We start from the raw sequence: 144,179 nt of genomic DNA, 5'->3' as shown, positions 1-144,179 counted from the left end.
AAGAGCACATGAGATTCAGGGCAATTTGGCAAGTTGGATCTAAAATTTGCTTTGTGGCAGGAAACAGAGGGTGATAGTCAAAGGGTGTTTGTGTGACAGAAGTCTGTGCCAGTGGCGTACTGCAGGGTTCAGCATTTGTTCCTTTGCCGCTTGTGCTGTACGTTAATAATCTAGAGTTGAATTCAGGAGGTTTTATCAGTAAGTTTACAGATAACTCGTACATTGGTTGTGTGATAAATAGTGACGAGCTAAACCATAAGACTACAGAACAATTTCGGCGGACTGATTAGATGGGCTGAACCATGGGAAAAGGAATTTAACACAGAAAAAAAAGTGATGTGTTATGGAGCGATGAATGACAGAAAGGAGTACATGTTGAATGGTCGGGCCCAAAAAGATATAGAAGATCGGGGCACTTTCATTTGTATGTCCATAAATCCTTGAAGGTAGAATGATAGGAAGACAAGATGGTTAAGGAGGCATAAGGGATACTTGCATTATCTTAATCATTGTATCAATTACAAGAGCAAGGAGATTATGATCGATTTGTACATTTGTTAGGCCACAGCTGGAATACTGTGTGCAGTTCTGGTCACCACATGATAGGAAGTGAGTACATTAGGCAGGGTACAGAAGAGACAAACCAGGATGTTTGCCTGGTCTGCAGAAATTCAGCTATGAAGAGAGACTAGCTAGCCTGATGTTATTTTCCTTAAAGCATCAAAGGCTGAGGGGGTGCCTGATTGAGGTGTATAAGATTCTGATGGCATTGATAGAGGAGATGGGGAGAAAATTTTCCTCTTAGCAATCGGGTCAATAACCAAGTTTAGGCGCAGGAGATTTAGAGTGATTTGAGGAAAAATTGATAAACCCAGAAAGTTGTATCTGGAATTTGCCATCTAAAAGAGTGTTGGAGGCAAGAATCAATAAGACATTTAAGAAGCATTTAGACAAACACTTGAAATGTCTAAAATTATGTGGTCAAACTTAATATGATAGGCCGAAGGGACTCCTTCCATGCTGTAGAAAGATTCTATATGGCCTCAGTTAAAAAAAGGATTTTTTAATAATCACACAAAATTCTAGAGGTATTTGAGAGCTTGTGCTGGGAGAATATGCCCCTGATTGGAACTTCTAAAACTTGGGAATACAATCTACAAAAGAAGTGATTTATCTCTTTGTTGGATTTCTACAGTGGATACACAGGTTCCCCTCAGACACCCCAATCAGAGAGTATTGTCCAATCATTTGCAATCCTATGGGCACCTTCCAGGCAATTGGAGGTCACAGTGAGGCATGGAATTGTGGGTGGGGGAGGGGTACGTTGTGTGGGAGAATGACTAGTAGAAAGGGTGTTACTTGGGGATGAAGGAATAACTTTGGCATGGGGGGTATTAGTGCCTATGACAGATACATGTTGCCCAAAAATGAAGCACAGCTGTACCTGCATCTCCCACTGTACCCCCAGCCCACAATTCCCCTCCCACCCCCACCAATTCCAACTCCTCTCACCCCAGTTGTCATCAGTCCAGCAGGTTACATTTGTTAGTTTGGACACTTGATATTGGCCTCCCCTTCTGGGAGAGATCCGTAAAAGGTCATTCCAGACCCAAACATCAGCTTTCCAGCTCCTAAGATGCTGCTTGGCCTGCTGTTCATCCAGCTCTGCACCTTGTTGTCTTGGATTCTCCAGCATTTACAGTTCTTATTATCTCTGAAACAATTCTAGACCCCCAGGTGGCTCACATCTAACTGCCACCTGATGCCTCCTCCACCACTAACAAAATTGCATTATGAGTGGAAGGACTGTGAGGCAGGTCAGCAGTGGATATGATGCCACTTCTGTAGTGCCCAATTTTATATCAACTCAGGCTGCCAATGCAACTTGGGGATGTCGTAAAATTCTGTCCCATACGACAGCCATGCCGATCAACAAAAATGACAGAAAGAAGAAAGTTAGTGGTGTACTGCAAGTTATAAATATGGTTATGTAGTGTAGTTGAGGGTCAGGCCAGAAATTCTCATTCAACTCACTTTCACACTGTGTAGATGTCAATAGTTTCCCTGCAAATATAGTGTCATTTTTGACTTTTGTTTTGAAAAATAACAAAACGTAAGTAAAAGCATGTTTTAACTCTTCTAAATAAAACTAAATTATGTTGAATAAAATATTAGAGTTTACTCATGACAAATTTCAAGAACTCAGCAGAAAGAACTTTACTGTTCATTACATGTCTTTCATGCTCTGTTTTATGAAGGGCACATAAATATTTTATTCAGTTGTTATCTTTTGGACAGATGGTTCATTTAGCATTATCAACATTATTCCTGAATATTATTGAGAGTTTTTGTATTGTTCAGTTCGCAGCTCTCACACACAGTATAGAAAAGTCCCAGATTCAATCTTCGGTTTGCATTACATTACCTGATTGCAGTTGGGCCAATGAACATCACAACAACAATGTATAGTTAGACAACAGTTTTCATGATAATCTCAGTTGATGATAACACAGGACAAGTCAGAGACCAGCATGAAACCGGACATGATATTTCATATTTATCCTTTTTGCAGTTTGTTACAATTATGGTTAGTCATTGAACATAATCATGGAACAGCAAAAATTCTTTAACAAAAGATTACAAGTTTATTACACAAAGGAAGTGTATGTGTACAAGGTATAATGTGGATAATTGGAGCACATTCTGATGAAGGTAGGACCTGTACACTAAGGGCAGGATGCACCTGAACCAGAAGGGCACAAATATCCTGGGAGGGAGGTTTACTCGAGCTATACAGGATAGTTTAAACTAGATTGGCAGGAGGTGGAGAACCAGATTTGTGATTTGGAGTTTAAGTGTGGATTAGTAAGTTTGTGGACCATATGAAGGTGGGTCGAGTTGTGGAAAGTGGAGAGGGCTGTTCTAGGTTACAAAGGGACATTGATAGGATGTAGAGCTGGGCTGAGAAGTGGCAGATGGAGTTTAACCCTCAGATGCGTGAGTTGATTCATTTTGGAAGGACAAACTTGAAAGCAGAATACAGGGTTAACGGAAAGATTCTTAGCAGTGTGGAGGAGCAGAATGATCTTGGGCTTCATGTCCACAGTTCCCTGAAAGCTGCCACCCAGGTGGATAGAGATAATGGGAACTGCAAATGCTGGAGAATCCAAGATAACAAAGTGTGAAGCTGGATGAACACAGCAGGCCAAGCAGCATCTCAGGAGCACAAGAGCTGATGTTTCGGGCCTAGACCCTTCATCAGAGAGGGGGATGGGGAGAGGGTTCTGAAAGAAATAGGGAGAGAGGGGGAGGAGGACCGAAGGTGGATAGAGGAGAAGATAGGTGGAGAGGAGAGTATAGGTGGGGAGGTGGGGAGGGGATAGATCAGCCCGGGGAGGATGGACAGGAATATGAGTTGCTGTTCCTGCAACCTTCGAGTGGCATCATTGTGGCACTGCAGGAGGCCCATGATGGACATGTCGTCTGAGGAATGGGAGGGGGAGTTAAAATGGTTCGCGACTGGGAGGTGCAGTTGTTTATTGCAAACCGAGCGGAGGTGTTCTGCAAAGCCGCACCCCCATTTCCCACCTACCAAACTCATCCCGCCTCCTTGACCTGTCCATCAGCCATCAAAACTCTGTTACTTTTACAATAGTCATGGTAAAGGATAGGTACATACAGCAGGGTAAGGTTTATAACTGGGGGAAGAGTAATTGTAATTCTGTTCGGCGAGAACTGGGTAACACAAAATGGGAACAGATGCTGTCAGGGAAGAGCACTTTAGAAATGTCGAGATTGTTTAAGGACTGCATACTGCATGTACTCGATATGTTTGCCCCTAGCGGGTAGGTAAGATGCGATCGAGTGAGGGAGCCTCGGTTCCCAAGAGAAGTCAAATGACTACTTATGGACTACTTACGAGGAAGAAGAATCAAGGTGACTTGATAGAGGTGTCCAAAATGACCAGGGGTATAGATAGAGGGGACACCCAGAGGCTTTACCCTAGGGGGGAGTTAGCTATTTTGAAGGCGCATAGTTTTAAAATGAGTGGAGGTAGCTATCGGGGAGACATCAGAGGTAGGTTCTTTACTCAGAGAGTGATAGGGGCGTGGAATGCATTGCCAGAACGGGTAGTGGAGTCAGCCTCATGAGGGGCATTTAAGCGGCTATTAGATAGACATATGGATAATAGTATAAGGTAGGGGTGGTGGTTAGATAGACCTTAGGTTTCGGATAAAGGTTTGGCACAACACTGTGGGCCTAAGAGTCCGCACTGTGCTGTACTGTTAAAAAAGGAGGAAGTGTAGAAAGATCTTAAACAACAAAATAAAGTGTCAGTCTATTGTCTAACACTTGATTTTTGTAGGCACTTAATCCCAGATAAATATCATTCCTATTTCAAGTACTTAACTTCTTACTCAACTGACTTTCGCCAGTTCTTACCCTTAGATTGCTGAGTCAGTTTTACAATTTCTTTCCAAATCTGTAGCATGAACCTTTCTATTTTTTTTAGTTTGGATAACTTGACAACATCTATACAGTCTCACAACCTTGAAGTTTCACTGACTCAAATCAGTCCTCTTTCCAAGGCAGGTTCTCCTGAACTAAAACCTGAGCCTTCACTTTTGAAATTCAAACTAAACTAGTTGGCACAGATTTATTTTCTCAGTCTCTCATTAATTCAGCCGTGTAAGCATTTCATTCATTAACATTATAGGTGACCAACCAAGCCCATTACAAAGTCACATGCCTTCTTGGAAAATTAGCCTTTGGTTCACTATTCCAAAGAAACTTCTGACTTCTTAAAGAAAAAAAGCCATCTTCATAGAAATGAAGCCAATACCCAACTGCTTATTTTTTTCAAAACCCATGTCACAAGTGGTAATAATGTGTACTGTACACTTTTTATCTCACTCACAATAATAAAGCAACCCATGGTACCTCATGGGGAGTGCAGCCCAACTAAACTCAATGTCTCACACTTGCCAAAACTGTTAACTTTGTATTTTTCATTGTTATTCGGTGGTCACTTGCTGATGTGTACGTGAAGGCAGGACAATGATCAGTTCTGTCTGTTATGTCTCCTGCAGTCAACTGTTCACAGTTAAGCCTCAGTTATGAATCATAGCAAGTCTTTTAGACAATAAAAAAGCTAGGAAACAAATTGGAGAAAATCTCAAACAAAATTAGCGCCAAACAGAAAGTTAATGTTTGAAAAATGTCCCGTTTCTTTAAAAACATTTTCTGGTTGATATATTGTGGCTGTCTGAGCTTGAATATTCCAAACTATCTTATTACAATTATCTCACAGTGGCATTATCCTGCTATTTCATGATTAAGGCTGGTAAGGACCCCAAAGATATTTCAAGATATGTGAATGTTACAGAAAAGCAAGAGATTAATTGACTCATTAGTTGAATCTTCTCAGTGCCTGAATGACCAGGGCCATGGCAAGAAAGTCAGGTAAATTACGTGAGTTAGCCAGTGAGGGCCTTCTCAATGTCAAGAATGAGCAGTCTCATTTTTCAACTGAGTATTGAACAGAGAGACCAGGTTCTCACCAGTGAGCAGTGAGAGCCTTAATTGTATGCATTGTCATGCATTAACATCTCATTAACATCTGATTATTACCGAACCTTATCCATTAATATGCAATTTCCCATTCTCCCAATGGTCGAACAGAAACCAGATGGTGACAATTCCTGACATGAAAGTCAAAGTAGTTACTTGGCAACTCCAGCTCGCCGTTTGTTCCTGTGGATTGCCATTTTTGAATAACAGGTGCCAACATTTCATAGCACAGTCCATGGGCAGTTACTGCATGCACTGTCTGCCCACAGACCTTAGTATCCAACACAAACCTACCTCTTCACACCCTCATGGCACATCTCTGATCCACTTGCAGTCGAAGTTTGTCTTTCAAAGCTGTACTTTGGAGCATACTGGCACCTTTCATCGTAATGCTGCACCCAGACTTTTGGCACACAGTGACAATCACCTACATCATGGATTGTTCCAGGCTGTGTCATTTACTGTCTTAACAGTCTTACAATTTGCGCTTAAATCAATGCTCACAGCATCTCTGCCTTGTCTTTTTTCACTTTTCTGCCTCAATCAGGGCTTAAAGGAGCAATGGACGTCTCTGTTACCTTGCTATTTCGCACAGATACAAAGTCAGGCAACATGTCATGATTGTCAGCAGTCATCAGTCAAGGGCGGTGGACATATTGCTGTCTGGATCCATGCTATGTTAAACTCACACCAGATGCAGAACAGTACATGGTGAACACACATCATGTGTTTCATCCAAATGGTCATATTACAGCATGTTAGGGGAGTAGCCCTCAGTCAAGTCAAGGGAAGTTGCAATCCCTTCAGGGATACCTGTACTATAAGTCAAGGGTATTGTCTAATGTTAGTCCAGGGGCTTGGAAATGGCCAGCCAGCAACTTAGGGCATGCAGTGTGCATTGCGGTCTGTATCACCACCGTGCAGGGAGTGGGTTGTGGTCAGCCCAGCAGGTGCGTATTGTAAGGAGATTTAAGGCAAACCAGTCTGGGAGCTGCACAGAGATCAGTAAAACGTCCAGTCACTCACCAGTTTGGATTGCCTGTACATTTTGATTGAGGTGGTGAACCACAGTCAGTCCTAGGGATCTGCTCATTGGGGATATCAGGGACCGCATCTGTGGTTGAGGAATTGGGAATGTTAAATTGATGATTAGAGGCAGCATGCTGCAATGTGAAGGTGACAAGATCTGGGAAGAGGATAGATTAGGATAATGATTAAACTGTAGTGTTGGGACACAGGGGTAATGAGAACATGTGGAAGTTCAGTAATGATAACCTCTTCAGGAGTTGAGGGATAAAAGGCACATCGAGGTTCTGGAGGTGGTGGGTGTAGGGGTTACAGTGTGCACCCTTATTACCAGGCTGAACCTGAGACTTACTGTGTCAACCATGACCCGCATTTCCTGCCATATTTATTTGACTTGTAATTATACACTGTGAATGGAAAGTAATCATGATCATGCCTAGATTAGGGACAGTCAAAGTTTTTTTTTTCTATCTGAACACATGGGCTCCACCTGTGAGTGAGTGAGGGCCTTCAAGGGGTAGTCCCAAGAATCAATCACTTTCACCGTACAGGTTGAAGTCCTCTGTAATTATATCAATTTACACGTGAAATGCATACAGTGTCCAACTGTGTGGAATGCAAATGCTGGTCACGAGCAATCTTGACAATGTCATTGTAGATTGCAGATTGTCCTCTCCGAGAAGCAGAAATAATCACATGTGACCTTTAAAGTGCTTACAATGGGCTATAATTCACGAGGGCAATCCAAGATCTTTCAGGCTGTACAAGCAAGGAATGCTGGTTTCCTGTCACCTTTGTGGGTTGAGAGAATGGGGGATACAAGGTATTAGTTATCCTACCAGACTTATAATCTGCTTCATTTGTGCAATATGATTTGAGTATCGGATTAGTAATGTCAAATGTCCATGTACAGGGATCCCATGGGTCTTCTTGTTAGAGGTCTCCCTCTGTAACAAAAACTTTGCTAAACTGTTTTCTTTTGTGAGTACTGTGACTGTTGACTGCTTATGTCATTATTGACCTCTTTTGTTTCTAATATTTCATGCATCGGTTTATTGGAACCATCAGCAATGGGTACAGGAGATGGCAGCAAACGCAGAACCAACAGCTGCCAAACAACCTCCACATGAAGAGATCATAGCTGAAAGTCCCTCAGGATGTGAAGGGGGTATAGGAGGCCCAGAATCTATTGTCCTTGATGTCAGTTCCTCAGATAAGTGTGTCATATTTCAAGTCCAGACTGAGAATGTCCTGGGATACCATCACAGAACCATGTCATGCACTGGATGGGATCTGCAACCTGGGGTGTGGGTGACCATCCTAGCCCAGTGGCTATCAAGGTTACAGCTGTGCTAAACTTTTATGCAACTGGATCCTTTCAAGTACTTGGTATATGTATCAAGGGTATTACTGGTGCAGGTTGTGCCAGATCACATTGCTTCATCACATTCCTCTGTGGTAAAGCCAGTTCTCTAGCCCAGCAGGAACATCAGTGCTGAGGTCAGCTGAGAAAACAGGCCAGACTCGTTTCATGTAATATTCACTTGAAGTCAGATGACTAGCCCCACTGTCTCATATGAGTCACAAGTTATCAGCACGAACACCTACAATGCAGTTTTACTAAACCAGATTTATGTTTCCGTTGCTTCTGTTTGATTTATACGGATGCAATATAAATAGCTTTTCAAAAGATGTGAATATTTTATAACATATTAAATTGTTTGAAATAAACATGTTTATTCTGTATTAATATTTACAACATAAAAATATGTATACTTTTCTTACACAAATTAATAATTTTCTTAGGATATATGAATTTAAAAATCTCTAGGCTTATTATTTCTAATAAATTAACAGACTTAAAATATTTAATGTCACCATCTGTTTCATTTGTTCTGATGAGTTTTATTTTATGATAATTAGCCAAAGCAGTTGGATGAGGGCTGGCGAGCACTCCTAAGGGTCTTTTGACTTTACCTACATGGTCCGCAGAGGATAAAATTTGAGAACAATAGCTCTAAAAAAAATTGCAAGTGGCACCATTCTAAAGTATTGCCAAACCATGGGGTTTAGCACTTGAAAAGGTCCAATTAGCTGAGATTATTTCTGACCATGATATCCTCAGCTCTACTTCTGTTTTTGTTGCATTAGCTAATATCTACATTTTGCCAACATTTATATGGGTAGTGCTAGCTCAGCCAGGCATGACTTGCTAAGGTGGTCATCCTAAGGATGCAAACTTTTAAACTGAAATAATCTAAAAGTGGGAATTTCAAGTGATGAAGCTGTGATTATTCCTTTCAAAGCTTGTTCTATTGTGGGACTGTCTTCGACAAGAAAGACTGTTGATACACTTGCATTGAAACAGATGATCTTTGTCATTGTGTGAATGACTGCCTTGTGGTTTGTCTTTGCTAGAGTGTACCAGGCAGTTGAGCTTGTCTTTTCCCACTCCATTCCATATTTTCTGCAGTAGTATTTTCCCCTTCTTTGTTGAAATGATTCCCATTCCAAAACACTTTTTTGTTTGTTGGGATATGAGCTGGTAATTTGCCTATTTGGATTTGGAATGCTAAAGGGGAGACATATAGGAATCAAATTATTAACTCTATTTTTCTCTCCACAGAGGCTGCTAGACCTACTGAAGTTCTCCAGCAATTCTTGTCTTTTTTTAAAATTTGAGCACTATTTGGCTCTGGCCTGATTACGCCTACTATGAGTTCTAGTATGTGGATTCAGTGCTGCACTTTTGGGCTGTTTTACTTAGTTAGACAGTCCTTACTCAGATCCTGCTGCACACCTGATTTCACCTTATTTAACAGTGATTGTCATTCCACTGTTAGGTGAGTTTCATTAATCTCTTGATTTACATGCATATCTTTAGAACACTGAAAGTTGCGTTCTCATCCAATTCTTGTATTCCTCCCCTTCTGGATTTCAATGACACCAGGCATCATCATTTGCATCATCTTCACTTCACTTCTGTTCAGCAAGAAGCACATATTTTATTGTGGAGAATTGGCAAGCGTCTTTGAAATTGGGTAGTCAATGCTTCACCGTTACAACCTATCTTTTCTTTCTTGCTGATCAAGTCACTTGCTTGAAAACAGGAAGAAAATACATAAGCCCCAGTCCCAGGTTTTCTTGTGAAAACCGAAACCTCCCTTTGTATTTATTATCTATTACCAACATTTTCCATTCTCATTTCAGGTTTCCAAATTTTCCACGTAGCACGTTTCTTCTTCATGTCAATGCTACTATGATTATTTCTGTATCCAACATGTTGTAAAATGATTACAGAACAGTTTAAAGAAAACCCGGTGCTTGTTTTGAAACCTGAAAATCCTAATGTATTGATCCATTTTACACTAAAACATATCAAACACTTTGCAATCAATTGTTTCCATACTTTCAAAATATGGAAGCCCCTGGCAAGGTACAAATATGACAACCCAGTTTGTTGACATATTTTTAAAAATCCTTGAGTGACAGCTGGCGCCACTACTAGTTATGCGCAGAGAACTTAGTCCAAAAATAAAAGCTCTGACACATCAACACCAACCTCCAGAACTTAGAAACACATAAAACAAACCTGAAAACGGTCCAAAAATGTAAGATTGAAAGAAATTCTGAATAATTACCCTCAAGCAAGCTCAGGATGGCACAACAAGTTAAATTTATTTTTACAACATTTGATGGCAATGTTTTTAATCGGAGTTTTAGGGTTGCAATCCACAATTCAACCTGATAAAACTTCTTTGTTAATGGCCATTAATGGCCTCAAGTGTTGCTTCCAGGGATAGGCAATCAATGCTGGCCTAACCAGTGATATCTGTACCCCCTGAGTAAATTAATATGCCAAATGTGAAAGCAAAATTTGTTGAACTTTTGGACATTTTCCCAAAGATTCCTCGTAACCATTTTCAAATCTGTGCTTAATGCTGTGGTTTTCCACCTCTAGTCTTAAATAATCTTTTGCAGCAATTTGCACAAATACATGATCTGATATTAAGTGTCAAGCTGCATGTTCACTACTTAGTGCTGTTCCACACTAGAACCAAAGGTTCCTGTGTTTTTGCCGACACTTTTAAAACAGAAGTTCCAAGGACACTGTGTCACCATTAGTTTGTTTAGGCCTCAAAGGGAACGGAATGAAAGGAAGCACAGATACCTTGGGCGCCAGAGATAATTCAACATACATTAGCTGTCACAAAACCGTCTGATCAGAATAGATCAAAGAGCATATAAATAGAAACTGGCTTCTGCCCTTTCACTGCAATGTTTCATTTGTTACCATATATTTGGACACTGAAGCAGTAGCATTTTTTAAATTTATTAGAAAATGTGGTATCTTAAATGAAATCCATTTTTAAATAAGATTGCATTCCTTAGCTTATCTGTACAATTGACTAAGAATGCTTTAGAGTTTCATCTTTAGAAGAAGGCAACGTCCTGCATTTCCTACCTAAACAGTGTCAACAGTCTGAGAGCCAAACTATACCTCTGTCAAGTTGAGTTGATGTTGCTCCTTTTACTTTGATCCAGTTTCATAATTTATGTAAACAATCCAGTTATTAGCCTTTGTCAGTTTAGGCACGTGCAAGATAAGCAGAAAATTAAAAATGAGGAAAACTATACTGCCTGTATTAGTTTATTCTAATTACCTCCCCAAGCCCTTCTCTTGACAGCCCATTGAGCCTAATACTTCATAATGAGCCTTTGCTAATTCTTTTCCTTCTGACAAGTAAACCATTCATCAGGCTTTGAACTTGATTAATAGCCATTCATGTGGCACTTTGTCAAACATCTAATGGACATCTAGGTGCTTTCACAATTCTTGTGAACATCTAGGTACATCACCATGAGGGCTATCCACCATCCACATAGAGTTTAACTTCCTCAGAAGCTCAAATTTGATCTTCTCCTTCTGAATCCATGTTGGTGTTTCTTATTAGCTTTAAGATATATAATTATGGGACAGATACACTTCAATTTTATTCCTGAATTATTATTCCAATATTTGTAAGACAGATAGATATTTGTGACTACTTTGTCTTACTTATTGAATTTGGCACCATATTTTCCTGCATTCAAGATAGCTTTGACTTCCTTTTTAACTTGCTTCCAGTTAACACAAAATAGTTGGCGTTCTATTAATCATCCAAGTGCTGGATTTCAGAACTAGCTATTTCATTGAGATTTTCAAAACCAATATCAACTTAATAGTTGCAGCACAAATCAGATCAATTTGTATCACCAGGAGCTCTTTATACCATAAGAGAGGCCAAAAACATGGGTTACCTGTCACTTGTTCATTTATATAACTCTCATAGAGGTATTGCTTGTTGGCAAAAGAATTGCAGAACCCACAGTTCAGTGGAAAGCTAATTTGTAGCTTCGACAGTGATGTGCCTCTCAGTTACAATGCTTTTAATATGGACTAAGTCTACCGAAGCTAGAAATCTCTATGTCCCACAGTCATCCTTAAAAACTATCAGGACTTTTTTTCACTCTTGTCATCTTTGTGTCATAGTCTGTTTGAAAGAAATTTGGGCCTTTTATACATATCTTTAACTCAAAATCACTGGGGTGTGTAAGCCTTTAAAGCTTTTTAATGGAATCAAGGTGGAAACGTATGAAGGAAAAAAGGCAAGTCAAATCCCACCTTTAGGAAGAAACTTATTTTTATTCTGTTCACAGGATAAGGGTATCGCTGGCTTTATTGTCCATCCCTAATTTTCCAGCAGGCAGTAAAGAATCAATCATATTGCTGTGGGCCTGCAGTTTCATGTAAGTCAGATCAGGTAAGGATGGCAGTTTCCCTTCTGAAAGGGCATCAGTGAACCAGCTGAGTTTTTCCTGAAAAGTGGCAAAGGTTTTATGGCCATCATCAGACTCTTAATTTCAGATATTAATTGAATTCAAATTCCACCATCTGCCGTGGCAGGATTCAAACGTACATCCCCAGAGCATTGTCTGGGTCACTGGATTAAGAATCCAGTGTTAATACCACAAGGTAATTGGCTCCCACTAAACATGTGGCCTAAATTTCCCCAGCAGCACAGAGATGGGCTTGCAGTAAGGATCAGGAGCAAAATTTGGGAATTTCGTGTTGGATTAGCACTAAATGCATTTGTGTCTCTGAACAATCTTGTCAAGGTCAAGGTCAATATGTCAGTCACAAAACGTTGGTAGTAGCATGTAGCAAACATGGCCAAATATTGGAACAAAACAAAGTTGCTGGAAAAGCTCAGCAAGTCTGACAGCATCTGTGAAGGGAAAAACAGAGTTAATGTTTCAGGTCCGGTGACTCAGAACATATATAGGAATACAGAGGGGCAAGTTGCTGACACTGTTTGACTCTTCCTGGATTCAGAAACGGGCCCTTGTTGAATCAAGAGACTGGCTGTCACTTGTAAATGGGTTCCCTGAGCCAGGTTAGAAGGCCTCCAGTCACCAGTCAAGTGAATGCATTGCCAAACTGCAAAGGCCGCAGTTTCAACCATGAATAGAATGGTAATCTCACAGATAAATAGGCTAACGTATGTTTACCTTCCTAAGGCTGGCTGTGTCTGCATGTTAACTTTTAGTGATTCATGAATAAAAAGACCCAGAAACCTTTGGTCATCAAAACTTCCCAACTTCTTGCTATTTAATGAATCTGTCTTTTTATGTTTTCATCCAAAGTGGATAACTTCATAGTTATTTACATTATATTCCACCTTCAAATTCTTACATATACAATTGGATTTTCCAATTCTCATTGAAGCCTCCTTGGATCCCTAAATTACTAAATGTTACATCTCAGGTTAACACAGCAATTTAAAAAGAGCAAACCAAACACTGAGCTTTACTCCTAGAGAGATTGAAAATCAGGAAAGCTACACTGAACCTATATTTCTGCATCTACTCTGCTTCTCCCTTTAATAATCATGTAAGTTTCTGTAAGATCACATCTTATCCTACTAAACTCCAGAGTATACAGGCGCAGTCTCCTCAATAGAGATAACAAAGTATAGAGCTGGATGAACACAGCAGGCCAAGCAGCATCTTAGGATCTCAAAAGCTTATGTTTCAGGCCTAGACCCTTCTGATGAAGGGTCTAGGCCCAAAACATCAGCCTTCCTGCTCCTCTGATGCTCCTTGGCCTGCTGTGTTCATCCAGCTCGACATTTTGCTATCTCAGTTTCTCCAGCATCTGCAGTTCCCATTATCTCTGATACAATTTTAACCCCAGTCTCCTCAATCTCTTTTCACAAAACAGTCCCACTATCTCCAGGATTAATCCGGTGAAACACCATACACTTCATTTATGGTGTGTTCCAAGTGCAGTTTCACGAAACACAATAGCAGCATTGTAACTTTACATCTGAACTAAAAACCCTTTGAACTGAAGGCCGACATGCTATTTGCCTTCCTAGTTGCTTGCTAGCTTTTATTAACTCATGAACAAGAACATTCAAGTTTCTTCAGACATTAACACTTCCCAATGTCTATCTATTTCTATTTAAGAAACCTTGTGATCTCTGCTCTTTTCTACTGAAGTGGACAACCTCATGTATATTCACATCCCATCTGTCATGTTCTTGCCCATTCACTCAGTCAATCCAAATCCCTTTGAGTTCTCTCTGCATCCTGCTCACAGCTCACATTCCCACATTTGAAAGTATTACATCTGGTTTCCACATCAAATTCATTTATAGAGATTGTGAGCAGCTGTGGCCCAAGCACTGACCTTTGTAATATCCAATTTGTCACAGCTTGCCATTCTAAGAATGAGCTGTTTATTTCTGCTTTCCATTTTCTGTCTTTTAGCCCATTCTAATTGTGTTTTCTATGCCCCTGTGTGGGATCTTGTGATATCGGAATGACCATATTTACCCCAGTATTATTTTAAGGTCTCCTCCATTACAAAAATGCCAGGAAGCAGCCAGAAGCTCAAAGACCTGTCCCAGAGCCAGGCAATTTTCATTCTCATGGGGCAGGCTGGAGTTCATGTCTGTGGGGTTCCAGAAATCAAGTGTCTGCATTGAAATAGGATTTTCAACTCTGTTACTGGATCTCAGATTGTGACGATTAGACCAGGTATGTTGTCACTGAATTTCTTTTGAATATGTCAGTGTTACCTCTTTGGAGATCTGAGGTAAACTTGTGGACCTATGCAACTTTGGATTTGTGGTGGGGGAGGGTGAGTTGCTCAGAGCTAAGTGCCAATATCGTTTGAAAGTTGCATCAATCATTCTTTGTGCATATGTGTGGAAGCTCACACACCCGGGATGAGGGAAAAGTGGTAGTGTTGAAACTTTTGGTAACTGTTAACTGTGGGATAGATTATTTGTAAAAACTGCATAAATATCTTGAAACTGTCCGACTTCACAGTGCCTGTTGAGTAGAGTCAACATACGTTAAAAGGTGGATTTATGTATGAGAGTACTTTACTCAATAGAGTCCCTCTGGTGTCAATAGACTGTAGTCTGCAATATTGATATGTAAGTATTAGAACTATAAGTGCATTGGTACTTGTGGTTGTTCAAACAATTGGCATGTTAGGTGATGGCGAACAGGGTGAATAATGTATGTCAATACTAAATTAGCATAGGGACATGAAGAACCATGGAGGATAGGTAGATTGGGTGGGTTGGCATGCATGGCAAATGGGGGATTTGTGGTGCTGAAGGAAGAGAGGGACAGGAAAGAGCTAAGAGCTGGAGGAATGTATCATGTTTCTCCCCTTGTGGAAAGGTAAAGTTGAATCTGGGAGGGGTCATGAGACAATTTTGTTGAACATAAGGTGCATTTTAGGGTTGTGAAAATGCATGTTTGTGCATTAAAAAGTGCATGTACACATTCGCTATGATAACATTGGCATGGGCTGTCCAGGAAGCAAAGCAGGTGGAGTTAAAACAAGAAGTGCTAGTTAATTTGGAATACCTGTTCATATAAATATTTAGAGCTATGTAACCAATTATCCAAATTCTTGTTTTCATAATGGAATACCTACAGGCAAACAGCTCAAGTTGATATTCAGATGGAATTTTTGTTGACGTAAGATATTAAATATTTAAATAATATATTTGTTTACATAAGGTATTGAAGACTTGACTGATACGTATTTTCATAAGGCGCTATTTTGGAGGAATTCCAAAAGACCATTACTTTATCAATGGGATTGTGCCTTTCTCAACAGTGATGTTATTAATAGATTGATCATGCTTATTTTTCGTACAATGCATTCTAATTAATGCCCATGTTAGCTAATATGTGAGAAATTGTCATAGGTGGTGGGGAAACTTAGTTATTATAAATTATAACAGGTCATGGGATGGTTGCTAATATGAGCTATGAAAGGCCATGAGAGAGTTTCACAGATGTCATTGGATGGCTTTGGAGGTTTGAGGAACCCTGGCAGTGGGCACCAGAAATTCTACCAGACATAGGGTTTTTATGGGTGGGCACAGAAGGTAAGGAGGTGACAGCCAGAGGGATTTTTCTGTTTTATTTCGTATTTTTCAATTTTGAATTCCACTCAGTGATCCCCAACTAGCTTAACTTGAAAGGTTCCACTGGAACATTTGTTGAAAAAGTACTCCCATTAAAAAAAAATCTTACTATGGAAGGATGTTTTGGCCCTGAAGGAAGTTCAAAACATGCTTACACAGATTATCTCTGAGCTTCAGAGTTTAAATTATGAGGAGAGGTTACACAAATTGCCCTTTATTCTCCAGAATTTAGAAAGTTAAGGGTGATCTAATCAGGATCTTCAGGATATTAACAGGGAAAGACAGCAGAGATACAGATAAACTATTCACTCATTGAAAATTGTAGAACCAGTGGGAAATACCCTAAGACTTAGTGGCAGGCCATTCAGGGAGATGTTGGGAAGCACTTCTATGTTCAAGGATTGGTAGAGTTTTGGAACTCACTTTCTCAAATGGCAGTTGATGCCAAATTAATTGTTCATATTAAATCTGAGATAGGCAATTTTATTTAACTAAGCAAGGACGTACATTTACTATGGGACCAAGTCAAGCATCTGGAGTTAGGCAACAGATGAGCCATGATCCTATTCGGTGATGGAGCAGGCTTGAGGGGCTGAATGGCCTACTCCTGTTCCTATGTTCCTATAGAATAAGCAGGAGCAGGAATGTTGCGCTGAGCTCTTCTGTAGGTGTCAAACACTGTTGGCTGACTCAGTTTGACACATTTCCAATCACCTCCTCCTCAAAATAACAGCTCCCTCCCATAACCTCCCCTCTGTCTCCTAACTGGCAACATTCTGACAATCATTTCAAGCATTCCCAATTCCCACTTGTTGTCTGCAGCTGACCAGACACATAGGAAATTATTGTTCGTATTTTGCCAACAAATGTTGATGACAAAAAAAGCTTTAAACTTAATATGTCTCCCAGTTTGGCACCTTTGATTGTGGAATAAGAAAAGGAGAGAAACTGCTTAAACCTTCTGTCAACTAACTGACTATAGTAACATATTCAGGCATCAATACTTTGAAAAGCATGAAGGATGTCACTTTCCTGGTTGAGATTCACTGACACAACACCCAAGAAATCATGCCTTTTGCTACATTTCAATCTGTGCACAACCTTCTGCATCAGGAACAGCAGAATCAAAACTCTCCAATCCTTTTTGTGACATTTCTTTCAGGCCATTACAAATGATGTCTGCAATTTTAGTCAGGAAAATATATGAAGAATATCACAGCTTTATTTGTAAAAAGCTTTATTTTCATCATTTTCCCCAAGAGAAAGTCAAAACAAAAACGGGGATAAAAAAGATTTGCCTTTCTCCAAAACTGAAGGGATTATTGATGGGTCAGATGGAAATGATTGACCTTGACGCATAATGCCAGTATTCACGGGTGGCTCTACTCCATAAAGGCACAGTCGTCAGTGAGCAAAACCAAAGCACAATGCTTCCATCCAGTTTGAAGTAATAGCTCCTTTCCTTTAACACAATTTGTTGCGCTGTTATTTGAAAGCAGAGGTAGAATTAAGGGCTGGTTGCTAGGAGACAAAGCACATACTCTGCAGTTGCTTTACAAGCGTCATGAATACAATACAGCCCGTGCATTTGTCAGGTTGATAATGGAACAAATTCTCAGCAAGCTGAAGGATCACTTTAGATGTTTAGATGGATCGGAGGTGATTTGCAGTATGAAACAATCTGTTTCCCCAAGGTCTCCACAGTCTGCTCTAAGTTACAGAACATTGTCATGCAATAGATCTTACCATTAAGAGTTAATGCAAAATTGGATGAAACGATGAATAAAAATCCAAAGAAAGTTATTACTAAAATACTTTGCAACCCACAAGAACATTACACCACTCTCTCATGCAACAAATATTTACCTTGTAACTTCAGTCACAGTGTGCAGTACACTGTGATCTGATACACCATCTGAAGACCTCAATTTCCATTTCCTAACTGCAAATGATATGTGTATGTGTTCTTTTTTTCTGTTAACTACTTCAGACAAGAGTAGCGCGAGAGACATGGTGCTCCACTAATGGAATTCTACCACTTCTGTCTGCAGTGTATGTTTATCAGGCAGGGAGCTTGCATTGAAGATTAAAGTTCTTAAAAGCTAAGGATTACTACACATTTGATAATACTACATTTGGGTTGGTGTAACACCTGCATTGTACAATTCTGAACTTGATTGTGTTTTCACTTCATATTTGATGAACTGGAAAACAGAAATGGAAATGTGTTATAACATTGACAGTTGAGAAATGACCAAGGATATAATATTATTCAGATATGTAACATGGGTAACATTGACAAGTCCAGCATCTATTGGCCATATTAAAAAAAATGTTGCTGAAACACAGTCAGTCGTTCAGCATCTGTGAAGAGAGAAGCGAAGTCAATATTTCCAGCCGAATATACTTCTTCAGAAAAGGAGTCAGTGGTTTTGAAACATTAACTCTGTTTCTATCTCCACAGATGTTGCCAGGCTTGCTGAGTTACTTCTGCATTTTTTATTTTTGGATCAGAATTCCAACATAATTCATAATTGTATTTTTGTTCTTTTGTCATTGCCTAACTGCTTGAGAAGGTCAGGGTAAGCTACCTTAAGTCTTATATTGTTTCAGTCCTTATGATGTAAGTTTACCCATTAGGGAAGACTTTCCAATGTCTTAATACAGACGTTGGAGTGAAGGAATTGAGGTGTCATTATAACTTTGTGACTTTGTAACTAAAACTTTTAAAATGCTATAATTTATATCTATATTGTCAGTAGAGTTATTAGAAGCCACCTGTATTAGGTATGAACATGTCTCATATATTGAACCAGTTGGAGAGGCAATGCTGTCCCAAACTGTCTAAACTGAGTATGAGGGACCTGGCAGAAATAGGAAAGAAAAATAATTTAATTTTAATGTTGTGTGTTAATTGATTGTTATATTGTAGTAACAGCATGCAGAACAATTTAAAGAATAAAAAAAAGTCAGGAAATTTGTTTCATCTGTTTGTTGGTTATTTCTCTTAGCAGTGAAACCTGTGATTTTGTATCCATTGAGAGTGAATACTGATTTATGACAACTGTAATGATGAAAGCCTGGATCTTTCTTTGTAATTTACAAAGATACCTACAAACGTACGTATTAAAGTTGTGATGAGAGATAATGGGAACTGCAGATGCTGGAGAATCCAAGATAACAAAGTGTGGAGCTGGATGAACACAGCAGGCCAAGCAGCATCTTTGTAGCACAAAAGCCGACATTTCGGGCCTAGATCCTTCATCACAAAAGGGTCTTTTGTCAGCTTTTGTGCTCCTAAGATGCTGCTTGGCCTGCTGTGTTCATCCAGACCCACACTTTGTTAGCTACGTATGTATTAAAAGTGGGTTTAACAAAGCAGCCACCAAACTAAATGTTTGACAAAAATACATCGTATTACTCCACCACCACAAAAAAAGAATGACAAGTGACAATCTTTTTATTTTTTTTTACCAGCTTGAGACATGCAGACTTAAATTGTACTAATTTCCAGGAGTTAAAGTCATTATGGGTGGAAGAGAAAGAATGGCAAAGCAATTAACATATACATTAGAACTGAAAGTACTTCTTTTGTATTACAACCGAGGACCATTCAGAAGGTGCAGAATATCAAACTGTAAAATGATGAAGTGAAGAGGGATTACACACTCCTACATGAAAACAATTTTCAACAATTAGTTTCCCACATGGGGCACATAAAACTGCAGAAGCACAAAAATTATATTCAAGATGGTGTTCATGTGAACAATGTTTACAATGGATTCCAATGAGGTGTCAACACAGCTGATTTGATTTTCTGTACAAACATTTCCCTGGCTTTGCGATTTTAGAAAGGATCTCTGACTGGGGATGAGCAAGCCCTTTGATGTTGTTTTAGGAAACAAACAAGTCACCAAAATTAGATACTTTCAAGATTCCCTGATCCTGGATGAAACCTACTTCCCTGGTAGATTTTTCTTGGCTGATGCTTCCATTTTGCACACTATTAGCAACTAGAGATTCTGATCCCAATTCCCCAACAGCATTTAGCAATACTATATCAATAAAATGATGAAACTTTTGCGTCCTTGTGCTAAGAGCCAGTACTTCTTCCTTCCTAAAACATCTGCAAGATTTTACCTCCAAGGGATCAAATTAATCTTCTTAAGAAAACCTGGGTTTTGATTGAATCAAACACAGTTTTAGGTTTTACTCTTAAGTTTTTACTGCACGTTTCATCTTGTTGCAATTCCCTAAAGTAACTGAGGATGGGATATCAGGCACTTTGCTTTAATCAAAAAAAAAACAAAGCATCAAGGATTTAATCAGTGGTCTGGCAAATTTACATTTAGCATTAGGTAGGCTTGTGAATTCCAATCAAAAATGTAGCTGTCTGAACCAATTATAAAACTACAGGCACTATGCCAAAACATTCAAGGCTCTCTGAAATCATTGCAGAGTTTATGCTCACCATTGGACTGCCAACAAAAAGATCTAACTTTTTAGCTAGATGTGTGAATGAATATGAGGCAGGAGGTATGCATGGCACACATACCTTTATTGATACAGCCATATATTCATATCCCAATATAACAATTTGAGAATGTCAAAGGTTTTCCTGGCCATGGCTTCAAAGGTAAGCAATGGTTGGGTTTTGCAATTTAATGCAATCTGACTTGTAGATAATGTTGATCTTGTTAACACTTACAAATGTCGCTTTGTTCGAATTACATATAAAGAAAAACACCCTGCTATGAGTCTTAATATATGCCTACTAGGGCTAGTGTGGCCTTGTTGTACTTCCAAAGTATGGCCTCAAATACGGTTTTGGATTTTTTGAGTGGTGTAATGACCAAGTAAGGTGGGGGAAATTGATTCTCCTCTTTTTAATTCTACTTCATCAGTCATAAAAAAAAGTTTATATATCATGCAGTTATCACAGTTCAATTAAAACATAATTAAATAGTTCAAAATGAAGGATCCAAATTGCAACATTTTCTTGAGTGAAGAAACAACAATTCTATTTCTGACTGCTACCAAAGAATTATAGAAATGTGACATCAAGCACACACATGAACACAGGTAATAAGCTTAAAAATAAGGATAGGTGTTTTAGGAAACGAACTGCCATTACGCTTAAAAATCTTTGAATACTTGAGTTGTGAAACTTGGTCAGAGTGTCATTGTTTATCTGCTGTCTTCTTTCATCAGATGTGGCAAAGTTTGCAGATAGCCTTAAGTGGATAGCTTTGAGATTGAGAGAGAGAGAGAAACAGAGAGAGAGAGAGAGAGAGACTTCTAGATTCTTAGTGTTATCGATTCATATTTATTGTTTAGTCTCTGCTTTGCTGCTTAAAAGATATTGCTTGAAATATGGTTCCTTTGGAAATTCCAGTGTCTACTCATTGTTTCTTCTACTGCAAGGAGAGCCTGCAAGTGACTTTCATCCCAATGTGAAACTTTAAGAAAGTTGTGAGTGGAGATTTGAGTTTCAGGAGACTTCTATAATGATGATAATTTTGGACTTATATTGATTCTTGATTACTTATGGTTTCATGAGTTCAGCTCAACCTGGTCAGCTAATCACAATGTCCACTTTAGGTCAGTATTTGTCCCTTTCAGATGATACATTAATTTACAAAGTTCTCAGTTATTAAAAAAAAGTCCAAAAAATTGAAGTTCAATTTAGGTTGTTTATGTTATCAGTATCATAGCACTAGATAATATTTAAAACTGTTTTTATACTAGACAATGAATTTATTTGGCTCCTGATACACAGATCTCATATTACACAATCTGTGAATTTGCTGGATTTACAAAGCCTCGCTAGTGCACAGTTCAGCATAGTGGGCTTCAAGGACAACTTAATCACCATCCAGCTGATATCAAGCAACCAAATAATTTGTTCTCCTTAGTAGAAAAGCAACTGGAAGAGGTACAAGTGTCCATTCCAGAAGGAGATTATGGTGGTAAAAATCAATATCCCTTTGATCTGAGATAACAAGATGTAGAGCTGGATGAGCACAGCAGGCCAAGCAGCATCAAAGGTGCAGGAAATCTGATGTTTTGGGCCGAGACCCTTCTTCAGAAATGGGATTTGAAAATCCTATCAAATCCTTTGAATTGAAATTGGTACATTGGGAATTTCTGATACTCTTCCCACCAGGGATCAGTGAATCATTCCAAATCTCAAATAACTTCATTGTTACAAGGACAGTTACAAGGACAGTTACAGGGATATTTGAAGGAAGCCACAGAGTGTGGCTAAAGTGGCCTTTGCAGCTAAGACACAGAGCAAAAAGTTCTTGGACTTCATCAAGTCCAGATTGCCAGATCATAATCTGGGATGGAATACTGACAGCACCCCATGGTAGCTGACAGGCTGTCACTTTGTCAGCTGGCCCACAGCACAGCCATTTCCCAATAACCAGCCATTTAACCATGCCCAACTCTCACATGAGTAACCTGCTGCAGGTATTTTCTGGAAGTTCTGCCTTAGATGAATTCTCACAGAAACTGGCAGAGAAAGCCAGGGCCACACATAGCTGAGTTCCAGTTGCATTCTTGGCTTTTTTTTAAACCACATACTTGATTTACATGAGTACTGGAATAGTCACTGGGTTTTAGCTCCATTGTCATCTAAATAAGCTCAAAGATAAATTATTCTGAGTCCTTACATTTGTCAGTTTTCAAATTTCAACAACTGCAAGCCATTTCTACTGGAAATGTAATCAGGCTTCTTATTTTCTGATGGTACAAACTAAGGCATCTAAGATTAAACAATGGGCATTAATGGTATCAGAGTTAGTGCAGAAAGTAATGCCAATAAAGAACTAAAACATGCATTATTTAAATGTTTTTCATGTTGTAGCACCTTGATTGCCCAGATTGTACATCTGCTGCTTTACAACTGTACCTAGTTGGTGTTCTTCTACAACTTGAGTTGAGTTGAGGTTGTACAGGACGTTGGTGAGACCTCTTCTGGAGTACTGTGTCTAGTTCTGGTCACCCTGTTATCACAAGGATATTATTAAGCTGGAGAGGGCTCTGAAGAGATTTATGAGGATGTTGCTGGGAATGGAGGGTTTGCGTTAGAAGGAGGAGGTAGATAGGCTGGGACTTTTTTCACTGGCGCATAGGAGGTTCAGGGGTGACCATATAGAGTTCTTTAAAATCTTGAGGCTGTAGATGAGGTGATGAGAGGATGGGTGATTTCAAGACTAGGGGGTATGTTTTTAAGATGAGAGGAGAAAGATTTTTAAAAAAGAAGTGAGGGACTGTTTCTTTTTTTTACACAGAGTGTGATTTGCGTGTGGACTGAACTTCCAGAGGAAGTGGTTGATGTAGGTACAGTTACAATACTTGAAAGATATTTCAGCAAGTACATGAATAAGAAATGAAAAACAAAACAGAAGTTGCTGGAAAAGTTCAGCAGGTCTGGCAGCATCTGTAAAGAAAAAACAGTGTTAACACTTTGGGCCCAGTCGAACTGCTGGTGTCTGCTCATTGTTTCTTTCAACTGCAACGAGAACCTGCAAGCAACTGTCATTCCAATGTGAAACTTTCAGAAAGGTGTGACTACAGAATTGAGTTTCAATATCCATTTATAATGATGTTAATTTTGGATTCATATAGATTCTTGTTTATTTATGGTTTCATGAGCTCAGCTCAACCTTATTGGCTGATCACAATCTCTGTGAAAACGGGCCCTTTGGCCCAAGAAGTCCACACCGACCCTCAGAGCATCCCACCCAGACCTACGCCCCTCTAACCCACCTAATCTACACATCCCTGAACACCATGGGCAATTTAGCACAGCCAATCCACCTACCCAGCTTATCTTAGGACTGTGGAGGAAACCGGGGCACACAGGGAGAATGTGCAAACTCCACACAGCCAGTGGCCCAAGGGTGGAATCAATCCCGGATTCCTGAAGCAGCAGGGTTAACACTGAGTCACCATGCTGCCCCAGTGGGTATTCATCCTTATCAAATGATATATCAATCTACTGTAAAGAATCCATAAACTGAAGTTCAATATAGATAGTTTATGTTACCAAAATCATAACACTAGGTAATATTCAAAGCTGCTTTTGTATTAGAGAATGAAGTTCTATGGCTCCTGAACTGAGGAAGGGTCACTGGACCCAGAACATTAGGTCTGATTTCTCTTCACCGATGCTGCCAGACTTGCTGAGTTTTTCCAGCAACTTCTATTTTTGTTTCTGGTTTGCAGCTTCTGCAGTTCTTTCAATTTTTATGAAAAGAAATGTTTGGATGATATTGGCCAAATTCATGCAAGTATGACGAGTTTAATTTGGGATTATGGTCAGTATGGACTAGTTGGACTGAATGGTCTGTTTCGGTGCTCTGTGACCCTCTGACTCTATCAGCTTCGTAATTAGTCAGCTTAAGATGGTAACATTGTAAATCATGCAAGCAGAAAGTGATGAAATCATGTCACTGCATTAATCCAATGTATCTTTATATTTCTAGACAACCAAAATGCTTCATAAGCCATGGCTGTAGCATAAGTAATGATCCTGGTACATTCACGCACTCATTGTATTAGTATTGATATTCCTGAAGGTTACATGGGTCTCATAGTATTTGTGTTGGATTAATATTCCTGGCAGCCATGCAGGTGTCATGATGCCCATTTTAAATAGTCATTATTGGTTATGAAGTTGTGATTAGAGATGATGTGAACTGCAGACGCTGGAGAATCCAGGATAACAAAGTGTGAAGCTGGATGAACACAGCAGGCCAAGCAGCATCTCAGGAGCACAAAAGCTGACGTTTCAAGCCTAGGCCCTTCATCGTCAGCTTTTGTGCTCTTGAGATGCTGCTTGGCCTGCTGTGTTCATCCAGCTTCACACTTTGTTATCCTCCTAGACTGACTGTTTTATGTAACTCAGACACCAAGACATAAAATTAGAAATTGCTGGAAAAACTTAGCAGGCTAGGCAGCATCTGTCGAGAGAAAGCAGAGTTAACATTGGGGTTCCAGTGACTCTTCTTCAGGACGAGAGAAGAGATGGAGGAGGAAGAAGGAGTAAATAATAGGTGGACATGGGGCACAGTTAAAGGGAAAAACAGTTGGACAGGCAAAGGAAGAAGTAAAGGTCAGCCTGAGAGAATGAATAGCTGCTAATGGAAACTCTTAATAGCTGACAATGTGTTGTTTGTGGTACTATTCCAAGTGATGACAAAACATAGCGTATGGGGGTTGGGATATATAAGTGGAGGAAGTTGCTCAGGCCCTAACATTATTGAACTTCATGTTGAATTCAGAAGGCTGTAGAGTTCCCAAGAATAAAATGAGATGTTGTTCTTCCTGTTTGCCATGAGCTTTGTTGGAGCACTGTGCCCAGCCCAAAGCAGAGATGTTGGCCAGAGAATATGGTGGTATGTTGAAATGATACCAAGAACTCTTGTAAAAAGAGAATCATTCCAAAACAGTCATTCATCTGTATGTTCTTCTGGCTTGTCACTAATTGCATGGATAATTGAAATGGATACATTGAAAATGTAGATTACTTCTGAACCAACAAAAACAGATGAAAAATTGGCCAAATAACTCCCACTGTTCAAATTAAGGATTTTTTTTGTGGTGTTTAATGCCTAGCACAAGTGAATATTGTACATCTGATACATGGTCTGCCTTATTGCATCTAGAAATCATCACAGAGACATAGATGTGCATTCTCAAGCAACTTTGCAATGGTTTCAACTGTGTGTATCTGCTCATGTATTTCCAGCTTCACCTGAAATTTACTTTTGGTAACTTATGTTTCAACGAGGCTTGTAATTTTTTTTTCATATATCAGTGTGTGTTTTTCTGAAGCTGACAGCTATAGAAGAGTAGGCAGCTGGAAATTATAAGATTCAGGGTGCAGGATGAGCCAATTTTTATAACATTTGATTCCGCCTGGCAACAATAGTGGGAATTTCTGGAGCGTTTTGATTGGTCACCCAGATCAATTCAAGGGTCAGTGAATGGTAGTTTCCAGTCTTTTTTCACTCAGATAGAGAAGAGCTGCCGTAGGAGAAGGCTAGTTCCATACAATAAAAATGCTGCTGTTAGCTCTTCAGAGCTGGGAGCTTCTTCAGGTGTCAGAAGCCATTTATTGATGCTGACAGTCATAGCTCAAGGAAGCCTATAAGCAGTACTTACTTGGTGCAGCTCAGGAGGCTGGAATTCAAAGAAACACAATGTCAGTGGCAGCTTAATGAGGCTAACAGCCTGCGAAAGAGCAAGTGTCAAGCTGGCAATTATGAGCAAGAGTACAGTTTTGTGAATCCCATAGAACACATCTTCAGGAATAACAAATTGAATCACCATGAGATGAGCTATCATTTAAACAGTTGGAGTAGATTTTTGACAAAAAAATGTCAGCGGCTATAAATTCGAAGGTGAATCATTCAAATTCCTTCAGCATGTTATAAAATGTTAATGAGATCTGCTGTCCCACTGGTTCATTCATGTCTGGATGGGTTGTTGATAAATCTGTGACCTGCCATGATTGTAATTTTCATTAGTTGTGCATTAGTTCTGTGTAGGATGTTTGAACACAATTTCTCTGTTAATTCATATTTTACCTCAGATAATTCTGGATATAGAGTCAGTTAGCTCAGTTGATTGAATGGAATGTTTGTGATGCCAACAGTGTAGGTTCATTCCTCACACTGGCTGAGATGATCATGAAGGAGTCTCATTTCCAATTTTCCCCTCACCTAACACGTAGTACCCCTTAGGTTAAACCACAAACAGTCATCGTTCTGATGAGAAAGCAGTCCGATGGTCTGGAAAGGCTATGCAAATTAACCTTTTTAATTTTAAAGGTCTGAGCAAAAATAGCTGTACTATATTCAGAAGATTATTTTACTTTTCCAACTTGTACAGTGATGTTTATTCAAAACCATGAAATTTTGTAGCTTAATCCTCTTAGTAGGTAGCTGGGATCTCAAACATGGCTTATTTTAAACAAAAGTCACCAAACAGATTGTTACATAAACTTGCCAGTTTCATCTGTGAATGTAACAGGCTGTCTGCCATTCAATGGTCCATTCGACAACTTCCCAGCGTCTATCTAAGCTGCAAAGGGTGGGTGGTGGGAGGGAGAGTCTGAAAAGGAATAAACAGTTCAAGCAGGTCAACAAAGAAATACTCAACTAACTCGGAGCCGAGAAAACTTGAAGTCACTGACGTAATGAACATTTTGCAGGTGAATGATGAATCACTATCTTAATGTGTATGTTCAGGCCCTACTATATATGGAAAAAACAAAGTGAATGCTATTGTAATAAACACTGTGCCGCTCGTTAAATTTAAACCTCAGATTGAAACCTGAGAGGCAATGAAAAATGTAGTAATTACTTGGCTAAATTCGTGCAAATGTATGCATATGTAACAGAAGCAGATTAGTTGGGACCTCACCAGTGTGTAGTAGTTGGGTCCAGGTTTGACGACATTTTAGAATGTAGAAGAGTTTGTAATTTATTTTGAAAAATAATGTTACTAACTTGTGCCCGCTGTCGTGTGTCAATTTAAATACAGATAGCTAAGAAATGAATCCTTTCCTTATATGTTACGACTTTAATGTTAATTGCTGGTGAATTATTACAGATCCTATTATAGATCCTTGAAGTGGTCAAAGATGGTGGCAACGGAGGAGCAGTGATACATTTGAGCTCCTGATACAGGGCTTGTCAGCCTACGTCTGCTTTGTTTTTTTTTCCCTTTTGGGTTATTTTATTTCTCTTCATTTTAAGGCTTTTTAAGATGGCAGCAGCAGCAGCAGGAAAGAACAGGACCTAGCAGTGCGGAGAAGCGGGAGTGGGACTCGGCAATGTGGAGGGGACAGCAAGTTAGCTGTCCAAGAAAACGGCACTTGTCCATCTGCTCCAAGGTGCTGCATTCTTTTGTTTTTTTTCTCTTCCTTGTGTCTTTGGAGTTCTGGAGAGAGTGCAGCAGCGGCGATAGTGTCACAGGGAGCATGGCATTCGCTGTGGGTCCTGAGAAGTCTGGTGCATGGAATTGGTTGTAGGCCTGAGTCCATTGTGGTTAGAGTAAGCCTGAAACGTCAATGAGGGAAATTTCCCAGCATCTGCGGTGTCAAGAGCAGGAATCCTGAGGTTTCCCAGAGAGCAGGCCAAAGCAGAGGAGACTGAGCCCTTTCAAGTAGTGCACTTAAGAAAGACAGGTGAACTTTTATTCCTTTATAAGTCCACTTAATTTAAGGGAGGACTGCAATATTAACTTTTAACTTTATTTCTTTATTTTTCTGCTTATACTGAAAACAACAATAATGCTTTACTTCTAACATGGTTTCTCTATGTGACGGCTTGTACCTAAGTTTTGTACCTACCATGTTGCTGTGTGAGGTGACATTGTACACTTTTCACAGTACCCCTGTGCTTTTATACTTGAGTACACATAACAAAAAAAAAGCTTAACTCAATCAAGTATTGATGAATTCTTCAAATTCTGCTCATGTGAGTCCAAATATTACATATCTCAACACAAATCCGAAAGGTATTCTTATCATGTGATTGAATCATCTGATAATTAAGTTAGTCAATATGAGGAAAGGAGTTGACATCTAAGAAAGAAGACCCCAGAAATCAAAAAGTAGCTCCTGAGAAAATCTCAAATCCTTGAAAAACAATAAAAACCAAAAAAACCCTGCAGATTCTGTAAATCAGGAACAAAAACAAAGTTGCTGGAAAACCTCAGCAGGTCTGGCAGCAACCGTGAAGGAAAAAAGATCGTTAATGTTTCAGGTCAGGGCCGGGTCACCGGACCCGAATAATTAACTCTGTTTTTTCCTTGAAAAACATAATTATGCATTGGTTTACAATCATGTATGTCAGCTCCTACTAAATTGTGATTCCCCATATATGAAGCTTAACAGATGTGGTTGAGGTGTTCTCCAAATAATAAAATGATAAATTCATACATCTACAGACTGGTGAGGTCCTAACTAATCTGATTCTGTTACATATGCATACATATGGAAGAATTTAGCCAAGCAATTATTACATTTTTCACTGCCTCTGGGGTTTCAATCTTAGATTTAAATTTAACGAGTGGTACAGTGTTTATGACAATAGCATTCGCTTTGTTTTTCGCATATATAGTAGGGCCTGAATATATGCATTGATAATGATTGACTACTGGCATTCACTACGGGCTGAATTTTAGGAGGTGCCGCAGTCCATTGTCCTTGGCTAAAATGTTGGCAGAGGAGATCTCCCATTATGCCAAATGCTGTCCTACCGTGAAATTACAGCATAAATCGCTATAAGGTGAGATCTTCACTATATCTCAGGATGAAGTTCTGCCTTAGAGACCTTCCAGGCAATCAGATAATTGGCAGCACTGTAGTTCCAGCAACTTTTGACAATTTTGAAACACATCAAATCAAAGAATGCTCTTTGACAATGCCATTAGTGCCAAGACATGGCATGCATCAAGAAAATGATAAACATAGAGAACTCGCACAAAGACTTGATAAAATCCAAACGGCAGCCAGAAAATTAAAAATAACTCTAAAATGTCCTGAAGACATTGTTAAAATAATTTGTCTTCATTAAATGGTTGTTTGGCTGAAGCTCTGTCTTCGTCCTTCTGGATGCATGTTTTCCTGATTGTGTCTAACAGATGTCTTCCAAAATGGCTGCAAGCGAGGTAATAAAACAGAGACATTTTTAATATTAAAAGTAAGCCTCAGCTTTGGATAGGAGATTCCCCCATTCATCCAAGGACATATCACAACATTTAACATGACGTAAAATGAGACAAATTCACATAGATTTTACATTTGTTTAGAGAAAATATTTTTATTTATATGAAGCTATAAGTAGAAACTGGGAGATTTCAGAAGAAAATGAACCTGTACTGTTTACTGATAATGGAATGGCTACAATTGTGGATAAAAAAGGGAAATCAAGGCAAAATGTCGGTTTTAGCAATGCTTGGACAGTTTGCAGAAATATTTGTATTTTGCGCAGTTCCAAAGCTTTCCAGTTCTTTGGATGAGCTCAAATTCTTCTTGCTATGGCAAATCACATCTTCCAGATTTGGTTGCCAATTAGTCCCATTCCATTGCATTTTCCAGATATGATTGTCACCAACAGGGCACCTTGCAAATCCAGCTTTCCATCAGACCATGACGGCCCTGAAAAGTCAGGCTTCTATAGGTTTCTGTGTCCGAGCCCTTTAAACAATTTAGTTAGCTTTAGCATAAGTCTGTCTCCTGAGGAGAATTTTACTGGTGTTCTCAACACTTCCTACAGAACAGAATTCCTTGTTCTCAGCAATCGTGTTTCCTGTGTCCTATGAGCTTCTGTGAAATGTTTTGGAAATGGAGTCAGTGTGTTGCTCTTCATTTTCTCAAGTCCCTTCCTCACGGCAAACTTAAATCACATGGGCAATTCTCTGGATTCAGATCTATACTGGAAATTTACTATGACAGCAGTGTTATTTGGAGTTAAAAGGGCATTTTCAAACAGTCATCTTGTGAAGTGCAGCATTCATGACAATGGTTATCAATGATCTCTAAATTTCTCAAATGTTTTTTGCCTATTCTGTTTTATTTTCTACATAGTTGCAAAATTTATTGAAGTGCTGTAATTTTGGGATTATTTTGTTTATGTCATTTTCAGATTCTTGACGTTGTAAAAATTGATTTGTAAATATCAATTGCTGATGTTTGGCTTTTTCTAGTTCATTTTCCCTTTCTTTATCTTCTACTTATTCCTATTTTTCAAATTATTAATCTAATTTCTATTTTCTTCTGTCAATATCCCTTCTATCACTGGTCTGTTTCTTTGTCCACATTCAGCTCTGTCAACACTAACTTGTATACACATAGTATGTTTAATACGGTGTATCCTGAAGAGACTTCATAGAACATAGAACACAGAACACTGAACAATACAGTGCAGAACAGGCCCTTCAGCCCTTGATGTTGCGCCGGCCTGTGAAATAATCTAAACCTATCCCCCTACACAATCCCATCATCACCCATATGCTTCTCCAAGGACTGTTTAAATGCCCCTACATTGGCAGGCAGGGCATTCCACGCCCTTACCACTCTCTGAGTAAAGAAAATGCCTCTGACATCTGTCTTAAATCTATCACCCCTCAATTTGTAGCTATGCCCCCTCGTGCAAGCTGACGTCATCATCCTCGGAAAAAGGCTCCCACTGCCCACCCTATCTAATCCTCTGATCATCTTGAATGTCTCTATTAAATCCCCTCTGAGCCTTCTTCTCTCCAATGAGAACAGACCCAAGTCCCTCAGACTTTCTTCATAAGGCCTTCGCTCCAGACCAGGCAACATCCTGGTAAATCTCCTCTGCACCTCTCCAATGCTTTCACATCCTTCCTGTAATGGGACAACCAGAACTGCATGCAATATTCCAAATGAGGCTGCACTAGCATTTTGTACAGTTGCAGCATGACATCACGGCTGCGGAACTCAATCCATCTTCCAATAAAACCCAACACACCGTAAGCCTTTTTAACAGCACTATCAACCTGGGTGGCAACTTTCAGGGATCTATGTATATGGACACCAAGATCACTCTGCATATCCACACTACAAAGAATCTTTCCATTGACCCAGTATTCTGCCTTCCAATTATTCTTCCTAAAGTGAATCACCTCGCATTTATCCGCATTGAACTCCATTTGCCACCTTTCAGCCCAATTCTGCAGTTTATCCAAGTCTCCCTGCAACCTGCAGCATTCTTCCACACTGTCCACCACTCCACCGACTTTAGCGTCATCTGCAAATCTACTAACCCATCCACCTATGCCTGTGTCCAAGTCATTTATAAAAATGACAAACAGCAGTGGTCCCAAAACAGATCCTTGAGGCATACCACTAGTAAGCTGACTCCAGACTGAATATTTTCCATCAACCACCACTCGTTGCCTTCTTACAGAAAGCCAGTTTCTAATCCAAACTGCTAAATCTGCCTCAATCCCGTGCCTCAGCATTTTCTCCAATAGTCTACCATGTGGAACCTTATCAAAAGCTTTATTGAAATCCATGTACACCACATCAACTGCCCTACCCTCATCCACATGCTTGGTCACCTTCTCAAAAACCTCAATGAGGTTTGTGAGACACACCTGCCCTTGACGAACCCATGTTGACTATCTCCAATCAGATAGTTGCTTGCTAGATGATTATAAATCCTATCTCTTATAATCCTTTCCAAAACTTTTCCTACAACAGACGTAAGGCTCACACGTCTATAATTACCTGAGTCATCTCTACTACCCTTCTTAAACAAGGGCACAACATTTGCAATCCTCCAGTGCTGTGGTACTAAACCAGTAGACAATGAGGACTCAAAAATCAAGGCCAGAGGCTCTGCCACCTCCTCCCTAGCTTCCCAGAAAATCCTCGGAAAAATCCCATCTTGCCCTGGGAATTTATCTACCTTCACACCTTCTAGAATTGATAACACCTCCTCCTTACTAACCTCAATCCTTTCAATTCATGTAGCCTGTAACTCAGTCTTCTCCTCTACAATATTCTCCTTTTCCTGAGTGAGAATTATTGAGAAATAGTTGTTTAGCACCTGTCCGATCTCCACAGGGTCCACACACAACTTCCCACTTCTGTCTTTGACTGGCCCTATTCCTACCCTAGTCATCCTCTTATTCTTCACATACCTATAGAAAGCTTTAGGGTTCTCCTTTATTCTACCTGCCAATGTCTGCTCATGTCCCCTCCTTGCTCTTCTTAACTCTCTCTTTAAAACCTTCTTAGCTAATCTGTAATTCTCCATCGCCTCATCTGTGCCATCTTGTCTCATTGTCACATAAGCCTCCCTGTTCCGCTTAACAAGAGATACAATTTCTTTAGTAAACAATGGTTCCCTTACCTTATCACATCCTCCCTGCCTGACAGGGACATACCTGTCAAGGACAGGCAGTATCTGTTCCTTAAACCAGCTCCACATTTTGATTTTCCCCATCCCCTGCATTTTGCTACCCCATTCTATGCCTCCTAATTCTTGCCTAATCGCATCATAATTGCCCTTTCCCCATCTATAACTCTTGCCTTGTGGCATGTCCCTATCCCTTTCCATCGCTAAACTAAACGCAACCGAATGATGGTCACTCTCTCCAAAGTGCTCACCTACCACTAAATCAAACACCAGGCCTGGTTCGTTACCAAATACCAGATCCAATGTGGCCTCCCCTCTTGTCGGCCCTTCGACATACTGTGTCAGGAAACTGCCCTGCACACAATGGACAAAAACTGATCCATCCAACGTACTAGAGTGATAGCAATTCCAGTCAATGTTCGGGAAGTTAAAGTCTCCCATAATGACCACCCTGTTCCTTTCACTCCTGCCCGAATTGTTTTGCCAATTCTCTCCTCCACATCCCTGGAACTTTGCGGAGGCCTATAAAAAACTCCCAGCAGTGTGACGTATCCTCTCCCATTTCTGACCTGCTTATAAAAGCATATTAAAACAAAAAATTGACACAATATAACTATTCAGGCCAGATGACTAAAACCTTGGTCAAAGAGGTAGGTTTTAGAGCATCTTCCTGGAAGAAAGACAAGAGGTGGAAGTTTTAGAGAAGGATTTTCTGAGCATAACAGGACAGTTATGGAACAGCAGAGAGCCTGTAACCAATGGTTAGAGCAAGTATTAAATGCACAAGAGATCAGAATTAATAGGATGTTCAGAGTATGAGGTGTGAATGAACTTATAGAAATAAGATGGGAGCAAAGTAATTAAGAGATTTGAACATAAAGATGGGAATTTTAAACTGGAGGTGTTTGTGAATCAGAAGCCAATATATATAAACAAGCACAGAGGTTGCGAGTGAGGGCAAGTAAGGTTATAAGGATTAGAGTTTCTATTGAGCTGAAGTTTCTGAAAAATGAAAGCCATTCAGGAAACTATTAAGACAAAAATTGAAGATAATAAAAGCATTGATGAGCGTCTTGATAAGAAATGAGCTGAGCAAAGGTGGAGGTAAGGTGATCTTATGGAGATTATAGTGCATTATCTTTGAGACTAGAAGATTGTGCAGTCAGAGCTCTGCTTACATCAAACTGAACATTAAAGTTGGGGTACTTGGGAGCTTGATTTCAACTTCTTAAAATCGCAGCACTAGATATTGTGCATGCAGGCAGACATTATGGAATGAGGTAATGGAGAAGCTGAGCTGAGCACTTTCAATGTAGAAATTGACACCACATCTTTGTCAATTTTCATCCAGGGAAAGAAACCAATGAGGAATAGAAGAGCACTCATAATAAATCCTATCACTGCCAAGTGGAACCCTCAATGTCACCAGTTATAACACAAAATCTGCATTGCCAGATGGAGTGCAAAACTTAAAAGCTGTCATACAAAATGTTTTTGCCTCTGTAAAAAATGGCAGCAATCACTACGTGACAAAAAAAATCAGTTTTATAGATGAATACATAAAAATATGTATTTTTCACAATCAGTATCTGAGTATATGGCATTTTGGGAGATAAAGCATGCAGATTACAGAGAGGTGAATTTAATGTAGCTGCAGCGATTCTAACGTTTTGAATAGACCTACTCAGTGTTTTTATTTTTCATTCACAATTATATATTAAATATGTTTCTTTCATTTGGAAGATCAACTGATTTAAGAAAGAGTTGGTATAAGAGACAATACAAAGTTCAAAGTTTAATTTTGCTTCAAATGTGATCTCAGGTAGTATTTTTTTTAAAAAATGAATGGATAAGAAGAATGTCTGAACTATTCATTTGCAGATACAATTGCTAAGCAGAACATTTCCACTGGATATGTTATGGTTTGATTGAAGGATGTCCCAGCCAGATGTAAAACTTATAACTAATAGAAATCAACCTGATCCAATTTCAATACCTGAACAAAAGTTAACTAGATGCACATTATTGCAAAAATTATTCTCACCTGGTGCTCTTAAATAAAGAATTATTTCAGCTTGTAGCAAAAATCACAATTACAATTTGGTTACAAATCTGAATATTCCATAAGCAAATTTTTATTCTGTCAAATATTGTAAGAGCTGTCTGTCCAACCACCTTTAAACATTTAGGCTATTATTCATACATGTGTCTGTCCTCTGAAATTGGATTGTATTATGCATGTGAGAGGATTAAAGAGAAAATGATCAATGTAATCTCTGGAGTTGAGGTGAGTGAATGAATCTCATTGAACATTTTGTGGTGCACAACAGTTAAACATAATTAAACTGGAAAGTGTGCAAAGAAGATTTACGAGGATGTTGCCGGGGCTATTAAGCTTAAGTTATGGGAGAGGTTGGCCAGGGTAGCACCTTATTCCTTGGAAAATAGGAGAATGAGGTGTGGGCTTATTGAGTTGAATAAAATCATGAGGGGCACAGGTAGGATGATTGCATATAGTCTATTTTTCCCAAGGATGGGGAATTGAAAACTAGAGGGCATAGGTTTAAGTTGAGAGAGTAGAGATTTAAGAAGGACCTAAGGTGCAACTTCTTCAAACAGTAGGGTGTTGTGTGTATGGAATGGGCTGCCAGAGAAAATGGTTGAGGCATGTACAATAGCAACATTACAAGAACATTTGGATAGATTCATGGATGAGAAGGGTTGAGAGGGATATGGACCAAATGCAGCCAATTGGAACTAGCTGAGTGGGCGCCATGGTCAGCATGGGCCAGTTTGGGCCAAAGGGCCTGTTTCAATGCTGAATTACTCGATGACTTAGTAACAGGGTAAAGGCTGAGGGGTTATTTCCCCAGCTACAAATGCGATCATACTTTCAGGACAAGGGATTGACTGACTTGAGGAGACTTTTTTTTCACTCAGAGGACTCTGAAGTTTTGGCATTCTCTGATATGATCCAACGGTCAATGGGAATTGAGACATGAAATTACAGCTGAAGATCAACTATGTTCTTATTAAATGATAAAGCAGTAAAACTGCCAGAGTCTTACCAGAACATATGACTGCTGCCTCAATAGTAAGAGATGACTTGTAGTGGTTTAACAAAAGGATCACCATGCCTCAGGGGAAGGGAAGAGGTTGAAAAAGAAAGTCCTTCATAGTAACTTCAGCCAGTGAGTGGAATTGAACCACATTGCTGGTGTCACTCTGCAATGTAAACCAGCTGTCCAGCTAACTAAGTTAACTGACCCCTGAAGTTCAAAGGGCTGTGCAGCTCATTCTAACCCCTATTCCAGCTGGTCTTAGAAATTGTTGGAAACACGACATCATTTCTAGATACACACACATGGTTATTCACTCAGGTTGATTGTCTTTCCTTCAGAAAGCAATTCTTGCTTTAAGTCTAAAACAACAGCAATAGTAGTTTGATCTTATACTGAAAACTTGCATATTATCAGGCTACAAAAGGCATTGGAATTCCAACAGAGTTGTTCCAAGTTTTGAAAGGCTTTTGCATCATGAAGTGAAACTTTGGCACTGTTCATTGTAATCGCAGCATGACATGGACTCCTCCTCTTATGTTCTGCAGCCGTCATGGTTCTCAATGTCTCTGAAGTGAAGCAGTCAGTCACATATTCAGTTAATTATTCATTTCACTCTTGCTGAGAGTTGATGTAGTAACACAGACAAAGGCAATGTGTCTTTTATGTCTGTATGTCATCCTGATTCACAGTCAGGATCAGGTTTAAGCAGGCTCTCCTCAGTGAGAGCCAGCCTTGGTGTATATATTAAGAAGTATCAGGAAACCTGTAATGGCAGTGATAATGAGGCTTGGACTCTCATTAGCAGGTGCTTTTCAGTTCTATCTTTTTAAAGAATATCACTTCTGCAACTGTTTAATACATGCAAGCGACAAAGGCTTTTATAGGTTTCATGTTACCCTTTTTCAAAAAAAAGTACACAATTCTTAAACAGCTTAACAGCTAAGAAGCATTTTAATTGAATAAGTTAGGTTTGTAATCCAAATTTAATTGATGTTCTCATTAAAACTGAGATCAGCCAAAAACTAAAAATGGAAGGTCATGGTGTTGTATTTTAGACCGAATTTGCCCCATAGGATTTACATAAGATTCGGAATGAGGCTTCAACCATCTCTTTTGTAGATCCTTCCACCTCAGGATGATCACTTCTTAAGAAGAATAATTCACAAGCAATTGATTATGATTTGCTATTTAGTTTTAAGTGCCAAAGACCCAAGCCATATTTCTGAATTCATATTTGCATACTTTTTCTGCATATATGATCATAGCTTCACATAGTGAGTTGTCACTACATCATAAGTAGCCTGCTATTGCAGTGAAAATAACATCTTAGAGCCAAACACATTGAGACATTGAGAATTCCACCAAGGATGATGAACTGAATGGGCATTGTTAGGCAATATAAATAAGAGGATCACAAGATCAAACGTTATAGAGCTCCTGACAGATCACACCACAAGTAGAACAATAAAAGTTGGTCAGAAAAAAATCAAGAGAAATGATGTTCAAGAATAGGAGGCCATGAGCAGAACCACAAGCTGATGCTAGTGGACTGAATGTTACCGGTCTGACAGAAATGGATTGCAAACTGGAACCGGAAGAAAAATGATGGAATCTTGTACCAAGGCGGCTTCCTGACACATTCCCTCATCTGACTAACCTTGCTAGATATGGAAGCTGATCAGCATTGACTAATCACTTATTAATAAGTGGTAAATGATTATGTTTAATTATTTGGAATCTAATTGGGGATGCTGACAGACCTTCAGCATTCACAAAAATTGAGAAATACCAAATAGATGCAAGTGCAACACTTTGCAGGCTTCATTCCCTAACTAAGCAGTCTGGCCCATGAGAGATAACAAGGTGTAGAGCTGAATGAGCACAGCAGGCCAAGCAGCATCAGAGGAGCTGGAATGCTGATGTTTCAGGCCTCGGCCTTTCTTCAGAAATGGGGGAGGTGAGGGGGGTTCTGAAATAAATAGGGAGAGGAGGGGGAGGTGGCTAGAAGATGGATAGTGGAAAAGGTAGGTGGGGAGGAGACAGGCCGATCAAAGAGGTGGGGATGGAGTCAGTAATGGTGAGTGTAGGTGGGGAGGTAGGGAGGAGATAGGTCAGTCCAGGGGGGATGGACAGGTCATGGGGGCGGGATGAGGCTAGTAGGCAGGAAATGAGGGTGGGGCTTGAATTGGGAGGAGGAGATAGGTGGGAGGAAGGACAGGTTAGGGAGGTGGGAACGAGCTGGGCTGGTTTTGGGATGCTGTAGGGGGAGGAAAGATTTTGAAGCTTGCGAAGTCCACATGGATACCATTGGGCTGCAGGGTTCCCAAGCAGAATATGAGTTGCTGTTCCTGCAACCTTCGGGTGGCATCGTTGTGACATTGCAGGAGGCCCAGGATGGACATGTCGTCTGAGGAAAGGGAGGTGGAATTGAAATGGTTCATGAGGTGTTTAATGCGAACTGAGCATAAGTGTTCTGCAAAGCGGTCCCCGAGCCTCCAATTGGTTTCCCTGATGTAGAGGAGGCCACATCTGGAACAGTGGGCACAGGATACTACATTGGCAGATGTGCAGGTGAATATCTGCTTGATGTGAAAAGTCTTCCAAGGGCCTGGGATGGGAGTGAGAGTGAAAGTGTAGGGGCAGGTGTAGCACCTCCTGCAGTTGCAGGGAAAAGTGCCGGGTGTGGTGGAGCTGGAGGGGAGTGTGGAGTGGACAAGGGTGTCCCGAAGAGAGTGGTCCCTCTGGAAAGCAGATATGGGTGGGGAGGGAAAAATGTCTTTGGTGGTGGGGTCAGATTGCAGATGGCAGAAATGATGGAGGATGATGCATTGGATCCAGCGGTTGGTGGGGTGGTATGTGAGGATGAGGGGGATTCTGTTTTGGTTGTTATTGCAGGGAGGTGGTGTAAGGGATGAGTTGCGGGAAATGTGGGAGACATGGTCGAGAGTCTGTCTGTCTCCTCTCCACCCATCTTCTCCTCTATCCATCTTCTATCTGCCTCCCCATCTCTCCCTATTTATTTCAGAACCCTTTTCCCCTCACCCATTTCTGAAGAAGGGTTGAGGCTCAAAATGTCAGCCTTCCTGTTCCTCTAATGCTGCTTGGCCTGCTGTGTTTATCCAGCTCCACATCTTGTTATCTCAGACTCCCCAGCATCTGCAGTTCCTACTATCTCTTGCCCATGAGAGCACAAGTCAAATAGTTGTATGTAGACTTGACACATCAGATATCTGGATAATCCATGTTTTGTCTGTTCTCTAAGTCTGTAACTAGAAATCAGGAGTTAATTAAACAGAAAAGCTTCCAGAGAGAAGGCCCATGTTCTGTTTGAGACGAGGGATGGAATCTTGTGCTTCCAGAGGCAGTGATGTTGGGAAGTGGGAAGCCCACGAGAGGTGGCATACTGAAATCATGTTTTCACCACACTTCCCCCAAAAATCAAGATTGAGGAAGGACGTGTACATTCAACCCTGCTGCAACCACAATTAAGGCCCTTAAAGAACAATCAAAGACTACTTAAGGGTCTCAGCTTGTTTTCATTGGGATTAAACTAGAGCTAGACGGGCCCATTGTCATGCAATAAGGCCAACAGGCCAATCTTGTGGCCAACTTGCCAGGTTGGTAGATGGCTGCATTGATTAAAGGCACTCTGTCCTTGAATGGAGGATGTGCATACAGGGTGTTGTTAGGGCATATTTGCTTAAAATCAACCTATGCCCTGCAATCTCCTCAACACTCAACCCCAGAAACCAGTGCCTCAAAGTATCACTTAGCTTTATATTTTGGTCCTCTATGATACTGGAGGCAACCTGACAGGAACCATAGTCTTTTCTAAGGCATTGCCAAAACACTACTAGTCTCTAATTGGTCAGCATGTCTTGTTGGGCAGGACTTTCTAAACTGGGACATTAGATCCAGGCAAAGGCCCATCAATGGTCTCACCAATACTTGATTGGTGTAAGTTCTGGTGTGCTTCCACATGTGAAGGAGGTATGGGCGTCTACGTGGTTCTCCAGTCAGCTGACAAGTCCAGCCTTCTCAACTGTATTTTACCCCACATTTCAAAGAAGATCCTGTAGGTCCTGACATATTTTGAAGTATTGTTAATAAAATTATTTGGCTTTAGAACTGGAATCATCTTCGCAGTGTTCTGATGTGAATCAGATGAATAACATATCCCACTGAACACATCCATTTGTCTTATCCAAGCCTTATGAAATTAGCAAAAGTCTATCTGCCAGTCCCATGCATTTCCTGATGATCTTTTATTGAAGCATATTACCTGTACCTTTTCTTGCATTTCAAGTCAACTTATGTGACCGTACATATTTACATTCCCTTGCAGTTCAGTGGAGAGATTAATTACCATGTGCTGTTAATCAAACAAGGTTTCTGTACTAGATAAAAAAGTGTGAAGCTGGATGAACTCAGCAGGCTAAGCAGCAACTCAGGAGCACAAAAGGTTTCTGTACTATTATGCAATAATGAATCTGATGAGTTACTTTGGTCTATGAGCATCTGAAGGAACTTAAAGTACCTCAATGTGTGAATCCAATACTAAGTTCCAAGACTACTTTATTGACAATCTCTGTGATTTGCATAATCATCAATAGAATAGTCATGAGTCATTTTTTTACTTCAAGAGAAAGTAATGCCCTCAGACAAATCTTTCTGACAGCTAAGATAATGGCTTGTTTCCAATAACAGCCTTCTTAGGTACTTACTTGCTTGCTTTTGAGGTTGTAGTTCCCTGTTTTGCTGGTATTGAGCCAAATAAGTGTGCATTTTGTGCTCTGACGGTAAAAGACTTTAAAAATAAACCATAATTGAAAGTCAATTATTTTTAGACCATCAATGTGTATTCACTCCTCTTATCTAGAGAATAAGAGTGCAAAATTGTGCCTGGTATTTTAAGACTAATACTATGCTCACAATATACCAAAGATGACTTTTTCTTCCATAGTTGGCTAACTCAGAAGACAAAAACATTATGGTATATTCCTGCATTTTGAACAGATTTCTTTGTTGTCTTTTTCCAAGGGGTGTCCTGAGGTCTTTTTGAATGCTTAGCTGTATTACAAAAGCTATAAAAGCTGTTATTCCATTTGGGGACTGAGGTGCTGTTGGCTGAGCTCACATTTTGAGTGACATTTTATTAAGGTTATTAAAGGATTACCTGTATTTGATACAGTAACTTAACAGAGGTTTGTTTTCTTTCAAAAAAATGAGCACTCAAAGCATTTCAAAATCTTTAAGTAGTTTTCATAAATGAGAGGTAGAATTTTCTGTATGAAGTGTGCTGTTAGATTATTCCTAAACATGACTTCTGAGTGGCTCTGAAGGTGGTGTTATGAAATTGTGCAGAGTACTCATGAATTGGAAGGCAGGAAACTAGAATTTGTTTGTAAAAAAATGATAGGGATGGAGTGTGTGCTTCCTTTAAGAGGTAAAGTGCTTTTCCAAACTTGAAGATTGACAAAGAAAATGTGCCTGTTAGCAGGCCGTTCTGAAATTGAAACACATATCAGTTGGCTGTGTAATTGGAAACCTGAGGCATGTTTTGATGTTTTGTCAACTAGCTTGAAGATCAGCCAATTAATTTAAACCAAATGCTTAGATATTGAAAACCAATTGAATTTATATCTTATGGTTTTGACAACCTCAGGCCAATGTTATGATAATAAAATTGACAGGTCATCAGGGTATATAAGAAGCAGGTTTTTGAACATTCATGGGAAAGCACAAAACCATCTGAGGAACAAATGTTTAGCTCTCACAGAAATCTCTAAGCTTACTGAGAAAGCACTATCTGTCCATAAAAGGTATCACTGCACTTCTAGCTAAAAGTCTTCACAGAAGAATTCACAGTGAAAACACCCCTTACAGAAGGATCAGCAGAAGAAAGGCATTTATGGCTGGAGAGAAAGCGGAGGAGATAGAACTTTTTAGAAGATACACCCTTTATGAACTTTGAGCATCTAAGTTTTTTAAAAATTATTATTACTTGGATCCATATAGGTGGGATTTGTACTTATTGGAACAGCACACCAGTAGAATTTTGTTCAGTTACGGAATAGTTAGTAGTTAAGGTGGAAAGGTTCAATTTCTTAGTAGTTCTGTTAATTTGTCACTGTCGGGGTTAAATAAATAAATTGTTTCTTGTTGCTTATAAAGTGAATATAAGGGGCTTTTTTTTTCATTTAACCACTCCTTTTTAACATATTAGATGAGGTGAGGCAAGCTTCTCTTGGGGGGGGGGTTCAGGTTTAATTATTAGAAGTGGACATCTACTCCCACCATAACAGATTGGGAGTTGTGTTTCAAATTTAAATATCAGAGGGGTTCAACCTCCCCTCCCTAACAGTGGTATGGCTGTATAAGTGACTTGGAGGCAAGAGAAGGCATTGTGGCTTGAGGGGGCTTTAGGTATTGGTAGAAGTTGATGGGGTATGGGGGACAAGTATATGTGTGGGGTGAAAGCTAGAGGACATAACAGCTTCTAAAATAACTGGAACAAAATTTCTAAGAACCAGTGGGTGTCTTCCAAATAACGTGATTCCACTACACTCCCAATCCTCCAATCCCCAATGGTGTTTTTCCAAAGCTAGTGAGCCTGACTTTGTTCTGCCCAATAGCAGGCAGATAGGTCTGACAAGTCATGGAATTTCCACCGTCAAGCTATCTGCCTCTTCAGCGAAAATCCAGCCCTCCATTGCTTAGTGTACATTTACAAGAACTCAAAGAGCAATTGTTGATTTATTAATTTACTTATTATGTAATAAGATTTTTGTTATTACTGTTTTGCATGATCTCGATTTTTGCCAATCAGTCTCATGACTCTTTCAGGAAACCTTACTGTTGAAACACCCTCTTATTGGGCATGCAGCCTTAGCACGGATCCATGCTTGTTGGGGCACTTTTGAGGTTGCTGAGCTCCCAACTCTCTGATTAGGGATATGTGGGGAGTGTTTTCTTTTTCCCAACAGGCCCATTGGTGACCTTGTAATCAGCCACCACCAACAAAATGCCACCCAGGGTCAGGCAGACCATTGAGATGGGCTTATGCCTGATTTCCACTTCAACAAAGAAATATAAACCAAAGAATTCAACTCTACATAAGTAAACTTTGCTTGATTTGATTGTATTCTTCCACTAACAAATTCAGGCATTAGTGATCATCTTCTACTTCATGGATGATCATTTTTCAAGGTTGAGCGCAAATATTTTCCCCATGCTGCATCATTTCTGAGCCTAATTATGACCTCACCCCAATATCCCAACCTGCACATCTTCTATTGACACTCCCCCTTGCTAGTCTCTGAAGGTATTTTCTATTCGACATGGTATATTACTAAGGGAACCACCAGATAGCTCATGTTCAATCTGAGAGATATATTTTAAATTTATGTTCTGTCAAAAATGTTGAAATTATGCTTTTTATTAGCAATATTATTCTTTATTGTACAAAGGAATTTTCTATTATATCTTCAAAAACTCAGTCATGAATTTCATCACACAAGTGCAAAAATTAAATCAAGTAAGATTCAAAACAGTATAGTCCTTGTAAGCTGCAATAAATGAGCTTCCTTCTCAATATACTTGTTTGATTCAATTTGTATTTACATATGTTTGGCTATTCAATTATTTATTGCTCATTTGTTCTGCAAAAGAGAAAGTATGTGATACCCTTGTAAAGTGACCTCTGTTCATTCATCATTTGATTAGTATTTTGAATGAAGATGAGTTAAATGTTTTATTTGACGTTTGACTAGATTAGATTAGATTAGATTCCCTACAGTGTGGAAACAGGCTCTTCGGCCCAACAAGTCCACACTGTCCCTTGAAGCACCCCACCCAGACCCATTCCCCTATAACCCTCACACCCCTGAACTCGACAGGCAATTTAGCATGGCCGATCCACCTAGCCTGCACATCTTTGGACTGTGGGAGGAAGCCGGAGCACCTGGTGGAAACCCACGCAGACATGGGGAGAATATGCAAACTCCACACAGACAGTCACCCGAGGCTGGAATTGAACCTGGGTCGCTGGTCCTGTGAGACTGCCATGCTAACCACTGAGCCACCATGCCACCCTACTAAAGTATTTTTTTCTTATTGCTCAGCTTGAAAACAATGCCTCTCAAAGGCCAGGATCTTACTATTTCTTTTGAGATCAAGACTAACTGGAGTCTCCACACCTTAATTTGCTGGGACCAGAACTGGCTTAACATACCCAAAAGTCCTTAATAGGGCTTTTGATTCTTAAACAGCCTATCTGTTCAACTGATGAGATGGGCTGCCAATTTCAGTCTTTGTCCTACCTCTGGGAAATATCCTGTTGACGAGATAGCCTCAAGGTTCCCTCTGTTTATTTTCCAGATTTCCCCTGTCTCCTGTTTTTCTGCTTAAAATGATGAGATGGTTGATACTGGAGCAAGGAGGAGACAGGAGACAGTAGATGTATGAATCATTTGCGAATTGTATTTGACAACAAGTGAAGGCTGAGCAAAACTCAACAAACCCCATTCTACCAGAAGTTTCAGACCACTGTTGTTCAATCAGCAAAGTATTACAATATTTTCAGGAATATCAGCGCAATATTAATGGGTGTTGGTGTATATTTTGAGTCTAATTAAATTGACATTTGTCCCATAGTGCCCACTAATACTTTCATGTCATGATGCTAATGAGGTTTGATTTTTTAAAAAAATATAGAAGAGAAGTAACTCTGTGATGCTGTGCACCTTATTTTTTCTTCCTTTCACAATCTATTTTAAAATGCTGTTGGTCTAATGGAAGTGTGAAGCAGTGTTAATGTATAAAAACAGCAAAAAAAACCCAGAAAACATTACGTTATGCTGACTGGAACTGAAACTGTAGTCTCTTTTCTGATTTTTTTTTGACTGAAAAAAACAGATGTTTATAAATTGCAATCGTGCTTTGACTCTGAGATCTACAGGCTGATTTAATTAATGATGACTTCTGGAAGAAGAAATATTGTAATCTCCCCAAATGTTACCACTACTTAGTTCATTTAATATTTGATCCGACGCTTATATATAAGGAAATAGGTGTGCGAGCCTCCAAGCATGGCAGAGGGACGGCAATGCCAGCCTGCCAGCAATTTAGATTTGTTTTCTGGGATCCAGGGCATACCTCCTGCGCTGCAAAATTGAAATGAATCCTGCCTGTTGTCTCATTTTTTTTGTTACTTATTCTTTCATGAGATGTTGGCATTATTGGGAAGGAAAACATTTGGTCCCTATTTCTAACTGGTCTCAAATTGATTGACTTGCTTGGCATTTCAGACGCAATTGAAAGTCAATTACATTGCAATGGGTCGGAGCAAGCAAAGAAGGAGGGTTTCACTCCCAACATGTATCAGTGGACCACATGGGCTTTTACAATCAAGGCTGCATGTTCACCATTACTAAGGCTTGCTTTGAAGTCCAGATTTATTTATTGAATTTAAATCCCACCAGTTGCTATGGTGGGATATGAACCTCAGTGCCGAAAGCATAACATGGAATCTCAGGTTGCTAGTTTAGTTACATTACCACAATGCCACAACTTCTGTTTGAACTTGCCTGCTTCAACTAAACTGGTACGAAGCAAGTGAGCAGGGCCTTCACCCATTTAAGTTATGAAATACTACCAGGTTCCTATTGACCACTTCAGATTCTGATTTCAAAACTTAAACCTGGCATGGCTCTCTCAGCTATTCCTAATACCACAACAAAAAATGGAGTTGGTCACTTTGATGTTGGGTATGTGGTGGTCATTTTCTGTGTGCTGCCAGCCCATTTCCATCAGGTCTCAATGTTTAGATCTCTTTTCCATTCCACAAACCCCCACTGAAAAAAAATTCTGCTGATTGGAGAGAACTGAATAAGCAAGATATATATATGACTTCAAAAGTGCCAATACAACAGAAATATTTGTTAAATTAATGCAGCTTATATTTATTGCTCCATGATATTCTGCATCACTAAAGATTTGTCAGCCAGCTTTTTAACTTGGATTCTGACCTACCTGAAAATCTGGTTCAATTCCAGTTGAGCCTGACAGCCAAAGGGATACTTTGTATGCAAAATAAGTCAGAAAAAATGCTGCAGGATTTTTCTTCTTGGCTGCATTACAACACATCAGATGTGTCTAAATTGTGTTATCAAGAGTCTCAAGGCTCTCTTTTTGGTACAGCTGGTGGTACAATGAGACATATTGTATCTGCCTTCTGCAGGGTTCTAGTCTCGTTTTACAATAAGACATCAGTTACTGGATGTAATCCACTCACTGCTGAAATGAGTTAGAATAAGCATGTATACAATTTTTAAAAGACAAAGCTAGAAAGTAAAAGAAAGGACAAATGTACCAATCTTACCTCCTTCTATAGATTGCTGCTCATCTTGTCAAATATGTCAGAATTAACTAAAATGTAGGAAACATCCCAAGAACAAACTGGGCTACCTCATTGACAACTGTACAGTAATGAATCATACATCACTGACACACAATCCTGTCAAAACTATGATTTCCAGAATGCTAGAGATGTCAAAGACATATATGCTAACATAATGTTCCCTATGATTCATTGCTGTACACACAGTTAATTTGTGGAACTTGTCAATGTTTCTTTACTTTGTAGGCATTCACAGGCAGGGAAAATCTTGGTCTGGTCAGTGTGCCCAGTAATTGAGTGCTGTAGGCAGAAGCAGAAGAGAAAGCAGGCATATTTTACAAGGCACTCAATCCTCTAACCATACAGTGATTTAATATTCATTGGAATGTTAATGACCTTGAGGTGAGACTTCTACCCCCATCTGTAAAGGACATCTCACTTCATTGAGACAGCTGACAGTTCTCTGGTCCCAGCACTATTCACAAGAGCAATGGTCACTGCTGAGACTTCTTCCAGTCCTCAGAGACTTGGCTGAGAGGGAGAGGGGTGTGCACTTCTCAGGCTTAGCAACCAGGCTCCAGTGGCAAGAGTGAGGTGGATCAGAGCTGGGCAAGACAGTGCAGGGGACATGGGAAAAGTAAAGGTGTTTGGGTGTATGAAGAGGAGTGGTGGGCCTCCTATCAAAACAAGGGACCCATAAAAGAAACACTTACCACATTTATCCACCACATACTCAAATAGTTACCTATGGATTTCCCATCTCTTATTAATCTCACCCCACCACCCATGAACACAATGGAGGCTACAAATGTCCCTGAAGAAGTTAATACTTGATCACTCTAGGACCTCAACTGATTCAGTCACGGGGGTAAGCTTATAACATTGTGGCTGGTACAGTAGCAGGTGGTAAAGATCGTCATGGCTTTTCTCCACTCCTCCCACACTCACTGACCAGAAACACACCTGTTTGGGGTTGTAAACTCTTCCCTGACTTCTACAAATTCTATCCAAAAACAGAAATATGTCTGAATTGCAAATTTGTAAATCCTTTGTGGGTTCAGAAAATGCAAATTTTAAAAAAATGGTATTAATCTGACAGGACAGATGTAAAATAAATTGTTTGCCAGATCAATATAATCTTTACCTAAGGCCATAAGACATAGGAGTGGAAGTAAGGCCATTCGGACCATCGAGTCCACTCCACCATTTAATCATGGCTGATGGGCATTTCAAATCCACTTACCCGCACTCTCCCCGTAGCCCTTAATTCCTTGCAAGATCAAGAATTTATCAATCTCTGCCTTGAAGACATTTAACATCCCAGCCTCCACTGCGCTCTGTGGCAATGAATTCCACAGGCCCACCACTCTCTGGCTGAAGAAGTGTCTCCTTATTTCTGTTTTAAATTTACCCCCTCTAATTCTAAGGCTGTGCCCATGGGTCCTAGTCTCCCCGCCTAGCAGAAACAACTTCCTAGCGTCCACTCTTTCTAAGGAATGCATTATCTTGTAAGTTTCTATTAGATCTCCCCATAACCTTCTAAACTCTAATGAATACAATCCCAGGATCGTCAGCCGCTCATCATATATTAGGCCTACCAGTCCAGAGATCATCCGTGTGAATCTCCACTGGACATGCTCCAGCGCCAGTATGTTCTTCCTGAGGTGTGGGGCCAAAAATTGGACAGAGTATTCTAAATGGGGCCTAACTAGAGATTTATAAAAGTCTCAGAAGCACATCGCTGCTTTTATGTTCCAACTCTCTTGACATAAATGTCAACATTACATTTGGTTTCTTAATCTTGGACTCAACCTGCAAGTTAACCTTTAGAGAACCCTGGACTAGGACTCCCAGATTCCTTCGTACTTCGGCTTTATAAATTTTCTCACTGTTTATGAAATAGTCCATGCCTGTATTCTTTTTTTCCAAAGTGCAAGACCTCGCATTAGCTCATGTTGAATTTTATCAGCCATTTTCTGGACCACTCTTCTGAGCTATCTAAATCTTTCTGCAGCCTCCCCACCTCCTCAGTACTACCTGCCTGTCCACCTAACTTCGTACCATCGGCAAACTTCGCCAGAATGCCCCCAGTCCCTTCATTCAGATCATTAATATATAAAGTGAACAGCTTCGGCCTCAACACTGATCTCTGTGGGACACCACTTGCCATCAGTTGTCAGTCTGACAAAGAGTCTTTCATCCCAACACTCTGCCTTCTGTCAGACAGTTAATCCGCAATCCATGCCAGTAGCTCACCTCGAACACCATGGTTCCTCACCTTCCTCAGCAGCCTCCCATGAGGCACCTTATCAAAGGCCTTTTGGAAGTCTAGATAGATAACATGCACTGGGTTTTCCTGGTCTAACCTACTTGTTACCTCTTCAAAGAATTCTAACAGGTTTGTCAGGCATGACATCCCTTTACTAAATCCATGCTGACTTGTTCGAATCTGACCCTGCACTTCCAAGAATTTAGAAATCTCATTCTTAATGATGGATTCTAGAATTTTCCCAACAACCGAGGTTAGGCCAATCGGCCTATAATTTTCCATCTTTTGTCTCGATCCTTTCTGAACCAAGGAGGTTACAACTGATTTTCCAATCATCTGAGACTTTCCCTGACTACAGTGACTTTTGAAAGATCACAACCAACGCCTCCACTATTTCCTCAGCCAGCTCCCTCAGAACTCGAGGATGTAGCCCATCGGGGCCAGGAGATTTATCAATTTTTAGACCTTTTAGCTTTTCTAGCACTTTCTCTTTTGTAATTCCTACCGTACTCAACTCTACCCCCTGACTCTCCTTAATTGTAGGGATAGTACTCATGTTTTCCACTGAAATATAACAGGTTTCTTCTGGATGACAGCATATTCAAATTTTGTCTTCAGTTTTAAGTCTGTATAACTATACAGCTGCCATGTTAAGATAAAAAAAAAGTTTTGGATCAAATATTTTATTCTTTTCACTGGTCTGATTCTAAAGTCAGACTACTTAACGTGCCAAAAACCTTAAGACAATGGGATGGAAATCAAGTGAAATCTATAGCGTGTGTACAATCCACACCGTCAATTCATTGTGCAGCAGTGAGAGTGAAAATGGTCCTTATGATTCCTATGCCGCTCAAAGATTCAACCAAGTAAAGCTCTCAGAGTGTTTATCGACCAGGTTTTATATGTCTTGGAAAGGTTGTGATATTTGCATGGTCCAAGTGAAATGTTGAAATACTTTGATTTGTACTGAATTTTATAAGTCTGTTCTCATTTTGGTGTGCATGTGTGCATCCAGAAATAAAGATTTATTTTTATTCATTGGTAGTATAGGCAAGCTTTGTATGGTGGAGTGATGGTGGTGTGGTGGTAATGTCACAAGATGAGTGACCTCAAGGTCTTAGTTAATTCTTTGGGGGCATGGGTTTAAATCATATCACTTCAGTTTGTAGAATTAAAACTGAATTTAAAAATTTGGAATTGGGATCTAACCTCAACAATGGTGAGCATGAAACTATTGTTATAAAAGCCTGCCTGATTCACTATTGTCTGTTAGGGAAGTAAATTCTTACCTGGTCTGGCCTAAATGTAACTTGAGACCCTCAGAAATGTGATTGACTCTTGAGTGCCCTCTGAAGAGGCCAAGTGGAGGCAGCCAGTCAAAGGGGAATGAGGGATGGTCAACAAATGCTGGGCTGGTCAGCAATGCCCACGTCCAAGGAAACAGGAAACAAAGGTAAGCATGATTAGCATGGTTTGAGAAGGACAGAGGAAGGCACCTTCTCGAATTTCTACAATCCACACTGTCCACGACAATTTTGCCAGATGGAGCATAAATCAATACAACATTAATTACTCTAGCTAGGATTCTATTCCAAACTTTTACTAAAATATGCACAGAAAGGGGAATTTTAATTCTCAAATTTTACCTGAGGCTAACCTTTGACTATGTATTCACTCTCCACTCAGATAAACTGTCTATTATTGTTTATTAAGTCTACAGCATTTTAAAAAGTGACTTCCATCTTCTCCCAATGATGTTGGTCATCTAAAAATAGCTTCTGTTCTCAAAATTGTTTTCCCAGGCTAATGCTTGGACTTACAGAATCACCTTGACTGAATTTATCCTGTGGAGCCATTCCCAACAAAAGACCAGAAGGCCAGAAGATAAAGGAGCAAAATTAGGCCATCCAGCCCATCAAGTCTGCTCCGCTATTCGATCATAGTTGAGATGGTTCTCAACCTAATTCTCATGCCTTTTCTAAGTAGCAATTGATCCCCTTACTTATCAAGAACATTTCTATCTCCACCATAAATACACACATTGACTGGGCTTTCCTAGCCTTCTGCAGCAATGGGTTCAAAAAATTCATCACCCGCTGACTGAAGAAATTCCTCCTCATCTCAGTTCTAAAGGATTGTCCCTTCACTCTCAGGTTGTGCCATCATGTCCTAGTCTGCCATGATAGTGGGATCATCTTCTCCATATCCACTTTATCCAGGCCTCTCAGCATTCCGTAAGTTTCAGTCAGATTTCCCCCCATCCTTCTAAACTTCATTGGGTACAGACCAAGAAAACTCAACTGCTCATGTGAGAAAACCTTAAGCACCTTTGTCTTGCAAACCTCCTCTGGACCCCTTCCAATGCCAGCACATCCTTCCTTAGTTATGGATCCCAAAACTGCTCACAATATTCCAAATTCAGTCTAACCAGATCCTTTTCCATCCTCAGAAGTACACCTCTGCTCTTGTATTCATACACTTTCAAAATGATTGCTAACATTGCATTTGCATTCCTAATTGCCAATTGAACATGCATGTTAACCTTAACAGAATCCTGAATTGGGACTCCTAAGTCCCTTTGTGCTTCAGCCTTTCCCCATTTAGAAAATAATCTACACTTCCATTCTTCCTACCAAAGTGCCTAGCCTCACACTTTCCCACATTGTATTCCATCTGTCACTTCTTCATCCACTTTCCGAGCCTGTCCAAGTCCTTCTGCAACCTGCATAATTCCTCAACGCTACCTGTTTCTCCTTCTAGCTTTGTGTCACCTGCAAAATTAGCAACAATTCCCTCCAGATCAATAATGTCATCCTGAAAAAAAAACCCTTTATCCTCCATCTCTACCTTCTGCCAGTCAACAATCCCATATCCATGCCAATAAGTTGCCCATAACACCATGAGTTCTTATCTTATTTAGCAGATCCTGTGTGGCACCTTGTCAAAGGCCTTCTAGAAATCTTGGCAATGATGAATCATCTTCCTATTCCCAGTCTTAATGTTGTTGGCAAATGAGGGGAGGCAATTACATAGTGGTTTTATCACTGGACTGTTAATCCCGAGACCAAGATCATGTTCTAGGTTTGAATCCCGCCATGGCAAATGGTGGAATTTGAATTCAATGAAATTATCTGGAATTAAGCATCTTGTGATAACCATGAATCTGTTGCCGATTGTTGGAAAAGCCCATCTGGCTCAGTAATGTCCTTTAGGGAAGGAAACTTCCATCCTTACCTGGTCTGGTCTACATGTGACACCAGACCCACAGCAATGTGGTTGACTCTCAGTTGCCCTCTGAGCAATTAGGGATGAGCAATAAATGCTGATTACAAGCAGTGCCCTCAACCCGTGAATGAATAAAGAAGTATGGAGCACACTATAGACTAGCTACAACAACAATGTCCATAGGCAGCACAAAGTACAGCTAACCTGCATATCTAAAAGGCATCCCGCCCACTTAAAGTTGAAATTGTAAAGAAGCTGCTGCTAGAGGTCTGTTTAAGAACCTAACTCTAACCCTAACTCAGAAAGCTTAGCAACAGAAAAAAGGAAAGGCCTCCAGACTTTTCTGATCCAGCGCTGGAGACATTAGAAACAAGCCATTCAACCCCTTGAGCCTATTCTGTTATTCAATACAATCTTGGCTGATCATTGAGCTCTGTACCTTAGTCCTGCCCTCCCTCAATATCCCTTGGTCCCTTTAGTTACAAGATCTGTATCTACTCCTTCTTAAAAACAATGTTTTGGCTTCATCACTTTCTGTGGTAACAAATTCCAGAGGGTTTCTTCTCTCGAGCTGAATAAATTTCTCATCTCAGCCCCAAAAGGTTTACAAACTATTATTAATCTATGCTTCCTGGTTGTGGATTCCCTTACCATTGAGAACATTTTCCTGCATCTAACCTCTCTGCTCCTCTTAGATTTTTTATAGATTTCTATGATATACTCTCTTTCTTCTAAACTTTAAATGAATGCAATCTTAACTGCATCAATCTCTCCTCATACATCAGTCTTAACATCAGAGAAATCAATTTGATAAACCTTTCCAGCACTCCCTCTGTAGCAAGAACATCCTTCCTCAGATAAGGAGATGAAAACTACATGCAATATGTCAGGTGTGGCCAAAACAATGCCCTGTTTAATTGCAACAAAACATCCTAGCCCCTGTACTTGAATCCTCTTACTATGAAGGCCAACAAACAGTTTGCCGTTTTTACTGTCTGCTGTACCTGTTTATTTACTTTCAGCAAGGATACTCAGGTCTCATTGAACATCTTCCTTTCTCAAATTACAGCTATTTAAATATAAGTCTTCCTGTTTTTGCTACCTAAGTTAATAAGCTCAGATTTATCAGCAATGTTCTACATCTGTCATGCAATTGCCTCCTCATTCAGCCTGTCCAAAATCACACTGCAACATTTCTGCATCCTCCTCACAGCTCACCCAGCCAACCAGCTTTGTCACATCTGCAAAATAGAACATAGAACATAGAACATTACAGCACAGTACAGGCCCTTCAGCCCTCGATGTTGTGCCGACCTGTCATACCGATCTCAAGCCCATCTAACCTACACTATTCCATGTACGTCCATATTCTTGTCCAATGACGACTTAAATGTACCTAAAGTTGGCGAATCTACTACCGTTGCAGGCAAAGCATTCCATTCCCTTACTACTCTTGGATTTCAAACTAAATCATGACCCTATATTTGAACATCCATGATCTGAGTACCGATCCCTGTGGTTGCTCACTAGTCACTGCGTACTTTTCAGAGAAAGACCTATTTATTCCTACCCTTTGTTTCCAATCTGTTAATCAATTTTATATCCATCTCAATACACTGCCCACACTCCCATGTGCTTAAATTTTACACATTAATCCCGTTTGTTGAAAGCCTTCTGAAAGTTCAAATAAACTACATCTCCTAGCTCCCTGATCAACTCTGTTGGTTATATCCTTGAAGAATTCCAGTAGATTTACAAAACGCAATTTCACGTTTGTAAATCCATATTGACTATGTCTGATTCTAACTTTGTTTTGTAAGAGTTTGTTATACAGTCCTTGATGATGGACTTTTAACGTCTTTCACATTACCAATATCAGACTCTGTCTGTGATGCCCTGTTTTCTCTCTATCTACATTTTAAGTTGTGGGATTACATCAGCTGCCTTTCAAGCAGTACCACTGATCCAGACTCTAAAGAATCTTGGGAGATGACTACCTGTGCATCCATTATTTTTAGGGTCCCTTCCTTAAGTAATCAGCGGTGTAGATTATCAAGCCCTGGAAATTAATCAGCAAACAATTGTATCAATTTCTCCAACATCATTTCACTACTAATACAGTTTTGCTTCAGTTCCTCTTTATCACTCAACCCTGTGTTCCCCATGATTTCTGGTACATTATTTGTGCCCTTATTTGTAAAGACAGAAGTGAAGAATGAATTTGGTTTGTAAGCTTTTTCTTTGCTCTCCAACATATGTTCTCTTGTTTCTGACTATAAGTGACTTACATTAGCTTTCACGAGTAATTCTTTCTTCGCATAACTTCGGGAACTTTTACAATCAGCTCTTATGTTCCCTGAAAACTTACTCTTTTACTCTATATTCCCATTCTTAATCAATCCCTTGTTCCTCCTTAAAGAAAAAAACAGAAGAACTGCTGATGCTGTATATCAGAAACAAAAAAACAGAAGTTGGTAGAAAAGCTCAACAGATCTGGCAGCATCGGTGAAGAGAAATCAAAGTTAATGTTTCAGGTCCAGTGACACTTCCTAGGAACTTATGGTAGCTAGAAAAATGTTGTTTATATGCAGAAGATAGGGTGGGGGGAGGGAGGAAGATCTAATTGCTATGTGGCGATACAGTCCATAGGCAGAAGAGCAGTTGGACAAAGGAATAGATAATGATCTGGCTAAGGCAGTGAATATCTGTTAATTGGGATTGTTAGTGGCTAACAATAGGTCGTGTATAATGACAGATTATGTTTGGGAAGGGGCTAGGACATGGGGCAGTTCAGGCCCTAAAATAATTGAACTCAGTACTGAGTCTGAAGGGCTGCAGAGTCCCCAGGTCGAAAATTTGATGTTGTTCTTCCAGCTTGCTCTGAGCTTCACTGGAACATTGCAGCAGGCCTGAGATAGAGATGTTGGCCAGGAAGCAGGGTGGTGTGTTGAAGTCGCAGGCAACTGGGAGCTGAGGGTCTTTTTTGTGAGCAGAACGTAGATGTTCTGCAATGCGGTCACACAGTTTACACTTTCCCCAATATAGAGGAGATCACATTGTGTGAGGCAAATGTAGCAGACTAGATTATGTGAAGTGCAGGTCGTAGAGCAATATAGAATGGAAACAGGCCTTTCAGCCCAAACTGGTCCAGCTGACTATGGTGCCCACTCAGCTAGTTCCAATTGCTTTCAATTGGTCCATATCCATAAAGTCTTCCCATCCATGTACTTGTACAAATATTTTTTAAGAAGTTGTATCTATTATGCCTGCCTCAATCACTTTCTCCAACAGTCCATTCCATACACACACCACTTGCTGCATGAACACATTGCCCCCTCAGGCCCTTCTTATATCTTTGCCCTCTCACCTTAAACCTGTGCCCTCTAGATTTCAATTCTGCATCCCTGGGGGGAAAAAAAAGCTAAATGCAATCATCCTACCAATGCCCATCATGATTTTATGCACCTCAATAAGGTCACCCCTCTTTCTCCTTTGTTCCAAGGAATAAAGTCCATCCTGGTCAACCTCTCCCTTTAACTCAGGCCGACAAGTCCTGGCAATATCCTTATAAATCTTCTTTGCAAACTTTCCAATTTAATAATGTCTTTTCTATACCACAGTAACTAAAACTGTGTACAGTACTCCAAGTGCGCCTCACCAACAACTTAGACAATTGTTTCATAATGTCCCAACTCCTGTACTCAATGCCTCGACTGATAAAAACCAGCATGCTAAATGCACCACCCTATCTACCTGTAATGCTGCTTTCAATGAACTAATATTTGTACTCCTGGTCCCTCTGTTCCACAACCCTCCTCTGGGCCTTACTATTTACTGTATAAGTCCTACCTTGGTTTTACTTTCCAAAGTGCAACTTCTCACCCTTATCTGTATTGAATCGCATTTGCCAATTCTCAGCCCACTTCCCATTCTAATCAAGTTGTCTCTGTAATTTTTGGTAACGTTCCTCTCTAATTTTGTATCATCCGCAAACTTACTAATCATGCCTTATACATTCACATCCAGATCATTTATATAAACAACAAATAACAAAGGTCCCAGCACTGACCCCTGTGGCACACCACTAGTCACAGGCCTGCAGTCTAAAAAACAGCCTTCAGCCATCTCTGCTAACTACCATCAAGCCAGTTTTGAATCCAATGTGCTAGGTCTCCCGGGATCCCATGCAACCTAACCTACATGACTGGCCTGCCAAGTGGGACCTTGTCACATAACTTATTAAAGACCACATAGACAACATTCATTTTCTTATCCTCACCTATCCTCTTGGTTATGTTTTTTGGAAAACTCTAAAAGATTTGTCAGACATGATTTCCTCAGCACAAATCCATGCTGACTATCCCTAATCAGACTTTGACGATCCAAATGTTGGTTGATCCTGTCCCTCAGTATATTTTTCAATAACTTGCCTACCACTGATGTTAGGCTCACTGGCCTGGAATTGCCTGTCTTGTCTTTGCTACCTTTCTTAAACCGTGGAAGAACATTAGCTAGCCTCCAGTCTTCCAGAACGTCACCAGTGACTAAAGCTGAAGCAAAAATGTCTGTAAGGGTCTCTCTGAAATTTCTTCCCTCACCTCCCACAACATCTGAGGGTGGACTTGATCAGGTCCAGGGGATCTATCCACTTTGATGCACTTTAAGGCTGCAAACACCTCCTCTCTGGTAATATATATGTGGTCTAAAACATCCCCACTTGTTTCCCTTATTTTCTGAGCATCCATGATTGTCTCCTCAGCAAACACTGAGGAGAAGTATTCATTGAAAACCTCCCCCACCTCCTGTGGCTCCATGCATCGATAGCCATGCTGATCTTTAAGGGGTCCTATTCGCTCCCTATTCACCATCTTACTCTTAATATAGCTATATAACCTCTTGAAATTATCCTTAACCCTTTCTACCAGATCGATCTAATACCTTCTTTTTGGTCTTCTGATTTCCCTCTTGAGTGTGCTCCTACACATTGTACAGTCATCTAGGGATTCACTTGAGCCCGATGGCTTAAATCCAACATACGCTTTCTTCATTTTCCTGATCAGAGCCTCAATATTCCTCATCAGCCAGGGACTCCTAAACCTGCCAGCTTTCCCTTCATCCTAACAGGGATGTACTGTCTCTGGACTCTTGATATCACACTTTCCCTAGCCTTCCATTTGCTAGTCACTCCTTTTCCTTCAAACAAATTCTGTTAGATCCTCCCTAATGACCCCATAAGTGGCCCTGCTCCAGTTTGGTGACTTAACTTGTGGACCTATCCTATCTTTTTCCAAAACAATGTTAAAACTAAGACTGTTATGGTCACTGTACCCAAAGCACTCTCTGACTGATACTTCAGTCACTTGCCTGACCTCATTTCCCCAGAGGAGGTCCAGTACCACCTCCTCCTGAGTAGACCCTCGACATATTGATTTAGGTAATTTTCTTGGACACATTTGACAAATCCCACACCATCTAGGCCTTTTACACTCTGGGTGGCCCAGTCAATCGAGGGGGAATTAAAATCTCAAACCAAAACTACTGTATTATGCCTCAGGTATCTGAAATCTCACTACATACCTGCTCCTCTCGTACCCACTGGCTATTTGATGGCGTCTATAATAGAATCCCAACAGAGGGGCCATCCCCTTCTTGTTTCTAAGTTCTAACCATAAGGCTTCACTTGACGACCCTTTAAGAATATCCCGTCCATGCACTGTTGTTATGTCGTCCCTTATCAAAAGGGCAACTCCCTCTCCTCGCTTACTTGTACTTCTGTCTTACCTGTATTTTCTGTATCCTGGAGCATTCAGCTGCCAGTCCTGGCCTTCTCTCAGCCTTGTTCTTGTTATAGCTAGAACATGTCAGTCCCCAGAACCAATCCTTGCTTTGAGCTCATCCGCTTACCAGTCAGGCTTTGTGCGTTGAAATAAATTTTAAACCAGAAGGCTTTCCCTTCCCATTACTGTGTTTCAGAATTTCTTATTTGCAGGCTCCACCTGCCTCCTCTTTACCATGAGCATGCAATTGCTTTACACATCCATCTCCCACCAGGATGGTCTCAGGGCTTTCTGCTACTTCTTGGAATAAAGATCTGAACTGTTCCCACCTACCACCACCCTCCTCCTTTGGCTTAGCTCATTCTCACCCTCAGCAACTTCTCTTTTATCTCCTCTCATTTTCTTTAGGTCAGAGAGGTGGTCATGGCTACTGACATGAGCCCCAGTTATGCCTGTCTCTTCATGGGGTATGTGGAACAGACCGCTCCCATAAGTCTTTCTCCAATATATCAATGATTACATCGTGCTGCTTCATTCTTCATCTAGAATTAGAAAAGTTCATCAATTTCACTTCTAATTTCCATCCTGCCCTCACTTTCACCTGGTCTCTCTCTGACTCATCCCTTCCCTTCCTCAACATCTCTGTCTCCATTTCTGGGTATAGACTCCCACAACTATTTGGACTGTAAACCTTCATACCCTGCTTCCTGTAAAGACTCCATTCCATTTGCCCAGTTCCTCTGTGTTCATCACAAATATTCAGATGAGGCCACCTTTGACAAGAGACCTTCCAAAATGTTAACCTTCTTCCTCAACCGAGGATTACCCAGCATCGTTGTTGACAGGGCCCTCAACCGGGTCTGACCCACCTCCCACACTTCTGCCCTCACCCTCTCTCTTCCCTCTTGCAACAGCAACAGTGTTTTCCTCCTCCTTACCTACCATTCTTCCAGCATCCACATCCAGAAGTTCATCAGCCACCATTTCCACCACCTCCAGCAAAATGCTACCACTAGACACATGTCCCACTACACTCCCCAGTCTGCCTACTTCAGGGACCATTCCCACTGGGATACTCTATTCCACTCTTACTTCACACCCAATTCCTTCCCTCCCCCGCCACCACACAGCCCCAAAGCGCTCTGCCTTGCAACACCACCATAGGTTTAATGCCTACCCATTTACCTCCTCTTTCCTCAGTATCCAAGGGCCAAAACATTCCTTTCCAGGCGAAGCAGCGCAGCTGAGGAATTGTTGTAGGGGGCAGGGTTTTCAGTTCTGGGGTCCCTGGGATCTCTTCTGGGGTAGAGATGACCTGTACAAGAGGGACGGGTTGCACTTGAATTGCAGGATTCCAGTATCCTCACGGGGAGATTTGCTAGTGTTACTTGGGAGGGTTTAAACTAGTTTGGCAGGGGTTGGGACTCAGGATAAGAGAGGGGCTATTGAGAACTCAGGGGAAAATACATTAGCTATCAAGAGCAAGTTTACTGTTCAGGATAGACAAGGGCACAGTAGAGAGAAGGAGAAGACTTTTGTTTTAAAGTGCATTTACCAAACACACCAGACCTGACTGGTAAGGCAGTAAGAAGGGGATAAGCAGAGAATGGGAGGGAGACAGCCCTCCTCAATTACTAGAAGCCTCTGAATGAGATGATACACTGCATCATGAATTTGCCTTTTACAGAATTCATTGCACCTTGTGCAGTCAAGAACATCAAGAATGATTACATTTTCCTGCCCACTGTCCCTTCTTAATTCCTACCCTACCCTCATCGTGTTATGTGGCATGAGGTGAAAACTGCACCATATGACTCGGGACCTCTTGCTTTTCACCCCAACTACAAACACTGCTTTCTGGATTTTTGTGTGCAGGTATCAAAGACTTGTTGCCTGCACAGTCATTGCAATTGTATAAGTTAAGACTATAGGCGTATTTGATCTCTGATGAAGAACTTTATCTGATACCAACTCTGACATTGGAGCTTCATGTCGCTTTGAACGTAGTATAGAGTTGTTACTAACACATGATGAGTCACTAAGCATGAGTGGACTGCAGCCAGGTTAGGGGAAAGAATAATTTGTTTGCCCATTTAGAAGAAGATGACACGGTTTAATGAATACATAGATGCACCAATGCCTTATTGTATAATGTCACTATGGTCTCAGGATTCATGTGATAGTATACTACTAAGAAGATGGTTCCTTTACAGCTCAAAGTGTGCTACTCTGTAGCCTTACTATCATGTGCAGTGTAACAAACGGAAAGTTTAATATTTAATCAGATATATGGCCTGGGCTTGTGTCAAGACATGAACAACATTAGAACCAATACAAACAGTAAGGATTTCTGTGAAGCAGTGTACAGAAAAGCAGAGATGGTCATGCACAATAAAACTCGATGTGTAATGGCAGTCCTGTCAGGCAGACTGCTACCCCTTGAAGGATCTTTGAGGGGTCCACCACCAACTCGATATATATCTGTACATGGAGCTTGAAGCTCCATGAGTGGAAAGGGTTGCCAACCCCATGAAAGCAATTCCAGCATGAGCTGTGGCATAGCATTTGGTGACCTTAACCTTAGTGTCAATCACAATTCAGGCAGATGTCACAATCTCTGAGCTGGTCTAAAAGGTCAATATGAGTTCTTTGGTTCATCATACATGCTTAGGCCAAACTTCTAAGTGAATTCTTAAATGGTCTTTATTTTAAATAGTCTTTATGAATACTACACACAGGATGAGCCACCACCAGGCAGTGTCTACAATCTTACAACAGATAAAATAACATATGATTACTGAGGTCACAGCTTACCCCAGAGGCCTATCCATGTATTTGTTAAATCCAGTCACCACACAGAATGCTTGCCATCATGATTGTGGATACTAGTTGGCAAAGACGCACGCAGACTCTCTCAGAATTCCAGCAAACTGCTTTCCAGCAAATGAGTCAGCTTGTTGAGGTTGTTACCAAGCATAGTAACAAAACGTCTGTGGAACAACAAACCAGCTCGGTGAACCAACCACCCTCAACACCCACAACCCGAGCTACAGATCTACTCCAAAACCTTAATGAGTCAGCTTGCTTTGGCCCTCCCTCCCCTACCCCTTCCGGGGAATGGTAGTGGATCTGTGAAACAAGAACATAGAACATGGAACAAAACAGCGCAGAACAGGCCCTTCGGCCCTCAATGTTGCACCGACCTGTGAACTAATCTCAGCCCCTCCCCCTATACACTCCCATCATCATCCATATGCTTATCCAAGGACTGTTTAAATGCCCCTAATGTGGCTGAGTTAATTAAATTGGCAGGCAGGGCGCTCCAAGCCCTTACCACTCTCTGAGTAAAGAACCTGCCTCTGGCATCTATCTTAAATCTATCACCCCTCAATTTGTAGCTATGTCCGCTTGTACAAGCTGAAGTCTTCATCCTCAGAAAAAGACTCTCACTGTCCACCCTATCTAATCCTCTGATCATCTTGTATGTCTCTATTAAATCCCCTCTTAGCCTCCTTCTCTCCAATGAGATCAGACCCAAGTCCCTCAGACTTTCTTCATAAGGCCTGCGCTCCAGACCAGGCAACATCCTGGTAAATCTCCCCTGAACCTTTTCCAATGCTTCCACATCTTTCCTGTAATGTGGCGACCAGAACTGCACGCAATATTCCAAATGAGGCCACACTAGCGTTTTGTACAATTGCATCATGTCATCACAGCTCCGGAACTCAATCCATCTACCAACAAAACCCAACACACCGTAAGCCTTCTTAACAGCACCATCAATCTGGGTGGCAACTTTCAGGGATCTATGCACATGGACACCAAGAACCCTCTGCACATCTACACTACCAAGAATCTTTCCATTTACCCGGTATTCTGCCTTCATAGTATTCCTCCCTAAGTGAATCACCTCACATTTATCCGTATTAAACTTTGTTTGCCACCTTTTGGCCCAATTCTGCAGTTTATCCAAGTCTCCCTGCAACCTGCCACATTCTTCCACACTGTCCACCACTCCATCGACTTTAGTATCATCCACAAACTTACTAACCCATCCACCAATGCTTGCATCCAAGTCATTTATAAAAATGACAAACAGCAGTGGTCCCAAAACAGATCCTTGAGGCGCACTACTAGTGATCGGACTCCAGGCTGAATATTTTCCATCAACCACCACTCGTTGCCTTCTTACAAAAAGCCAGTTTCTAATCCAAACTGCTAAATCTGCCTCAATCCCGTGCCTCAGCATTTTCTCCAATAGCCTACCATGTGGAACCTTATCAAAAGCTTTACTGAAGTCCATGTACACCACGTCAACTACCCTACCCTCATCCACATGCTTGGTCACCTTCTCAAAAAACTCAATGAGGTTTATGAGACATGACCTGCCCTTGACGAATCCATGCTGACTATCTCCAATCAAATTGTTGCTTGCTAGATGATTATAAATCCTATCTCTTATAATCCTTTCCAAAATTTTTCCTACAACAGATGTAAGGGTCACACGTCTATACTTACTTGAGTCATCCCTACTGCCCTTCTTGAACACCGGCACAACATTTGCAATCCTCCAGTCCTCTGGTACTAAATCTGTAGACAATGAGGACTGAAAGATCAAGGCCAAAAGATCTGCCACCTCCGCACTAGCTTCCCAGAAAATCCTCGGAAAAATGCCATCTTGCCCAGGGAATTTATCTACCTTCACACCTTCTAGAATTGATAACACCTCCTCCTTACTAACCTTAATCCTTTCAATTCTAGTAGCCCGTAACTCAGTCATCTCCTCTACAATATTCTCCTGTTCCTCAGTGAAAACAGATGATAAATAATCATTTAGCACCTCTCCAATCTCCACAGGGTCCACACACAACTTCCCACTTCTGTCTTTGACTGGCCTTGTGCCTACCCTAGTCATCCTCTTATTCCTCACATACCTATAGAAAGCTTTAGGATTCTCCTTTATTCTACCTGCCAATGTCTGCTCATGTCCCCTCCTTGCTCTTCTTAACTCTCTTTAAATCCTTCCTAGCTAATCTGTAACTCTCCATCGCCTCATCTGAACCATCTCGTCTCATCGTCACATGAGCCTCCCTCTTCCCTTAACAAGAGATACAATTTCTTTAGTAAACCATGGTTCCCTTACCTTATCACTTCCTCCCTGCCTGACGGGAACATACCTGTCAAGGACACGCAATATCTGTTCCTTAAACCAGCTCCACATTTTGACTGTCCCCATCCCCTGCATTTTGCTAACCTATGCCTCCTAAATCTTGCCTAATTGCATTATAATTGCCCTTCCCCCATCTATAACTCTTGTCCTGTGGCATGTTCCTATCCCTTTCCATTGCTAAAGTAAACATAACCGAATTATGGTCACTCTCTCCAAAGTGCTCACCTACCACCAAATCAAACACCTGGCCTGGTTCATTACCAAGAATGTATTGTCCTGTCTTGGAATGACAGCTCCAGTGTAATCACCACTCATCCTGCATCAATGCCATTGTTGTCATTTTTTTTACCTGCACAGGCTGCTGCGATTAATGACATTGTGCTCATTCCTAGGATCATTCTATATGTCTATATGCCATCTCCCTCCACTGAATGTGCAGCTACTGGGTAGTATGACACAGAAGCTATCAGATAGACAGAAGCACATAGAAGATAAGCACAATGAGAATATATTAGCTTGAACTGTAGTGTTTTGTTTGCAGTATTGGAAGTGATATGGATAAATTTATTGCAAAATTTTGTGTGGTAGATACATTTATTTTCAGGATTTTGACAAAGGAATGCCATGAAGCAGAGAGACTTAAATAATGAGGAATGTTAGATTAAATTTGGAATGACATCTCAAGATACTAGAGACGCGAGGCTGGATACTTGTGGAATTTGGCTTTTAAACATGGCAGACAGAATTTCGATGTAATGTCGGTTTAGATGACCCTCATTTCTCACAGACCCTGTTTTTCTCAGAAGGTGAAGAAATTGGCACAGAAACCATACAAGTAGGAAACACAAAATCAGTAAGTCCATTTGAATTTTATGCTGAATTCAAACATATCCCAGATTCACATTCTGAAAGACCTTAACTTGTATTGTGGAGTCATGAATGCATGTAGGATCAACAGGTCTGTTTAAGTAACATGGTCTGGTTTTGTTGAAGACCCCAGTCCTTTTAAAAATAGAAAATCAAAGTTACAGTCTGCAAATGGAATAAAATCAAGATATTTACTGTTGCAAATAACTGATAGACTGACCATCTGATGTACTTGGGAGTGAAAAGGAACATTAGCCATCTGTTCTTGCAGTTTCAATTAACTTCATTACTGAAATTTCTGATGGATTATTATTACAGCTAAACCCAATATGAATTCTTGTCTGAGGCTCAACGTACTTCTCTCAGTGTGGGTGAGGCGTTGGAGTCTGAGTTCACATTTTGATTAACAGTTTAAGAGTCCATTATTACATTATATATCTTCAATGTAATTAATAGATTTTATTTTTCGTTTTACAACAGATTTATTATTTGAGGGGACTTTAAAACAAATCTAATTAGACTCATGAATGAGAGTCCTTTACAGTATCAAGTGTGTCCAAGTGAAACCTTCATTAGATTTTATTTTGTCTCCAGGTAATGATTATCTCCCACAAGGAAGTATCTAGCTACCATAGCTTGAAACTAAATGGCAGTACCATCAGCAAAGTTTCTATTGTCAACATTCTGGATGTTATCATTGATCTGAAAAGGAACTGATTTAGCATACTGTTATGGGCCAGACCCGAGCTTTTAACAAATTTAAAGGTGCTGTGTTTCAGATGTAATTTGATTGGTCATGCCACTTGGCTTTAAGTAAAACAAATTTTATTCTTACCCCAGTAAGAATACAAACAATTTGGGGGCGGCAGGGTGGCTCAGTGGTTAGCACTGCAGCCTCACAGCGCCAGAGACCCGGGCTTGATTCCAGCCTTGGGCAACTGTCTGTGTGGAGTTTGCACATTCTCCCCATGTCTGCATGGGTTTCCTCCGGGTGCCGTGGTTTCCTCCCACAGTTCAAAGATGTGGAGGCTAGGCAGATCGGCCATGCTAAATTGCCCGTAGTGTTCAGGGGTGCGTGGGTTATGGGGGGATGGGTCTGGGTGGGATGCTTCAACGGATGGTGTGGACTTGTTGGGCCGAAGGGCCTGTTTCCACACTGTAGGGAATCTAATCTAAATCTAAAATAAAAGCAAGAAGAATTAGAATAACTTAACTCCATTGGGCAAACAGCAAATGTTCCAATATAAAGTAATATCCTACAGAGGCACCTTGGTTAAGGCAAATTCAGTAAAATAGATTATCTCATAAGAAATGTTGTTCAAGTGCAGGATGAAAGAACATAAAAAGAAAATTCTGGCAAGAAAGAGTTCCAGATTTCTACTGTAACAGAGAGATGGAACAACTTCCCCAGCTGACCTTAAAACCCGGGCAACTACTGAAAGCTAAACTAAAACCGTGGTTCTATGGGAGCCTGACTCTATCTATTCATGCTGCTTCTATTGTCACAAATTATAAAAAGAAAAAACTTCACAAGCTATTTACCTTGTGGTTTTGAGTAGACAGTCCAGTACCTTTATCTTAAACTCTCTCATCAAACAAAAAAGCACAAGATAGATCTCTTAAAGCCATAGTTTTGTTACTATCTAAAAACTATGGCGACAAGAGCAGGCCAGAAGCTAGGAATCCTGCAGTGAGTAACTCACCTCCTGACTCCCCGAAACCTGCCCAACATCTATAGGGCACAATTCAAGTGTGTGACATAATACTGAGATAACAATGTGTAGAGTTGGATGAACATAGAAGGCCAAGCAGCATCAGAGGAGCAGGAATGCTGACCTTTCGGGCCTTGACCCTTCTTCAGAAAATGGCCCAAAACATCAGCCTTCCTGCTCCTCTGATCTGCTTGGCCTGCTGTGTTCATCCAGCTCTACACCTTGTTATCTCAGATTCTCCAGCATCTGCAGTTCCAGCTATCCCTGTGACATAACACTGCCCATTTGCCTAGATGCACACAGCTCCAACAACACTCAAGATATTTGATATCATCCAGCCCACTTGATTGGTACAACATCCACAATCACTCATTTCTTTCATCAGTGATGGGGAGAACTGAGGACAAATGTTTCTTGTCAGAGGGTCATAAGCCTTTCTTTTACTCTTCTTCAAATGGAAGTGGAGGCAGAGTAGATGAGTGAATGTCGAATGAACATATCATCAGTGATCAAATTGAGTCTGCAGAACAGGCTCAAGATCTGAGTGGCCTATTCCTACATCCAATCCATTTCACGGTATGAATGTATATTCCTGATAATATCCTGTCAGTCAGTGTTTGGTTCCCCTGACCACATAGCATGCTTTACAAACCATCCACCAGCTACCTGAAGTGACCAGGGGCAACTTGGATGATTGTTTCATTTTTGGGGTTCCCATATCTTAGCAGGATTTTGGAACTCAATTTTGTGAGCAAAGTATACAAGCCTATGCCAAGCTGAGACCAACATGCTGACTGACCTTGCTGTGTTATCTCCAATGAGGAATAATTAAGCTATATCCATTTCAATTTAAAATCAGTCACTTTACATCTTTTTACACCAAATTCACAGCTTTGTTCTCCTGGAGTGCACTTCAAGAATTCAAGCACATCATCACTGTGCCCAGCAATTTCCCCAATCCCTTAATTCCCAATCTGTGTTTCTGGTGGATGATTTGTGAAGTATATCCTACTGTCAGTGGAACCTGCAAGATGGGTATGTGGTACAGCATAATGATAATGCTGCAGTTCAGCTTGCTTTGTGATTCAAAGTGGGGAGAGAATTCAAGGAACTTCACGGAGAAGGTTTGGTTTTAACCTTGGAGATAGTTTGAACTGCCAATGCTGGAGTGTGAGAAAACAAGGTGTAGAGCTGGATGAACGCAGCTGGCCAAGGAGCAGGAAAGCCAACATTGCAGGTCTGGGCCCTTCTTCAGAAATCTTGACACGTCAGCTTTCCTGCTCTTCTGATGCTGCCTGGCCTGCTGTGTTCATCCAGCTCTACAGCTTGTCTTTAATCTTGTTGCAGGGTGTAGCCGCTCCACTGTGACTTGAATTGGGTTTCAGCAGCCAGTCTGTCAGGTGGCAAATCTCACTGGAGCTGTTTTTCTGAAAGGATTCATGTGGAAATGTGCTAACCATTTTCCCTATTGCTACTGTAATGGCATTTTTCTCTTTGCAGAACTGTGTGGTTAGATTCTAAGTACCACAGATATAAATGCTGAAAATCCACCAAGTTAAGCCTCACTTTGAGAAAAGAAGCTAATACCTTGGGTGTATACATATACACGCATGTGCGAATACCTTAATAACATACTACACTGTCCACTATTTGACAAATTAATGGAAAGCAAGAATAACAACACATAAAATATTAGGAGGAATCTGACATTCATAACCACAAAATACACAATTTTGTAAGCATTAATAAGGTCAAAAACAATTCATACTTGTCGAACACAGGCTAATGGTTAGAGTGGTACAGCATCCAGTGAGAGAAAAAAATAAAATTCACACTTTGCACACAGACAGATTGACTTGTTAAAACTATAGAATCCATAAGTGCAGAAAGAGGACATTCGGCCCCATTGAGGCTGCACTAACTCTCTGAAGAGCATCCCAACCAGACACAGAACATTCACTGAGTCTCTGGATTGATAGTCTAGTGATAATACACTAGGCTATTACCTCCTCAGATTGTAATGTGAAAGCTTATGATCTTAATGATTTAATTTATATAACATTGTTAAAGTGGTAAAACATCCCAAGCTGCTTCACAAGACTATTATCAAGCAGAATTTGACACCAAGCCTCAAATAAAGCTATCAAGATAGATGATCACAAAATAGTTTCAAAGGAGAGAGATGGATAGACACAGAGATTTTGGTTAGGAATTCTGGAACTTGATGCTTAAACAGTTGAAGATATGGCTGCCAATGATAGGACAATAAAATCAGAGATGCGCAGGAGAAGGGGATTAGAGGAGTGCAGAGATCTCAAACGGTTGGAAAGCTTGGAAAGATTATAAAGATGGAATGAAATAACTTCATGGAGGCACTGGAAAGCAACAATGGGAACATTAAAATCAGGGTGGTGCTGGGCAAGGAACCAATGAGGAGCTCAGGATTGATGGGTAAATGGAACAGCCTGGAAATTAAGATCAGGGAGCAGTGTTTCAGATGAGCTCAAGTTAAAATCTCATTCACAATTGCATAGGATGGAGCTAAAAATCACATAGGAAGCTATATTGTTTATAATTTTTCATGTATTATAACCTGCCTCAGGTGTTTAGAAGATAATTTATATCATTACATTCTGAGCTCCTGACAATGTACGGCATGCTTATAATTGAATTGCTCTTTATCCCTATAGGTTGTAGTTTTCAGAATTTCTCATGTTGTTTAACTATTCTCACTTGAAGGGTGAATTGAAAACAACAGTTATAAAAAAAATTCATCAAACTGTTGACATGTTAATGCAATCTTCTTGTTTTCCTTTGATGTTTTACAATACAGGAAATATGGTGATCAACACTTCTTAACAAATTTTAAATGAAAATGAGCTGCCTACATGAATGTGACATATTTATAGCACAGAAGGTAGCGATTAGTCATGACAAAAGAAGCAGATTTCTTCTCGCCCCATAACAATATTGACTTTTTATTGTAGGTGGCTTATCATATGCCATGTATTTCATAAAATAGAGTGGAATTCTGTCTAAGTAAACATAGTCACGTGAATGAGTTTAAAAATGGTCAATCGACCTCTGCCAGGTCAACATTTGTTCCTTCTATTTAATTTCGTTTAAATGTGAATTGTATTATAATCATAGGCTTTTGCCTGAAGTATTGTTTTATTTGGTTTAAAACTCTCAGATCAGACAAGGTATCTCAGTTAGATAAGGGAAGGAAAAGCTTATTGCACTAATTTGACACCACTCTTAGCTTTCATATTGCTCTCAAAGGGCATCAGTATGGTCTGAAATACTGTCATAAAATTGTTAGTGTTATCCAAATCTATCACAGGCGAAGCAACTGCTTTTGGTACCTAGCAATATTATCATTTGCAGGCTTTTCTATATTTTCCTAGCTCTGCATTAAATTTGAAAAAGACATTGAAACCAACCAATAAAATATTAAGAGCTCTAAAAATGACATTGGGAAGACTGTACACCTGCCAAATCCAACCTGAAGTGAGGAAAGGCTGGATTTACTCAACAAAACTTACTATCTTTACTATCACATTATATCATGAAACTACTTTGATGCATTTTTATGCATCTGATAAAATATGTCTTGTTATTTTTGCAAGTTTTTATTTGTTTTTGAAGTTGGTGTTCAGCTTCAAGAAACTTTATGTTCCTATTATAGTTATAGAACTTTCTTCCTCAGATATGGCTTCTTAAGCCTTTTACTATTGGCTGAATAACATTGTTTGGTTTCTAATTCTTTAACCCTTTCTTTTTCTATTTCTGCTAAACCATTTAGAATTTATTTCCCTTCTCAAAATGTTACCATTTTGGCTGGCCAATGCCATGTACCCTCAAGTAGACACCCTGTCCTCAGTAACTCAATCCATGCTTAACCTTTGGTTAACAATAGTTTTGGAATTGTTCGAGTAATTGAAGTTTTCCACTCTCATTAAGATCTGCATTCTCTATTCAATTTTAGTGACCCTTGACCCCTTTACTTTTACTGCCTACTTCAGTGCTGGTCTCAGCTTCCAACAGTGATCTTTGCCAGTTGGTTGCAAAAGCAGAGTACAGTCTAGTAATCATTTTCAGGGGAATGTACAGATTTCTGCACTACCTCACATTACAATAGAATTGAAAGAATATTAAATCTAACTAAATGAATCACTCCTTTCTCCCACTGCTGAAAGTGGCTGTCAGCTAATATTCGGCAGGATAACATGAATTTGAACATCTGTTTGAATAATGGATTATTTTGTACTGCATTATTTGTTGGATAAACTTTTACAAATCAATTGGTAAGAATTTTTTTGTACACTTCAGGGCATGTGATAAAATATCATGATTCTAAACTCTCACTGCTAAAATACTAAAAAGTTAGGAAAATAAAATGAGTCAGGGAAATAGCAAAACATGTCTGGGCCCACCAAAGCTTCTCTGTATATTTCTCAATGCACTTTTCCCCTTATCCTCTCATAAGCGCATTTTGGATTCCAACAATTAGAATTCATTGGAACTCAAGACTTGTTAGGTGAACAAATAAGGACAAAGTTCAAGTTATTTGCATTTGCCCATTTAAGTCCTCAGAAGTTGCAAAATCTAAATTCCCCCAAGCTGTTTTGGTAAAATTTGAACTTGTATCCCCATGGAAATAGCCTGGACTATGACCCGGTGGCATTACCACTACACCACTGTCTCTCTTTTCAATGTGATTCTATGGCAATGAGATGATGACTAACTGCAGGAATTAATACCCATCAATTAGTCCTGTGAATTGAATATTTGGCTGTGAAGACCAGCAGATCACTGGGTCTCCTGTCTGCTAAAGAATAATATCAGAGATAATGGGAACTGCAGATGCTGGAGAATTCCAAGATAATAAAATGTGAGGCTGGATGAACACAGCAGGGCAAGCAGCATCTCAGGAGGAGGGCTCTAGGCTCGAAACGTCAGCTTTTGTGCTCCTGAGATGCTGCTTGGCCTGCTGTGTTCATCCAGCCTCACATTTTATCATCTTGCTAAAGAATAATATTTGTTTTAATTTTTTAAGGCTGGATGTGCTCTTTGTCAATAATGTGGTATTTTATTGGTAAATGCAGAACTCTTTACTGGGAATGTAAATTTCTAACATATCTCAAATTATCCAAATGCATTCCTTTGTTTAGTAAGTAAATAATGTGAGTGAAGATTTGTACCTTGTATTTAAGACAATAGCTATATTTAAAATACATCTTCAAATAAAGATGACTTAACGTGATTTAGCACCCCACAACTCCATCCCTACGATCCTGGGAGATCGGAGGCCACAGAGCCATTTAATTGGCCAGATGGACATGTTTTCCCAACTACCACCATTAAGGTTTCTCGTGGGAGGGGCTGTGGTCAGCCTTTCCAGTTGAGGCCCAAAAGTGGCCAATTAAGGATCACTTAAGAGTCTTGGCCCACTTCTATTTATGCACACTGCACAAAGGAGGGATCTGCGAGAAGCAAGGTCTGCATTGGCAGAAATGCTGCCATTGAAATCAACCCCTTACCCCACCTCCCATGAGTGGCCCCAGCAAGGCTGCCTCCTTTACCTGAATATGACAAAGACCTGGCTGTTTCTCCTCCCAGGACCCGCTATAGATCCAGCAGTACCATTGTTCATGATGAAATTGCTGGTAATGAATTGTCTCTGATTGTGCAACATTTCTTTTAGATGAAGTGCCTCTCATTTAGGCCTCAGAAGCCCTGACACCATCTGGGTATGCACCAATCAACTTTTAACTCAATCCAGAAACAGCCTTGGTGGGGTTGTGCTGGCTGCCCACTGTGGCCATTAATGGCAGCTATGGCAGTAATAGAGTATTACAGCATGGAAACCACCTAACCTGCATTCCCCTAGACACTGTTGTGAATTTAGCATGGCTTATCCACCTACCTTGTACTGTTGAAGGAAACCAGAGGAAACCCAAGCAGACATGACAAGAATGGGCAGAATCCCAAGGCTGGAATCACACCTGGATCCCTGAAGCTGTGAGGCAGCATTGCCAACTACTAAGCCACCATGCCATCCAATGGTTATTGACCCTTCATAGATGAGGGAAATGTTTCTCCATGTGAATCGTCCTCAAAACTTTATATATCTCATTCAGGTTCCACTTCAGGCTTCTTTGTTCCAAGGCAAACAGCCCAAACCTCTGGAATACCTTTATTCATAGCAGAAGCACTCCAGTCCAGGAAATATCCTGATGAATCTCTTCAATGCCCTCTACAGTACAATCACATCCTTCCAATAGTGTGATGACAAGAAATTCTCCAGCTATGGACAAACTAATGTTTAATACAGCTCCATCACAACCTTCCAGTTCTTGTATTCAATGTCTCAACTAATAAAGGCAAAAATCCCATATGCTTTCTTAGTTATCCTATTCCCCCTGCCCTGTTGCCTTCAACACCAACCTACTTAAACACTAAGAGCCCTCTAATCTTCAGTACTACCGAGGGTCCTCTCATTCAATGTTGACTCCCTTGCCTTATCACCTCAACCATTACAAGACTAAACTCCAGACATTGCTATGCCAGTCTGACCAACATGACTACATCATCCTGCAGTATAAAGCTTTCATTCTTGCTATTTAGCAGATTATCAATTTTTGTGTGATTTGCAAACTTACTTATCATACATCTTAATTTAATGACTAAGTCATTAATGCATATAACAAACAGTAAGAGACCCATCACTAAACACTGGACACAGGCTTCCAGCCACAAAAACAACTTTTGAGAATCACTCTCTGCCTCTTGAAACTAAGCCAATTTTGGATCCAAGTTGGAAAACTGCCCTGGATCCCAAGGGGTTCTGACCTTTTTACCACTCTCCCATGTGACATCTTGTCAGGAACCTTACTGAAGTCTGTATAAATTACATGAACTACATTACACTCATCCACACACGTAGTTGTCTCCTCATGAAAATCAGTCAACATCAATATTCGTTAGGCATGACGTCCCCCCAGAAGGGGCATGCTGATTAATCTCAATCTCTTCAAGTGGAGGTAAGTTCTGTTCCTCCAAAACTTTTCCTGAAATTTTGCTAGGTCTGATGTTTCACTCATTGGGCTATAATTCCCGAAATTATCCCTACCACCCTACTTCAGTAACAGTATGTTATTAACTGTCTTCCAATCCTCTGGCATTTCTCCTGTGTACAGAGGCGTTTTGAAAATTAACATCAGAGCCCACGCAACCTGGTCCCTTGCTTCTCACTGCAACCTGGGATAATATCATCTGGATACTATCCAATGTAATGAATACTTAACCATTAAAACCCCCTTCCTCTCAATGTTACCTTGTTCAAATTTATCCACTCTGGTTTCTACATCTAAATGTTCTTCTTGATAGTGAATACTGAACCAAGTAATCATTTAAAACCTCACCTAGATCTTCCAGCTCCACACCACAGGTTTTCATTTTCGACCCTATTCCTACCCTGGTTATCATCTTGCCACTAACATCCTTTCATTCTTTGGTTTCTCCTTTATTTTACACACCAGTGTTTTTTTCCTTTATGGCCCCTTTTTACATTTTAAGTAATCCTATATGCTTTCTATCCTTCTCTAGGGCTTCTGCTGTCTGTAGCCCTCATTATCTACCATAACCTTCCTTTATTTTCCTTATCTAATAATGGATATTCTGCAACAGTCAGGGCTTTTTGGCTTTTGTTTTGCACTCCCCAACTTTTTTCACATTTACAGGAACATGTTGAACCTACCACTCACTATTTCCTTTTCCAAAGATCCCCAGTACTCAGAGGGAGATTTTTGTTAATTTCTAATAGCAGTATCCAATCTACTTCAGCCAGATTTTACTTTATCATGTTAAAATTGGCCTTCCCCAGTTCAGATCTTTTATTTCTGATCCAGTTCTTTTCCTTTTCAATTACAACTTTGAATCTTACAGAATTATGGCCACAATGGTCCATAATGCTTGCCCAACGGCTGCATGGTAGCTCAGTGGTTAGCACTGCTGCCTCAAAGCACCAGGGACTCACATTCGATTTCACCCTCAGGCGACTGTCTGTGTGGAGTTTGCATATTCTCCCTGTTTCTGTGTAGGTTTCCTCTGGATGCTCCGGTTTCCTACCACATTCTAAAGATGTGCAGGTTAGGGGTTTTGGCCATGCTAAATTGTCCCATAGAGTCCAGGGATGTTTAGGTTAAGTGGGTTAGACACGGGGAATGCAAGGGTAGGGGAATGGGTCAGGGTGGGATGCCCTTCAGAAGGGTGGTGTCGATTTGTTGGGCCGAATGGCCTGTATCCACACTGTAGCAATTCTATGACTTCTACCATATGCTCGGCTTCATTCCTCAAAATTAAGTCAAATATGCCCCTCCCTCGTAGGCCTTCTCATGCTGGCTTAAACAGCTCTCTGTGTACATTTCAAGGGTTCTGTCACCTCTAAACTTTTCATACTTAATCTGTTACCAATTAATTACCCTCAGTGGCAAAGGAAGGCCAGCTATTTATTACAGTTGTTTATTTGCACAGGCTTCCTACAGAACTTTGTATTAAACCTGCCAGACGTACCTGCTTAACCTTAGAACCAAAACATCTCTAAACCCTCTATAGGAATCTAAGACGTCTGTACAGGGCACACAACTGTGTAACTCTTTTACACACTGTTTACTTCTCGCCATCCCACATGTCAACTTCAGCATTTGTATCAACTTTTTCTCAGCTGCATCCAGTTCTGAAGAAAGGTCACTGGATCAAAAATATTAACTCTGCTTTGCCTTCCCAGCTGAGATTTCCCAGCAATTTTTATTAATGTGATAAGCTGTCTTGTCTGTACATTGGATGACACCTGACATGTTTATAGAGTAACAAGGTTTGCAAAAATCCTATGGTTTTCCAATTTTAAAAATTAATTCATGGGATGTGTGCATCACTGGCTGGCCAGCACTTATTGTCTATCATAAGCTGCCCTTGAGAAGGTAGTGGTGAGCTGCCTTCTTGAGCCGCTGCAGTCCATGTATTCTGGCTTGGCCCACAATGCTATGAGGGAGGGAATTCCAGGATGTACCACAGCAACAGTGAAAGAATGGCAATATATTTCCAAGTCAGGATGGAGGGGCACTTGAAGTTGGTGGTGTTTACATGTAACGGTTGCCCTGTTGTCCTGCTAGCATGATGTGGTGGCATCTCAGTATGGCATAGCAGCTTCCCAGCCTGGTGAGGCAGACTTTTGGCATGGGTGTGATGGACCTACACCTGGCATGGTGGTCTTTCAGCCTGATGCAGCAGGCTCTTGGCCCAGCTCAGCGGACTCTCAGCCTGTTGTGGCGATCCCTCAGCGGCCTGGCAGGGCGGTCTTTTCACACAGGTACATGGTAGTCTCTCAGCCCAGGGTAGCCTCAGCGTGGACATCTAGTCTCAAGGTGATTCCTTGATCTACACTTCCATTGTGGCTAAGCACTTAAGAAAGACTGTAATGTTTGAACTTTCAGCTTTGCTTAATTTTATTTTCTCCTTAAAAACAAGGTCTGTGGTGTGTAATTTTAAACTTATTTTGTATGCTTTATGCTGTACAATAATTACTGCACTTTTAAAAACTTTTAACTGTGCTCTTTCTTTCCTGCTTTCTTTCTTTCTTCCTTTCTACTTTGTTCTTAAGATTCTGTACCTAGGTACTTGTACCTAAGATGGCGACATTATGCACTTTCCACTGTACTCCTGTACTTTTGCACTTGAGCACGTGACAATAAAATTGATATCAAATGACATCGAAATTAATGTCAAGGGCTGTCATTTTCACCTCAACTATGGAATTCACCTCTTTTGTCCATGTATAAAACCAAGGCTGTAATGAGGTTCGGAGCTGAGTGACTCTAGCGGAATACAAACTGGTCATCACTGAGCAGATTATTGGTGAGTAGGTGCTGCTTGATACCTTCCATCACTTGACTAATGATCGAGGGTAGACTGATAAGATGATGATTGGCAGAATTGGATTTGTCCTTTTTTTTCATGTACAGGATATGCCTGGGTAATTTTCCACATTATCTCATAGATGCCAATGGTGTAACTATATTGGAAGAGCTTGGCTAAGGGGTCATAAGTTCAGGAGCACATGTCTTCAGTGCTTTAGCTGGAATCTTGTCAGGGCCCATAGCCTTTACAATTTAGGTAAAGTTTCAACAACTGTAGACATGGTGGATTTTTTTGACCATGGCCTTTTGAGTTATAGGAGGTCAACAAACATTTGGAAGGACCTAGCTGGCTTTGGTGTTATAGACATACCTAAACAATACTTGGGTAGATTTGTCCCTAGGGCAATAGCGCTAATTCTATCATCTCTTCAATTGTTTCTCAGATGTTTCATTAAAGGCTGAGTAGAGATTTGAGTGTATAGAGGGATAACAATTTGGTATAATTCTCTATGGTGATGCTACGTTCGGGTTTGAGCTTCTTTAATATATTTGGTAATGTGATGTACTTGTTTAAAACAAATCTATCATTTGCTGTTTTAACACTTCAATATTACTTAGAAGGTTGAGGACAAGACATCTTTATACTCAAGGGTGAAAATGATTCATTGTGAAATACATACCCTTATCGATACCCCTTATGTTGGAGAGTTGCTTCCAGTGTACTTTAAATCTTAAGTGCTAAATGTGCAGAATATATTCATACTGCTGTCATTTTTAGATGGTGTACCCTGGCTGAAGTAACTCAATTTGTAAATGTAGTGTCACTTGTCCCAATAATCTTCACATTACTGAGATACCCCTTGGCATAAATATCTTCTTGGCAAAAGGCATAGTCTGGATCACCCATTTCACCCAGGAATACCCTTGGCTTTATTATCAATTGTAGCCACCTCTAACTCATGAGCCATTTTGTGTGTGTGTGTGTGTGTGTGTGTGTGTGTGTGTGTCTGTGTGTGTGTGTGTGTGTTTGTATTTGACTTTTGGCTGCTTTGTGGCTATGTTCTACTTTGACATTATCATTTCTTCCAAGATGACCATTCCTAGCACCTTGTAATATTTGGCACCTCTACCTGTGTGAGAGACTGAGTTAGGGTTATTGCAGAAGTTCACTCTCAATTAGCCTCCTTTGTCTTGGCCTGATCGTGGGGAATGCACCACCTTTGTTGATTTTAGGGGTTCATGATCACAGTTACTTAATCAAGGCAGTAAATGATTTATTGTAATTTTCTGATAGCTTATTGAGAAGCAGCAGTTTACATTGTACATGAGGTGATTTAACAGAGGAAGGAAATATACAACCTGTGGCAGATGAGAATGCTTTACCAATCCTGGACCCTTTCTGTAAAATGGAGGAGTAGAGACTGCACAATCCCATATCCAAGTGATCTTAAAATGCATAAAAGTAGATGACTCCTCAGGACCTGATCAGGCCTATCCCAGGATATTGCGGGAAGTTAAGGAAGAAATTGTGCGGCCCCTAGCAGAGATATTTGTATCATCCATAGTCATGGGTGCTGGATGACTGGAAGGCCAATGTTGTGCTATTATTTAAGAAAGGCTCCAGGGAAATTGCAGGGAAGTTCAGACCAATGAGTCTGATACCAATGGTGGGTAAGTTATTGGAAAAGGGTTATGAGAGATAGGATTCACATGCATTTGGAAAGGCTAGGACTGGTTAGGGATTATCAGCGTAGCTTCATGCACGGGAACTTGTGTCTGACAAACTTGATTGAGTTTTTTGATGAGGTGACCAGGAAGACAGATGATGGCAGAGCAGTAGACATAGGAGGCTAAGGGGTGACCTTATAGAGGTTTACAAAATCATGATTGGCAAAGATAAGGTGAATAGTCAAGGTCTTTTCCCCAGGGCAAGGGAATCCAAAGCTAGAGGGCATAGGTTTAAGGTGAAAGGGAAATGATTTAAAAGGAATGTGAGGGGGCAACTTTTTCACAAAGAGGGAGTATGCATACGGAGAGAGTTGCCAGTAGGAGTGGTAGAGGTGAGTACAATTATAACATTTAAAAGACATTTGGACAGGTACGTGGATAGGAAAGCTTTATAAGGATAAAGGTCAAACACTGGCAAATGGGATGAGTTCAGTTTAGTAAACATGGTCAGCATGGACAAGTTCGACCAAAGGGTCTGTTCCCATATCGCATAACTCTTTGACTCTAGTATACCTTATTTTGGAAGCTGGCTATCAATGTTCGATTACCTGTCTAGCCCCTCTTGGTCAATAGCTTTCCAACAGTAACTTGTGATGCTCGATAATTGTTGTCTCTTTGTCCACCATCGTCTTATGGTTAGTTAATCATTCTTTCTAAAAACAAATTGTTATGATTAGGGGAAGTGATGTTCTGGTCGTATTGTCACTACATTATTTATCTGGAGATGCAGACAACATTGTGTGGACATGGTTTTGAATCCCAGCATGGCAGATGGTCGAATTTGAATTCAAGAAAATTCTAGAATTACAAGTCTAATGATAACCATGACACCATTGTTGATTGGGAAGGAAACTGCCATCCTTACCTTGTTTGGCCTGCATGTGACTCCAATCCCAGCAACACCCACATCCTCTGAATGATTAAAAAATTTGTAAACAATACATGGGATAATAGGGTGTATTTAGTGCCAGCTAAAATGTTGACAATAGTTTAACGACATTGTGACATGCATGTTTCTTGTAGTTTTTCACTTTGTTTTCATATGCTGAATTTTCAAAAGTTAAGTACTGCTGTAATAGCTGCTAAATAAAATATAATGATATGCAGTAAATGCTAGGAAAATTATACTTTTAAGGGAGCACCCCGATATCCAATGCCATGGAGTACATACAGAACGGGCACTGATCTCAGACAAGCTGTTTATTGCATCATAGTAAGAAGTACATTTGGTCAGATGTAATTACTGAGATGTTCGGGAGCTTACAGGTACATTTTTTTTCTTTACTTGTTTTTTTTATGGGATGAGGGTGTTGCTGGCTCGGCAGCATTTATTGCCAATGCCCAATTGCCCAGAGGGCAGTTAACAGTCACATCTGCAGTCACATTTTAGGCCAGACCAGGTTAGGATGGCAGTTTCCTTCCCTAAAGGACATTAGTGAACCAGATGTGTCTTTCCAATAATTGACAATGGATTCACAGTCATCATTAGATTCTTAATTCCATACATTTTAATGAATTCAAATCCACCATCTGCTGCTGAAGGATTCGAACACAAGATTGCACATCATTGTCTGGGTCTCTGGATCAACAGTCCAGCAATAATACCACTACATCATCACCTCCCCATACCATCTGCTCACTGTGAAAGCTAGAGTAAAACTTTATGCCTCCACCCAAAGATTATCTCACATCAATAACCAATGTAACAAACATTAATAACGACTGCAATAGGCACATTTTTTGAAAGTGACCTGTTGTTTCATGGATAAAACTTTTTAGAATAGTTGAATGTTACTTATGCTTATGTGATTTCCTTGTCAAACATCATTGACAATGTTAACAACTGGTGTCTGTTCTACTTACCGCATTAGTTTCCCACGTGCTTCTTCAGAGAGTTGTTCTTTAAGAACGAAATGGATTCCAGGAATCTCCTGTGATAAGGAAAATCTTTTCTTAGGTTTTCCGTGTTAAACCCAGACTTCAGCCTCATTCACGCACTCACCTCACTTTCTCCACACTGCAATCTTCTCTTGACAAAGATTCATCAGGAATTCCAATAACAATTCTGTCTCATAAATTATTATCTTAAAATCTCTACTGTCACATTTTGCTACCAATCTTTGGAGATCATTAGTAAGTTATCTGCGGAGTCTCTTAGATGCTGAATTATTCTCTTAAACCTTACTCTTTCAAGAATTTTATTTTTCCTGCGTGTAAAGTAATTATCAGAGCTTCCAGTACTTTACTGAAAGTTTCAATTGATTGTTTTAAACTTGGTCAGCTATAACATCATCAAATATACTTCAACTTAATGCAGAAGTACATGAACTTGTTCAACTTTGCGAGTATCAATCAGGAGGGTTTAAAACTGATATGGCAAAGGTGTGGGGAGTGGATCAGCAGGTCAACATGTGAGGAAAAGATAGATATTAACAACCAGGGTCAATTCAACGAACAAGACACATCTATAAACTGTGTACTGAACAAAACAAAAGGGATAAATAATAGGATAGAGTGTACAACAAAAGTTAGAGTTCTTTGTACAAATGTATGTTGTGTAAGGAACAAATTTTAACGAGCTGCAGGCACAGATTCAAATTGGAAACCATAACATAGCATCCATAATAGAGATACAGTTGCAGGGTGGTCAGAACTGAGAACTAAAAATAGTAAACAAAACATCCAAGGTTACAAGGTTTATGGGAAGGATACAGAATACAACACAGGGAGTGGAGTAGCATTACTGATTAGAAATAGAATTATTTCTGTGGTGAGAGAAAATGTAGTGAGGGGAAAGCACCCAATAGAGGCCTTATGGGTGGAACTGAGGAATCTTAAAGAAATTAAAACCACAATAACTGTCTATACCACCTGGCAGCAGTTCAAAAATGCTATGTTGTACAAATGCTGAAAAGAGACAACTATGTAGCAAAGACAGAGCAGTATTAATAGAGGATTTTAATGTTAACACAGACTGGGAGACACAAACAAATGTCTGACAGTAAGGTTGTGGATTTCAAGAGTATGTCTGGAACAGTTTCCTGGGGCAAAATGTCACGGAACAAACAATATGAGCAAGCAATATCGGATCTAGTAATGAGTAATAAGCTTGATTTAATTCGTGACCTAGTTGTTCATGAGCATTTGTCAAATAGTTGTTTCATGTTGTGTTTTTAAGAAATAAGCAAAGATCAGATACTAGAAGTTTGTATCGAAATAAGGCAGATTCTTAATGCAATGAGGCAAAGGGTGACAACAGTAAATTGGGAAATGGATGGTATTCAAAGAAACATTTAATTCTACTCAGAAGCAGTTTGTACCCATGCGAAGGAAACAATCCACCTCACAATAAAAATATGTAAATCTAGGGACATAAGGGACAGCATAAAAGATTAGAAGATTGGGCTTATAAAGATGCAAAGGATAGTACGGATGACCCAGAATGGGACAAATACAAAAAAACATCAATAAAGGACCACCATGCAGTTTAAAAGAATGGCTAAAAAGGATTATGAAAGGAAACTTGCATGGGACATTAAAGATGATCAGAAGAGACTTTACAGTTCTAAGGAGCTGGAGGATAAGGATGCAGATGTTATGTTGCATTTATACAGTTAGAACAAGTTAGACGCCACTTGGACTACTATCAGTAGATCTGGGTGCCACACCAGAGGAATGAGGTTTTGGCCTTGGAGGGAGTACGACGCTGGTTTACAAGGATGATGACTGAATTCAGGAATTAATATATGAGGAAAGATTAGACAAATAAGGGTCTTTTTTCCCCGAGAATTTAGAAGCTTAAAGGGTGATCTAATTGAGATCTTCAGGATTTTAAAGGGAAAGATAGAGTCAATAAAGATAAACCATTACTACAGGTTGAAGGTTGTAAAAGCAGAGGACATTGTCGAAGGGTTATGACCAGAAGAGATGTTAGAAAGCACTTCGACATGCAGAGCAGCAAAGGTTTACAAATCTCTTCCTCAAACAGCAGTTGACGTTAATTCAATTGTTAAATTTAAATGTGAGGCAGACAAAATTTTATTAAGCAGGATATCAAAACACATGAGCCTAAGGCAGATATATGGAGTTAGGCTAGAGATCAGCCATGATCTCATAGAATGGCGGAGCAGCCTGGAGGGACTGAATGCTAGGTTCCATGTCCAATTCTATTTTATTTGGTCAATTCCTGAAATTAAATTACCCTGGCAGTATTATTTCTGATATCAATCATATCTTTCTAATGTGATTATTTACTTGCTATGCCTTCAAAGGACTTATTCTTGCATACAGGATTCTTGCTGTTTTGTCAAAATGGGGGGTTCACATCCTCTGCAGATGAAATGGAGAATTCCTGCATTCTAGGAGTTAAATGGAGCTTTATAGTTTTCTCATAATTGGTAATGACTGACTCTAACTGAATCTATGTAATTGTTGCCTTCATAAACAATTCCTGTCTTTCTTAACAGCTTTATTAAATGAATCCCACTGAATTTGCCTTCAGTAAAGGATGCTAATTCTAATTACATTTCAGTCAATGATTCTAGCTATCCGAAGCTTTTTAAAGGTCAATCCAGTTCCATTGACTGTTTTCTCTGCAGCATTTTTCTTAAAATTCGAAGTGCTATCCACCTTTCCTATATCCCCAATGGCTTCCATTAGATCTTTATTACTTTAATTCCCAGAAGGCTGTCATTAGCAACCAGCAGCCAGCCTCTACACTTATTCCTTCCATGGGAATTTGCTGCACAGAAAGCGATGTTAGTATGTACGACACACAAAATCAACACTGTCAACAACAGGAAGCATCAAATTGCAAAAGGCTGAGGACAGAGATACTGAAAACTTGTACAGCACCAATCTAGATACCTATGATTTTATTATCATTTTGTTCATAGTTCCTGTTTCCAACTGGCACAATATCGGATATATAAAAATACAAAAGATGGACTTCCACACTCATCGAGATAGTGCATCAAACTAAATTGAGATGGTGCATTTGGACCACTGTTTGGGAGCAATGGAGAAGTCAGTTTGTGAAAATAGTGCCTCAGGTAAAAAAAAAACTCAGCAATAAAAGGATATTGAATAACATAGTTACACCACAGTGTTTCTTTGGTAATAGTCTCAGGATTATCAGCGTTGTCCTGAGCTATGGATAAGCTCTTTGCTTAGCTGTAATCCTCTTTCGATAGGCTCATTATTTGGTACACTGCTGACAATGCAATCATGGAGACTGCCAGCGTGGCTGGAAGGCAAGTACCCCTTGATTTGCCCAGCTATCTGAATCACAACTTCCTGTGTCAACGTGCACAGCCTTAGGTATATCATGGACTACTGTTGTGCCCTTGTTATGACAACAGTACTTTCAATGAAATCTAAACTTTGCTGCAGATTGTGCTCAGGTTGAATTGGAAGTCAACAACTTCCAACCAACTCACTGATATTACAGAAATGTTTGCATTTTTAAACCTGTTGCATGCTCACAAACACACTAAACGTGCCAGCTCAAAATTTCTCTCAAGTTGTCTCTTAATTAAAGAATGTGTTGTTAGTTTAAGATTATAGTTCCCATTTTGTGTTATAAAAGAAAATAATTATATTGCAGCATTTTAGATGTGTTTATATTCTATTAGAAAGGATAGAAATTGATATGGTTTAAGATAGAAATAATGAAATTCTGTTTTCACAACTTTGAGAAGTCTTAATTATTTCTCGCTCAGAGTCAGCAGTATCTCAGTCAGAGTGATATCTAACCTCTTTGCTATATTGAAAAACGAATTTGCACTCCATAGGACATATTTTTAAATTTACTGCTGTTCCACAAATAAGAAACGTCTGTCATAAAATCTGTTCCAGTGCCTCTGGGTGACTCTTTCTTCCACTTTGGATCATTAAGAAGATGCTTAGCTTCTTGTTACCACCTCTACCAGATGGCACAGTTGAAATAGCTCCATGAAGACTGGTATCCCATTATCAAGTCACCCTTTAATTATACATGTATAGTACATGACTCTGACCCAGCTAGATCAGAGGCAGCTCCTCGAATGAGCAGAACCTTGGATACTCCTGTTTGTACCTGTCAGCCAGGGTTCCCTGATTGGCACAGGTTAACAGTCCCAATTGGGAACTCATATTCTATGATATCCACCTGGCTGACCTCATTCCAATTACTACCCTTCCCCTATAACTCCTTAGACGTAGACCCATTCTTTGTCCTGTCACTCCACCTGGGGTGTTTTCACACCCAGGCCCAGTTCCTCCAACTCTGCCTTTGCTGCTAATGTTGTTTATCCAAGTGTAGCCCGCCTCCTGAGCCCGGAGTGTCTCAGCCGAAACTCATCTTCTCTAGGGGGTGACATCATCGAGGCTGCAACATCTGCTGTGTCCATCTTGTCCTCAGAGGTTTCTTTGACACTAGGTGGAAGGGGAGAACCCACGGGCTCTGAGGGACTTGATATGTTATGTTCCTACCCCATTTGCAAGGTAGCAGGTTTCATGTGGTCCTATTGCTTGTTCAGGGCTGCTTCATCTACCCAAACCTTGTAGGTCACGGGACCTGACCTCACGTAAACCATGCGTCTTACCAGTGTAGGGCTATTCCCCTGATTTTGACACCAAACTTTGTCCCCTGAAGCAAACTGTCCCTCTCGTTCAGCAGTGTCTTGTATCTGGCATTGGCAGTCCTGGTACCATTTCACTCTCCCCGACTCGCCAGGTCCAGGAAAATCAGGTTCAACCTAGTGCACACAGTCTTTTCCACATTAGCAACTCGGTCAGAACTGTCTCTGTAGCTTTGTGGGTGACGGTCCTGCAATAAAACAGGAAGCAGGACAGTTTAGTATCAAGCGAAGCTGTAAGCTGTTTCTTTAAGCCTGTGTTCAAACTTTGGACTGCTATTTCCACCAGGCCATTGGATGATGGACGGCATGGCGATTTCCTTACACGCCGACAGCTTTAGCAATACTCAAAATCCCTGTTGGTAAATGATGGCCTGTTGTCTGTGACCAACACTCTAGGAAGTCTGTGTATGGCAAAAGATGCTTGCACTCTAATTGTCATCCCTATGTTTAATGAATGAACTCTACACATGTCCAACCATTTTGAATGAACATCCACAATGATCAAGAACATGGGGTCCACGAAAGAGCTGGTGTAGTCGACATGTCACTGAGTCCAGAGTTTACCCAGCCATTCCCATGGATGCTGGAGAGCAGTCCATTAGTACCACAAATTTATGTCCATAAAGGCATTTGTGGGTCTTTCTCACAGTGAAGATGACCACCAAATCATCCTTCTCTATCTTAGTGTACCTTTGTTCAGCATCAGCCAAAGTTCAGGAAGCATATGCTATCGGGCGTTCCTCTCCATTAGCACGCAGGTGAACCAACACTATCCTGATACCATACAGGGAGGTTAAAATAGTATCAGAGATAATGGGAACTGCAGATGCTGGAGATTCCAAGATAATAAAATGTGAGGCTGGATGAACACAGCAGGCCAAGCAGCATCTCAGGAGCACAAAAGCTGACGTTTCGGGCCTAGACCCTTCGAAGGGTCTAGGCCCGAAACGTCAGCTTTTGTGCTCCTGAGATGCTGCTTGGCCTGCTGTGTTCATCCAGCCTCACATTTTATTACCATACAGGGAGGTGTTGCATGTCAGCACAATATCTTGCTATGGATCATAGTGTGCCAACACCTTTGGCGATGATAGCTGATTCTTCATTTCCCTTAGGCTGCACCTTATGAGACCATTTCCAAGGCTGACCCTTTTTCAAACACATATGTAAGAGTACCAGAATGGAATCAAGGTGAGGTATGAATTTTTCACAATAATTCACCAGCTCAAGGAACTCTGGTACAGACTTGGGAGCTGGGGCACTTTTGATTGCCTTCATTTTATCTCCCAACAGGTGTAACTCAGTCTTGTTGACTCTTTAGCTGAAATAGGTCACTTGGGGGAGGGCAGAAACATAGATTTGTCCCTCCTAAAGCATATGCTCACCTTGGACAAATGTTTCAGCACCGTGTTCAAATTCTCCAAATGCTTTTTATTGGTGTTCCTGGTTGTTAGCACGTCACCCAGATAAATAGCTACTTCCAGTAGACCTATAAAATGTTCTCCATCACCTGCTGGAAAATGGCACAACAAATGACAATACTGTACACTGGTACAAACTTTAACCCCTCACTCGGCAGAGGCTTGGCATTTTTTTGGGGTTTTGCTGTAGGCTGACCTAGAGTCCCTCTGTTCACAATATTTTCTGAGTAACACAATGTATTTGCTTACACTTAAGAGATGTTGTCCAAGTTCAGTCAGCCTGGCAAAGATGTCCACTTCTATTGGAATGCCCTGTAACTTATATGCTCTACTTGCCATAGTTTCCAATGACAAAGCAGTTGTAGTGCCTGCTTGAAATCCCATTGGGCTGCAGCTAGTAGGCACTTTTGCATGGTCACATCATTAATCCCACATACCAAACAGTCCCTCAGCATCTCACTTCGGATTAAACCAAAATCACAAGTTTTTGCCGGTCTTTTTAACCTCATCAGAAATCCTGATATAGTTTCCCTAGTTATCAAACAGCCAAATAAAGCCAATCATATCTGTGATTTATAGGAGGTTTGGGGTCATAATATTCCTTCGCTATATCCATCCAGTCTTGAAAGGTTTTAGTATCTGGTGCATCAGCGATAGTTAGGTTCCAAATAATTGAAAAAGCTGTGGATGCATAAACAATAGAAGAATTAGTCATTGGCTTTCGTCTGCCCCAGTGTCATTTGCCCAGAAAAAAACACATTCTTTCCACATGCTGACCCAGTCTTCAATGGCAGAATTAAACAAATCAAGCTTCCCAAATAACAGCACAGTGCCTGAAATGCTTGCCCCCAACACAAAGACAACTGTTGCGAGTGAATCTTTTCAGGGACATGCTGTTGTCTTGTCACTACTGGAATAACTCCACAATGGCTAATATCCCATCACCAACTCACCCTTTATTTACACATGTTTAGTAACTTACACTGACCCTGCTAGCTCAGCGCCAGCTCCTAGATTGAGCAGAACCGCTGTCACTCTTGTATATATCAGCAGTGAGGACTCTGTGATTGGCCCAGATTAATAGCCCCACTCAGGGAGGTCATATCTAAAAGATCCACCCACCTGCCCACATGCCAATAACTACAACAGTCATAGCAAGTTCCTTCATACTTGAGAGATTGAGTCATGCCCAGCGCTTTCCAAAACAATAATGGGAATGCCACCAAGGTAGCCAAAACATGCACAGGATATCAAATGATATTAACATTTCGACAAATTGCTCAAGTATTGGTGAACAAAGATACATTTGTTGAAGCTTCTTGTCCTGCAGTCATTAAAACAATTTATGAAATACCACTTTATGGGGTAAACCAGCCATATGAGAGGACAGTATTGACTGGTTGGCAAGTGAGCTCTGATTGGTAGGTGTGTTGCCATATGGAATGCATCAGTTAATGGTGACTGACAGCTGACTGCTGAGCTTTGTTTAAACTTTAAATAGGCAAGTTGACCCTAGTCAAGGCACTGCATTGAGAAGTAAACAGAAAATACCTGTAATCTATTATCAGACTTGAAATATGCACAGTATGTGTATTACGTAGCTTCTAGTACCTGCAAAATAACACTCTGGGAGTCCAACTGTTAATCCTAAATTGGTATCTCATGTAAATCCTTGCACTCTCAGATTATTCAATAATTCATGTCCAATTGAGGAATTACTTCTGTGTTGCAAGTTTACAAGTGCAGATTTGTTGGGTACATTTAGTACTTCATTTTTTGCAAAGAGCCAAAGAGATATGATGCTGCATATGACCAAGTTACTTTGATAGTCTCTATTCTATCCTTTAATGCACTGTTCATCTCTGTCACAAAGCTCACAACATCCAAGCCAACACAAAGGTTTCACTTGTTATATTACAGAAATAAACTCAAGTAAATTTTGAAACACGCTACTAAAATGCCATTCAACTGAGATAAATTCACAAATTCAATTGTCATGCTGCCTAGACTTTTTAGAATTACTGACATTCAGAGCCACATCCTGCACTGACCTTGAGTCTTTTTTTTTCCTTCATGCCTATGGTTAAGCTTTTTTGAATGGCTATTTTGTAGACCCTGCATTAGAAAATGACAGGGCAAGCACCAAAGGAAATTCCATGTAAATCCAGCTCATTTTCCTCCATTTTATTCATGGTACATGGCTACTACTGCCTGTCCCAGCATTTATTGCCTATTACTAACCACCCTGCAGAATATAAGAGGGTAAGCCATCTTTGTGAACTGCTGTAGTCCATGGGAGTTAGATATACTCTTAGTTCTATGAGTGACAGAACTCCAGGGCTTAGTGACAGTGATATGGTTCCAAGTCATGATGGTGTATGTGATTTGAAGGAGAACTGAAAGGTTGAGATATTGAAATTAGGGGAGAGAGGAAGAAACCTCTATCCTGCTCCTTCCATGGCCCTGTTTGTGGTATACCTTTGATTTCATGCATAGTCTACCTGTAAGATCTGGACCACATTGTTTTAGCTAGTTGTGTCTCATATTCATTTTGTCAATTTTTAAACGGCCGTGACATAGCTTTTGATCTTTTTTTCTGGCAATTCTGACCCCAGAAATCAGTTGTGCTATTGCTTCTGACTTCATCCTATGCTGTGTTTAACCAGCAAAACTTCCATTCCTTTCAACTACTCTTCATTCCAGATTAACAGGTAGACATCTTAACATGGATCTTCTTCACAATGACAATTATTATCAAAGAAATCCAGGAGATATTTGGACTTTTTTTAAATTTCACATGGAGATTTCTAATGATTAGGAATGTGTGGATAAGAGGTTTCTGGAAGAAATCACCATAATAATTGGACATGTTTGCAAAGCAAAATTTTTGGAGTTGTGGGGAAAAGCTGGGGCCAGGAACTGAACTGAATGGTCCTTTGAAAGAATAGAACAATGAAAAGCAAATAATCAAGAAATGGAGATGAGTATCAGCAATCACATGCTAGAGGTAGTGAAGAAAGCATGGAAGAAACTGTCCTACAGAACTGTACTACAGAGATTAGGATTATGTGTAATAATATAAAACAAATTAATTGCAGAAATCTACCAAAGCTCAGTAATGGGCACTCATAGATGAGGGAGAAACCATGGTGTTATTTTTCCAGGTGACAATTGTTGGTACTAGGTGTTGACCTTCTAAAATGGGTATCTACAATTAACAATGCTTTTCTCAGTAGTTTGTTGGTCTGCAATATAAGCAAATAAGGAATAGAACCGTATTTTTTTCTCCGACATGCACAGGTACTCATGATACTCAAAGTAAGTGGCATACTTGAAATCGGGAGAAAAGAGGCACTACATTGGCAAAGAGGTATGAAAGGCTGTGGGAATGTGTATAGGGCATTAAGTTACTGTATGTGAATGAGGGCTGAGGGAACGTTTTACATTTCTTCCCTGTGAAGAGGCAAGGTTGCCCTTTGGATCAAGTCAGGGGCACCGTTGATGGAGGCCTTTGGGGTCATGAAATTGCAGTTCCGTGCATAAAAACACACAAAAACACATTGGGATCGTGAAATTTGTCAAATACCTAGTCTTTGAATAAACAGAAAGTGTGGAGGGAGCTCTTAAAAAAAAACGACTACTTATTTCAAAGTGCCTGGTCACATAAAAATTCTACAGGTTTGGTGTTACCAGGCAGAATTCCCAAATTACTATTTTCTCAAAGGGGATGCTTAAAGCAGGACAGTTCCTACTGCACGTGGAATGGAAATGTTTGTTGGCTTAATTGATTAAGAACTTGGATGAAATGTTTGTTTTTTTAAATGATCAGTTGATGTAATTTCAATTTTTTTGTATCAATGATTTTTTTAATATAGTGATAGTCGCAGACTGATAACTCAGCAGGCATCCAGAAAGAACATTATGCTCATGTTGGTTAGTAAGTCAGTTAGCATGGAAAGGGAAGGGCAAGGAGTAATGGGTGGGGGATGTGGGCCAGATTGATCAACTTGTGGCTTTAATTGCTCTGCTGAAGTTAGAAAGGATGAGGTTTTAATGGGATAGGTACAACAGCACAGGTTGTCACGCGTGAGCCTAGATAAGGGCATGAAGAGTGAAGAGGTGAGAATAGGAGGGCTCTTATTTCTGTCTGATTCTTTATTTTTAAATGTTTGAACACAGCACCAGAGCCCTGAGTGAGGCTTTCTGCTAATCCAACTTGGAAGCTAACAGATTTTTATGTGCTTGTGAGTAATTTGTTCTTTGCAGTACCACTCCAGCCCCAGTTGCCTACTTGCCCAAGCTAAACATGAGATATCTGGGTGTCCACTTTTAAAATGTCAGGTTTGCAGAGCCAGGATTTTCTCCTGACTCTATGCACCCAACATGGGAACAAAAGCCTGAGATTATCTTCCAATTCCCTTTTGCATTCCCATGAGGTCACTACATATTGCTGAGTCAAAGTAATGGGTGGCTGCTAAATGGAAATGACATTGGCCAACAAGGTTAGATACGTGCGGTAAGACGATAAGCTGCATGCTGTTGGAGTTGGATCATCATTTGTTGATACAGGCCAGTTGCAGCTAGAGACTAGACTGACCACATGAGTGTCATCAATTGTGTCCATACTTTCAGAAAGCTATCTGCCCATTTGAATAAAGCAGGCATGACATTCAGCTATTGCTGTCTAGTGGAAAAATGCAGGGTTAGATAAAACATTCATCATCTCATTGAATACTGTAATGTATATAATTTAAATGATTTTCCTGATGTCCATTGTATTAACTTGCAAGAAAGAAAATAATAATAGCAGTCATCTCCACCACATAAGATTAGATTAGATTCCCTACAGTGTGGAAACAGGCCCTTTGGCCCAACAAATTCACACTGCCCCTTGAAGCATTCCACCTAGACCCGCACACTCTAACCCGCACACCCCCGAACACTACAGGCAATTTAGCATGGCCAATCCACCCAGTCTGCACATCTTTGGACTGTGGGAGGAAACTGGGACACTTAGGGGAAACCCACGCAGACAGTGGGAGAATGTGCAAACTCCGCACAGCTAGTCACCCAGAGGCTGGAATTGAACCTGGATCCCTGGTGCTGTGAGGTTGCAGTGCTAACCACTGAGCCACCATGCCGCCCATAAGCATTGCTACAAATTCTCCTAAATTACATATATGGAATTAATGGATGTAAAAAAAGTTAAGATACTGTGGTCTCCCCCATAAGAACCAACAATAATGAAATAAGAAGCACATCTAAGTTAGCACAAGGTATATGTACAATTTCACACTCACCCTACACAGCTACGATAGTTTTCAGACAGGCATGAAAGAGGCAGGACAGCAACAAAATAATAAGTCTCTCAAACTGTTTGATAGTAGTGCTGCATTCTTCTTGGAATACATCTTTTCACTAACAGCAATTTTCACACACTTATCAACACAGTGAGGTAGGCACTCCAACAGAAGTGACAAGATGAGTTCCCCGATGATCTACTGAGTAACTGGCATGAGGAGAAATTGACTTTACCTAAATATTGGCAGATAGTGTCTGCATGACTGGAGGCAAACAGCAAGGCATCAGCTTGGCTGAGCAAACAGATAATTATGTGGATTCATGCCACATGGAGAGATTGCCAAGTCCCCTGAAAGACATATCCTTGCATGGCTCCTTTATAAAGGAGGCCCAGAAATCCGTGTTTGCACCTTTTCAGGGTTCAGCTCCTGACCTAGGATTTAACCCTCAATTGGATTATAATTTGCACCCATGCGTTAGTCCTCAAAATCAGTGGACTGCGTTCGGAGTGCCATCCACCTGGCCTCAAATATGATTTATCCAACTGAGTAAGATAAACATCTCCTTTCAGTAAAGTCTGGCAGAAACTGATTGAAAGAATCAGAAATTTATGTTGGGCAGAAAATACGCAAAGATTGATTTTTATCTTCTGAATTTCGCAACGAACTTAGGGTAGTTACACAGCAATCAAAGATGTATCTGTGGAATATGATTCACCATTAGTACACCCAAGTTACACTTCCATGTCACACTAAATTTCAGTGACAAAGGATCTTTGAATAAATTGTGGTTTTACACAGGGCTAGAGTTGTACTGTAACCTATGTGAAGTCCAGTGAAAGGTGTTTTCACTTATCTCGTACTAATGGACTCCAGAATCCAATCATGCTGATATAGTTGAACTCCTTCATCATGACACCAATGCATAGGTATAACTATAGCCAAAACCCAGTTGCCTAATAACCATTGGCTTTAGTGCCAACTTCGCGCCACCATCATATTTTGTACAAAGGATGCAAAATACAACAGCAACATCTAGGGGCAGCAAATTGGAATTGTAACTGGGTCCTGCATGTTGTTCATATTAGGTTAGCCAGCTGGACAAGTAATGCTTCCAACTTTATCCTTTAGGCTGATAAAACATTTTAGAATGGCACACTGTACTGCATACTACTTCTGGAAACTGCATAGAGGAAGCTCAAAGTTCACCTATTTCCATGCAAACCATTCATTCGGCCACTCATTAACAACACTTACCAACACTTCCAATAACAAAAGGATTGGGAAGTTAAAAATACAGAACATAGATTATTAAATTCTCAGTTCCCATGTACTATCAAGCCTCTGTACACAGTTGTTTTCATTCAGTTCTCACTATTAATATAGAAAAGGAAGTTCCGTTAACTCATATTTTTGACAGACATTTCATTAGTTGAAGGATGGGATGTTGATAAACCAAGAAAATTTTCAAACTTATGATTGTAAAATTGAAAGTGAGCTGAGGAGTATTTCTCAAAGCACACTAAAATCTATTTTATTAATCACACCACTGGGGCAGCTCAGAGAAGAATTTTGAGTTAAAAACTCTAAAACAAGTAAAGACCCCAAATAAATAGCTCTCATTTCAGATGCTGTGAAATTCCAGTGTTTTCTGCTCATCTTCCAGATTTGTATTTTTATTCTGAACACAGAACATTTGTAGGTCATTGTTTGCTCCTGCACCCCAGCCTGTTCTACAATTCAGTTGTATAACTAAAATATGTTTTTCATTCGATTTCATTTATGCCAAATTGTTCTGCTATCATGAATATTCCTATCCAACAAAGATTTTTTTTTCACAATTTTACTGACCTAGCATCAACAGATTCATAGGAAGAGTGCTTCAAATTTCTAACTTTTTGTGAAGATCTATTTTGGGTAACACTTCTGACTGTCTCCTTGTTCTCGATACATAGTTAGAGCTAAAAACTTTCCATCTGCCCTATTACTTATTTTAATATTCTTCAAAGGATCAGTTAAAATCAATTAAATGGTAACAATAATACAGGTGTTTATGAATCCAGATAAAATCAAAAACTGCCTCATTTTGCTCTGCCAGGCAAGATGTGCAACTGATTGAATCTAATGAAACTGACCCAGTTCCAACAACTGACCAATTGATTAGGAACAACACATTTTATTTAAGAGGTTTGAAGAACCATCTTCACTGCAGTTATGAGAGTTGATCTATAACCATGGCTGGTATTGCTGAGTGTTCCTTAGGACAGTAGTCTTACATGGCTGCCCTCATATCAGACAAAAATGACAGGTGGTGGTCTAACCTGAAGATCACCCTGTCTCAGGAAAGGGGAGAGGTTGAGAAATAATGTCCTTCACGCGTAACTTATGCTGGTGTGGGAACTGAACTCATGCTGTTGGTGTAGCTCTGCATTGAAAACCAGCATCAATCAATTGATTTAACCATAGTTTCATGAACTCATTCAAGTATTAAGTCAATGACATTTAGATTTTCAGTCAAACAGTTTTCCAACCGAGCTTTTACAGTTATCTGCTTGGGGCAGTATTTCTGGAAGATTATTATCAGCACCTGAGTATGATTTATACGTTTACTTGGGCATTTCACCCAAGAATTTGTGAAGGATGTGGAGCAGGCTTGAAGGGTTCAGGAGCATACACCTGCTCACATCTTCTAAGTTTCTATGTTCATAACATTTTGAATAGGTCCTTCTCTACCACTGTGAGCATTTTAATGCTGTTTAGGGCTCTGTATAGACGGAGCTAATTCAGGCTCCCACCACTTAATGTGTAAACAACAAATGGGTACCATTCCCAAGCATAACAAACAAAAATGTGTGTGGTAATTGAAACAAATTAGAAAATAAAATGGGCTGTAATCGGGAACAGCGTAGATTGAGCATGACAAATTTAAATGAGAAATAGTCATGCCAATTGCAGTGTTTAAAGCACACAGAGATAAACAAAAATGTAGCTTATAAAGCTGAAGACACATACGGAATCTGTTCACTATCATAAGGCTAGTGCCTAGTCCCGATCACCTAGAGGACAGAGCAAAAACAAACAACAGCAGATGAATGCCTACAAAACACCTAAGCATGACTTGGAAGGTTACACATACCCTGTCTGACTTTAATCCTTTGCTGCAGTGCTACATACAAAAACTGTTGCTCAACTGCAGAAGCAACTGTGAAAATAAGATACAAATTGGAAATGGGAATCAATACTTCCAGCTTAACTGAAGAGGACCAAAATGATCCCACAATCATGTGGAAAGTGCTGGAACAGCAACTTTGAGTCAAAGGACATTTTAGAGTTCATCACCTACAGGTGATGTCCTGCAGGCACTAACCACAGGAAATGATCAATTTATTAGCAAGTGGAATGATAAAGGCGAGGCACACAATTTTTCATTATCCAAAATGTCGGAGTGGCTAATGCTCTTGGTGATTGGTTTGAAACATTTGAAAAATACCTCTTGGACCAAAAAGGTCAAAGCTTTAAAACAGTATGAAACATTGTAGAAAATATGAAGCCATTTTAGCCAAACAATAGCACCTTCTAGTACCAAGCGGAGCTAACAGTCCTGATACATTAACCAGAACTCGAAATTCAAGCAAGCTGTGTTGTAAGTGCAATCCACTGCAGCCACCTTTCCAAGATTTGTGTGAGGCATGCAGTGGAAAAGGACAGTGGGAGAAATCTGGTTCCTAAGTTGCAAGCAGATGTAGCCAAACAGAAGATGTGCAAGATGTAGGCAAACAAATAACAGATGCAGCAACAACTGCAAGTAATATGTCAGCGACTTTTGTAAACATTATCCGCTTGACAAAATTCACAGCAAGAAAGACCTGAGGTAAGATCCAGAGAGGAACAACTTCCAATCAGAGTTTAAACTAGCTTTTCACATTGTGAACAGAACATGTGGACAAAATCGGGCAACTAGTGCATTTTGCCACAAGTAATTAAAAACATGGTTGACACAGAAGCTAGTGTAATCTGGTTATCACAAACGTAACTGCATACAATGTGTTACCCATCAATTGCAATGGCTCATTAAAAATACAACATAGTTATAGGAAGTCTCCATTGAAGCCATAAATGTTTCTGCAGTCAACATGACTGAACCAGAACCGGCAGGACTACCAGGGTGTATGGACCTTAACACTATGACTTTCTGAAGAATCATCATATTGTCAGTTGCACCATAAGAAACCAAGAACTTGAGTCATTTCAAGGTTTATAACAATTGTGCCCAGGCAGGTTCAAAATCAGTCTACTGCATGTTGGCCATCATAAATGTGACCAACTTCAGTCAGAAACAGAGAACCAGCCACACGATTAAATGTAATCATAAAAGGGTGGCCTGCTGCAATAAACAAGGAGGCAGTCATGGCTCTGCATGGGCGAGTTTGGTATTTTGAGAGAAATAATTTTCAAAGGAAAATCAGTATTTGGACCTGACATTCTCCACGTGGATATATTGTCTTAATCATACTATGGACTAAAGGGCAAAGAACAGAGAATTGACTCATTCATGATATGATCCATTGGCCAGGGATTAATAGTGAGATTGAAAAATTAATGAGGATATGTGAGATATGTCAGCGCTAACAGTCACAATAACTTAAAGAAAATTACAACTGCATGAGATTCCATTCATTTATGGGTCCAAGATTGCTGCAGATCTATTTGCATGAATGAAGGTGACTTTACCTTAGATACCAATTATTTCTCCAACTTCCTGACTGTTAAACAAGGAAAGGACACTTCAAGCTTATCCATGACAGACATATTGAGTGCCATGTTCAGCTTGTTCTTTGCATCTGAAGAAGTTATGCTGATAATGGGCAATTGTGTACAGGCACACCTTTTAGGAATATGAAGACCAAATGGGACATGAATCACATGATCACATTACACCAAATCTCAAAGTCTTGCCAAGAGAATGTTTCACACCAAAAATCATTAATCCTGAACAGAAGAACAAAAACAGGAAATTTTCATGTTGCAACATGACACCTAAGCACTGTACTGTGTGGAGTTTATACATTCTCCCTGTGTCTGTATAGGTTTCCTTCAGGTGCTCTGGTTTCTTCCCATAGTCCAAAATGCGCAGATTAGGTGGATTAGCCATGGGAAATGCAAGGTTACAGGTATAGGGTAAGTGGTGGGTCTGGGTGGGACGCTCTTTGGAGGGTCAGTGTGGATTCAATGGGCTGAAAGACCTGCTTCCACATTGTAGGGATTCTCTGATCTATACTTCTAGATACAAGATACACTGATAGAGATCACATTTCGAAGGCAAGCCAGGAGAACCTTGCTAAGCCATCACATGTCCAAATTCTCCAAGATATAGGGGACACATCTTAGAAAAAAAAGCAAGGATGAAGATGATGCATGATCAGCATGCAGGTGCGGAACTACCAAATACATAGACAACAAAAGGTTATAGTCATACACACCACAATAGGAATCTGGTTATCCACAGAGATAGTTTCCCCTTAGTTGATCAAAGACTCTGCTACATGTTCAGTTCCTGGACTATCCACAAGTTAATGCAGATGAGGGACTTCTGGCACCCACAACCCCTCCCTCATGAACCCAACTGACAGATTGATTTACCAGTTGCATGGGCGACCGCTTACTGGTCCTGCCTGGAGCTAATATACTTGTAACATAAGTGGGAACAGTCCTTTGTGGCTTTAATTGAGCACATAAATTCCTCAACTGGTAGCTGAGCCAGAAAGTTGAAATTGGACCCAGTGTGGTTCTGGGCTCCTGCCCAAATAAGTTGCCATCTCACATCCCCAGGCCTGCTCACTCCAGAGTGGAAGGTTCTGATCATTATCTTACAACCAAGATATGAAGTGCTAATTCTCTCTGCATCTTTAAGCAAACATGGAAAAAAAATCATTTTCTGAAGAAGGGTCTCGACCCGAAATGTCAAACTTTTCTGCTCCTCTGATGCTGCTTGGCCTGCTGTGTTCATCCAGCTTCACACCGTATTATCTTTGAAAAGAAAATCTGGTGTTTTTTTTTCTAGGAATAGCAAGAAATTTCTCAAGGTGTTCTGCTCAACATTTATCCATTATTGAATGCTGTTGAAACACGAGAAGCAATTAGACATACTTCTCAGGGCTTAAGTGATCAATAAGAATTTGGGGAGAAGGCAGAAACAGGAAGGCAAGTTGGATATTTGGCCGTGATCATATTATAAAGTGAAACAGGCTCGGCAGGTCATATGGCCAAAGTATTGTCTCGGTTGACTGGTAAACCAACGCAGGCAGGTTCTCTGCTGTGTGCATTGTGGAGACGCCACAATCTACCAACAATCAAGGGCTGGAATATAGCATAAGGCTCAGCTGCTGAAAGCACACTGTCATGGCCTTGTTTCTGAGGTATCAGTTTGACCTCTGCTGGTGGCATCCAAATGCTAAACCCCACTCCCTGTCACATCCATAAAATGTACTCCTGACAATTTGGCCCTCATGGTCCCGGTTATCATGAGCCATGATCTTTGCAGTAGTGCTGTCATGTGTGCCTGCCTCTGACAAACTGGCAGCTCCTGCTAGGTGGGATTTTCAATTTTGGGGACTTCGTTTTGGAGAAAGGCCCGCTGTTGGCCTTCAAACTAGGAAGATACAATGGGCTGTGCTGTGAAGAAACAGCTGAGGGTCCTTGCCACCTGTTCAGCAACCAAGTGCAGCACCCAATGACAGTATATGATGACAGCCTATGCTTCCACATTACTTTCACGGCTGCTGATATTGGAACTGCAGCAAGACCGACAGTTAGGATCACATAATCAGTCAGAGAAAATAAAGTCTCTTTCAATGTCTTTCTACATTAAAGTTGTGACATAAATACAAGTGGTTGGTACAGCATGAACCTGTCTGCGCTGTTGATCGCTGGCAATCCATTGCCAGCACAGGGTACAATGCCAACTTCTGTTAAGTATATATACTGTATGTAGGAGATGGTTACAGAGGGACATCTCTGGAACTGTACACACTTGGGCTACATTCCCATGTGATCTGACATCATCATGGCACAGCTACTCGCATTAGTGCCCTGTTATTATCATTAAAATTATCTAAAGTTTTCATACAAACATACAGTGCCACAAGGAACTGTCGATCGCCACTAGAGTAAGTATTACACAAAATATTGTGCTATTTGCTTGTGTAATCCTGTCCAAGTTTCACACTGTTTCTTCTCATACCTCACTGTAAGGCATGGAATCGGTTCCTGTAACATTTCAAATCTTCTTTGTCCTACTATCAGTTTATATCAATGTAGAGATCGTTGTTCAGTTTATTTCAACAATCTGAAGTCCATAGTTGTTCAAGTCAACTTCCATTTGCTGGAAAGGTTGAAAAGCGAGAGTAATTGCAAGAATGCACTTACAGAGTGAGCACACAACACAGGAAATACAAAAGATAAACAGATATTGCACTTTGGTACAATATGCAATACATTTACTGAAACATCTTTGCTTTTGTTCCATTCATTGAGCATTGTTTTTGCTCAGGTTAGGGACAACATGGGTGAACATTACGAGGTTTGTCTTTGGCTGCATCCAAAATCAGTTATAGCATGGTCACATACTGTCATCGTGATATATCCTAATGACTCTAGGTGGTTCTCGTGCATGCAGATGTACAAACCAGTATCAGCTGGACCAATGTGTGATGTAATTTATTTGGGCACATAAAATTCCTTTTCCTGAAAATTACAGCAATCCAGTCCTTTACCTGAAAGGATAATGGCATGGTCTGGATGGATTTAGGTGTTGTCATAGCTGGATTTACTCAAAACTTTTAAGTCTTTCAAAGCATTTTTGTTTCCAGCAGCACTTTGAAGTAAAGATGGGGAGCTCAAAATTCCCACATCCAAAAGATTCAATACACAGGGCCATTTAGTATGGTAGTACATCAACATGGAACTCTACAGCTCAGGAACAGGCCCTATGGCCCACAATATTGTGTTGAAAATGACGCCAATTGAAACTAATCCCTTCTGCCTGCCCTTGATCCATATCCCTCCATTCCACGCGTACTCGTGCTTACTTAAAAGTCCCCGAAATGCCCATATCGTATCTGCCTCCAACATCACACCTGCCAGTATGTTCCAGGCTCCTATCAATCTCTGTGTAAAAAACTAGCCCCTCACGTCTCCATTGAACTTTCCCCCGTCAACGTAAATGCATGTCCCCTAGTATTAGACATTTCAACTCTGGGAAGCAGGTTCTGTCCATTAACCCTAACTATGCTTCTCATAATTTTATAGGCTTCTATCAAGTCTCCCCTCAAGCCTTCATCACTCAAGAGAAGACAACCCAAGTTTTTCTCACCTCTCCTTAGAGTTCATACCCTCTAATTCAGGCAACATCCTGGTAAACCTCTTCTGCACTCTCTCCAAAGCCTCTACCTCCTTCCAGTAATGTGGCAACCAGAACTGAACACAATACTCTAAAAGTTGGCTAAACAAAGTCTTATAAAGCTGCAACATGACATCTTGACAATTGTACTCAATTCCCCGACCAATGAAAGCAAGCACGCCATCCATCTTCTTCACCACGTTGTCTATTTGTGTGACCATTTTCAACAAGCTATGGACTTGAATGCTAAGATCCCTCTATACATCAATGCTGTTCAGATTCCTGCTTCTAACTGTACATTTTAACATTTGATCTCCCAAAATGCAGCACCTCACACTTACCCGGATTAAACTCCACCTGCCATTTCTCTACCCATATCTGCAACTGATCTGTATCCTGCTGTATCCTTTGACAACCTTCTATGCTATCCATAACTCCACCGATCTTTGTATCATCTACAAACTTCCTAACCCACCCACCTACATCTTCATCAAAGTCATATGCACATCTCACAGACCACAGAGGTCCCAGTATGGTTCCCTGTGGAACATAAATAGTCATGGACTTCTAGCGTGAAAAACACCCTTTCACCACTACTCTCTCTTCACAAGCCAATTGTGAAACCATGTGGCCAAGTCACCTTGATCCCATGCATCTTAATGTTCTGGATTAGCCTACCATGAGGGACCTTATTGAAAGCCTTACTAAAATATATGTCAACACTATCCACTGCTCAAACCTCATCGATTACCTTCATCACCTCCTTGAAAAATTCAATCAAGTTAGTAAGAAATGGCCTGCCATTAATAAACCTATGCTGACTGGCCCCAATTAGACTGTGCTCTTCTAAATGTGCGTAAATCCCATACATAGGAATTCTCTCCAATAGCTTCCCAACCACTGACATGAGACTCACCAGTTTATAGTTCCTGGATTACCCCTAGTTCCCTTCTTAAACAGAGGAACAACATTAGCTACTCACCAGTTCTCCAGGGCCTCTCCAGTGGTTTGTGAGGATACAAAGAAAGATTTTGATCAAGGCAATCTCCTCTCTTGCCTCTTTCAATAACCAGGGTAGATACCATCAGGCCCTGAGGACTTATCCACCTTAATGTTCTTCAAGCAATTCAACGCCACTTCTTTCTTGATCTAATAATGCCCTAGCATATTTGCATGGACCACCCAAATCTATCCTCCATATCCTTTTCCCAGGTGAATACTAAGACAAAGTACTTACTTAACATCTTGCCTACATTTTCTGCCTCCAAGCACAAGCTTCCTCCTTCACCTTTGAGTGATTCCATCTTCTCCCTAGTAATCCTCTTGTTTTCAATGTATCTATAGAATGCCTTGGAATTCTCTTTAACCCTACTTACCAAGGTCATTTTATGGCCCTTTCTTGCTCTTCTAATTCCCTGCTTGAGTACTTCTCTGCTTTCCTTATATACCTCATAGGCCCTGTCTAAGTTTAGGTTCGTAAACCTTACGTATGCTTCTTCTTTTCCCTTTGGCTAAATTCTCAACCTCCTTCATTATTCAAGGGTCCCTTACCTTGTCATCCTTGTTCTTCCTCCTTAAAGGAACATGCTGGTCTTGAACTCTCCCCGGCAGACCTTTAAACAGTTCCCACATGTAAAATATGGACGTGCCTGATGACGGGTCCTCCCAATTAACACTACCAAGTACCTGTCTAAGACAGATGTAATTTGCGCTCCCCCTGCCCGCCCCAGCTTAGAACCTCCCTGCAAGGTCCTGACTTATCCTTGTTCAAAGCTATCTTAAAACTTAAGGAGTTGTGATCAGTTTCCAAAATGCCCTCCCACTGAATGGTCAGTCACCTGGCCAGGCTCATTAGCCAATGCAAGGTGCAATCAAGTCATCTTCGATGATAACTTTGATTTTATTGGACTGTTCCATAATCCGTCTGCATATTTCCTACTCAATATCTCAGTGGCATTTGGGGGACCTATAGAATAAGCCTATCAGTGTAATTGCACCCATCTTATTGCCTCAGTGGATAAACCCTCCAGTATGTCCTTTCTGAGTACAGATGTAACATCTCTCTGATTAGTAATGCAACTCCTCCACCTCTTTACCTTCCTCTCTATCTCGTCTAAAATAACAAAACCCTGGAATGTTGAGCAGCCAGTCCTGTCCATCTCTGTAATGGCCACAATCGCTGGACCATTAATCCAGAGACCCAGATAATGTCTGGGGATCTGGGTTTGTATCCCACGACAGCAGATATTGGAATTTGAATTCAATAAATATTTGGAATTAAGAATCAAATGATGGCCATTGCTGATTGTTGTAACTATCCATCTGCTTCACTAATTACTTTGAGGGAAGCAAGGCTCACCGATGAGATAGTGAAGAGCAGATGGTGCTTGGTTTCCTTGCAAGTGCTACCAAACAAAAGCCCAACAAGGGGGTTAAGTCCCCAACAGAGGAGCTGGAAGAAGATTGCCACAAAACAGAGCAGTTGCATACCAATTTAAAATGTTCTCCTTCATGCGGCAGCCACAGTGCAGTTGTGCCCTTGGTGAAACTTACTACAGTTATTTGTGATAATGGGAACTGCGGATGCTGGAGAATCCAAGATAATAAAGTGTGAAGCTGGATGAACAGAGTAGGCCAAGCAGCATCTCAGGAGCACAAAAGCTGACGTTTAGGGCCTAGGCCCTTCATCAGAGAGGGGGATGGGGTGAGGGTTCTGGAATAAATAGCGAGAGAGGGGGAGGTGGAGAGAAAAGAAGATAGGTGGAGAGGAGAGTATTGGTGGGGAGGTAGGGAGGGGATAGGTCAGTCCAGGGAAGACGGACAGGTCAAGGAGGTGGGATGAGGTTAGTAGGTAGGAAATGGAGGTGCGGCTTGGGTGGGAGGAAGGGATGGGTGAGAGGAAGAACAGGTTAGGGAGGCAGAGACAGGCTGGGCTGGTTTTGGGATGCAGTGGGGGGAGGGGACAAGCTGGGCTGGTTGTGTGGTGCAGTGGGGGGAGGGGACGAACTGGGCTGGTTTTGGGATGCAGTGGGGGACGGGGAGATTTTGAAGCTGGTGAAGTCCACATTGCTACCATTCGGCTGCAGGGTTCCCAAGCGGAATATGAGTTGCTGTTCCTGCAACCTTCGGGTGGCATCATTGTGGCACTGCACGAGGCCCATGATGGACATGTCATATAAAGAATGGGAGGGGGAGTTGAAATGGTTCGCGACTGGGAGGTGCAGTTGTTTATTGCGAACCAAGCAGAGGTGTTCTGCAAAGCGGTCCCCAAGCCTCCGCTTGTTTTTCTCAATGTAGAGGAAGCCACACCGGGTACAATGGATACAGTGTACCACATTGGCAGATGTGCAGGTGAACCTCTGCTTAATATGGAAAGTCATCTTGGGGCCTGGGATAGGGGTGAGGGAGGAGGTGTGTGGTTGGGCTGGAGGGGAGTGTGGAGCAGACAAGGGAGTCATGGAGAGAGTGGTCCCTCAGGAAAGCAGACAAGGGTGGGGATGGAAAAATGTCTTGGGTGATGGGATCGGATTGTAGATGGCGGAAGTGTCGGAGGATGATGCGTTGTATCCAGAGGTTGGTGGGGGCGGTGTGTGAGAACCAGGGGGATCCTCTTTGGGCGGTTGAGCTCTGCTTGTCCTGCTGTGTTCATTCAGCTCCACACTTTGTTATCTCTGCCATCCTTACCTGTTCTGGCTTAAGTGACTCCAGACCAGAAGCAATGTGGTTGACTCTTAACTGCCTTCTGGGCAATTAGGGATGGGCAATAATTGCTGCTTAGCCAGCGATGCTCTCATCTGTGAATGAATAAAGACAAAAGAAATATCATAGTCCCATATACTGATCCAGGCTGTAAGCTCATTTACCTAACTTACATTACTCCTTGTGTTGAAATAAACACACTTCAACCCATCAAACCATCGTATTCATTTGCCTGTTTTTTTTTCTGATTTACTGGACTTAACATCTACCTTCCCCTCAATTCCTCTACATGCTGACCTGCTGCTCTGGTTCCCAGTCTTCTGCCACTCTAGATTAAACCCTCCCGAGTAGCACTAGCAAACCTTCCTGTGAAGATATTAGTTCCCCTCCAGTTTAGGTGCAAACCAAACCCTCTTGTACAGGTCACCCCTGCCCCAGAAGAGGTCCCAATGATCCAAGAACGTGAAACCCTGCTCGCTGTACCAGCTCCAAAGCCATGCATTCACCTGGCCTGCCTTTCTATTCCTTGCCTCCCCAGAGCATGGCGCTGGTAGTAACCCAGAAATTACTATCCTTGTGGTTCTGCTCTTCAGCCTCTTTCTTAACTCCCTGTACTCACTCCACAGGACCTCATCCATCTTTCTACCTACGTCATTGGTACCAATATGCACCACGATCTCTGGCTGCTCACCCTCCCCCTTAAGAATTTCAACCAACCACTCAGAGACATCCTTGATCCTGGCACCAGGGAGGCAACAAGCCATCCTGGTATTTGATCATTAATCCACCATGAGATACACAGGCAACGTGAGGTTTTGTATTTAAATTTTTCAATGATAACAATGTGCCATAGCTGAATGATTGAGCAGGAACAGGTTCCTAATCTTCTGCTATTCTTGCTGCATAACCAGTCACTAAGATGTTTTCAACAGCAGCCAAAGGATTCTTCCTCCAATTAATCCTCTCTATCTCCAGGGAAGAGTTGAATCTCCATTTTTGGTTTACTGTGAAGCAGCATAGAGTGAGAAGATCCAGTGTGCAGAGAATCCAAGCCAAGAAGAAACTATTACCTATGAGATGCTAAGGTGTAGAGCTGGATGAACCAAGCTAATGAACCTATAGCTTCATTACATAGGAGACCGAGTGTGTACACATTCGTCAAATATGGTTACTGTTAGGTTCTGGGCAAAACAAACTTAAAAATATTTGACATTGGTTTCACAGCCATAATAAAAGTCGAAGTTTGTATGGGCTTAGCTCTGTAGCCAATAAATAAACCTAACGAGCAACAGGAGCTGTCAGGATTGAATTTGAGCCTAATTGGCACTTCAAGCATGTTCTGCAATGCCCTGTCATACAAAAGGTCGAGTATGGTTGGGAAGTATGATTGTCAATTTGCTTGTCTCAGCAGGACAGGCAACTCACTTGTAGAAGGCAATAAAGATGTTGTGGGTAGGCGAATGGGAGAGGTGTGAAGATGATTGCTAGGACTATGGAGACAACAATTTCATGGCCCATTGGATATTTCACACCACTGTTGAAAAAAGTCTTGCAGCAAAGGTAAGAGGCCCTTAAACAGCCGTTAATTATCCATCAGTAAAATTGCAGTGGGATAGGTTGGTTGACTGTAGGCATGCCAACCATGGTATTGCCCCAGTTTTATGAGTTTCTTACCTACTTGCCAATCTGCCCAAGCAAGCTTTGTTGTGGTTTTTATTCTGTTAGAAAATGTACACAGTGCCACTGTTTTGTAGATTCAAGATTTGTGTATGGTTCACTTTTCTAGTGTAGGATGAATCATTGCTTTTTTATTCCAGACAATGCTCCAAGCCAAACAGCCCATTACTTTCCAAAGGCAGCACCAGGGGGCACCATGTGGCCAGGGCTGTGGACACAGCACCACATGCTTTATCAATGCTGTTCCATAATTGGTCTCTGAGGATCACAACACAGAAACAAATCAAGACAAGAATGAACGAGAAAAGGGCTAGTTTTCTCCTCCTGCAAAGTGTCACGCTGGGTCTCTACAAAGCATTGTAAGCTGGAATCCAGCTATGAATTGACATAACTCACCCTGGAAACATGAATATTACAACAAAATCAGTAAGGAAAAAGTAACTGCTGTTACTTTACTGCACATTGTCCAGTGCTGCAATTAGAAAGCTACTGATTTGATTTTATTATTACATTTTACTTATGATGAACTATTTAATCACTGCAGTGATGTTTAACAGAAGCAATGATCATGAACTCTATTTGAATGTTATACTGGAAAACAGATAGGATGAATTGCCTTTGATAAATACAGGATATTATGATGGTATCTAACACTACACGAATAGATCAAATTTACAATGGTTTCCATTCTATTATACAACCTCCATCTGGTATGCATATGCTTAGGTGAAGAACATTATGTAACAGAAGATGAATTTTCCAGGTAGCCTTTTCAGTCCTGTTGGTAAAATTTGTTTCGGTATTGATCAAGAATTCAGCGCTGCACATTCCTGCCTCTTTCCCAGTGAAATCCCACTAGATGCAATTTTTGTTGGTTCTTCATACCAATACCGCATGAAAGAATTTGTTTCGTTAATTAAGTAAACCGTAATGTATAGAGATCCAAGTGTGAATACTTTGCATTGATTGCAATAGAATTGCATAGTGCATTTGAGCAGCTTAGATCTGAAAAGAAGCTCCTGTAGAAATAAATTCTGAAAGGGCAAAATGTATATTGAATTATTTATTATCCAATCATTTTTTTTGGATTTTTAAAGCAACATGTTTTTAAAAATTATTTATTTATTATATTTTGTAATCTTGTCTTTATTTTGTGATATTAGAATGTCTTTTTGGAATATTACAAGCAGATAAATATCATTTGCAAAATTCCTGGAAACCCACCACCTGCTATTTATACCAAAGATCAACAACAGAATACGGCATTGAAAGGGCTCTTGCAATTCAAACTTAACCTCCAGATCAATGAGTAATAGCCCATCTATCAACAGGAAGCCCTGAACCATGCTGGTTAGCAGGGTAATTCCATATTAATGACTGTAGTCACTTTTAAAGGGCCCCAATCACAAGCATTTTGTTGGCTAACACTTACTAGCTTAAAGGAAGATGCATGAAAGATCAGCAGGCTTTTGTGCTTGAATACTCTTTTGTATCCACCATTCTGCCAGCAACCATGTACTTACTTGCCAATAATATGACAGACTATAGGTAAACAACAAGTCATTTGCTAAACTATGCCATCTCTTGCAAGGAAGAGTAGTCAACCTCCAGCAGAGTCAAAGAAAGTCATCACCACATTCAACAATTGTGAATCAATTTTCTTTCAACCAGTATAGGGATCTTTGATTATCTGTAGAATTAGCTAATGTGTTGCCCACACATATATTGACTGACAAATCATGAAACACAATTAAATCTAGCACTTCCTTCTGCTTGTCCACTGCATAAAAGGAACAGATGGCAGAGCTAGCTGACTTCATGGTTTCTTGACAGTTTTCATGAATTAAGTGTCATTGATGGTATCCCTCTTGCTATGCAGGCAGCAAATTGCAACTTTTCCTCAGCCAATACATATTTCCTTTTTGCATGACTTTGCTTCAGCTGCTTCCAGTAGCAACCAAACATCCATCTGCTCTGCCAAAAGCTGGTCCATGAAATGCAAGTTGACTTGTGTATTTGTCTGAGTTTGTTGTTTCTAAACTTGATGTCCCTCGTCTTCAATATGTAAAATACAAGTGTAACATCAACACAGGAGATGAGGGCCATTTCACACTTACTGGCTGGATTAGTTTCAATGTCTTTCAATGAAAGGTTAATTTCACTTTAGATGATTTTGGTTTTTCCATGTTGGTTCTATAAAGCAACACCAGTGTCCTCAACCAGGCCAACATCTTCAGCATCAAGGCACTGACCATTGTTGATCAGCTATGATGGTTTGGACACATCGTTTGCATGACTGACATTAGACTCTCCAAGCAGGTGCTCTATTCCAGGCAATGACAGGTGGGCAGAGGAAGCACTTCAGTGATATGCTCAAGGCTTCGCTGGTGAAATGTGACATTGCCGCAGACACCTGGGAATCAGTAGATGGAGACAATCCAAAGTGGAGGAGGAGCATCTGGGAAGGCATTGAGCACCTCGATAAAGGCGAAAGCAGAACCCAGGTGAAAACAATAAAAGGAACGTGCTGCCACACCAAACATCACACCAATTCCTTCCTGCAAACACTTTCTTCCCTAAGTATAACAGAGTCTGTGGTAGCAACATTGGTCTGTACAGCCACCTACAGACTCATCCTGACATTGGGAGGGAGCCATCTTCATTTGCGAGGGACCACCATTGGTAATGATAATATGATGTTTGGATAAGTTCCATGGTCTGTTGATTGTTGTGGCTATTTTAAATCCACGTGTTCTTTTAAAACTGATTTCAATCCATGGAAGTGCCCAGTATTAAAATAGATCACGGTACAAGAAAAACAACAGTCCATATTGTATTGCTATCACAATAACTTGTAGATGTAGGCTATTGTATCATGCTGTCCAGTTTTGAACAGCTATCAATGTGTGCAGAGTGCACCAATCCTACAACAACAGAAAAGGGAGGATCATCAGAATGGTAGCCTCAAGGCACATGGTGCAGAATTTGCATAGCATAATACTGCATGCAATAAACAGGGGAGAGCCAACATAGGCATCTGATCTTGTCCTATTCTGTATATGTCTTTCAATGCAGGGATGTGATCACTTTCAACAGAAGTGCAACATTTATAAGAGATAATAGGAACTGCAGATGCTGAAGAGTCTGAGATAACAAGGTGTAGAGCTGGATGAACACAGCAGTCCAAACAGTATCATAGGAGCAGGAAGGCTGACGTTTCAGGCCTAGACCTTTTATCAGAAATGGGGGAGGGGAGGGGGGTTCTGAAATAAATAGGGAGAGAGGGGGAGGGGGATTGAAGATGGATAGAGGAGAAGATAGGTGGAGAGGAGGCAGACAAGTAAGAGGCGGGGATGGAACCAGTAAAGGTGAATGTAGGTGAGGAGGTAGGGAGGAGATAGGTCAGTCCAGGGAGGATGGGCAGGTCAAGGGGGCGGGATGAGGTTAGTAGGTAGGAAATGGGGGTGTAGCTTGAGGTCGGAAGAGGGGACAGGTGAGGGTAAGAACAGGTTAGGAAAGCGGGGGCGAGCTGGGCTGATTTTGGGATGTGGTAGAGGGAGGGGAGATTTTGAAGCTTGCGAAATCCACATTGATACCATTGGGCGGCAGTGTTCCCAAGTGGAATATGAGTTACTGTTCCTGCAACCTTCGGGTGGCATCATTATGGCACTGCAGGAGACCGAGGATGGACATATCATCTGAGGAATGGGAGGGGGAGTTGAAATGGTTCACGACTGGGAGGTGCAGTTGTTTATTGTGAGCTGAGCATAGGTGTTCTGCAAAGCGGTCCCCAAGCCTCTGCTTGGTTTCTCCGATGTAGTGGAGGCTACATGTACAGCGGATGTGTAGGTGAACATCTGCTTGATGTGGTAAGTCTTCTTGGGGCCTGGGATGGGGAGTGAGGGAGGAGGTGTGTGGTGGGACTGGAGGGGAGTGTGGAGCAGACAAGGGAGTCATGGAGAGAGTGGTCCCTCAGGAAAGCAGACAAGGGTGGGGAGGAAAAAATGTCTTTGGTGGTGGGGTCAGATTGCAGATGGCACAAGCATCAGAGGATGATGCGTTGGATCCAGAAGTTGGTGGGGTGGTACGTGAGGATGAGGAAGATTTTTTTTGGTTATTATTGCAGGGACGGGGTGTGAAGGGTGAGCTGTGGGAAATGCGGGAGACACGGTCGAGGGCATTCTCGACCACTATCGGGGAGAAGTTGCGGCCCTTGAAAAACGAGGACATCTGAAGTGTATGGGAGTGAAATGTCTCATTCTGGGAGCAGATGCAGCAGAGGCAAAGGTATTGGAAATAGGGGATGGCATTTTTGCAGGAAGGTGGGTGGGAGGAGGTGTATTCTAGGTAGCTTTATATAGCTGGTGGGATTGAAATGGATATCGGTTTCGAGGTGGTTGCTCGAGATGGCGACAGAGATGGTCCAGGTGAACTTAAGGTTGGGGTGGAAGGTGTTGGTGAAGTGGATGAACTGTTCGAGCTCCTCATGGGAGCATGAGGCTGCGCCAATACAGTCATCAATGTAACGAAGGAAGAGGTGGGGTTTAAGGCCAGTGTAGTTACGGAAGAGGGATTGTTCCACATAACCTACAAAGAGGCAGGCATAGCTTGGACCCATGTGGGTACCCATGGCCACCCCCTTTGTCTGTAGGAAGTGGGAGGAATTGAAAGAGAAGTTGTTGAGGGTGAGGACGGGTTCGGCTCAGCGGATGAAGGTGTCAGTGGAGGGGGTCTGGTCTGGTTACATCTATAATACCTGAACTATCCCAATATTTGGTTCCTTTCATTTATATTTTGTCTCAGCTTGTCATTGAAGTAGCCCTTGGATGTCACACAAGCAGAGACATGCTCAAACTGCAGCCCATCCTGAGTATCAACAAGCCATTACCATAGTATCATTTAGCCATTGACTATTATGTAGTTAGGTTGTGTTACAATTCCTATATGTGTAAAGCTTCTTGAAATCATCAGTTTCCCAAGTCTTTCTGTTGTATGTAACAACTTGCTTCGCTGAAGAATGGTTATATGTGTTCAGCAATAATAGGGTAGTGAGAGGGCTCAGCATGGACAAGTAGCAAACAGGAAGCAAATTAACAAGTAACACTTTCTGCAATTCTAGAAATCTGATAACTGATAGTAAATGAAAACCGAAAGAACTGCAAATGCTGGAGATCAGAAACAAAAACTGAAATTGCTGCAAAAGCAGAGCAGATCTGGCAGCATCCATGGACAGAAGTCAGAATTAATGTTTCGGGTCCAGTGTCCTGCGGAAGGGTCCCTCAACCTGAAACATTAACTCTGATTTCTCAATACTTATAACTGATAGTGTAAGGTAATCTTAAATTAGCAACTTTCTTAAGAAGTGTCGATCATTGTTTTCTGCAGTTAGTGCATTCAACAAGAAACTTGATTGATATCGTCTCACTGGGTATGCTGCAGTAATTCTCCCCAAGATGATGTCTGGATGGCAAAGAAAATATGCCTCTGTGTATTCAACTCATTCAGCAGTATCTTAACTTTACAAGGCAGTAAACAGGTTATTTGAGTGGTACACTTGCACTAAAGGGCAGTTTTAACTCAGTTAAACCAGCTGAGCAATTAATATGATGCATTTAACTCCCAAGCAGGCTGGTTTCCCAGAGCTTCCAGTTGTAACCAGCACTTCTGAGCAGGTGTCAGTGACACTAACTAAAAGCCACTGAATTTCTTTCGATAACACAGTGTGGAGTTGGAGGAACACAGCAGGCCAGGCAGCATGCGAGGAACAGGAAAGCTGATGTTTCGGGTCAAGGCCTTTTGTCAGAAATCCCGACCCAAAACGTCAGCGTTCCTCCTCCTCTGTCACTGCCTGGCCTGCTGTATCCCTCCAGCTCCACGCTATAATCTCAGACTCCAGCATTGGCAGTTCTTAGTATTCCTGAATTGCTTTAGATATGCGCATCAGGTGCCCATTAACGTATTGGGCACAATGGCAGATTTAACTAGAAATCTTTTAGAACAACCTTGCAGAAATAAAAGCCGAGACCAAGAGCTTCTTTTGGATGCACAGGAAGAGTTTAGGCCTCTCCAGCCCCAAGTGTCCCCTGAGGTTACCAGGATGTCTGCTTCAGAGTCACTAAACTGAGGGCTTTCATTTGCTGCTTCTGTATTTAATCTGCATGCTCTATGTTGATACGTTCCGCCACCACCAAAACAGGTGACTTATTTGTGCTACAGACTAGCCATAGGCTGGAGTTCAAGTAAATAATTTGGAAATATTTTAAAAAAGGATTAGATTTGAGGGAATTGATTGAGATTCATGTATGAAATAGTTAGGTATATTTTGAACCAGGTATATGATGTAAGATATATGAATCAGCATAACTAGGCTGCATTTTGAATGTGACATTTTCAATAAAACTATGCATTGAAAATATTTAAATACATATTTAAGTGGTGACCTGATGCAGTTCTGTTTGTACAGATGAAAATTGCATTATCATGAAAAATAAACCTTTTTAATCAATGTCAAGTCAACCATCTGTGAGCAACCTGATTTTAATTAGCTGAGAATTAATCTAATAAGCTTTACTTAAGTACTTACCAGTTACTTTGGTGTCCAGTCGTCAGTTTCTTCAGAAACAAAATTTCATCAGAAACCTTTAAAACATATTTTAATGCCATCTCAGAAATCTGCAAATGGGTACAATTAGCAGAAACAACAGAAACAAAATTAGCAGCCATGGTAAATCATTTGATTGGGTACAGACCAGCTCTTTTCGGAATTTGATTTTGACATGTTCTAGCATGACATTGTTTTAAACTGATTAAAAAAGAAACTGGGGGAATCTCAACTTGCAATGGAAATAACCCGTACTTAAAATTCCTTGAGCGAGTCACCGTCACTGGATTGGCTAGTTTGGGGCAAATAAATAAATTAACCCACCAAAAAATATAGCCCAGAACTCTCTTTAAAATGTCTCACATGTTCACCTGTCACTTATTTCTTCTGTGGGAAGCAACCTTCGTGCTGATTTCCCAAAAACTGTGAGATTCCAAAGGGTACATTTTGTCTTAATAGATAGAAACCAGATAACAGCATATATCAACTATGCTAATAAAAATTACTTTAATGCTCCATTCCATTTTTCCTGATTAATTCCCTTCACGTCCTGAGTATCCTCTTTCATTGCGAGGGTAGATGATACTATCCTCAATGCTGTTCTACTTGGCTTTCCACCAGGAAGCATCCTGCACTGTGCAAATATGGAGAGTAATGTATCTTTTTTCCATTTAACAATCTCTCTCTCCCTCCATTCTATCAACTGTCAGATCTTCTAAATAAAAATGTCAGCAAAGATCAGGCATCAAATTGTAAGTGTCCAGCTTTAAATCTAATATTGCTGTTACCAAACTGGTTCAGCTGAGGGCTTCTTTAGAATCTCTGTCAGTTCAAATTGAAGTAGTTTGGCCATAATTAAGCTCACAAATGCTTACTGAACTGAGCACTGTGTGACAAAATAAACTGAAGCTGAGCATTAGCTGCCTTTGGCCATATAAATCATCAGCTCTGAAATTAGTTAAATCTCGACCACAGTCATGGCTAATTTCAGCAGACTACTTCAAAAGCCAATTCAATAAACCGTTTACATCAGGCATGATGACTTTTGCAACAAACTACATTTTAATTGGCATTTATACCAGTAAGTTAGGTTTTAGTGCAACAGACATTAATGTTTTGAATTGCTTTCTGAATTTTTGTTTAGTTTGGGTTATTTGCATAAAATACAAAGAGCTGAGTAATGCAGAGAGGACAGCTTTCGTCCTGTATGAATTGCTGTTGTGCAGACTGCATGTGCTGTATCAGCCTCTACCCTCATTATTAACTTTCCTTGTTTGTCATCAATCTTCATTTGGTTCAGGTTGCCTTTGCAGTAGCTGCAGCAGGATGGCGTAGGCTGTTCTAGCATCTCTATGTCTTTTATAATCTATTCTTACGTTAGCATTTTATTACAGATCAGAATTTCTCCACATCTATGAAATATGTTGCGTGATTTGTAACAAACCTCAAATGTAAGATCAAAATGACAAAGCATCGTCTACCAAATCGTAATAGGCTGCAAAACTATGAATAATCTGCTGGGTAGTATTTACTTATATTTGTCAATATGTTGATCTAATGTTAAAGGAATATCAGTAACTTAAATTAATGATATAGCAAGACAAGTGCTTACTTGTGTTTTGTTTAAGCAGACGTTTATTATTTTGTGCTAATTAGTCCGACTTTATTTTTCTCTTAATGAAAACTCCGTGGAAATTTTTATAAGTGTTCATAAAAGTATAATCATTCGATTCGATATCTGACAGCTTACTTTTACCGCTGAGGAATGTCAAAGCTCCAACTATTTTGATTGGTTTGCTGCTAATACATTTTGCAGTGAGTCGTTCTGATTAAATATCATCTGCAGACATTTTCCGCAAATAATATCATTTATTTTTCCTTTCACTGCCCCTTCCATTCCTGCACAGACCCTCCCCCACTTAATCCTCTAAAGTCAGTACCTGCACATCCTACAAGACGCAGTTTGGATATCAAATTTCATCTCGCCGTTCTACAGCTGGCAGGTTTTGCATTCTGCAATCGGAATCGTCCATGGCCGTCTGTATGACTCTCATATTAAAATAAAAATTCCAGATCTGCTGATATGGTCTGACAATGACAGAAAGAAAATACTGTCATTGAAGAACCAGTTTCCTTTTTCCTCGGCTCTCAAAGATTTGAAATAGCAAACTGTAGATTACTACAGAGAGAGAAAAAAGGAGAGCATTCAACAAATTTGACTGGGGGGTGGGGAGGAGGGGGAAGTTAATTACTATTTTCCCTTCTCGTCCCATCGCGTCACCAATTTGCACCAGAATAGAAAGCTGTCAGATGGTCTGATTCACGTCCCAATAGTTGGTTCATCGCGGTTTCCCAGTTATATTTGTTTTCGGCCAGTGCAGTTGTTTCTCTGATAGAAACAACAGCAAATTCAGTTTCCGGGGGAGACATGCGTTGGTGAGGAAGGTAGCTTTGAGGGCGAGGGTGGGGGTTAGGAAGGTACTCCACTTTACCAGGCAAGATCTAACGCCAACAACCCGCATTTTTCTCTCTTTCTCTCGGAAAGCAACGGGACTGAACGTTCAGGATCCCGCAGAACTGTGAGCTGCATGGGTCCTGCTCCCCGCTGTGGCCGCCAGTTTTAAGCATAAAAAGAAATAAACAATTGCCGCGTTTGTTCGGCGCGAAAGTTGTCGTTTACCGGCCGCTTTTAATATCTCAAAGACCGAGGGATGGGGGATTTTGTAAATTTAACATTGTTTAACAACCCCTCCCCCCCAAAAAGTGAAGAAGGTTGAATTACAACGCAGGCTCTCTCTCCCCCCACCTCCCACTTAAGAAAAGTTGCGAAAACAACGTAGTAACCATCTCCCCAACCCCCAAGTCTCTTTATTTTAACGTGGAGGCGTCTAGTTTCTGTAGGAATGACACACGCCTCGAGTGTTATACGTAAGGAATATAAAACTGCGTGCATGCATTGAACCCAATGTACATACGCACAGTAACAGAAGCGGACAGAACAGAACGTGCTTCTGTGAACACTCGCTCTGCCTGGCAATTCTGGAGTCAAAACACTTGACTCTGATCCTGACCATTGCTGAGAAGTGCCGAGAGAGAGACAGAGGGGAGCAGAAAAATCCATGGAGTTTTCTGCATTAAACAGAAACTGCGAGAGATATAATTACCCCCTTTTCCAGACATTCAGTTGATTGTATCCGGGATTTGAGTGATATATCTCGGCAAAAAGCAGCTCGACACCAGAGTGGAGTGGAGCAAAAATAAATTGGCGAGAGGAAGAAAAATCTACTTCCAAGTGAAGCCATTCGCGTTGGACGCGTAACGGTATTCATGCCCGTAACATCTGGCTGGATAGTGTGAATTGATTTTTTTTTCGCTCTCTCTCGGTCCCTCCTCCCACTTGCATCGATAAGACGAGATTTTGTGCGTGTATGTGTGTGTGGGGTTAGTGTCCGCGGCACCGGGCTCTCGGCAGTGTGCGTTTGTTCTTCCAAGTGAGGTGGGGGCAAAGAGAGAAAGAGAGACCAAACTGGAATCGTCAGAGGAGCTGAGCACACTCTGGGCAAAAAAAAGTGAGAGAGAGAGAAAGAGAAACAGAGACGAGAACAGAGGGCTAGCTGGACGGAATATGCAGAGATTGCAGAATTTCGCCTTTCAGCACATTGTGCTCACCGGTCAGCAGGACAACTGGGAGCTTGGACCAGGCACCAAGTGCAACTAGAGAGAGTCCGGGTTTTATGTTTTATTTTGTGTGCGTGTGGGACGGCGGGTGGGAAGCGGGTGCCCAGCAAACAGAGGAGTGGGGTTCGCAGCCTGATCGCCATGGATTGCAACGCCTGATTGTGCACTTACTTCAGTATTTGTAAGCTTTAGTGTGTGTGTATGTGTGTGTGTGGAGTTTGAAGGGGGAAGGGGGGGTGTTGCTTTTTGCGATGATTACTCCTTTTAGGAAACTAGCGGGGCTTCGAATGGCTCTGTTCTGCCTGCACTGACAGGCAAACCGTCCAGGCCCTGACACGCTGGACTCCGGTGGCACGACGTGGGGGGGAACCTGTGATATCGCCTATTTGATTTTATTTGTCAAGACGATTGCACCCCCCCCCATCCCCAAACAGAAACTCTTCTTCCCCCGCCCTCCGCTAAGATCGTTCATGACATGAGATATGGGAGATTGCTGTCTGAAAATGTGGCTGGCGCTGCTTCTGGGGCTGCAGATTATCGTGGCTTTAGTTTGGGGCAACACGACCACGGACCTGTGCGAGAAAATGTGCTCCTGCACCGAGGTGGAAGGCGTGCTGCACATCGACTGCGAGAGGAGAGGCATCTCCGACCTGCAGCACTACAGCGCGCCCACATCCCGCTTCTACCAGCTCTTCCTGCACCGCAACTCGCTGTCCAAACTCTTCCCGAACGAGTTCGCCAACTTCTACAACGCGGTCACCCTGCACCTGGAAAACAACGGCCTGCACGACATCATCCCGGGGGCTTTCCTGGGGCTGCAGCTGCTCAAGCGGCTGCACATCAACAACAACAAGATCAAGGGCTTCCGCAGGCACACCTTCCTGGGGCTGGACGACATGGAGTACCTGCAGGCGGACTTCAACCTGCTGCGGGATATCGACCCCGGCGCCTTCCGCGACCTCAACGAGCTGGAGGTACTGATCCTCAACGACAACCTGCTGAGTTCCCTGCCTCCGGACCTCTTCCAGAACGTGCCCATCACCCACCTGGATCTGCGGGGCAACCGGCTCAAGACGCTGCCTTACGATGGCATCTTGGAGTTGATCCCCGGGGTGGCGGAGATTCTGCTGGAGGATAACCCCTGGGACTGCACTTGTGATCTGCTGCCCCTTAAAGGTGAGTGGAAGGGCTGTGTTGCCATTCAAAGGGGTTTTGGAAGGAGGGGGTTTGAAGGGCTCATTAGTTAATATTAACACTAGATGGCAGAGTTGGGTAAAACGGTGTGAGTAGTCGTAGCGGTCCGCCTGCCTGCTTTGGTTTCAGGCAGCTAGAGCCGGGTATTAATTTCTGACAGTCTATGCCAAGTCTGAAGTGAACGCGAGTTCACAGCTGAGAACAATGCAGCCTTAACTGACCCACACAGTTTCTATTCAGAATGGCTTTGAGAGGCTGAAAGGCGGCTCAGTCAATTGATGGGCTCCAGCGCAGGCTGCAAGAGTTTCAGTTGTGTTACTTCTTTGAGGATGACCCTCGGTCGCCATAACACTTGGCAAACACTGCAGCACACACAGAGCCTGGTGCTTTCTGAGCCACTTTCTTTCCCCCTGTGATATTCTCCTTAACAATTGTTTCATTTTCATGATTTGTTTCTTTTGCTGCTTGTCATTCTAGGATTTGGTAGAAATTTTAGGCTGGGGGGATGAAATAGTGCAGTTTCGGAATGCCTCCAATATATTACGTAAGCAATTTTCCACCGGATGAAGTTGCACTAATTATTGTTGGAAATGGCTTTGGAGTTGAATGTGAACCTTTATGTTCATATTTTGCTCAATTATTTTGCCAAGATACATTTTAAAATTTGGCAGCAGCTAACAATGATTGTTATAACAAAATATGAGGATTATCTCCAATCTGTATTATTTTTCCCTTCAAGAATGGCTAGAACACATCTCTCATTCAGCCCTGATCGGAAGAGTAGTTTGTGAGGCACCTTTGCGATTACAAGGAAATGACCTGAATGAAACATCTGAGTACGATTTATGTCCTTGGAAGATTGATAATGATCTAAGCCTTGCCGCTCCACCTGCTCAAGGAACTACCGGACTGCCTCCATCCCCTGCCTTTCAGCATCCGAGGTCACCAACGTCAGCATCTGTGCACAAAGGACTGTCGAAGCCACGCGGAAATTGGCAACAAAAGACAAGACCTTCCGCTAATGTTGTACCAAACAGTAGCAATAGCCATCTTTTATTAGCTGGATGCCCCACAGCCTGTAGCTGTTCTATCAATAATCCTGAATCAGGACTTGAGGTTAACTGCAGGGGCAGTAAGCTTGAGAATATGGCTGACCTCCAGCCCAAACCAGTAAAAGCACAGGAACTCTTCCTAAGACAGAATAACATAGAAATCATTAGGAGAAGTCATTTCCTGGATTACAGCAGTTTGACTTTGTTGGATTTGGGAAATAATGCCATAAAGTTAATAGAAAACAACACTTTCCTTAATCTCACTGATTTACGTTGGCTGTACCTGGATAACAATAACTTGGAAACTCTCATCCCTGATATGTTTGCCGGTCTGCAAAATACAGAGTATCTGAATTTGGAGTTCAATTTAATTCAGTTAATCCTACCAGGCACATTTAATTCAATGCCAAATCTGAGAGAATTGTTTTTGCATAACAATCTTTTGAAGTCTTTGCCTGTTGATGTGTTTTCTTCCGTCTCCCTCTCCAAGCTAAGTTTACACACTAATTATTTTATGTATCTCCCAGTTACTGGTGTTTTGGATCAGCTAACTTCTGTTGTGCAAATCGACCTTCATGGAAATCCTTGGGATTGTTCATGTAACATCATAGCATTCAAGCAGTGGGTTGAGAGGATGGGCACTGATGTTGTTGTGAGCGAATTAAAATGTGCATCTCCCGAGCAATTTTGGGACAGAGATATAAAGTCTATAAGCAATGAGCTGATGTGCCCGGAGTTGTACGCAAAAATTCATCTAACATTTTCCTCATCAAGTAACATTACCATATCAACAGAGACAGGGACTCACGTGAATCCCTATTTGGAGACTAGCAGAGTTTCAATTTCAGTACTGGTACCTGGCCTTTTACTTGTCTTTGTTACGTCTGCCTTTACAGTTGTTGGCATGCTGGTGTTTATCTTGAGAAATCGTAAGAGATCAAGAAAACGGGAAAACAACTCTTCTGCTTCAGAAATTAACTCCTTGCAAACAGTGTGTGATTCTTATTGGCACAATGGGCCTTACCACGCAGAGGGACCTCACAGAGTGTACGATTGTGTTACACATTCCCTTTCAGACTAGGCTTCTTAAATTTCAAATGCTGAAAATATAGTGTATAATTTTAAACAGCGTATTATGTGGAGATGAGGTCTTGACATTGAGGGTTAAGCTCATGATGTAAATAATGATGCTGTAGGCTTCTGCTAAAATTCTGCAACAGAATGTTGAACTCGGCTTTCTAATGAGAAATAGAAAGTAGACATACTAAGAAAATACAAACAACTCTTAGAACTAACAATTTTTCTCCTGCTGTGAAACATACATTTATTTCTGAAGAAAGCACAGACAATAATGTGCTTTTCACTGCTCTTTTCATGTTGATATTCCGAATGTAAATGACAAATTAATCAGTTGTATAAAAAAATCAAAATGATTTGTTGCGGTTTGGAGGTATGGAAGATTGTAAAAAAAATACAAAAAAGGGGAAATAGATTTCAGCATTTAGGTTTTATGGTTGTAAAGTTGCACGAACGCATGAATGTATTGTACAGAACTGTCTAATTAGAATCAAGTGATGCATGTCATGCATGAACTCAACGCCACAGGGATACACCATATAGCTAGAGGAAATAGCTATTACTATGCTCCATTCATGAGTACTAATTGTATTCTATGAAGCCATGGATCCAGTATTGAACTCTTGTTTATTTTTCCCGTGATTATAAATTGTGCAGTTTGTGCTATTATTGCTTAGATAAGGTGTAAGCTGCAAATTCATCTTGTTTTAGACCATATTTGTTTGTGCATGGTTAGTAACTATTTATTTTATATTACAAATTTCTCCATGTTTTTTGGTGTTATTTTGTATTTGCTATTGCCTATTTCCATCTAAATTTCAGAGCAGTTACTATGTTTTGTACCGTGCTATAGGAGTTAAAATGGCCAATGGAATTTTTTTTTTAAATTTTGGGAATAAATATATAAAGTACACATAAGCATGCCCAATTTATGTCACTCAGTTGCTCAAGCTACATCAGTGATATGATGTAACCTGTTCAAGTCATCATTATGTAACATAATAAAACAGAGCAAGCTATGAAGATGGCACTTAGAAGACATTTAATAGGATTATTTTAGAGATTTATAATGGTAAATTTTTCAACATTAAAATGACTGGTTTAATCTGAAGACTGATTTAGTTATTTAGTCCCCATGACAGCAGAATTCCCATCTGTACAAAGAACATGCTCATATTTATGGGTAGTTTAAATATTTATCAATCTCAATTTTTCTTGAACGTTTTGCAGCTGTTTAAACTTTAGGAGACCCTGAATTTTTAACTTGAAGCATCATGGTATTTTTTCTTGACTGCAGAAACTGGTAGCACCATGGTGCATAAAATGATTGTAAGTATGCAAGGCTGTAAAAGGGATGATCATCTGTTTTTGTATTGATCTGTGAACTGCCATGTCACTTAAGTGGTCAACATGTTGGATTGACAGTACAAAGTGCTGCAAGTCGTGGCAACGGATGCCTTGTTAAGAGAACCTATTGGTCGTACGTTGTGTCTTAGCTCATAAAATCCTTTCTTTGTTTTGTAAACAGCCCATGTTGTTGCATTGTTCAGTATTTAACAATAAGCAGCCCTGAACTACATCCTATTTTTTTTGAAAGATCAATCAAGCATCAATCTGACAATTTACAATATTCCAATCATGTAAAATAGCTAAATGCTAATATCAATTGAATAGTCATTGATGTAGTAGTGTAGTTTTCCAGGCACCAATTACCCTATGTTAATTAGTGAAAATCACCTTGTTTCTTGTGTGGGTTTAAATGCTGCTTGTAAGCTGTCTGACCATAGGGAGCTTCACAAATTTGCAGAACCCTTTCATCATCCTTTCATCCATGCCCTCATTTTCCAGTAACTGGCCTTGAAGCAGGAATCCTGGATGATCCTATTTTTATGTAAACTAGGATCCTCGGGCTAATGTATTACTGCTGCAGCAACCCTAGTGGGATTACCAAAGAAATACAGATCAGAGATTAAATTCTAAAATACCCCTGTTCAGCATGGTTCTCTCCTGCACCTGATCAAATGTGATCTGGGAGAACATCAGTATTACAAGGCGTGATTTGTCTCTAATTTAATTCTATAATGATCTTTTTTGGTACAAATCGGGAATATATCTTGGATTGTCTACATATTTTAGGAATCATCATTATTAAATTATGCAGTGTGAAAATCAGCGTATGACTAACACATTTGTATGATTTTCCCTTGTCTGTTCATTTAATAGCTATTCTAATGTTTTAATGATTCTGTTAACATATCAAAGAAGTTTTATTTAACTCTGCTAAGTAATTATACTATAAATACAACATAATTTCAAAGCCTATGATATAATAATGTTACTTTAAAATTATTTTACAGGGGTTAAGGAATTTATCACAGTGGATGTAGAGGAATCTTAAATGCACTTTATAATCTGAGAACATATGAGCTGTGTAAAATGTAAAATTAATGCTCAAATTAGACTCCTTTCCAAATCAGGAAATGAGTACTGAGTCACTGTATACAAGAAAGAGGAAGGGATATCACTGACTAATTGTGTGATAAAATGATTTAAAAGCGAGCCCAACATGGGAGAGTAACCGTTACAGATGAACCAAAGAGAATGTTTTTATCTGCTCATTTGTGGGATGTGGGCATCGCTGGCTGGCCAGTATTTCTTGCCCATCCCTAGTTGTCCTTATGGAGGTGGTGGTGAGCCGCCTTCTTGAACCCCTGTATTCCTCCTGCTGTCAGTTGATCCACAGTGCTATTAGGGAGGAAATCCCAGTATTTTCACCCAGCAATAATGAAGGAACAGTAACACAGTTCCAAATCAGGATGATGAGTGGTTTCGAGGGGAACTTGAAGGTGGTAGTGTTCCCATGTGTCTGCTGGCCTTGTGTTTATAGATGGAAGTGGTCATGGTTTTGGAAGGTGCTACCTGAGCATCTATGGTGGATTTCTGCTGCGCATCGTGTTGATAGTACACACTGCTGCCGTTGACCATTGGTTGTGGGGAGAGTGGATGCTTGTGGATGTAGTGCCAATCAAGTGGGCTGATTTGTCCTGGATGGTGTCAGACTTCTTCAGTGTTGTTGGAGCTGCACTCATCCAGGCAAGTAGGGTGCGAGATGGACCTATCTTCTCAAATCTACCTGTCAGAGTTTCAGTTCTCATGCTGTTTAGCCACATTCAGTGGTTGCTGTGGCTGCTGCTAGAGGGAATGCTGTATGTGGAGCAGCAGAGGAGGAGTTGGTATATATCAAAGAGGGTTATGAATGCGGAGTTTGTGGGGAGGGGTGGGTACAGATGGGGCGGAGTGATGTAAGTAGACGGATATTTGAGGGGAGGGCAGACAATGTATGTGATGGATGGGGTGTGCGTGTGGATGTGTAAAGAGCCGTGGTTTATGTGTGGTGGTGTCTGTGGAAGAGTGGCTATAAGTTTTAAGAGGTGGTTGTTGGGAGGGGGCAGTAATGATATGTTGGAAGGTTTGTGTGCGAGGGGGAAAGAAATGTGGGGAAGGGTGGTGTGTTATGTAGAAGAGTTGTTTGTGAGGAGGTGAGAGGGTGTGTGAGAGATGCAAAAGGAATGCTGAAATGTTCTGGAATGCAAAAAAACTGTAAAACTAGCAAATGACACACACTAATGCAACTCAATTTGTATATTTCAAAGTGGAGGTCTAGTATGGTTAGCAATTAATTTCCAAGCATTGTTGCTTCTTTCATCAATGTTCTTTATGGGCTAGGGAGGGTTGGCTTAGGGAGTAGCCATGTATATGTGGAAGAGCTTTATGTCAATATGCAAGCATGTTTTAATTTGTTTTTTGCAGCATTATTCTGAAACAAGCATCAGAGTTATATGTAACGCTTCAAATGCAGAATTTATTTTCTAAACAACCTGCAGAACTTAATGAAAAAAAATGTAAAAGTGAAGAGAAGTTTTGAATGAACAACTCATGTTTTTTTTAAATAACTTTCTGTTGTGAATAAAGAACTTCCTCAAGGGTCATAGGAGGTTGGCTGATTTTCAAAGCTTGTGATGAAGGCCTGTCCTCTTTAACATGAGAATAGAGCTTTTAGAGGCAAGTAGAATTTCTTGAGATAATTGAATGCCTTTGTTAATTAGACATTTCATTACCAATTAGGAAATAAGTGATGTTCTGATTTTTGTAATGAAGTGGGGATAGATTTGACTTTTTTTGTCTATTCACAGTATCATCATTCTCAGAACACATTGATAGCAGAAGTCCATTAATTAGGACACCGTGGTTGAAATTAAATTGCCCTATTTATCAAATAGCTCGTATTGAGTAAAAATCAATCAGTCCTGCCTTAATGCACTGGGAATCCATTGGATGTTGAGAAACATCCCTATTTAGCACAACTTGCAATGAGACCAGGCATTTTAACATACCAGCTGGATCCTTTATCTGAACAGGCTGAGAAGATATTATAAATGAGCAGCATTTTAAAAAGTACAGAATACAGCATGAGTGAATGGAAATAAAGCAGAGAGAAAGAATTACAAAAACATACAAAGTACATATGTGTGAAATAGAAGAGGGTTAACTTGCTGTGAGGATTAACATTATTACTACTGAAGAATGCCAAATCTAAAAACACGGAAGAAAAAATTTTGACTAGTTGCAGTGTATTTTTTTGTAATTATAACATCACAAGTTGATCTTGGATAACATTATTAAGTATTGGAAGGATTCTGAACATTTCCCATGCCTACAATCGTCTTTCTGCCAGCTGGTTAGGTAATTAGCCTTATGTGGCACAAGACCTTCTAAATAGTGAGGCCTGAAACTTCAAATGGGTTGTAGTAGTGAGAAGTAGAGAAAGATGCATGAAACATTGATGTAGTAGACTGCAGGAGCTTGGGAAGAAACTCGGCCCGTGTTGTTTTATCCCAAGAACCAGTCTGTTCCTCCCTCTCCCTAAAATACTGAAACATTTACCCTGTACATCCTGGTTTTGATTCAGTCTTTTAATTATGTTGTTTGATACATTGATCAGAGTTGTAGGGATCAGTATAGACTGTGTTAAGCAACTATGTAATTGATACAATCATTCCCATTGTTGGGATGAATTGGGAGCAGTGCAATGTTGTCTATGGATACTGCAACCGAAAGATTCAGCAACATGTGATGCAGTGGTGAGATGGATGTGCATTCTGATTTATGTGATTATGTCTTGAGATCAGAAAATATCTCTAGAACTTTCTACTGTCACAGTAAATGTGCTGGGTAGAGTCTTTGTATGGCTTGTAGAGAGAATGGTCTTGATAACTTGACAAAAATTAACATAAATATTTGTTGATATTTTGCTCTGATGATGTATATGTGTGACATTGGTGAACAACTACCAGATATATTTGTATTTCCTGGATTTTGCAATTTTTTTTTCATTTCTTTCTCCTTAGTTTATATTTTGTTCTCATTTTATGCTAACTTATACTTAAATGAATTGTTAAGAAATGATAATAATAGTGACCATCATGTGCATATTCTTTTTATCTTTTTGAGTTTTAATTTCACTGAGAATTATCGTGTGACCATATGCTTTCTTTTACAATTCCTCCTTCACCTTTTAAAGTCTTTAATTGTTGGTGATCTATGTTGATCAAATCCAAATGGCCATTTTGCAGGGATAAATTAAAATGGAATAAAACTACTGACTATTTGAACATGTGGGGCATTACATCATGCTTATTTTTGTCCTCATCCAATATCTACACACAAACATTCTGTTTCGCATGGACTGCTCAGTATATCTGGGAACACCGAAACAGGTGATATTTGGTACATTCCTGAAGATTTCATGGCTGATATGAGCAAATTCAAATTTGCACTTGGAAACTCAATGGACCATTGGGCACTGAACTGTGCATTGGAGTTGCGTGTGATTACAACAATTACAACAACTTCTATGTAGCATCTTAAACATAGAACATCCAAAGGTTCCTTGTAGGAGAGTTATCAGATAAAATTTGACACTTAGTCACATAAAAGAAAAGTTAGGACCACTACTGGTTTAAAGCTTAATCAAAGAACTTGGCTATAAGGAGCAACTGACCAGGAGGATGAGAGTGGGAGAAGTTGCAGGTACGAATGGAAAAATCTTAACGCCTAGGCATCTGAAGGTGTAGCTACCTTCAGTGGAGCAATGAAAAGGATTCTGGACAATTGTAGGAGAAAACTACAGAAACAGAGTTGAGATCATGGAGGAATGTGAGCAGAAATTACGATACATGCAACAATTTGCAAACAGTTCAATGCTTTGAGAAAAGTACATAAAAGTGTTTTTGTTTTACATGAATAATTGGAAAGTTACTAGCCTTAAAAGCACTGAACACTTTCTTTGTGGAGGTATTGTTGGACAAGGAATCCAATACCTCATGTACCTTTTCAAATGTACTTTCTCCAGAAATAAACATTGGAAGGCTATCCAACAATGGAGAGCAAAATTAAGCTTTGTGCTTTTGTCAATGTACACGGGCTATCCCTGACTCAGGGGAATTCAGATCAAAAGCAGCTGACATTAGTTAACCCACAACTGATTGGAATGAATGGAAAGGCTTTTGTGGTGGAGTGGTAATGTCTCTTCCCTGGACCAAGAGGCCCAGGTTCAAGTCCCATCTGTTCCAGAAGTGTGTAATAACATCTCTGAACAAGATGATTTGAAAATATAGATTGGAATGAATGGAAGAGCTGTTGTGGCACTGCAGTAGTGTTCCTATCCCTGCTCCAGAGGTATGTATTAACATCTCTGAATAGGTCGATTAGAAAAATAAGTCAAATAATTTTTAACAGAGAATGAATAGAATGGCTCTTGTGGCACAATGTTAGCATCCTACCTCTGAGCCAGTAGGCTTGAGTTCTAAGTCCCACCTTCTCTCGAGGAGTGTATTAACTTCACTGAACAGGATGATTAGAAGGTATCTTAGAATGAAAGGGGACTTTACACAGCTTATAGATTACTTCTTCATCACCTCAACTATTTGGTTTATTTGGGGAGTCAACTTTTGGTATGTTGAACATTTGTATTTTTGCCAGTTAATTTTAGTACAAGGTACAAGGGCAAGGAGTAAGACATGGTGATGTGAACATCATTAATTTACATATAAATTTGACTTTTGCTGACCTGAAGAGGGAAATTATTTTGTTGTCACAATAGACAACATTAGTAGTTTGAGGTAATTTGCAGAAACGAATCGTTATATGAAGGCCATTTCCTCAGAATTGAAGGAAACGTCACCACCCTGCAGCATTGTTTTATTTTCTAATGAAAATGTGTGAAATTTCCCCTTTGTTTTTAATTTGCATGTGTAAAGTGCATCCAGATAAGTGATAAGGGGAACTGCAGATGCTGGAGAATCCAAGATAATAAAATGTGAGGCTGGATGAACACAGCAGGCCAAGCAGCATCTCAGGAGCACAAAAGCTGATGTTTCGGCCCTAGACCCTTCATCAGAGAGGGGTATGGGGTGAGGGTTCTGGAATAAATAGGGAGAGAGGGGGAGGCAGAACGAAGATGGAGAGAAAAGAAGATAGGTGCAGAGGAGAGTATAGGTGGGGAGGTAGGGAGGGGATAGGTCAGTCCAGGGAAGATGGACAGGTCAAGGAAGTGGGATGAGGTTAGTAGGTAGGAAATGAAGGTGCGGCTTGAGGTGGGAGGAAGGGATGGGTGAGAGGAAGAACAGGTTAGAGAGGCAGAGACAGGCTGGGCTGGTTGTGTAATGCAGTGGGGGAAGGGGAAGAGCTGGGCTGGTTGTGTGATGCAGTGGGGGGAGGGGACAAACTGGGCTGGTTTTGGGATGCGGTGGAGTAAGGGGAGATTTTGAAGCTGGTAAAGTCCACATTGCTACCATTCGGCTGCAGGGTTCCCAAGCGGAATATGAGTTGCTGTTCCTGCAACCTTCGGGTGGCATCATTGTGGCAATGCAGGAGGCCCATGATGGACATGTCATCTAAAGAATGGGAGGGGGAGTTGAAATGGTTTGCGACTGGGAGGTGCAGTTGTTTATTACAAACCAAGCGGAGGTGTTCTGCAAAGCGGTCCCCAAGCCTCCGCTTGGTTTCCCCAATGTAGAGGAAGCCACACCGGGCACAATGGATACAGTATACCACATTGGCAGATGTGCAGATGAACCTCTGCTTAATATGGAAAGTCATCTTGGGGCCTGGGATAGGGGTGAGGGAGGAGGTGTGGGGGCAAATGTAGCATTTCCTGTGATTGTAGGGGAAGGTGCCGGGTGTGGTGGGGTTGGAGGGCAGTGTGGAGCGAACAAGGGAATCATGAAGAGAGTGGTCTGTCCGGAAAGCAGACAAGGGTGGGGATGGAAAAATGTCTTGGGTGATGGGGTCGGATTGTAGGTGGCAGAAATGCAGAAGTCCCAGCCGCGAACCATTTCAACTTCCCCTCCCGTTATTGAGATGACATGTCCATCATGGGCCTCCTGCTGTGCCACAATGATGCCACCCAAAGGTTGTAGGAACAGCAACTCATATTCCGCCTGGGAACCCTGCAGCCTAATGGTATCAATGTGGACTTCACCAGTTTCAAAATCTCCCCTTCCCCTACTGCATCCCTAAACCAGCCCAGTTTGTCCCCTCCCCCCACTGCACCACACAACCAGCCCAGCCTGTCTCTGCCTCCCTAACCTGTTCTTCCTCTCACCCATCCCCTCCTCCCACCTCAAGCCGCACCTCCATTTCCTACCTACTAACCTCATCCCACTTCCTTGACCTGTCCGTCTTCCCTGGACTGACCTATCCCCTCCCTACCTCCCCACCTATACTCTCCTCTCCACCTATCTTCTTTTCTCTCCATCTTCGGTCCGCCTCCCCCTCTCTCCCTATTTATTCCAGAACCCTCACCCCATTCCCCTCTCTGATGAAGGGTCTAGGCCCGAAACGTCAGCTTTTGTGCTCCTGAGATGCTGCTTGGCCTGCTGTGTTCATCGAACTTCACACTTTATTATCTTGTATCCTGTCTAAGTTTGATTACCTATCAAATATTTCACTCCTAAATTTCTTTTTATCGTTTTAGACATTTTCTAGTATCATGCCTACCATGTATTTGTCTTTAGTAAAATTTAAGACACTGTAATTATTTAATCAATCTGTAATTTTAGTTTCATTGCCTGTGCCTCTAATATATGTATCTCTGATTGACCCTATTTTTACTTCTGCTGTTGTTGTATCTGAAGAATACATTGCCATTTCTTTTTATGTTCCATCAAACCTCTGCAAACCTGGGATTATGACACTTTTCAAGAAAGGCAGCACAAATGCTTAGCTAAAACTTTGTCTCCAGTTAACTGCTGGGGAAGGGATCAAACCTTTTTTGGGGTGGGGTGTTGCTGGGTTGGGAAAATTTGGATGTTTCAACAACTTTATCCAAGTCAGCACTTTTGAATATTTGTAGACTAATTTAAAAATATTTGCTTAACTATATTAAAAAAAAGTGACAAACTGTTCAGAAACAATCTGTTACTGAGATCAGGTTATCTTAGTGAGTCAGCACAAGACCTTGTGGTACCTGGGTTCAGATCCATTGCTGATTAATGCAAGAAAACTTCACTGTTTTTGCTATCTAGCTGCGAACAGTATGTGGGCAGTTGCAAACTTGTTCCCTCTGGACATTAAACCCATCTATTACGTTTCTAATGGTAGGAAAGTACTGACTGGTCTTTGAATTCTTTCCAAATAGTAGTCATTTTACATAAGGTCAGATACTGAAAGCAGAGCTTTTCGCATGTATTGAAATAGCATTTCCTCTACTTGTTATGTGCAGGGAATTGAATTAAAATTATTCAAACAAAATTCATTATCTCATCATTATAAATGTAAATGTGAAACAAGATGTGCATTTACCCAAGAGTTTTTTCTATTGATTTGCAGAATGGTCTAACAGACAAAAGTGATAATAAATGTGATGAACTCTCAATGGCAGTTCTTTTTGGAAATAAAAATATGTGACAGTGATTTCAAATATTTGAAAATAAAATTCTGGCTTGGATTTTTCATTCTTTAAAGTATTGAAAAATTATATAATGATAGATGAATATTGGAATAGCTGGAGTGTCCTTTTTGCTTTTTCTAATAATATTGATGCATAGAATGTTCTAGTTTGATTTATAGGATTATAGAAGTCTTTTACTAAGTAGCCATTGGTTACATTACATCAGTGCCCATTCCAAATCAGATGTTTTTATTTCAATCCTGTTCTGATTTTTTCACCCTACAAGGTCAATGAATTTTTCTTCAATTACACTAAATTTTAGACCACGGTATTTAAATCTACAAACAAAGCAAGTGTAGGTGTGAAGCGCATGTGCACTAATTTTTTTTTAAAATGGGAACCTCGACAAAAGGATGAGATAATAGGTAGATAATGACAGACATACATATAGGTAAAGTTGAGGATTAGAGGCTTTTTAAAAATGGCAAAAATGATAAAGAATTTGGTAACGGAAGAGAAGAGTAAAGGGATATGAGAGTAGCCAGGAATGTGGAAACCAGATTGCAGAAGTTTAGCCCTGTGTGTAAGCAGGAGTTTACTGAGAATTAACGTTGCTTACGTGAAGGCAGAGACAGGAAACCTTAGAAGGTAAGTTTTGCCAGAGATACATACATAAATATTTTATAGCTGTCTTCATGATAGAAGGCTAACAATAATCAAATGATGGGATGCAATTTTTCACTATTTTGATAATGCTTTTTTTTTCTTCTCCCTGTCAGACATTTTCAAAAAGCCTCTAACCCTCAATTTTTTCGACATTTTGCTTCTTTCCCAGATCTCTACCGAAGCTGTCTATATCCCTTTTCTGGCCTGCTGTATCCTCTTCATATTTTACTTTACTACCTACCTTTGTGTTGTCAGCAACATTTAGCAACCATCCTTCCATCCCTTAACCCATTCATTTAATCTGTAAAACATTTAAAGATGCAGCACTGATTGTTGTGGTACACCACTTGTTATATCTTGTCATCCAGAAAATGACCCGTTTATTTCTACAGATAATGGGAACTGCAGATGCTGGAGAATCCGATAACAAAGTGTCGAGCTGGATGAACACAGCAGCTCAAGCAGCATCTCAGGAGCACAAAAGCTGATGTTTCAGGCCTAGACCCTTCATCAGAAAAGGAGGAGGGGGAGAGGATTCTGAAATAAATAGGGAGAGAGGGGGAGACAGATTGAAGATGGATTGAGGAGAAGATCGGTGGAGAGGAGACAGACAAGTTAAAGAGGCGGGGAAGGAGCCAGTAGAGGGGAGGTAGGGAGGCGATAGGTCAGTCTGGAGAGGACAGACAGGTCAAGGGGGCAGGATGAGGTTAGTAGGTAGGAGATGGGGGTGCAGCTTGAGGTAGGAGGAGGGGACAGGTGGGCCGTAGGAATAATTGTCACCATTTATTTTTAGGTATCTGTAGAAATTCTTAAAGTTTTATATTTCTAACATTTTCTTATACTGCAATTTTCTTTAATCTTCTTATCATTCTTCCTTTGTTTTTATATGCTACTTATCTTGTCATGTGTCACCTATCTTTGTGCAAATATGTGCTTTTTCTTTAAGTTTGATATTTCCTCAACTTTTTAGTTAACCGTGGATTATGGGAATCCCCACCACCACCACCACCCCCCCCCCCCCCCCCCCACAAAAGGCTTGGAACCACTCCTCTCCCTCAGACTGAATGTGAAAATCAAACATATTATGGTCACTGCTCCAAAGGGGCATTTTCATTGAAATCATTCAATAATTCTATCATACTTAACAATACAAGGTCTAGTACTGTCTGCTTTCTGGTTCAATCCAGAAGGTGTCATAAGAACCTTTCCCCAAAAATATTCTCTAAACTCCTAATCTTGGCCAACTTTGTCAATTTAATTTTAATATCCCCACGATTATTTCCATACCTTTCTGACAATCTTCTATTATTTCCTAATTTATACTTCAGCCTGTCTTGTCACTGCTAGGGACCCTATCTGTCACTCCCATGAATGACTTATTGCTTCTATCATTTCCCATCTTTACCCAAAATATTTCCATGCCATCCCTTTCTATTGTGCTAATATTATTCTCCTTCCTAAGTATCCATTATTCTTCAATATTAAGATCCCAATACATGTCACCCTACAATCACATGTAACAGCCGTCAAATATTTTTTATTTCTATTTGCACAATCAGTTCATTTGTTTTGAATGATAGGTGCATTCCATTACAAAGCCTTTAGTTCACCCCCCTTTTTTAATTTTTGGAACTTTTTAACTGTTGGTTTACTATTAAGATTTGTACTCATTACCTGTTCCTATCAAAGTCTGTTTATAATTTCCCATATAATCATACCTTCCGTTATTATCCTGTCCCCATTTTTTAAAAATAAATTTAACATATGTACCCAAATTTGATCCCTTGCCTATACTATTTAAATGCTTCTCAACTTACTGCTAATGCATTTCTTGGATATGATTCTGAATACAGATCAGATGAAACCTTTCTAATGGTACAGATTCCACATTCTCTAATACAGATGTCAGTGCCTGAGAACCTACTTCTCACATACCAATCTTTGAGTTACATGGATTGTAAAGTTTTAGTATGCAAGCACTGTAATTAATTAGGAATTCTAATGGAATGTTTGTGATGTGAATTGAATATAAAATTATGCAGGTTATGCTTAAATTAGATACACAGTTGGTGTGACCACATCTGGAGTACTATGTACAGTGTTGGTCTCCTTATGTGAGAAAGTATAGAAATGGTTTGGGAGCAATTCAGTAAAGATATACCAGACTTGTTGGAGCAGACTAGGCTTGTATGTGCTGCAAATTACAATAAGAGGCAAATTAGATGAAACATCGAAGATCTTGAAAACTGTTGATGCAATGAATGTGATAGTACTTCTCATGTGGGACAATCAAGAACTAAGGTCACTGCTTAAGAATTAGTTGCTATTTAAGATAGAGATGAAGACTTTTGTTTTCAGGGACTTTAGAAGTCGTCTTCAAAGTAGACAAGCAAAGCCTGATTATTTTTTGAGGAAAAGGAAATAGCTTCTTGCTAAGGGGCTGGAAGGTCATCATGGGTCGGCAGGATAGTGGAGTAATCAGATTGGTCATTACTTTATTGAATGGTGGAACCAGGTCAAGAACCTAGTGGCGCACTCTAGTTCCTAATTCTTATGTTTGTAAGTATGTTCATATAACAGCACTCCAAAAATAAGGAGGAATCCAAAAGTAAGAGACTTGAGGACATTCAGAGAAATAATACTAATGAAATTCCTGGATCTGAAGTTTGACAGAATCCCTTTTCATGATGCTCATAACTTAGTTTGAAATGAGGTGACTTACAGAGAAAGTGAGTGATTTGATTCTGATTTGCCAGAACTGCCCAGATTCTAGAATGCTCACTATGGATTGAGAAGTCACAAACTTTCAACAAAGGATGATGGAAGAAAACAGGGAACCATAGACTGCGGAGCCTTATTTGTTCACTGAAAAGATGTGAGACTATCATCGGGGTGGGATAACAGGATAATTCAAATATTGTAACACATTTGGGCAGAGTCGCCATAGATTTATGAAAGGGGAATTGTGTTTGCATATTATTCACTGTTTTTGAGACTGGTAGCATGTATAAGAAGAGATCAGTGGATGTTGTGCATTTAGAGTTGAAAAGAGAAAAGAATTAGTGCAACACACAAGATTTGTGGAGTTTGGGATAACATATGAGCATAGATTTTGGGTTGGTAGACAGAAAGCACAGTAGATTTTTGGGTTATCAGGAAGTCACTGGTGGAGAACTGCAAAGATCAGTGCTTGGCTTTAGCTTTTTACAGGCTATATTAATGACTTAAATGAAAAGACCATGTGTCATATATCCATTCTTGCAGATAAAACAATATTAAAGTAGAAATAAAGCTGTGAAGAGAAGCAAAATATTTGGATTTTGATAGGTTAAACATGTGGACAAGCTTATGGAGATTCCCCAACAATTTGGAAAAATAAGTTATCTACTCAGCAAAATAGAAAATCAGAATTGACTTTGAATGGCAAGAGGCAGGGAAACATAGTTACTGAGATGAGCCTGAATGTTCTTGTACAGAAATAAATTTGGTTTTATGTTCCTTGAAATCTCAAAGAATAAGAGGTGACTTCATTGAAATCCTCAAGATTCTGAAACAATTTGAGGAAGTAGATGCTGAGAGGCTGTTTCCCCTGACTGAAGAATTTATAATGTATTCTCAGGTTGATCTTTAAAGATTAAAATTAGGGTAAAGTTCTTCACTCTATCTAGCGCACATGGAAGGTGTTTGTGGTTGTTGGAGATCAGTTATTTGAGTTCCAGGAGGCCTGTGCAGGTGTTCCTTTAGAATTGTTCCTGACCTCCCAAGATGTGTTTACCATGTGTAGGGCATTAAAATGGAGTGTGATAGAATACTCTACTTGTGTAGATAAATTAGGCTCTAATAGTACTCGGTGATGATAAAACCATCCAGGACATATGTCTGTTTGCCACCATATCCAGAAACATTCACTCTCTCCATCACCAAGGCACAGTCACAGAACTGTTTACCACACACTAGATGCTCTGCAGAAATTCGGCAGGCACTTCATCAAGAACCTTTCACACAAGCCCCCCTAATATCAAGAAGGACAAGGACAGCAGATAGATAGCTGCACCACCATCTGTACATTCTACTCCAAGCTACTCACCATCCTTACTTGGAAATATATCATCATTTTTCAATGTCACTGGACCTAAATCATAGAATCTTCTCCCTAACAGCATTTTGAGTGTGCTTGCATCAAATAGACTTCAGTGTTTCAAGAATACAGGTCTTCACCACCTTGTCAGTGGCAACTGGGATAGTAAATGTGGGCCAAACTATCCCATGAATGAAGGACAAGCTCAAAGGGCTGAGACTCCTTGGAATTTTTTGCTGCAAAGATTAGATTAGTGGATATGCTGTTGCTGAATACATTTAAGCCTGTGATGGGCAGATTTTGATCTCCCAGTGAACTGAATGATATTGAGAAGCAAAAAGAATGTGGTGACAAAACTAAAGATTGGTCATGATCATATTTAATGCCAGTACACGCTCCTTCGCCCATGTGGCTTACTCCTCTTTCTGTCACTTATGTTCTAATAAATCACAAAATGTTGACAATGCCAGAACAACAATGATGAGGAAAGCCAATGTTATTTTAGCTTTATTAGAAAAAAAATGAATTGCACTATTAGAACAAAGAAGTCTTATTGAGACCACATCTGGAATACTGTATGTTGTTATAGTCTTCTTGCCTTAGGAAGGATATATTTGGCTTGGGAGAACATTTATGATTCACTTGGTTGGTTTCTGGGATGAAGTGATTGGCCTATGAGGAGAGCTTGAGTTACTTGGCTGATTTTCTGTGGACTTTTGAAGAATGAGAAATGATCTGCATATAAACTTCTTTCACGGCAGAACGGAATAAATTGATTACCCCTTCAATGTAAAGTCCAGGCTCAGGGTCACTGTTGTGTCATGCACTGAGTAAGACTAACGCATGCTCCATCACAGGCAGCCATTATTGAACAATTTTTTTTCGACAACCCCCTACAGAGAAGTGTGTAATACATAGGTCTTTTCATATTTTAGAGTTATCATCATAAATCAAGGGTAGGCCATATAGGACTGAGATGAGGAATAGCTTCAATGAACAGGTTATGAACTTTGGAAAGCTCTACTGTAGATTACTACAAATGCTTAGGCACTAAACATGTTTGGAGTCATCTAGGTTTTTGTACATTAAAATATTCAAGATTGGGACAATGCAGGATAGTGCAGATGAAGTATGTATTCTTGAATGCTGAAATAGACTCAAGGAACTAAATGGTTCCGATATCTTTTATTCTGATGCATTGGCAAAGTTGTTGATATGTAATGACGGAGTATAATTTCAATTTTGTGGATGCTATGATCTGGGTAAAGAAGTGGGCTTTGGTCAGCACTTCTGATGCGATAGTCTGCATTCTTCATCACACATCTGCCGCTAGTTAAGTAGATAATTCAATCAAATGAATCTAAATTCACTACAAATGTTAAATTGGGTAGCAGTGTGAACTTGAGCATTGATTCTAATTAGATTATTATGAAACACTTTTATTTTTACCATACTGCTTATTTGCAATTACACTGTAATCTCCAAGAAATACAAAAAGTATTTCAGCAAAGGTAATGCGTATGTATAATCTAAATGTGTGTATTGATTTCTCATTTGAGCAGAATTTAATTGCAGGCTAATCTAGCTATTGTTCGGTCACTCTTCAGGTTATGGCATTTTCTTGCAACGTGCTTTCTGCCTTTTACTCACTTTCTTTTTCAATGTTACACTTTAATTAAAAAGGAAAACTAAGCCACTAAGCTACTAAATAAATGAACAGTGTGGGTATGAGCACTTAAATTGATTGACCTTTGTAGACCCTCATTGCTGTACAGCACAGCAACTTTGAGGCAATCAAGATTTTCAGCAAGCTCAGTGATCATTAATAACGACATTGCCAGCGCTGACTATGCAACACATCTCTTTAAGGCAGAGGTCTATAAGCTTACAAATGATTGATGGTGATATTAGCTCACGAGCCTTTAGTGAGAAATAGCCTCTTATAGTGCCACTTGTATACCGATACATTCTGCTGATCTTCTTGTATGCTTTGAGACCATGGGTGCTTCTTGTGCATCCTGCATGACCAATGTATGTGTCGAAGGGCACACAAAGGAGTGTTCCACACATGCATTGGGATGTTATGAATGGATGCAGTCCTCAGATTCCTTATTTGGGGAACAAATATCTAACCAGAATCTTCCGGGTTCACTTTGCAAATTACAACCTTGTTAAGTTGCAATATGGACCAGCATAGGCATTATTTAAATTGTCAAAATGAAGGTAAGGTCATTTATTTTAATCTTCTTCCATGACAACATTTCTGAAAGTCATATAGAGTACTTTGGAGATCTTCTGGTGATTTCTTGCATCTGCTAGTGTATTATGTTCTCATTGGAATAGCAATGTAGAGGTGTTCTTTTCACATAAAAGCTAAGAGAGCAACTGTACCACTGTCCCTGGTGTGTATCAAAACAAAGCGATGTAGTAGACACTGTATAGTAGGCTAGTACTATACCTTACTATCTTCCCAGTTGGAGCCAAGCTCTTCCATGTTTCTGACAGTGACAGGAGACTGAAGTTCAGCGAATGCACCCAACAACTTGAAATGCATACACATCTGCATTTCTTGTCTGCACCTTTAGTGAGGTTCTCACCTGAATCCTCCAGCAGTATTCATCTGCCACCTGCCTCTTTTACTCCGGCTTGGCGGCAGCCCATTTGTGCCCAAAGACTAATTACATGCTGATCCCAACTCTTTACCATCATCAACGGTTACTTTCAGTAACAGTATCTGAGCTGGCACCTGTTAACTTGAGCCAAATGGTGGGGCTTCTTTATAACACAGCTTTCTTTCTTCCTTCCATGGGCTCTGGTAGCTAGACAGGTCCACTGACTGACAGCAGGAACTCACAGAGTTTAGGGTCGAAAGCAACAAAATCTATGGTGGCATTGTCTGGACCTTCCTCTCCATGCCAAATAACAGGAAACAGGAGGACCTCAAAGATGTGAATGGGAAAAACACAGGATGGTGAGATCATCCTCTATGTTCTCTATGACATTAAATGCAGTCAGTTTCACTGCAGCCAGCCCTGTAGCACAGGGAACTATCTCTTTCTTAGGACTCTAAAGATGCACGCATTTTATACTTACAACAGCAGTTCTGCTGAGCTTCCTTTTACTCTGTTACATTTTGTCTTGCAGAAGTTGTTCTTTTAGTGATCTGCCATAGATGAATGCAATTCGAGGCAGTGAGAGACAGATGTGAGCCTGTCAGTATTGGTAGGTGTGTGGGGATGTGGTCAGAATTTTAGCGGTGAATCCTGGATGCTTATGAAAGTGATGAGGTTGTGGTGCAATGAGCAAGGTAAGCGGCAGGTTGGGCAGGAAATCTTATGTGAAGGTGACCTTAACCAAGCCTATGAGTTTGGGGTTTTTGGCCCTAACACTCATGAGTTCCTGCTGTCAGTCTGTTGACCTGCCCAGCCACCAGAGCCCATGGAAGGAAAAAAGAAAACAGTGCTCTAAGGAAACAGCACTACATGGATGACAGTAATGGGCAACTGCTCAGATGTTTACACTGAAGGTACCCATTGATATTGGTGGGGAGTTGGGATTGGCATGTAATGACTCATTGGACACAAGTGGGCAGCATGGTGTCTCGGTGATTAGTGCTACTGTCTCAAAGCGCCAGTGACCTGGGTTCGATTCCAAACTTGGGTGACTGTCTGTCTGGATTTTGCACGTGCTCCCTGTGGGTTTCTTCTGGGTACTGTGGTACCCTTCCACAGTCCAAGTTAGGTAGATTGGCCATGGGAAAATGCAGGGCTACAGTGTTAGGGTGGGTCAAGATAGGATGCAATTAAGAGGGTTGCTGGAGACTTGATGGGCTGAATGGCCTGCTTCTTCACTGTCGGGATTCTATGTGAGTGTATTTAGACTTCTTATAACACTGCATTCAGACCAAAGGATCTATAGCCTGAGAACTGAGCTTCTTGGCCATCTGATCCAATTCTCTTCAGAAGATGGTACATGAAGGCCTCCTGGTGCCCACTAGTGCTTCTGGCCACCTTCACCAATAATGTTTCCATGGCCATATTTGTGCCTTTGGAACATTGCAAAATATTTACATTAAAGCATTTTTTTCTTATGCAATTTCCCTTTAAATTAAAGCCTGTCTTTAAGAACAACAGGTCTACTGTGCCACATAATCTTTAGAAAATGCTGCTGGATTACCCTGTTATGCACAGAAATTGCGAGCTGCAGACGTGAGGTGGCTTAGCCGTATTGTCGCTGGACTAATGATCCAGAGGCTAAATTACTATTACAGGCGCACAGATTCCAATTACACCACTGCAAATGGTAAACTTTGAATTAAATTTTTAAAAAGCTGGCATTAGCCAGATGTTTTAATGGTAACTGGGTAACCATTATCAGAGAGTGATGGAAATTTGCAGCAAAGAAACAGGGTCTTCTGCCTGTCATGCCTGTGCCAGTCAGAAACAACTGCCAAACTATTTTAATCCCATTTTCCAGCACTTGCTGCACTGCCTTGTATACCTCAGCATAGCAAGTATACCTTTAAATATTTCTTAAGTGTGAAGGGCTTCTGTCTCTACCACCCTTAATGAATAAGTTCCAGATTCAGTTTTGACTCTGCCAGATCCACTCAATCCTGATATCATTGCAACATTCATCCAAACATGAACAAAACAGCTGAACACCAGAGAGTAGGTAAAAGCGATTGTCCTTGACATTGGACAAACATTTGAACAAATGGGCTATCACTGAGCCCGAGCAGAACCAGCAAATAATGGAAATTGGAGGAAACTCTCATTGGTCAAAGTCACACTTAGCTGGAAGGAAGATTATTGTGGCTGTTGGACATCAGTCGACTCAGCTCCAGAATAGCTCTGGAAGAATTTCTGAAGGTACTCTTCTCAGCCCAACCATTATCAGCCCCTTAAACAATATCATACCCCGCATCATAAAGTCAGAAGTGTGTATGTTTGCTGATGATTGCAAAACACTGCAACACCATTTAAAGCTCCTCAGATACTGAAGCAGCTTGTATTCATGTGCAGCAAGTCCTGAGCAATGAATAACAATGGGCTCATAAGTGGCATAAATGTCATAAAACACAAGTCCCAAGCAATGACCATCTCAAACAGATGGAATTTAACTTTTGACTGATGATATTCAATGGTACTTCTGTTGCAGAATACCCCAACTTCCTGGGGCTTACCATTGACCATAAACTGCACTGGACTCCCACATAAATACTGTGGCTATATGAGCTGGTCAGACACAGGGATTTCTGTGACAAGAAAATCACCTACCGATTCCCCAAAGACTGTCATCTGCAAGGCACAAATTAGGAGTGTAATTGAACATTCTCCACTTGCCTGGGTGAGTGCAACTCCATCAACACTCATGAAGCTTGATACTGTGCAAAACAAACCAGCTTGCTTGATGAGTAACCTATCCAACACTCTCCACTTTTATTCATTCCACAACCAAAGTATAGTAGCAGCAACGAGCATGCTCTGCAAAATGCCAGCTGTAATTGATCAAGGATTTAGTGATAGCACCTTTGAAAACTGTAACTTCTCCCACTTAAGAAAGGCAATGGTAGCAGGTACATGGGAATACTGATTGTAAGTTCTCTCCAAGCCACACCATCCTAATTTAAAACAATGTTTCAGTTCCTTTGCCTGTTACTGAGTCAAAGTCCTGGAACTACCTTACTAACAGTACTTACAAATAGTTCAGTTGTACATGTTTCCCCAAAGTTTGTACCAGCTTAAGAAGAGAGTTCACCAGTACCTTCTCCAGGACAATACATGCTGGCTTAGCTGTAGCCCATGAATGATTTCTTTATTTAAAAAAATGTGGCTTGAAGGAATAGACAACTGCAATGAAATAGACTCAGGCCAACTCTACGAATGTGCAGACATATACTTGAAAATAATGTGGTATCCACCTCAATCTCAATGGACATAGGCCAGTCTTCAATGCCCAGGAAAAAAAAGTCATCCATTTTTACCTCATTACATTGAAGTTACAACCCATTGATGTTGCTCGTTTCTGGGCTAGAATGGTGGATGAAAAGTGAAGAATAGAAAGAATCTAATGTAAATCTGAAATAGTTTTCTAAATTTGAAATGACAGTACCTCCAAAATTCTTGGAGAATTTACCATGCTCATGTAAGTACAGTGGAGCAGAGGCCCTTGGAGATTGGAATTATTTGCATGGCTGACACAAGTTTATTTTTCTTGTAAGCGCAACATAATAACACTTCACTGAAAATTCCTTCAAATCCCTGCTCCTGAGAAGAAAAATTGGCAATATTGCTAATCCTCCAGATCAGCCACTTTCAGTTTATACATTTCTCAGGCCTTTTTGCAGGCCTTAATGCTGAACAACAGGGAGGGCATTAAAGGTTGGGATTTCCTTTGAGAGGCCTAAAAACTATCAGGCAGTCTTACTTGATATGAGGATGCAGGATGACTATCCATCCATACCCTGCTTGGAGTGATGTTGGAAGAATAAGAATTACAGATGTTTTTTTTTCCCTTGTCCTATCTGACCTGATACTCAAAACTTGTGACCTTGCGAAATTTTCACAACTTTCATAGAAGGCAACAGACCTGAAATTTTAATTCTGCTTCTCTCCCACTATACAGATGCCACCTGAACTGTGCAGTACTTCCAGCTTTTTCTGTTTTTGTTACAGAATCCTAATCTGTTTTACCCCAGCAGAATTTAGGCCCTCTGCCCTCTATGAAGCAAGTAAGTATTCGATGACTTAGGTAATTTGTTTAGGCTTAAAGAACAATCAGAAGAACCTACATCATTGTTTTTTTACACATCAAAAGGCTGAGTAAAGGGGTATGTTGTACTAAGGATACAATTTTGTTACAAATACGGTGTGAAATCATATCTTACAGTACCAGCAATTAGCATGGTCATGTTTCTGCTGTTTTAATGAACATGTTCACTCATTTATTCTAAGCAAGTTAATATATAACATACAAACATTTAAGATAACAAAGCTACAGTTTTCATTCCCACCATTGTATTGCATAAAACATTTAAAGATATTTAGAGAGTTTTTTTTTGTACATGTTATACCAAATCATCACTACATTAGTCTGAAGAGTGCAGTCTGAGCATTTACAATAACAAGATTAGCTGCATGACATTGTTACAACCCATTAGGTTAGTACACCACAAAGCAAACTCCATGCTTCCTAAAAGCACACCAAAATTTTTTTGTAATGTACACTGAGTACACTTTCAGCCCAAAGTTTGTAGAAATCATGGACCAGGTTTCTGTAATAGACAGGAATCGTTATTTATTGTAAGTAATTAAACAATAGAAATGGGTTAACAGATAAGAATCACAAGAAGTAGAAACAGGAGTAGGTCTTTCAGTCCCTCAAGCCTGCTCTGCCATTCAATAGGCTCCTGGCTGATCTGACATTTCTCATTTTCCTACGTGTCCCCTGTAATCCTTGGTTTCCCCTGCAGATCAAGAATCAATCTGTCTCAGCCTTACATGTACCCAAGGACTCTTCTCCCAAAGGTCACTGTGGTAAGGATTTCCAAGGACTCACAACCTGCAAAGAAGGAACGGTTCCTCAGGCTCTCAGTCTGAAATTGGTACCCCTTTAATCTGAGACAATACCCTCTGGTCCAAGAATCTCCCACGAGGGGAAGCATCGTCTCAGGATTTACCCTGTAAAGTTTGTTAAGAATCTGATATGTTTCAATGAGATTTTCTCTCATTCTTCTAAACCCCAATAAGTAGAATCCTAACCTGTTTAGGCTTTGTTCAAAAGACAATCTCTCCAAACCGGGATCATCCTAGTGTACCTTCTCTGAATTTCCTCCAATGAAATGATATTTTACCTGTAGTAAGGGTGCCAAAACTGCTATCAGTAGTTCAGATACGATCTCAGCAACTCCATATCTGCACTCATGATTTCCTGCCCATGAGCCAATGCTGTAACCACACTAATGCATTACCTCAAAAAGGGCTCTTAACTAATAACTTACCCTTACCTTGTTTTTTGGAAACCTCATTAGAAGATATAAACCATTAGCATGAAATACTAATTAAACATTGTAATTAAATCACTAATCACCTTGCAAACTCACTTACACACATACAGACAGACAAATATAGAAAATCATAGATTCACTACAATGTGGTAACAAGCCAATCAACCCTACAAGTCCACACCGCCCCTCCAAAGACTATCCCACCCAAACCCATCCCCCTATCCAACAACCCTGAATTACCCATGACTAATCCACCTAACTTACACAACCCAGGACACTATGGACAATTTAGCATGGTCAATCCACCTAACTTGCATGTCTTTCGACTATGGGAGGAAACTGGAGCACCCGGCAGAAACTCATGCATACACAGGGAGAATTTTCAAACTCCATGCAGTCACCTGAGAGTGAAATCAAGCCCAGGTCCTTGATGCTGTGAGGCAGCAGTGCTAACCACAAAGCCACTGTGCCAATTAGATTATTGGCAGAAGTAGAAATAACTAGAAAGTCAGATCAGTGGTCTTTGCTTCTTGATCCCAATGTTGAGAGGTTCCTTCTTTAGCTAGCCAGGCCATTGGTGTTCAGCTGTCCTTCTGTGGAAGTTGCCAGTGACTTGTAAAAATACAGAGCAATTAGTTCACTTGTGAAATGTCTCTGATTTGTCAATTTACAGTTTACAGTAACTTCTGCAGGAAAGTAACTGGTTTTCTTTTACTTTAAACTGAGCTATCCGTTTAAAATAAAACTTAGCATATTTTCAGTTTTCTCTTCTCCCATTATTTTCTATGTAACTTTTCATATTTTCAATAGACAGGTTAACCTTGTAGTGTGACGATGAATAAAAGGGAATATTTCATTTGGTTGGGAATTCTTTCCCAGCAGGATGAGTTGTGAAAAATGATTGTCTATAATGAACCAGAAAGTTGATGTTTATTTATTCATTTTATTGATATTTGATGCTCTGGCTAACAGACCAGATGTTTCAATATGTACCACTCTCTTAGTTTCAAGACTAACTCCAGGACCTGTGCGTAACACCATTGGTATACACACATAAAACATTGAAATTTCTTGCAGAGCAGGCTCAAGGGGCCAAATGGGTAGTTTTGCTTCTAATTTGTATGTTTTTGGTACTTGCTTATTACTAAGCAAGTGCAGTAATAAATGAAGAAAGATTTCCCCAGTACCATTAAAAGTAAATGAGAAGTTTATCACACGTACACAATAAGGACAGGGACAAATGTAAAGTGACTTGCAATGATTGTGAGGTCAAAACAAGCAAAAAGGAACCCCTGTTTAGTATGTGCTCACGATCATTTTAACAAGGAAAAATCACAACATTCTGGAGGTAAATGAACCAAGAAATAGTAATTGCATTTATTGCACATTCTGCGATTAAAAATACACTTACTCCTACACACTCAAAACAATACTGTGTTCAAAAATCAAGATTTAAAACAAGTGCTTTACTTAGAGACTGCAATTAGAGATTGCATTCACCACCTTATCTTTGTCATCTGAGACATCAGGCTGTTGAAGCAAAAGATGATGGTGTTGTGAGCTGACTGTGATGTGGATTTACCCCATGCTGCAACCAGATATGGGTGCTATCATGTGTTCATGACGTTACATATGGAAGATTCTTTATATTCATTTATGTGCAGATGCATTTAAAAAAAAGTCTATCAGTAACTCAGCCACAGTGATCGCAATCTTCCTACATACCAAGAGAAAGAAGAGTTACGATCAGTCTCTTAATAACTCGATAACCAGATCTCATTGAAGCACTCCATAAAAGAGTAGTCGTGGAATTGGATTTCATGCAAAGGGAGCCCGTTGGGAGCCAACTCTTTCCCCCTTTGCTTCTGATCCTACCCTCCGCTCTCTGTGACCAACCCACTAAAGAACTGCTCCTCCTCCTATACATCAATTATTCCACGTGCTTGTGTAGAGCAATTATTGGATGATGCAGTGAAAGTGATGAATGTTTCTGCCAAGCTTATTTCAAATATAATTTAATTTTTTTTGCACCTTTAATTTCCTCATTTCCTGAAAAGAATAACTCATGATGCTCTAATGCGCCACTGTTCCTATAGTCTCCAGTATCTTACATCACCATATACTCTTCAAGTGCAATCCAAGACTATAACTGTTGACAAGCTGTTTATTAAACTGGGCTAAGACAGATAAACCTAATCCTACCTTTTCAACATTTTTTTTCTGCAAGACTGAAGATGTAGTTATTGGGATTGATTACTGTGGCAGAATATTATGAACAGATGAGGCTGAATTTTTTAAAGACACATTATGTGGACACATAGATGTGTCTTAAACTTTTAAACAAAGGATAAGGCATTTGGTACAGATAAGGCACCTGCAAAGAATAGGGAACCCTGTTGGAGCCAAAGGTCTGGCAAACTTTCAAAGAGAAATCAAATGGTCCAATTTGCATGGAAGAAGATTATTTTTATTTGTCCATGAAATGTGTACACCACTGGCTCGGCCATTTTATTGTCCATCCATACTTCCCCATGAGCTGTGTGAGACTTTAGGACATTTGAGAGGGCAGTTAAGCGTCAAGTACGTTGAAGTGGGTCAGTCACATCAAGGTCAGCAGTTTCCTTCACTAATGGGCATTAATGAACAAGTTGAGTTCTTTATGACAATCGGTAATGGTTACCTGGATACTGTCAGTTTAGATTTTAACTTCATAATTTTGTTTTTAAATTTCACCATTTCCTGTGTTGATATTCAAAACCATATCCTTAGATCATTAAACTTGATTACCAGTCCAATGATATTACACCATTGGCACTCTCTCCCCTGAAGACAATTGCATTTTGGAACTCAGAGAGAGAATTTGAGATGAGCTTCAGATTCAACAGGATGTTGCTCCCTTTCTGTTTCTTTTCAATTCCTCTCAGAAAACAGTGAGAGCTGACAACTCACCTACCGTCATCTTTGCCACTTGAGAAGAGACCCTGCGAAGGATTTTCACTGAATCTGTCTCACTGTCTGAATTACTGGGAATTCATCAACATGTTTTCTAGGGAGACATACCAACCCAGAATTCTGTTTGTACACAGAATAATGAAAGGATCAGAAAACCAGTTGAGATAACCCTGACATATCCTTATTTCATGAGTTTAACTTAGCCAAAGCGCTTTAGTGTTCATGATCTATAGAGTTTTTGTTTTGTTTCTCCTGAGACTTCTGTATGTGCATGATGAAATTTCATAAAAGAGTATGAATACATGTTTGCATAATCCAAACTATTAGTCAATAATATTCGTCTTTGTTTGGGTAAGTTTGATAATTTTAAGATAATAAGCCGGTTATTTGTTGCTGATTAAAGAAACCTGGTTGACATGTTCTTAATACCTAATGTGACACAGTCTGAAACCAACACACTTGACCATATCGGCCAAATTTAAAATTCATGATGACCATCGGAGACATGGAATGAGAAAAAGAAATAGCGCATCTCCTCCAACTTAGATGGTAACAAGAGTGAATGGAAGCAAATTTTGCTGAGCATTCTTCTATTATTTAATTTCTCTTGTCTTCTTCCATAACAGGTTAAATATCCTTTTGCTCCTTTCCCCATCCTTTCACTTGCTGC

General features: G+C 40.5%; 1 protein-coding gene and 2 long non-coding RNA genes across 4 annotated transcripts; 1 reads left to right on the top strand and 2 right to left on the bottom strand.

Annotated features, from left to right (window-relative positions):
- Nucleotides 1-63,826: 63,826 nt before the first annotated feature.
- On the bottom strand, nt 63,827-79,072 carry LOC125453344 (uncharacterized). The gene is made up of 3 exons (XR_007247754.1): nt 79,003-79,072; nt 77,688-77,792; nt 63,827-63,914 (listed from the first exon to the last, which is right to left on the bottom strand). It is a non-coding gene; the product is annotated as an uncharacterized LOC125453344 (long non-coding RNA).
- A 1,099-nt stretch (nt 79,073-80,171) lies between these two features.
- On the bottom strand, nt 80,172-114,456 carry LOC125453343 (uncharacterized). 2 transcript variants are annotated; one of them, XR_007247753.2, is made up of 6 exons: nt 114,017-114,456; nt 112,793-112,940; nt 110,835-110,923; nt 102,560-102,669; nt 85,142-85,269; nt 80,172-83,947 (listed from the first exon to the last, which is right to left on the bottom strand). It is a non-coding gene; the product is annotated as an uncharacterized LOC125453343 (long non-coding RNA). The 2 variants fall into 2 exon arrangements; XR_007247752.2 differs by having other exon boundaries at nt 110,835-110,890.
- LOC125453341 (SLIT and NTRK-like protein 1) lies at nt 113,532-118,964 on the top strand. The gene is made up of 2 exons (XM_048532778.2): nt 113,532-115,706; nt 116,464-118,964. Exons 1-2 carry the CDS (start codon nt 115,013-115,015, stop codon nt 117,855-117,857), a joined length of 2,088 nt encoding a protein of 695 aa, XP_048388735.1. The 5' UTR covers nt 113,532-115,012; the 3' UTR covers nt 117,858-118,964.
- Nucleotides 118,965-144,179: the final 25,215 nt, after the last annotated feature.

This window comes from Stegostoma tigrinum, chromosome 6 (assembly GCF_030684315.1).
Source record: "Stegostoma tigrinum isolate sSteTig4 chromosome 6, sSteTig4.hap1, whole genome shotgun sequence".
NCBI classification, from domain to species: Eukaryota; Metazoa; Chordata; class Chondrichthyes; order Orectolobiformes; family Stegostomatidae; genus Stegostoma; species Stegostoma tigrinum.
The sequence above is the reverse complement of the archived record's forward strand: the minus strand, read 5'-3'. Positions and strand labels throughout refer to the sequence as shown.

What these genes read in the sequence shown, in the direction of transcription:
- LOC125453341 (XM_048532778.2), top strand. Translation starts at nt 115,013, where the DNA reads ATGGGAGATTGCTGTCTGAAAATGTGGCTGGCGCTGCTTCTGGGGCTG. An exon ending in TGATCTGCTGCCCCTTAAAG is followed by an intron (nt 115,707 to 116,463) that starts GTGAGTGGAAGG and finishes TTTCCCTTCAAG; the next exon opens with AATGGCTAGAACACATCTCT.